Source organism: Malaclemys terrapin, chromosome 9, assembly GCF_027887155.1.
Source record: "Malaclemys terrapin pileata isolate rMalTer1 chromosome 9, rMalTer1.hap1, whole genome shotgun sequence".
NCBI classification, from domain to species: Eukaryota; Metazoa; Chordata; order Testudines; family Emydidae; genus Malaclemys; species Malaclemys terrapin.
Window position 1 is genome coordinate 43,669,475 of NC_071513.1, and position 142,071 is coordinate 43,811,545.

At 50.7% G+C, this 142,071-nt stretch overlaps 2 protein-coding genes and 1 long non-coding RNA gene across 11 annotated transcripts; 1 reads left to right on the forward strand and 2 right to left on the reverse strand.

Moving 5' to 3' along the window:
• The first annotated feature begins 14,856 nt into the window (after nucleotides 1-14,856).
• On the forward strand, nucleotides 14,857-53,184 carry ELF4 (E74 like ETS transcription factor 4). Of its 8 annotated transcripts, XM_054040886.1 has the most exons (11): nucleotides 14,883-14,970; nucleotides 27,238-27,329; nucleotides 28,531-28,632; nucleotides 43,081-43,367; nucleotides 47,412-47,583; nucleotides 48,024-48,116; nucleotides 48,500-48,643; nucleotides 49,611-49,697; nucleotides 50,900-51,092; nucleotides 51,345-51,653; nucleotides 52,286-53,184. In XM_054040886.1, exons 4-11 carry the CDS (start codon nucleotides 43,296-43,298, stop codon nucleotides 53,010-53,012), a joined length of 1,797 nt encoding a protein of 598 aa, XP_053896861.1. In that variant the 5' UTR covers nucleotides 14,883-14,970; nucleotides 27,238-27,329; nucleotides 28,531-28,632; nucleotides 43,081-43,295; the 3' UTR covers nucleotides 53,013-53,184. The 8 variants fall into 8 exon arrangements, with proteins under 8 accessions (XP_053896859.1, XP_053896866.1, XP_053896865.1 ...); XM_054040885.1 differs by lacking the exon at nucleotides 28,531-28,632 and having other exon boundaries at nucleotides 43,078-43,367; XM_054040887.1 differs by lacking the exon at nucleotides 28,531-28,632.
• On the reverse strand, nucleotides 20,385-37,639 carry LOC128843783 (uncharacterized). Its single transcript, XR_008446338.1, has 3 exons — nucleotides 37,581-37,639; nucleotides 31,843-31,981; nucleotides 20,385-20,772 (listed from the first exon to the last, which is right to left on the reverse strand). It is a non-coding gene; the product is annotated as an uncharacterized LOC128843783 (long non-coding RNA).
• A 2,511-nt stretch (nucleotides 53,185-55,695) lies between the features above and the next one.
• On the reverse strand, nucleotides 55,696-106,699 carry BCORL1 (BCL6 corepressor like 1). Of its 2 annotated transcripts, XM_054040705.1 has the most exons (15): nucleotides 106,603-106,699; nucleotides 105,547-105,628; nucleotides 99,018-99,156; nucleotides 93,369-93,459; nucleotides 90,485-93,073; nucleotides 89,848-90,013; nucleotides 89,476-89,556; nucleotides 88,699-89,106; nucleotides 85,775-86,004; nucleotides 85,448-85,654; nucleotides 85,153-85,319; nucleotides 84,795-84,940; nucleotides 83,621-83,698; nucleotides 77,673-77,826; nucleotides 55,696-57,356 (listed from the first exon to the last, which is right to left on the reverse strand). In XM_054040705.1, the coding sequence occupies exons 3-15, from the start codon at nucleotides 99,101-99,103 to the stop codon at nucleotides 57,077-57,079; spliced, it is 4,683 nt and encodes a 1,560-aa protein (XP_053896680.1). In that variant the 5' UTR covers nucleotides 99,104-99,156; nucleotides 105,547-105,628; nucleotides 106,603-106,699; the 3' UTR covers nucleotides 55,696-57,076. The 2 variants fall into 2 exon arrangements, with proteins under 2 accessions (XP_053896680.1, XP_053896679.1); XM_054040704.1 differs by lacking the exon at nucleotides 105,547-105,628.
• Nucleotides 106,700-142,071: the final 35,372 nt, after the last annotated feature.

The window sequence follows — 142,071 nt, forward strand, 5'->3', positions numbered from 1 at the left end:
CAGTTCTTCAATTCTTGTGTTTCTAGAACTCCAGGCTATCATCCTGAGATGCTGGCTAAACTACTGCAAATTCAGATAGAGGAATTTATGCAGTAAGAGATGGGGAGAAGAATCTCAAATGTGTACTTAAAAATCACAACACAGAGTTCTGATCATGTAACTGCACTCATTATCAAATATGTGCTCCCCAGGCAAGTACTTATAGGCTGGGAACAAGTCATCCTTTAACCTCTTTTAAGCTAAATAGATTGAGCCCCCTGCATCTTTCACAGTAATGCATGTTTTCCATTAATCATTCTCATGGTTCTTCTCGGAACCCTCTCCAGTTTATCAACATCCTCCTTGAATCGTGGACACCAGAACTGGACATAGTATTCCTGCAGCAGTCACACCCGTGCCAAATACAGAGTAAAATAACTTCTCTACTACTTGAGATTTCGCTGTTTATGCATCCAAGAACCACATTAGCCCTTTTGGATTGCACTGGTAGCTCATGTTCAGCTGGTTTGAGCCATGATGGATAATCTTTTTTGGAGTCACTGCTTCCCAGGATAGAGTCCACCATCCTGTAAGTATGGCCTACATTCTTCTTGGAGTAATTGCACATGTCCATTCCACTGTAGGTATGTACACCCCTCATGCACAGTTATTGGAGAACTTTTTTCCCTCAGTGGTACTTGTTGGGGCAGCTCAAGTGCCCTCTGCCATTCTGCACCACTGTTTGCAGGTATAAGAGGACAGAGCCACCCTCTCCTCTCCTTCAGTTCCTTCTGACCACCAGTGATGGTTGTTGGAGCACTTCTGGTCTTGCTATTGCGAGTTTTTCCCTCACCCTTTGTATATTGTTTTTGTTCTCTTAGTAGTTAGCTAGGTAAAGAGCACAGTTAGTGCTTGTGATAGGTTTTAATTTTAGGTCCAATTTGGACCAAATTAGAATCTTGGTACCAGGATCAGTACTGTAGCCATACTTCACTTTCTGGGGGCTTAAATTCTGCCAGCTTTGTGCTAAGACAGTGCTGGTCAGCGACCCCCACCCCAGCTGCCTAAAATGTTTGGAGAAGTCCCACATCTTTCTAAAAAAAGAGAGAGCAGCAAGATTTAAGTGTCTCCTTATGGAGGTGGCATTCTGCTCTCCATCAGAGCTGTCAGGTTCAGAACATACTCCAAATGCTGCACCTTTGATACAGCACACACCACCCAAGATGTCTACAGCACCTCATTCTGTGTCTCTGGTACTGAAGAAAAGACGCACATTATCCCAGGACTCAGTACCCCATTCAGCAAGATCAATGGTACCAAGGCCATCTAGAAACACAGACTCTGGAAGAGACTGAGGGGAAGCATTCCTCATCTAGAAAGGGGATAGTAGATGCTGGAACATGTGCCAGGTCCGTCGAGGCCGACCCCTGAAGTTCCTATGCAAGATATCAAACCCAAGACCCAATTCCAGTACTGACTATGGCAGAGGTGTATGTAGCTGCTAAGAGAAGTACTCAACCTTTCAGTACCAGTGTTTCTGGGCACTGGAGTGTCTCCCTCCCTGCTAGGACCTCCACTCACCCATATTAATTGACTTACTTGAGGGTGCACTGATATCATCAGCTGTGCAGATAGCATTCTCTGATGACTAGGACTAGGACTGAGCAGCTGGAATTTACTCAGACAGCTCCTCCACCACAAGAGACAGATCAGACATTGCCTCAGCATCATGATGTGTCTTCTTCATCACCAGATGAGGTTATGGAAATGGTGAGTGATTCACCACCACTAGAGGCTCACCACAGGCTCACCAAGAACTGCTTAAAAGGTTGGCCTTATTGTTAGACATTCACTCGGAAGAGGTCTGCAAGAAATCCCACAAGCTAGTGGACATATTAACTTTGATGGGGCTCTCCAAAGCGGCACTCCCGATTAACAGAGCAATTCTGGAGCTGATCAAAACACTCTGAAAGACCCCTTCTTCCCTCCCTCCTATGGCAAAATGGGCAGAGAGGAGATACTATATCCCTTCTAAGGATTTCAAATACCTCTACTCTCACCCTCCCACAGGTTCTTTAGTGATGGCGGCAGCTAATGAATGGGAGAGGCAGGGGCATTGAGCATCGACATCAAAGGGGAAGGAGTTGAAGAGACTGGACTTGCTTGATCGTAAACTTTATTTGATGGGGGCTGCAACTTAGAATTGCCAGCCAGCGAGCTCTTCAGCTCTTCTACATCACTGTGACTTCACTCTGTGGGAAAACATCATGAAGTTTAAAGACAAGCTACTGGAGTTCAGTGTGATGGTGGAGGAGGGCAAGCTGGTGACCAGGGCAGCTTGGATGCGACGGACCCAGCAGCTCAATCTATGGCATCTACCATATTTCTGAGTAGATGTTCATGGCTGCAATCTTCTGGTCTCCCTCCTGAAGTACAGCAGACCATCCATGATCATCTGTCCTTTGAAAGTGAGAGGCTACATAGCATAAAGGATTCCAGGGTAACTCTGAAATCTCTTGGAATCTGTACATGGGTGACAGAGGAAGCAGTTCTGACCCCAGCAGGCTCTCAGGTATCAGAGTTTTATACCTTGGCCCCAAGACCTGCCAAGACAAAGGTGCAGGAATTACAGGAGGCGATGAACTAAATTGTAAATAAATTAAATTGTAAATTAATGGAGATATCCAATCTCCTAGAACTGGAAGGGACCTTGAAAGGTCATTGAGTCCAGCCCCCTGCCTTTACTAGCAGGACCAAGTACTGATTTTGCCCCAGATCCCTAGTGGCCCCCTCGAGGATTGAACTCACAAGCCTGGGTTTAGCAGGCCAATGCTCAAACCACTGACCTCCCCTCTCCTCAGCTATAGCAGGTTCCGCTCGACCACCGGCCCAGTCTAAACACACATTTTGACAGTTTGTTGAGGGCAACATACAAGCTCGTACAGACCAATTGTCTATTCCACTTCCTCCATACTTGGACCCTCACCAGATAGGAGTACAGTGGGTCCTAAGCATGGTGGATCTGAGATGCTCCTTTCCTTTCTAACCCCCATTCCCGCCCTATCCCTCGTGAGGGGCCACACTCCTGAGACCATTCTTCAGCAGGAGTCCAATCTCTCCTTCTAGCAGGGGCCATAGAGCAAGTTCCTATGTTCCTCAGTGGGAGGGTTTTATTACATCTATTTCCTTATTCCCAAAGCAAAAGGCTATCTTAGGCCTATCTTAGATCTAAGAGAGTTTAACAAGCATCTGAAGAAAATTAAGTTCTGCATGGTTACCCTAGCTTCCATCCTTCCTTCCTTGGAACATGGGGACTGGTATACTGCCCTCAACTTAAGATGTTTATTTGCATATAGTGATCTGTCCAGGCACAAGCAGTTTCTCAAGTTCATAGAGCCCACTACCAATTCACACTGCTGCCATTCAGCCCATCAGGAGCCCCTCATGTTTTCACAAAATGCATGGTGGTAGTAGCTGCGTACCTTTTGGGATGTTGGGGAATCACATATTCTCCTATCTGGACAACTGGCTCATGAGAGGCTAGTTTGAGTCTCAAATAGTGTCCAGCATGACCATCATCCAATCCACCTTCGATTGCTCAGTCTGGACAAATCAATTCTGGAACCTGTGCAAAAAATAGAATTTATCAGAGGTCTCCCGGGTTCTGCGAAAGCCAAAGCATTTCTGCCTCAGTCAAGGTTCCAAGCGCTCCATAGCCTGGGCATAGAACTAAAAGCACAGTCCGTTACCACAGTGCACACTTGCCTCAGACTCCTGGGGCAGCTAGCAGCATGTACCTACGTAGTACAGCACCCCAGACTATGCCTCAGGAGGCTTCAGGAATGGCTAGCATTGGTGTATGGTCCCAATCAACATTATCTAGGCAGACATCATCCAGTTTTGTCCTCCCTGGATTGGCAGACTTGGAAAGTTTGTATGGGAGTTCCCTTCCTTTCCGTGCAACCATGGGAACTCCGCAAACTCAAGGTTTGTGGTCTTCACAGGGTCTGAGGACTCTCATAAACATCAGGAAGCTACATGCTGTCCATCTAGCCTGCTCGGCTTTCCGTCCACGTATTGAGAGAGAGAAGCTGCTAGTGTTAACGGACAACACAGCAACTATGTTCTATGTAAACAGTCAAGGAGGGGTGCGTTCATCGCAACTGTGCCAGGAGGCAGTTCTACTGTGGGAGTTCTGCATCACCAGCTCTATTCACCTCAAAGCTTCTTACACCTCCTAGGAGAGCAGAACACAGCAGATCACCTTAGCAGGTCCTTCTCCACTCAGCTGGAATAATCACTATGTCCAGATGTGGCCAGCCCCTTCTAGCTGCGGCGGACTCCCCAAATGGAGCTGTTTGCAACAAAGGCCAAAAGAAAATGCCATCAGTTCTGCTGTCAGGGAGCAGGGGACACCGCCTGGGTCGTGGGCAGAAACTTTCCTGCTACCATAGAAGAACTCCCTGCTGTATGCCTTTCCTCCATTACCATCAGTGTACAGAGTCTTGTTCAAGACCAAACAGGACCATAATTACCTCATGCTAATAGCACCAGCGTGGCCTTGGCAATCCTACTAGTGTTGTCAGTGAGAGCTCCGCTGCCTCTCCTGTTGGCTCCAAATGTGATTCTCAGAACCATGGCCATCTGCTCCACCCCACCCTGCAAGCCCTTCACTTGAGAGTGTGAATGCTTCACGGCTAACCCAATTAGAAAGGGATTGCTCAGAAGCCATTAAGAAATGCTTCTGAGTAGCAGAAAGCTTTCAGCTAGGCATACGTACCTGGCCAAAGGGAAACATTTTTCTGTCTGGTCTCTCCAGTGCAAGCTTCCATCACCCACATTTTGGGCTGTCGCACCTAAAACATCAAAGACTGACACTTCTATTAAAGTACAGTTAGCAATTTCAGCTTTCCACCCTTCAGTAGGTAATAGACTGCTTTTTTCCAACCCCATAGCTATCAGATTTCTAAAAGGGTTAGACATGTTATACCTACAGGTGCAAGAACCTGTGCCCTCATGGGATCTCCACCTGGTGCTAGCAAAATTAACGGGACCTTGGAAACTCTTGCGTTTTGCTCCCTACTCCATTTCTCTGTGAAAGTACCATTTCTGGTTGCAATAACCTCAGCAAGGAAAGTGAGTGAATAAAGACCCTTTTCTCAAATCCTCCTTATACAGTTCTCCGTAAGGATAAAGTTTACCTCTGCCCTCACTCAAAATTCCTTACAACTGTGGTTTCCTTTTCCTACAATAACTGGGCAGTTTATTTGCAAACTTTCTTCCCAAAGCCTCACACACAGAGATGAGGAGAAACTTTATTTGTTGGATGTGAGAAGAGCTTTAGCCTTCTACTTGGACTGCACCAGGTCCTTTAGATCTCAACACCGTTATTGCAGTTGCAGACAGAGTGAAAGGCCAACTGGGTTCCACTTGGAGGATTTCCTCCTAGATTTCTTCTTGCATTTGTATGTGTTACTAATTAATGTCGAACCATCTGCTAGGGTCATCTGACTAGATTGGAAGCAGCTTCGGCAGCTTTCCTGGTGCACATACCTATTTGAGACATTGGCAAAACGGTGACTTGGTCATTAGTGTATCCTTTTGCTGCTCATTATGCCATTTCCCATCAGTCCAGCAACACCACCAGTTTCAGGCGGCATTTCAGAGAGCAACAATTGCTGTTCAGGTAGACTCTAAGCCTGCCTCCATGTGTAGCTGCTCATGTGTCACCTACAGTTTAATGGACATATGCAGTCACGCAAACTAAAAATGGCTACCTTCCTTTCCATAACTGTTGTTCTTTGAGATGTGTTGCAAGTGTCCATTCCACGACCCACCCTCCTTCCCTTCTCTATTGAATCTATTCTGTAAGAAGGAACTGAGGGGAGTTGGAGTGGCTCTATCCTCTTAGATCTGCGCCAAGACACACTGACAACTGCCGCTGAGGGGAAAAGTTCTCTAACTCTGCATGAGACACATGTACACTTACAGTGGATTGGACCTGGGTATCACATCTGGAAGAACAACAATCACAGAAAGGTAGGTAACAATTTTTAATTTGTTCCTAGATATATCCATCTACATTTAGCCATTAAAATGCATATTGTTTGCTTTCCCAGATTACCAAGCAACCTATCCTCATCATTTACCACTCCCCCACTCTTTGTGTTGTCTGCAAACTACTTCAGTTGTGATTGTGTTTTCTTCCAGGTCATTGACACAGATGTTAAATAGTGTAGGACCAAGACCCGACCCCTATAAGACTGCACTAGAAACATGCCCACTCAATGATGATTCCCCATTCACAATTACATTTTGAGACCTATCAGTTAGTCGGCTTTTAATCCATTTAATATGTGCCTTGTTAACTTTATATTCTAATTTTTTAATCAAAATGTTGTGGTACCAAGTCAAATGCCTTACAGAAGTCCAAGTAAATGACATAAACCCTATTACCTTTATCAACCAAATTTGTAATCTCATTTAAAAAAAAAATCAAGTTAGTTTGACAGGATCTATTTTCAATAAACCCATGATGATTGGCAGTAATTATATTACCCTCGAATTCTTTATTAATCAAGCCCTGTATCAGCCATGTCATTATCTTGCCAGCTATTGATGTCAGACAGACAAGATTCAGAGTAGCAGCCGTGTTAGTCTGTATCCGCAAAAAGAACAGGAGTACTTGTGGCACCTTAGAGACTAACAAATTTATTAGAGCATAAGCTTTCGTGGACTACAGCCCACTTCTTCGGATGCTATAATTACCCAGGTCATCCTGTTTACCCTTTTACCCAGTTGCTCCATTAGCTCAGTGGCTCTCAACCTTTCTAGACTACTGTACCCCTTTTGGGAGTCCGATTTGTCTTGCATACCCCCAAGTTTTACCTCACTTAAAACTACTTGCTTACAAAATCAGACATAAAAAGACAAAAGTGTCATGGTATGGTGCTACTGAAAAATTGCTGACTTTCTCATTTTTACCATATAATTATAAACTAAATCAATTGGAATATAAATCTTGTACTTACATTTCAGTGTATAGTATATAGAGCAGTATAAACAAGTCATTGTCTGTATGAAATTTTAGTTTGCACTGACTTCGCTAGTGCTTTTTCTGTAGCCTGTTGTAAAACTAGGCAAATATCTAGCTGAGTTGACATACCCCCTAGCAGACCTCTGCGTACCTCCCCCCCCAGGGGTTACGCGTACCCCTGGTGAGAACCACTGCTTTAGCTCACATGTCAGTGTGGTGGATCTAAAGGTTCCAACCCTGTTGAAAGAAGAACAGGAACTTGTGGCACCTTAGAGACTAACAAATTTATTAGAGCATAAGCTTTCGTGGACTACAGCCCACTTCTTCGGATGCATATAGAATGGAACATATATTGAGGAGATATATATACACACATACAGAGAGCATAAACAGGTGGGAGTTGTCTTACCAACTCTGAGAGGCCAATTAATTAAGAGAAAAAAAACTTTTGAAGCGATAATCAAGCTAGCCCAGTACAGACAGTTTGATAATAAGTGTGAGAATACTTACAAGGGCTCCTTGCCAAGGAGCCCTTGTAAGTATTCTCACACTTATTATCAAACTGTCTGTACTGGGCTAGCTTGATTATCGCTTCAAAAGTTTTTTTTCTCTTAATTAATTGGCCTCTCAGAGTTGGTAAGACAACTCCCACCTGTTTATGCTCTCTGTATGTGTGTATATATATCTCCTCAATATATGTTCCATTCTATATGCATCCGAAGAAGTGGGCTGTAGTCCACGAAAGCTTATGCTCTAATAAATTTGTTAGTCTCTAAGGTGCCACAAGTTCCTGTTCTTCTTTTTGCGGATACAGACTAACACGGCTGTTACTCTGAATCCTGTTAAAGGAATTTATTTTTTCAGTTTGCTTTTTAAAAACCTAGGAATTTCCCCACACAAGCCAAACAAAAGCTCTACATTAAAAGAACATTCAGGTTGCAAAGTGAAGCACCTGCAAAGTAGGAAATGCTGGAATTAAGGCTGCCTGTTTAACCTTCATTTGCCCCCTTTTGAATGTCTGTGTTGCTATACAGGAGCTTGAGCTGGAATCCCTTTGCCCTGCTGGCAACTCACTTCCCTGCCTGGTCAACGACACCCAAAGTCTCAGCCTGATCTCGCTGTACCCAGTTGCTGGGAGAGGCTGGGGTGTAATTAGGGCTGAGGAGCTGTACCTTCAGTTTAATCTCCTCTCTGGTTGGTGATTTTTCTGGTTTTAGACTGAAGGGAACCTGCAGATTTTGTCATTGTCATTGTCATTGTTGACCCAGGACCGCTGAGCTATTGAACTCTTCAGCATACTCTTCCACAGCAAGCTGGACAAGCAACATAACCAGCTTGGTAAGGAAGGGAGCTGCTACATTAGTGAGAGAGAGCAGTTACTGGGTACCTGGGAAGGAGGAATGTCAGACAGGAGCGTGTCTGGTTCACAGGGTGTGATGGGTTGGGTCACAGAAACCACCTTGGGACTGCCACCTGATGTGCTGAGACTACCTCTGAGCCCGTTTTCCCTGCCAGCTTGGGACTTCAGTACCCTGTCTTGTTGAGCTAGACACATTAGCCTGCTGCAAACACAGACCCAGGTCTGAACCACATCCCCCAAAAGCTTCAGCCTTAACAGAAAACAGCTTAAGAAGTGCTTCTGTCTCTAGCACCCAGACACCCAGCGGGATCCAAACCCCAAATAAATCCATTTTACTTTGTATAAAGCTTATACAGGGTAAACTCATAAATTATTTGCCCTCTATACCACTGATAGATATGCACAGCTGTTTGCTCCCCCAGGAATTAATTACTTGCTCTGGGTTAATAAGTAAAGTGATTTTATTAAATATAAAAAGTAGGATTTAAGTGGTTCCAAGTAAAAACAGCCAGAACAAAGTAAATTACCAAGCAAAATAAAACAAAAACACACAGGCCTAAGCCTAATACAGTAAGAAACTGGTTATAGATGAAACCTCACCCTCAGAGATGTTCCAATAAACTTCTTTTACAGACTAGACTCCTTTCTACTCTGGACCCAATCCTTTCCTAGGGGATTTCTCATGACTGCTGCCCCCTCTATTCTGTTCCACCCCCTTGTATATCTTTTGCACAAGGCGGGAATCCTTTGTCCCTCTCTGGGTTCCCACCTCTCCTTCTTAATGGAAAAGCACCAGGTTAAAGATGGATTCCAGTTCAGGTGACATGATCCCATGTCACTGTAAGACTTCATTACCTACTTGCCAGCACACAGGTATATGGGAAGACTTACAAGTAAACAGACCATTTACAATCAATTGTCCTGGTTAATGGGAGCCATCAAGATTCCAAGCCACCATTAATGGCCCACACTTTGCATAATTACAATAGGACCTCAGAGTTATACTTCATATTTCTAGTTTCAGATACAAGAATGATACATTTACACAAATAGGATGACCAAGCTCAGTAGATTACAAGCTTTGTAATGATACCTTACAAGAGACATTTTGCATGAAGAATATTCCAGTTACATTATATTCACATTCATAAGCATAGTTCTATAAAGCATTATGGGGTGCAACATCACACAGGAATGTTTGGTCATGGAGGGAATTAGCTGCCAAATTCTTAGAACCCCTCTCTGAAAGCTCCTGAGCCAGAGGGGAGGTGGCAGCTAACTAGAGGAAAGCAGCTGTTCTGATTCTCAGAAAGGAGAAGCAGTGTGATCCTGGCTAGAGCCGGCTGCCAGCTAGCCCTAGAAACTGACAGAACTGTGGAGTGGGGACATAGACTGTGGAGCTAGGGGCCCTCCTGGTTTAGGGTCCAACCACTTTTTGTCTTGCCAGGTGCAAGGTACTGAGTTGTTTTTCACTTTACATGTAAAAGAATCTGCCATGCTGCAACTGGCATGGGTTCTGCGTGCATCATGCCCAGGGGCACCAGCAGGCAGGCAGCAAAGTGCTGCTACAGCCAGAGGCCACTCAAGACAGTCTGCCACCCCAGGCCTGGAGCTAGAGCAGGGGTTCTCAGGACAAATTTTTTGGTAACTTCAGAGTGAGGCCACCAACTCTTGCTGGTAGCCACTCTCACACTTTTTCCTAAAATACTTAATTAGCTTTAGGAGAAACAAATAAATATACACATATACATGTCCAAATCATAGTAATTTATTTATTGCTAGCCCAACTCCTGCTTGCAGCCCCAGCAGCCAACACCAAGGAATTGCATCCAGGAACAAGAGGGAAGGGGTCGGGCCGCTGCTTTGCCCTCCCCCTCCCCATCACAGCCCAGGAGGCTGTGGCTGCAAGAAGACGCTCTGGTAGCTGCATTTGAGAAATGCTGAGCTAGAGTGACCCCTGCTGGAGCAGCCTGGCATGTTGTGTTCCCATTGCCCCAGGCAAGAGGGGTGGGTGGATGGCTTCACCCACCCCATCTCCCCTTAAATCTCGGGGTGATTGCGCAGCTAAGTTCCCCCTTACCCCTGGCCCCGCTGTGGGAGGCAGGAGCTGCTGGTGAGGTAGATGGAGTGGAATGCAGACAGGATAGTGGAGTCCTCTGCCCTGAGCAGTGTTACAAACTAAACCAGGGAAATTAACCAGGGCTTGGAGGAGGGGAGAGTGGGAGCAGCGATACTGTCCCCAACCTCACCCCATGACAGCACAGAAGGAGATGCTCCTCACAGTAGATTGTGCAGATGCTCAAATGCGACTGTGTGTGCTTTGCAGGGCTCATTGGGTTGTTGCTGTTGGGTGTATTTTTCCAGGGACTCTCCACCTGCAGGTCACTGCATTTTCAGTTTGCTGCTGTGCTGTAATTTAGAGAGGATCCCTAAATGCTGTTAGTCCAAAGTTGTGAAATCTCTGGCCCCTAAATCAATCAGCTGTGAAAAGCCCCAGCTTGCAGCAGAGGGGCTATCTTGTGACTCAATCTACAGATTATGTATTAATTCTATTGATTACTTAAGAATTCCCCATTTTATCTGAGGTTTGACAGGTTCTTGGCCCAACATCAGGCTGAGTATTCTTTAACTCAATGTTCAGTGAGGAGTCCTGCTGTGTACAGCTCCAACACTCACACTTTAGGAGTCCCTCTATATTTACAGTAGTTTAATACATTTAGCAAAGTCCCAAACTCTCTAACCCAGCAAGGTAGGTAGAGATAATACAGACTCTCCATCTGAACATCCAGAGACTCACACCTTCCCTTGCAGAACAACCTGAAATGTTAGCCATTATCTTCCTCATCACCATCACCAGTGGCCATCGTCCTGGCACCTCCCATCTCTCTCTCACCCCGCACATAGGATGGGCTACAACTTGTATAATGGGTTATGCTGATGCCACTCTATGTAATGCATATTCAGTAGGGGTTTCTCCCCTCTTCCTTGTTTGTATTTCCTCACCCTACTAATGTTGGGGTGCCCTTCTCCTATAGGTTAGTATATTCATGATATCATTATATATGTCAGTTTGTTGCCATGGCACTCTTGTGGTCAAACATCTGCAGATGTTCCCATTCTAAAATATCTAAAAGCTGGTGTTGGCTCATGTTCCTGTGGTTGGCTGGTGTCGTTATGGACAAACTTCCCCCTTACACACACTGTTCCCAGTTCCCCAAAACTTAGGGGTGACCGTTAGGCCATTTACCTGTGCCAGACTTCATAGGCCTCAAGCCTTATGCTAACTGCTGAAGTCAGTGTCTTACAGAGTACAGGCCTGTAAGTTCCTTGTGTTACTGCTAAATAAAATAAATACCACAGCTAGCTCTATGGGCTACAGTTTGCAATTCAAGTTTGTCTATGAGGAAGCCTGGGGTTGAACAGGAGCTGCTAACCTAAATTTAAAAGCTAACTGCTATTTTAACCCAAGTGAAGAACACCACTTTGCTTGCAATGTAGACACAGCTGGAGTGCTGGCAGTATGCTGTGCAGCCCAGCAAGGAGGGGCTTTGCAGCCACAGGCTTGTCCAATAGAGCTGCCATGTGTGACTCAGCTGCTCTGTATGGTGTGTACCATCCCCAGTCAGAGCAAGAGGAGGGTGAGGTCCTAGAGTGACGCAGGAGTGCGGAGCTCAGCCATGTCTGCAGCAGCTTTGATGAGTCTAAGGGGACTTCATTTGTCAAGTTCAGGACAACACCACAGGGGGTGTTGGTCAGGAAGCCACTTGGCCACATGCCTCTGGAGCTGGGATCTGCTTCCAAAGCTGGTAGAGCCTAGGCTGCAGACGAGCAAAGATGATGTTGGGTGAGCTTCCCCCTGGCACTTGCCACCCCAAATTATTCTCAAGGGTCCCTGAACTCATAGGTGCTGGAGACAAGGGAGGAGGGGCCCTGCCCTCCCACTTTTAAAAACCTGCACTTCAGACACTGAGTCCTTAACACGTCCAGGAGGGGGAGTGCAGTGTGACCAGGAGCCAGGACCTGTTCTGTGGTAGGCCGCGTACCATGGCAGTGGTTGCTCTTCAGCACCGGGGACCGGCCGGGGAAGCTGGATGGACCCATCAACTGAGGGCCTTGGCTGGCCAGCAGGGAGCGTAAGGGGAGTGCCTAGGGTGGTGGGAGGGGCCCCAAAATACCCACCTCCCCCCCACTAATGGGACCCCATAATGCCCCATGGCCCGGGAAGCTGTGCAAATATAATGAGCCTGCATGCCCAGGAGCTGTATGCCAGCAGCTCCGGGGAATGAACCAGACTGTCCTGTGGCTGGAGCAGGGCCTCAGGCTGGGTTTCCCTGGGGCGGTGCTGTCATGATGGGTGCCGCGTTTCACCTCTAGGTGGGACACTTCACTCGCTAGCCGAGTCGGCTACCCATTGAGAGGCCCCCCAGCTGCAGGTTCCGTCAGCACAGCCCCAGCTCTCTAGCACACCAGCCAGCAGCACAAGGGGAACTGAGGCCTTAGCCATGCGGGCAAAGCATTCTCTCCAGAGGGGAGACGGCTCTGGAGCCAACCTCCAGAAGGAAACAGAAGGAGTTGGCACTCGGGGAACACTGCAAGGTCTCCCTCTTTGATAGAGCCTTGGCAGCACTAGCCGGAGGTTTCACCCCTCACCCAGCACAGGCCAACCCCACCCGCTCCAGCCCCAGCCTCCAGGAAGTCCATGTAGGCCTTCCCTGTTGTCACTCTGTGTTCCAGGAAGGTGCTCAGATCCTGTGGTTGGTGAGGCAGATCCTAAGGTAGATGGGCTCCTGCAGGGACCAGAGGCAGCAGCAGCAGCAAAAACCCTGAAAACAGCATTGGCTTGGCACTTTATTAGGCTCCCATCATCCAGCTCACCTGGGCAGTCCCCCACTTCCAGCCAGCCCACACCAATAAACCCACTTTCCCTCATTGCAGCAGCTCCATGGGCTTGGATAGCCATGAACAGGGGCTGCGGGCTAAGTAGGAATGTGGACCTGTAAGGGAAGGGGGGGGGGACAGGTGGGAGCCACACTCCAGTGTGTGGTTTGTTCGACCCTGACACTTCTTTCTGTGGTGTTCCGGTATGGCCAAGGTCGTGTTCCCCCTGCCCCGCACACAAGGCCTGGCCCAGTGCAAACAGCATGGACAGAGCCTGCTACCTTCTGTCTTCCTGCCCTGACTGGGACTCTCCCCTCTGTGGTCCCACAGAGAGCATCTCTCTGATATGCCTGCACAGAATCTGTCAGCTACTCATGCCAGTGCCTGCTCCACATAGGAGCTCAGACTGTGGATTTGCTCCAGTTCCCTTTGCCCATTAATGCTCTTGGTGACATTCATGCCCTTCTCACTAAGGTTACTTTCTCCGGCCCCCTTGCTGCCCTGGTTCAAGTCTGCTCCCCCCTCGCAATCACCCTCTAGGTGCTCTGGCTGCCTGTGTTGCTCACATGCTGCTACCCTTTGCAATAGCCTTTGCTGGTCAGAGTGGGGAATTGGGTGGGGTGCAGGAGGGGGAAGAAAGGCACGTGGCTTAAAGGCCTTGGATCTCAGCAGCGAAGAGGGCAGGAGTCGGGCTGACAGGATCCAGTGCTACTGCATTGAACAGAGCAATACTTGATGTGGGCTCCTGTGTGCTGGTAGTCAGGTATGAGTGTGCATTCTGCCCCTATAGCTGGCCAGGCGCTGCTACTGATACGTCTCAGAGAGTTGGTAGCTGGGCACTGAGTTACTTCAAATCCAGCATCCAAACAACCCCAGGGGATCAAGCTGGGCAGCAGCTTTAGGGCTCTCACTGGTGGGGTCCAACAAGGCTGTCTCCTTTGCCCCAGCCACGTTAGCATCTCCCTGCAACCTCCATGGGGCCCGTGAGATGTCATGGCCCCTACTACAGCAGCATGGAAGCCTCCGAGAACTAGTCAGAGTCACACTGGGATGGAGTTGAACCCAGCCAGGTGGAGATGTTAGTGATGTGAAGAAAGAGTCTGCCCTCTAATCACACCCTAGGGGCACACCTGGGCACATTCCTGCTTCAAGAGGACAGGGCCCTGCAGCATGTGCAGAGTGTAGCTCAGAGTTCTGGCCTCCAGCTCTGACTTGGCTGGAGCTCTGCTTTAGCCCTGGGTTTTGTGCTGCTGTGTGCAGAGATTCTGTGAGGGGGCCGGGTGCATTGTGCACATTCTGCCCTCTCACTCACTGTGCATGCTGAGTTCCCCACCCCTCTGTTTTGCACACTTGGTCCCCCTCACTCAGTTTGCAGCTTAAGGGCACTAGCTCTTGGCCATGATGACAGCTGCAGCTGGGTGACTAGGGCTGCTTCCCCATCGCACTCTCCTTCCCTCGCTGTGGATTACAGTCATCCGGCTCACCTGGTATTTGCATGTCTGCAGCGCTTGTCATTGGCGAGGGGAGCCAGAGGCGGGCCCCGGGGACACGCCCGGCTCGCTGACTCACTTGCACAAGCCCAAGTTGTACTTCTCTTTTTTGAATGTCACCACTTCCCCATCCTGCTCGGACAAGATTGCTCAGGGAAGCCCTCGCTTCCTGCACAGCTTCTGGGGCTCCAGGGACCACGCACAGGAGCATGGCCGCGTGCCCTCAGGTACATGGTTGGGAGACAGTGCTAGGTGGGCGGGATTTGCTCCACTGAGACCTTGCTGGGTGTGAAGGGTGCCATGGGGGCAGGTGCTGAGGTGGGGACAGGCTGGGAGCGTGGGTGGCCAGCAGGGCTTTCTTGGGGGCACTTGGCCAAGTATAGCAAATGTGGCTGGGATCCTTTGCTCATGTGCCCTGCCTGGGGCAGAGCCTGCTATTAACCAGGAAGTGACACAACCTGCCCTGCAGCCTCTGGCACTCGGAACATTAGCATGTGGGTCCTCACCCATCTCCAGCCCTGAGGAAACTCACCTCAGAGCAGGCCACCTCCCCCCAGGACAGCCACACACCTGGGTTCACTGTCCTAGTCTCACTCCCTACACCCAGGGGTACGAGCATACTCCCTCCTCACCCCCCAGGAACCTGCCAGCCTTGCTCCCCCACCCCTATGCTCACCTGTGCTCCCCACCACACATGCTGCAGCCTCACTAGCTGGCCTGTATGTTCACGGGGACACTCCTTGGCTGGAGCACCCAGCCTGCCCCTCCTGTGGGTTAATGTTTGACAATACATTGAGTCAGTCACTGTAATCAGCGCCCCAGGCGGGAGGGCCGTTCACCTTGTACTTGGGAGATGGGGGAGTCCCTTCCCCATGCAGTGAGCCAGCTCTGGAGAGGGGTAGAGGATGAACGAGACTGGCCAAGGCCTGCCTCAGCCTCTCCTCCTGGTGCAGTTGTATGGGAACCGAGCGCCGTGTTGCTGCCCCTCAGAGCCCAGTGAGGGCTGTATGCACTCAGTTGTTTGGGCCCAGCAGGGCTTGGGCTGGGGCTGCCCGGGCAGGGCCCTGCCATTGTTGTCTAAGGGAGTGGCTTGTTGCAGCTGTTCTTGGCATTGCTAGGGTCCCTTGTTTGTTTGAGGGGCTGCTGAACACCCTCCCAGCGAACATGGCCCCAGCCTTCACTGACCAACTGCACAGCAGCCCAGCCCAGCACCAGCTGTTCCGGTCCCAGGCACTGGACGCAACTGCTTTCAGAGCTGAGTTTGGGGCTGCACCTAGGGCGACCAGATAGCAAATGTAAAAAATTGGGACAAGGGGTGGGGGGTAATTGGAGTCTATATAAGAAAAAGACCCAAAAATCGGGACTGCCCTATAAAATCAGGACATCTGGTCACCCTAGCTGCACCGGGCCTAGCTTTGAGCCCAGCCTGGAGCTCATGAACAGCTGGGAGGGTAGGAGCCATCACTGAAGGGCAGAGTGGTTCTGGCTCCAGAGCCTTCTTAGCCAGAAATTCTTGGATGGGAGCAGCAACAGCAGTTCTGCTGCACACGAGCCTTCTCCTCCATCTGATAGCAAGAAGGACTCCCTCCAGCCAGCCCCTGGAAAGGCCCGATCATAACAAAGGCAGGTACCTCCTAGTAATGGCTTCCAGGCAGTGTCAACATCTTGCAGCCAGCCCCCTACAGCAGCTCGCATCACTCATGCCTTGCTGTGGTTTGAGCAGGGAGGGGTTCCTGACAGCAGCCTACTGCTGCCAGCACGGATAGGAGCCCTAGAGTAGATGGCTCCCCTCCACCCCCATTAACACTGTGTCCCGTGCAGCTCCCCAACCCCCCACCATGATTAACACTCTGCCTCGTACAGCCCCCCACTCCCATGGCATTATATAGTGGCACTATATTTGCTGTATTATTATCTATCTCTTTCCTAATGATTCCCAACATTCTGTTTGCTTTTGACTGCTGCTGCTGCACATTGAGTAAATGTTTTCAGAGAACTACCCACAATAACTCCAAGATCTTTCTTGAGTGGTAACAGCTAATTTAGACCCCATCATTTTAGATGTATAGTTGGGATTGTGTTTTTCAATGGCCATTACTTTGCATTTATCAACACTGAATTTCACCTGCCATTTGGTTGCCCAGTCACCCAGTTTTGTGAGACCGTTTTGTAGCTCTTCACAGCCTGCTTTGGACTGAACTATCCCAATGCTGTCCTGCTGCGGGGGCTGATTCCCAGCACCTGCCTGCTGGGCTCATCTCTAAACAGGGCTGGCTGCTCCCCAGCCTGCTCCTTCACTCTCACTCTGTGACCCTCTCCCCAGGGGGAGGCGCTGTCTATAAGGACTCCACATTCCCCGCAGAGCACAATGGGAACACCCTCCCAGCCAGACATGGTGTGCTCTTCCCACTCCTCGGCCTTAGGCGCTGTCTCAGCCACCGCCCGCTGCTAACACACAGCAAATGCCTGGAGTGTCCCCATCACAGTCGCAGGGTCACCACTATCCTGCTTCCTCCATTCCCCTAATGCTGGCTATGGAGGGCAGAACACAGGGCCAGTCCCTGCTCACTCCTCGCCATCCGTCCAGGAGCTGGGCTCCGAACTCCTGGCTCTAGGATGGAGGCATTGGCTTGGCTCTGCTGTTTGGAGGCAGCGGAGCTGCTACCCGATTGGAATCGTTCCTTTTCCTGTGTGGTCGAGTCCAGCCCATGTGAGGCAGTGCTGGCAGCGCTGAGTGCGTGATCAATTCCTCCTTCGTTAGCACTGTCTGTCTGAAATCCCACAGCTGTGACGTGAGGCAACGGTCCTGCAGCAGCAAACTCCCAGCTCAACACTGCTCCGAGCCCCGGTGCAGCAGAATAAGGGGCGGAGTGGGAGGAGCCCTCGCTTGTGCTCAGCAAAGTAGCTGAGAGCTCATTGCCCTGGGTCTCAGAGCCGCCCCTGCAGGTATAGCAGTGTGTTGTGCCCACAGTGCCATACCGAGTGTACAGCTACTCCAAATCCCCCACCAAACGTGGCCACTAGCACCAGCGTCTTGGCTGAGCTTGCTCACTTTGACTGCATGGGGCAGGGGCTTTCTCACAGCCCGGCTCTGAGGTTTGCTGTTGCGCTCGGCGCAGACCACAACATGCAGTCGCTCCCCTCTGTGCATGGACCTTTGCCGATGGTATGGCCTAAGCTGTCCATGAGCCCAGCCATCCACATCAGCTGCCAATCTAGGCACTCAGCTCTTATGGCAGGGGCCCAGTTCCCAGGTGCACTCCGGCAGCACAAAGCAGCTGGAACGCCAGCAGGTCCGTCCCACTCAGGATTTCCTCTGTGTTGTATGTGAGGTGGCTGCTCCTGTCCACACGCACTCACCGTCACCATAACTTGGCCGCAAGAGGAGCCAGTCTCTGCTGTTAGGTTGGCCTGCAGCTCCCTGGAGATCTGAGAGTCTGTTACTCTGAGAGCATCTCCCCTTCTAGGCCGTCTCACAAGCCGCTCTGTTGTGGGAACACAGTATCCCTCCGAATGGGACTCCCAGGCCTAGCAGCCTTTCCATGGGGTCCCAGCTCTTAGCCATGCACCTCTGCCCAAACCCCAGCCCTCCCTCCTAGGGGGGCAGTGGTAGCCCTGGAACAAGCACCGCCCTTAACAATAGCACCACCCTTTTATCTAACCCAGGTCATGCCAGGAGCAGAGCCAGGTCAGGATCTCTAGAAAGGTTACACAGACTCCCTTGCCCCCAGCTAGACACACATGGACTCTCTGCCCCGCACCAATGCAAATGCCTCCCGTCCCGGGTCAGTCCAAGCCAGGTGCTGCTGGGTGGGCGGAGTTCAGGATGGTTGGTCGGTTACAATCCCTCATCTCCAGGATGAGTTTATGAAAGTCCCCGTTTGCCAGCAGCTCCCTTCCTGCCCTTGCTCAGGGCACCAGCTTCTTTCCCTCCAGTTCCTGTGTCTCCTCTTTCAACCCTTCCCTGTCCCGCCCAGTCTGCTCCTCGGCGCCACCCCCCACGGGTCAGAGTTAATTCTGCGGGGTTGGCTGGCACTGCCCTCACAGCCGATCAGGTTTGTGCAGAGTAGCAGGGAGGGGGAAAAGAGGGAGGGCAAGGAGCTCCACACTGCGCTGATGTTAAATGCCACCAGGAGGCGCTCTCCACTTCGCTCAAACGCACTGGGTGGCTGGAGCAGTGACAGGTCAGGAGCAATGGAAGGCAATACTGCCTGCACATCCCTAGAGTGAGCTGGGAATCCCCATGTGCCACATGCAGCCCCTGAGCCGGTCCTTCTGCAGGCTCCTTGGCTGCCCAAGCCACCTTTGGGCTGCCTCTGTTCTTGGGCAGCCAGGGCTTGCTCAGCCTCCGAGCAGCTCTACCTTGTGCTCAGGCTGGTCCACGGTTCCTGGGAGTAGAAGGGGGCAGTGTAGAGACCAGCTGCCAGTCACATGCTCGCTGAGGAGTCCCTTATGCCTGGGCTCTCCTGAGTGGGAGGGCGAGAACTGCTACCTCAAAGGCCCCGTTATGGTGCCAGAGCAGGCAGGGGCTTTAGGGTATCAGGGTAGCAGACTCACTGAATAGTCTCTTGTGCACCCCTTGTAATTCTTCTGGAACCCTAATTGGAATTCTGTTAATCAGTGGTAGCTGGGCCCTCTGCCCCCTGGATATTCTCTGGGGTGTGTGAGGGAGTCACAGAGCACATGCCCAGACTGCCTGCATACGGTGCATTTACTAACACCTTGACATGCCCCTGCCCCATATGGCCATGCACCAGCATCCAGACACTCTCAACCTGCCACCGCGGATGCATCCCTCCCTCTGGCTGCTGTGAAACTTGCCGCCTCTGGGGTTGCAGCCAGGCAGGCGAAGCCCCCAAGGTGGAGCCTGTGAGCAATAGAAATAGCTGGGCTGCTGATTTTCAGCGATAGCGGTGCACACAGCTCTGTGTTTAGGGAAAATATCTCCCTTTATGGGGCTCGCAGCCCAGATGCCGCAGCATTGTGCTAGGCCAGAAAGTCTCAAGGCAGAAGAGCTCAGCACCCGTGGGCAGCCAAGCTGAGCTCTTGTGAAAGTCTGGCTCCAAGTGACCATAAAGAGAAATGAAACCGACCATGCTCCTCTTCTACCACAAAATGCAAACCCGAAACCAGCCCCATCGGTGAGGAAAAACACGTGGCTGCCTGCCCTTCTGTAAATAGCCTAGCTGGAACCGTGCTTAGAGCAAGGTTCTTCTGACAGCACACACTGGCTGCCCTCCTCTCCCCTGTCCCTTAGAGCTGGTCCTCCTCTACCTTAGTGCTGTCATTCACATCTTGGCTAAGGTGACCACATTTTCCAGATCAAAAACAGGGACGCTTTTGTGGCAACCTTAAGAATCCCCACAACCCTCACCTCAGCACCTTTCCTGCCAAAGGTGAGCTGCTCTGCGGGGCTCTGGCATTGGGTAATATAAACACATAGCACAGGCAGGAACACGCAATGTTTTTTTTAAAGTCCCAGCTCCTGGGTTCAGGCGAAACTAAAAATCTCAGCTTGCATTAGAAAGTCAGTTTCTAGTCCTGGTGATTGCAGAGAAAAGCTGGAAACCGTGACCCAAGAGCAGCCTGAAGCTCACATATCAGAAGGCAAAGAGAAATACGCAACATTTATTATTTTAAAGACAGGCTCATGAGTTTTTGGGGCCTGATTCTTGATGTTTGATCACTTGGGATTGGCGACATGGCACAGAGTACACAAAATATATTAACCTCTGCCCCCAACTTCTCCTTTAAGAGAACCACACATGGCAGATGCCAGTCATGGGATGCAATGCACTCTTGGCTGGTGCTCAGAGAGATGGAGTGTCTGTACTGAATAGAACAGAGCAGGGCCCCCAAGTTCCCAAGGTTTGTCTACACTGGCCTTTTCTACCTCTGGTTAGGCGTTTGCCAGTTAAGCTGAGGCAGGTAACATGTTGGTAAAGGCTAGTGTGGACACTCTGTTGATGTCTACGTGTTTCCCTAGGGCTCAGTCCTGGGACTGGAGACTGGATTCTTCCTTCTGAAACCTAAGAAATCAAATGCAAAGAACTGTGTTAAGGCAATATATATATATTGGATCTTTGAAAAGAGCCAGTTTTCAAATGCTGGAAGCAAAATTGAGTGTGGGAGGAAAAACATTTTCTATTAACTTTTTATTCAATTTAAAAAAAATATATATATATATATATATATATATAAAAAACCCTCAGAGATAAACTATACAGAAATGTCTCATAATATATTAACCATTTGCTAACTAACCTTAGCTATATTTGAAACAGTTAATTATATCTGTAATATGAAAGGTTAAAATATAAATCAGTTATTTGTATTGCACATGCACAAAATTTGTTTATAAAAATCCAGCTAATTAAAGAACAATTATTAAATTAAGATAAAAAATAGAAGCAACATTCAGAGGGAGATAGAACCGAGGAGGAAAGGAAGTGGACAGAGAGGAGGGTGAAGCGAGGGGGGTGGCATGCATTTAATAGGGTCATTCAGATACTTCCAGGGAAGCATCCCATGACTCTGAGAATTTTTCTTGGGTATTTCTGTTACGGTATATGATGCTTCCCATCTTAGGCCATGATCCAGTCCTCAATTGTTGGTTGCTTTTTGGATTTCTATTTTTGTAGTACTAGTCCATTAGCAATTTTTAGCCAAAGTTTTTCAGATTTATTCAGCTTCCTATTAACATCCATTAGATTTAAAATAACAAGTTTAGCTTATAAGGCAATTTTATTTGATAGGAAAAAATTAACTGCAATTAATTTCTGCCCAAAACATACAGATGCAGGAGCATTCCCAGAACATATGGGATACGTTAGCACCTGCTGACCCAGCGCCAACATTTGCCTGGCTTAGTGGCACTGGTTTTGAACAGTCAGAGATGGGTGCAATGCAGCCTCCATATGATTTTGTGCTGGATTAAGCTTAAACAGAGAGCCAAGGAATAGGTCAGAGCATTGGCTAAAATTTGTTTCCGTTGATTAGGAAAGAACAATTGGCCTCGTTGCTCCTCCCATTTATTTTTTAGAGAATCTGTGTTTAATTCAGATTTGCTGGCCAAGTTTATACATAGTGTTACCATAGGACAGGGGTCGGCAACCTTTCAGAAGTGGTGTGCCGAGTCTTCATTTATTCACTCTGATTTAAGGTTTCACGTGCCAGTTTTTTTTTCTAAACGTTTTTAGAAGGTCTCTTTCTATAAGTCTATAATATATAACTAAACTATTGTTCTATGTAAAGTAAATAAGGTTTTTAAAATGTTTAAGAAGCTTCATTTAAAATTAAATTAAAATGCAGAGCCCCCCAGACTGGTGGCCAGGACCCAGGCAGTGTGAGTGCCTCTGAAAATCAGCTCGTGTGCCACCTTCGGCATGTGTGCCATAGGTTGCCTACCCCTGCCATAGAACTTGGCAATATGGACAATATTTGGAGAAATGAAAGCCGTTCAGGTGGCTCAGGGGTAGTGTAGGGATGGGGGCCAAACAAATGGGAGATTGCATGGATGTATTGCCATTCATATTGTCAAAGGGAGGGAGGGAGGTATCATTTTCTATAAATTGGCTGATGGTCAAAATCCCTTTCCTAATCCAATCTGGTTGAATGATGGGGTTGCCTGCTAGGCAGAGTTTTGAGTTACCCCTGATAGAGGCCTTGGTGTGTAGAAGGGGGTGAACTTTAACTTCAGCAGACATCGTACACCAAGTGTTTCTGGCTGCTGTAATCTGGTTGGTAATAGTTGCTCTTTAGGGAATCGGTCATAATCCTAGTGCAGTGCACTGGAAAGGGGTTAAGGAGTGACCAACTAATTTTCCAGCTGGAGACCATCAGGGGCTCCACAGCACGAGGGAATGAGGTGCTGTGTTGCTTGGATAAGAATTATTGCCTGATGTTGAAGTGCAAAGTTGGGAAATCTGAACCCACCTGTATTGACAGGGAGCTGTAATCTGTGTAAGGAAATTCTGGGCTTGTTGCCAGCACCCCATAAAGAAGGGCCTGGAACTGGTGTGGATTTTGGTAAAATAAAAGGAAGGAATATGGCTATGGAGGGAGGTCAGAATCACAAGGATCCTGGGCAGGCCATTCATTGTAATGATGTTGGTTTGTCCTCAAAAGGGGAGATGCAGTACCTGCCACCTGTTGAAATCATTTGCTAATTGCATGATTAATGGGGCTAGATTAACCTGGACTATGTTTTTAATTTCCTTAGGGAACAGATGCCAAGATAGCTGATGTTTGTCTGTTGCCACCTAAATGTCCCTATAGGAGATCCACTTCCAACTAAATCCAATGTGATCTTCATTGCTTTCAATTTATCCCAAGTGATCTGGTAACCAGAGAATTTTCCAGTTATCTATTGTTTTTAGGATATTTGGAATAGATTGATCCAGATGTCGTCTGCATATAGAAGGATTTTTGTCTCCTGAGACCCTTATTTGATCCCTTGTCATTCCCTAACTAGTACTGCAAGTGATTCTAATGCTAAATTGAAAAGGAGGGGAAGAAGGGGCATCCATATCTGGTTTCCTGAAACAGATCAAGGCGGTGGCGGGGCGGGGGGGGGGGGGAGGAGGCGCTATGCTATTTGTTTGAGTACAAGAGTTGGGATTGGAATATAACAGCTTTATCCAGGAAATAAAGAATTTCACCATCCCAAATTTATCCAGGGTAAGCAACAGGTATTGTCACTTCACTCTGTCAAAGGCTTTCTCTGCATGGAGTTAAATGATTGGGTGGGAATTTCTAGAATGCCGGTGGAATGCCATAACGTTAATCAACTGATGTTTGTTACCTAAACCAGGCCTTTTTAAAATAAATCCCACTTGATTGGGGTGAACCACATCATTCATTACTTTTTCAAGTCTCTTAGCCAATACAGGTATTTGTGAAAGCATTTTTGTATAGGTACTGATTAGAGAGATGGATCTGTAGCTATTACACTTTCCCACATTGTTACTTTCTTTAAGTAGTGCTAATTAGGGCTTCCCTCACAGAAAGCAGCACCATACCTTTCTTTTTGCACATCTTTGACCATATAGAATAGCTTAGGAGCTAGCATTTCTTAGACTTTGATAGAATTCTGTTGGTAGGACACAAGGGCTGAGGGTCTTGCTCAGACTCATTAACTCCATGGCCTTAATTATTTCCTTTGATTGCAAGGGAGAGGCTAGTCTGGCATACTCCTCTTCTGAGGTTTGTGGGAGTATAACAGTTTTAACACAAGTATTCAGTTCTTCTGGGTCAGGTGGTGAATCATTACAGTAAAGAGCCTGGTAGAATTTCAAAAACTGATCACTGATCTTTTTTTGATTAGTAGTAACCTGCCCTGGTGCTGATTTTGAGTCATACTATTTGTGACCTTTGGCCTCTCACTTGTAATCTGTATATGAGAAAACTCCCTGCTCTCTCCCCGGACTCCTAGTATGTTTGTGTGAGTCTAACAAGAGCAAATTCGGCTTGTGCTGAAGTCGATCTATTTCCTTGCTGCCAAAGGTGAATTCTTTAAGATTTCCTTGGGTGGGGCAGTTTGCACATTCTAAAACCAGAGCTGGAGTTGTTGGTTAGCCTGGCTGGCTAGCCCTCTTCCTGTCAGATGAGTAGGCAGCGGTCCTGCCCCTAATAAAAACTGTTAGTGGGTGTGACAATCCAGATTAAGGAATAGCTGTGTCACCCCTGCCCTCTCACCTGGAGTGCCATTTACCATGCCTTGCTGCTGAAGCCTCCAACCTGGACTGCTCACAAACAGTCTCCAGCATGTAAGTCACTCCTAGCCATGTCTGTGTGTGTGCGGCATCCAGACAGCCAAACCTTGGCTCTTATCAGCCTGGGTTATGCTGCAGGGTGACCCCAACACATCCCCAGTCCCAGATCTTCCCCCCATAAATGTATGTCCTGTACTGCCCAGCCCTCTCCTGGACAGTACAAACATGTTAAGTCCATTATTCCTTTAAGGGAATAATATGCACACAACTTGTTACCCCAAATGGAGTTACCCAGACACTTCAGCTTGAACACACTGGATTAGACAAAACAGTAAAACAAATTTATTAACTACAAAGAGAGATTTCAAGTGAGTACAAGTAATGAGACATAAAAGCCAGAAATAAATCCATGATACACCTATAAATCCATGGTACACCCAGATCTTGAAGACTGCATGCAGATGTGGTCGCCCCATCTTATAAAAAATATACTGGAATTGGAAAAGGTTTAGAAAAAGGCAACAAAAATTATTAGGGGCATGGAACAGCTTTCATATGAGGAGAGATTAATAAAACTGGGACTGTTCAGCTTGGAAAAGAGATGAGTAAGGGGGGATATGATTGAGGTCTACAAAATCATGACTAGCCTGGAGAAAGTAAATAAGGAAGTGTTATTTACTCCTTCTCATAACACAATAAATACGGGTCACCAAATGAAATTAATAGGCAGCAAGTTTAAAACAAACAAAAGGAAGTATTTCTTCACACAATGCACAGTCAACCTGTGGAACTCTTTGCCAGAGGATGTTGTGAAAGCGAAGACTATAACAGGGTTCAAAAAAGAACTAGATAAATTCACGGAGGATAGGTCCATCAATGGTTATTAGCCAGGATGGGCAGGGATGGTGTCCCTAGGCTTGTGTTTGGGCAGGGCTGTGGGATTTGGAACATGTGTTAATAACATCATGCAGGGGAATCTGATAACTTCACATACAATGTTGCCACATATGTTTTACCAGGACAATACATCCAGCAAATTATCAGTTTTCAAATGATACCTTACAAGGCATACTTTGTACAAAGATTATTACAATAGTGAGGAGGATGTGAATACAGGGGTGTTCCATCATACACAAATGTTTATCTTTCAAAAGAAAGGAGTTCAGTCTCCAGCTTTTACAAGTCCAATTTGTCTTGGCAGTGGAAAAATTTATTATAATTGTTGCATGATCAGAAACCATGATACACTTGATTTAATTATTAAGTACTGAGTCCACCAGATTCATAGAAATCAGGAAGAAATCTATTAATGAATATGTGGAATGTAGGAAGGAAAACCAGTAAAAGCCTTTGTTGCAGGGTTCTGCAACAGCTATACGTTTTTAAACCCTAATTGCACAATGTATCTTGTATGTTTCTAGCATGGGATTGTGTATGCTAGAGTCTGCCTCACTTGTCTAAAAAATGGTCCAACATCTTATTAAAATCTCCTGCTATGATGAGTGATTCTAGTGGGATATTAATTAATTTGGCAAAAACTTGTTTTAAAGAATTTGGATCCTCTTTATTGGGTCCTTCTGTATTAATCAGGGCATACACAGCATCAGAGATCTTAGCTCTCATCAGCAAAAATCTACCTTCTTCATCTTTGTTTACATATAGAATTTGTACAGTGAGTCTTTTGTGAAACAATATTGCCACACCTTTGGCTGCAGAGGAGAAATTGTTAAACACTGCTACCCCCATCCACCCGCTCTTAAATTTCTCTGCCTCCCAGTCATTAAAGTGGATTTCTTGGAGGATGATAATATCTGCTTTCAGTGTCTTTAGGTGGGTGATAATTCTTTTTCTTTTTATCAGGTGATTCACCCCTTAGATGGTCCAGGAAACACAATTTATAATATTAGCCAGAAGGAGTGTTTAGGTCAAAGATTGCTTTCTCAAGTGCCTGAATTGTGTCCTTGCTTGGGCCATTGTTAGCTCCATGTCTAGGCATGGTATATCTGGGTTCCCTCTCTCCATCCCAGGGACATGAGGGAGAGGGGAAAAAGGCGAGGTAGGGAAGACCAGGAAAGGTAAAAGATTAGGTGTGATGTGGGAAACAGATAGGAAAAAGAAACAAAGTGGTCAAAACTGACCAAGGATCACTTTAAAATACATGATTCATATCAAAATGTAAATAGGACCTAAGTCCAGGAGGTTTACCAAGGTTGGCCTTGTCACTCAAATGTGAGGGAAAAAATTAGACAAAACAATATGAATTATAATTAGGAATTGTATAAAACAATTTTTAGATGCCCAAAAAGATCACAATTCTGCTATTACGTAAAGCCTCTTCCATTAAAAAAAGTCCTCATTAAGAAAGAAAGTGAAAGCAACAATAACAAATACAAATAAAATACAACAAATGGAAAAATGAGGACTCTGATAGCAAATGTACAAATCAGCAGTTAGAAAATGCAGACAATTGACAAAGAACACCAAAGGAATCAATGAAAAATCTACAGCCAGTGGGTTGAAGGACAATAAGAAAGAATTTCTGGAATCCATCAGGAACAAAAGAAACCTAAGAAATGCTATAGAACTGTTACTGGACAAGGCCATTAAAATTGTCACTAATGGTGCAGAAAAGGCAGAAGAGTTCAATAAATAGTTCTGTCTATAGAAAGAAGCAAGGTGATGTACACCTTACAGTGACAATGAAATACTTTCCATTCCAATTGCAACTAGGCAGGATGTTAAACATCAACTACTGAACTTAAAACATTTTTAAATCTGCAGGATCAGATAACTTACACTCAAGAGTTTTAAAAGAATTGGCAAAGGAGCATCTGAGACATCGATAGTGATATTTAACAATTCTTGGAATATTGGTAAGTGCCAGAGGACTGGAAAAAAGTTAATGTCATGCCTGTATGTAAACAGGGTAAATGGGATGATCTGGGTAACTACAGATGAGTTAGCCTGACATTGATCCTGATCCATAAGTATCTAAATATGGAAAATATGGAGGAGATCTCTGAGAGCAGAGGACTCTTTAATGTAGCAGACAAAGGCAGAATAAGATCCAGTGGCTGCAAACTGAAGCTAGTCAGATTCAGACTAGAATGGGGCACAGCAAATGTTTAACAATAAGAGTAATCAACCACTGGAACAACTCATCTAAAGATGTGATAGATCTTCTATCACTTGAAGTCTTGTCATCAAGCCTGAGTGTCTCTTTCTGAAAGCTCTGCTCTAGTTCAACCCAACGTGAGGGGCTTGTTGCGGGAATCCCTTGGTGTACTTCTCTATCCTGTGATAGACAAGTCTGACTAGATGATCATAATGGGCCCTTCTGGCCTTAAAATCTCTAGGTGAATTCCTGACCTTTTGGAAATCCATGGGGGGTTTCCATTGACTTCAATGAGGCCAGGATCTCACACTATGAGATTTAAGGCTGTACAACTGGGTGCTCAGAAATCAGGAGATAGCAAAGTTAAGGTTGAACACACAACCTTACTCTGTGTACGCAGTATAGTACAGTCTGTAGGGGCACAGATTATTTTAGATGCACGCTTTTCTACTGCCTTAGATGCACACCTCACATGTCTCAGGTACAGACAGTGGCAAAGTTAATTTGGGGTTGGTCAATCTATGCTCTGAGATGGGAGGTTTCTCCCAGGCTGGGGAGGGGGTTTGACCCCCAGGCTGGAAGAGTTGTTCCCAAAGCAGGGAGGATTCTTGGGGTGCGAGGGTGCCCCATGCAGAGATCTCATTGCTGTGTTACATCCAGGACTCAGTGGATGGAAGAGCCACATGTTTCTGTGAGAAACAGCCACGTGTCGTCCCCCCAGCCCATCTACCACTGACAATCTGTAAAGTAACCATGGCCATACGCATGCCGCATGTTCTGGGGTGAGATCTGCTGGGAGCTCTCCCAGCTGAGAGACAGTCTGGCCCCCCAAATGGGGATTTCATTGCACAGGCCCTCCTCTCCTACACAAGAAGTGGAGCTTGCAGGCACAGGCTGTGCAGGAGGAAAGGGCTGTGGCTGAGCCTCTTTCTGAGCCTCTTCCTGCCTGGTCTGCACAGCCCTGTCTGAAGGCTCCCCAACAGGAACACAGCGCAGCATCGTAAGGAGTTTGCCGTCGTGTGTGCGGTCAGCAGGGGAGACGTCCTGCAGCTGAGGCATAGGTGAGTGCTGTGAGCTGGAGGCTTGGCACAGAACTTCACACATGGTCATGCTTGCCGCTGACAGAAGCAATGGGTTGGCTTGGTGCTTGGATGCCTTAGGGCTGCACTCAAACAGCTGCACAGCCCCTACCAGGGCCGGCTCCAGGGATTTGGCCGCCCCAAGCAGCCACAAAAAAAAAAAAAAAAAAAAAAAGCCGCGATCGCGATCTGCGGCGGCAATTCGGCGGAAGGTCCTTCGCTCCTAGTGGGAGTGAGGGACTGTCCGCCAAATTGCCGCCAAATAGCTGGACCTGCCGCCCCTGTCCGGAGTGGCCGCCCCAAGCACCAGCTTGCCAAGCTGGTGCCTGGAGCTGGCCCTGGCCCCTGGGACCCCATCTGCAGCAGCGATGTAATGTCCTGCCAGGCACTTTGCATCCTGCCCCCCAAGGATGAGTTCAGTCCCACGGGTGGTCAGGGCAAGCCCCCAGAATCACAGAAATTAGAGCTGGAAAAGCCCTTGTCTAGGGAGACATCCAACCCATTCTCCAGTGGCCATGGCAGCATTGCTCTTCACGGTACATTTTCTAGTGTCTCTCATGTAAACCTTCTTTTAAACCCAGCCATGGAGCTTCCAGCCCTTCCCTCCATTAATGCATGTCCCTGATATGAGAGATGGTCTGGGGGCATGGATCACCTGCATATAACAACGGTACATGTGGGGTTGTCTTGAAGGAGCTGCAAAGGACAATGGTCAGAGGTAGAGCCCTTCACAGGATGGGAGAATAGCCCCCTGCACCAGCCTAGGTCCCTGAATCAGGCCCCTGAATGGCTGACCTAGAGGTGAAAGGCTCTTACCCCATCTCTGAGCTGCCCCTGAGCCAGGCTGAGTTGAACTGGCCCTGGGGAGGTGAAAGGCCCAGCCCTCATCTCTTGCAGCACCCACTCCTCACAACAATGCTTGATCCTAGACAAATGCAACTTGTTACCATCCGCCTGGGAGAAAAGTAACCCGAGACCCAGCTATTCAGCATGGCAGAAAAGGGGGGAACAGGAGTGGCAGGAGAGCTGGACACAAATCCATGGTATGAGTGTGGGTGCTAAGGTAGATCACTGTGGTTCTAGGCTGCATGCTGAACATAGAGACTGCCTACCGTGGAGCAGGGTGGCCAGAGTCCCAGCTGGGGTGTTACTGCCCCTCTCAGAACCAGAAACGAACCCATGCGAATTAGTGGGAATGCGAGGGTGACGAACTCCTAGTTTCTCTGATCTGTGCAGGGAGACTAAGCGAATTCAGCCTGGCTACCCAAAGGCTATCAACGCGGAAAAGGAAGCAATACAAGGCAGTTGGGCAGTAGTGTTTCTAATGGACCCATCACTACAGTAAGTAGGTGCCAGAATTAGGAGCAAGGAGACGAAATCAAGAAAATGAACATGCCGCTGAATCTCAAGGGGAGGCTTCCTGCTTGGGAGAGTGGGATAGAAGCCCCACTTTTTGGCTTTTTAAAACTGGAAACTATTCAGAGACAAATACTGTCAGTTAGGCGTAGGGTGACCAGACAGCAAATGTGAAAAATCGGGACGGGGGTGGGGGGTAATAGGAGCCTATATAAGAAAAAGACCCAAAAATCGGGACTGTCCCTACAAAATCGGGACATCTGGTCACCCTAGTTAGGCGGGACAATCTATTTTCCTCAGAAAAAAATCGCAACACAACGAAGTCTATCTAGGAAACCATTAGATTGTTGAAGTTAAAGTTCCTATATCAGCCTTAACTCTGCCCCTCATCCCAACCACCGAGGAGCTAGGTATTCCGATGACGTGATCCTCACTCACACAAAAGAATTGTCGTTCCTGCGGTATGGCCTAGCCACATCTTTATTACAGCAGTGTCCCAAAGCAGTGTTCACTGATAATTTTTTCAGTTTGATTTTCTGATGGAAAAGACTCTTTGTAACACTCTGGCTAAATGTACGGCGGGGAACATCTGCAAGCCTCTCTCCTGGTCTCACACCACTGTTCTGCCACCAAGGCTAGATCCACAAAAGGATTTAGGGGCCTAATTGCCATGTTAGGAGCCTAAGTCCAAAATGTAGAACCTCACAACCCCTGCTCAGCTGCTTTGCCCTAGAGGTGTGTAAATTCCCATGACACCTACCTTTCTGTTGGTGGCATGCACAAAGCTACCTAAATTCTGCTGCTACTGAGCTGCCCAGTGTTTAAGCCCTGGTGGGATCCTCAAACTAGAGGTTCCTCTGCCTAGCTGGCTTGCAGAGCCCCAGCCAGTAGCAAGGAGGCTTCCTTGGAGCACACCTACAGAATCAGCCCCTGCACCAAGCCCCTCTGCAAGCCATGCTGGGATGTGGGAGACCCAGGTTCAAATTCCCAATCTGCCCGAGTCAGAGCGGGGACAGTAACTTAGGTCTCCTGTCTCCTAGGTGAGCCCCTTGCCCAATTGGGCACTTGGGGGCAGGTCTCTCCCTGTTGAAGTTGTTCCATGGGGTATAGCACAGAGCAAGTGTCACTCCTGTGTTTCTAACCGCACCCATGAGCTCTGATTGGCACAGCTCCCGAGGTGTGGGTCATGGAAAACTGCCACCCCCTACTGGTGCTTTCTAAAGAACATCAAGAAATGTCACTGAGCGATCTGAGGAATGGCCCTGCCATAGAAATGAGCTGCAGCCAGGTGCTGCACATGGGTCACGTGAGGTTTGGAAGAGACAATGGTTTTCACATGGACAGGACCAGTGGCTCCAGAAGTGCTGAGTGAGGCCCCTGCAGGGTCAGTGAAGTTTGTTCCCAGCCATTTCCAGGCCTTGTGGTAGAGCTGTTCCCAGAAAGAGACGCTGCCATTTTTTAAGCTCTAGAACTCAAACCCCAGCTTGTCAATGAATGGCAGCTTTCCCAAGGGACCCCCAGGAGCTGCAGTCCCTGAAGTGTCCCAGGAGACCCGGCAAGAGCAGGCTTAGAATGGAAGTGTGGTAGAACCTGACCTGTGTAGTCCCTGCTCCCTGCTCTGGGCCCAGAGAGCTTTGACTTCTATTAAATGGTGCCAAACGCCAAGCTTGGGCCCTACCAGCATGGCTGAGGCCTGTCTGTCAGGTCCTGCCGTTGTCTCTCGGGTCTGCGTATTGGGTGCCCTGGTGATATCTGGTGCACGGGGTGCAGGCAGCAGAGTGCTGGGGGCAGTTGCCTTAAACACTCCTACAGCACAGACTTGGAGACTGCACTTACATTTCCAAAAGGAGAGGAACCCTGCAATGCCAGCCTGCACTGCACAGCATCAGCTCTCCTCCCGGGCTCCTCTCAGCCATAGTGTTGGAGCTGTGGGGCACAGATCCTGCAAGGAAAAGCGAGCCGGAAAATCAGGAATCTATTAAAAATAGAGAAAAATATCAATGGGCAGTGGTGTGTGCAGGAGGCTCAGGGCATATGCACCACAAGGGCATGTGCAGGGGGCTCAGAGCGTGTGCACCACAAGGGCCGAGCAGGGGGCTAAGGGCGTGTGCACCACCAGGGCTGAACAGAGGGCTCAGGGCACGTGCACCACGAGGGCTGAGCAGGGGCCTCAGGGCTTGTGCAGGGGGCTCAGGGCACATGCACCATGAGGGCTGAGCAGGGGGCTCAGGGCATGTGCACCACGAGGGCTGTGCAGGGGGCTCAGGGCGTGTGCACCACGAGGGCTGAGCAGAGGGCAGTAGCGGTGTTTTTATGTAATACTGGTGTATAATGTGCAACAGGTGTGTGTGCAAGAGACTCCTAAGAGAAGCATGTGGGCATCATAGGGGGTGAGAGCTCCAGACAGCGGGGCCTGGGGCTCTTTAGGCTTTGTGACTTTCCCAAGGGGACAAAGCTCAGCATGTCACAGCTGGAGGCCTCTGGAGGGAGCATGCTGTGAGTACTGGCTTACCTGCTTACACAGGTGTGCTTGGTGTCATGATAATAAATAACTGGAGATATCCTGTCTCCTAGAACTGGAAGGGACCTTGAAAGGTCATTGAATCCAGCCCCCTGCCTTCACTAGCAGGACTAAGTACTGATTTTGCCCCAGATCCCTAAGTGGCCCCCTCAAGGATTGAACTCACAATGCTGGGTTTAGCAGGCCAATGCTCAAATCACTGAGCTATCCCTCCCCCCTGATGTGGACTGGTTACAGACATTCCACCCCAGAGAGAGAAATAAAGACGTGTTCTCTTTAAGAAACTTGAATGGACTGCCTACTCTGGCTGTTCTCTGCTCAGATAACATATATGACACACAGCACCACAGTTAAACATTCCCTTCCATCTTCCCCTTTAAGTTCTACATCCCCACCATTTTCAAAATTTACTCTCTCGCTGGCTTTGAAGTTCAGGAGGTATCAGTCTAAGTGTCTCTGAATCGTAAGGGTTTTCTAATGACAAGACCTGAACGAATAACAACTTGGTCCTCTGTCTGTCCATTAGTTGTAATGACTGGCTCTGGTCGATTTGGAATCTTTGAGTCTTCTTTTTCTTGTTCTGTACCCGCCATCTGTAGCATTTGCTCTGTTGATGGTTCTTTAGGAGGAACAAACTGTAGATGTCAACGGTTTCTGTTGAACTCTTCACTGTTGGTCTCAATCACACATAATCTGAGTGATTATTTTTCTTTATGACAGCTGGACTTGTCCATCCTTTTTCTCCTTCTAGTTTGACACGAACATGGTCACCAGGTTCTAGACCTGACAGGTTGCTGAGTGACGTGTTATTAAAGTGTTCAGAAACTCTTGTTGCCCTGTTAGCTGATGCGGCTACTCTCTTCATGTCTGGGCACTTTGCAGCTAGGTCTTTTTCCGAAGTCAGTGCTGTAGTTCTGAGTTGTCTCCTCGTTAGGAGTTGTGCTGGACTATATCCAGTAGCTGGTATCAGAAGAGCAAGGAATGGATCGTCCTGCAGTAGGATTTTCTTGGCAGTCTGTACAGCTCTCTCAGCTGCTCCATTCACTTGCGGGTAATGTGGGCTGCTAGTAATACAATCAAAATGACATTTCATTTGGAATGACAAATTCTGCTGCAGTGAATTGTGCTCCATTGACCGTCACTAGTTGTTTGGAATACTGAAGTGAGTAAAAGTGCGCTTCAGTTTTTGTATACCATTGCAACATATTTTGTATTTCATGTACATTATTTCTACATACCTGGAAAAATAGTCCACTCTATGGTTCAGCATTGTCTCCTAAAGTTATTTGTACTGGATCTAATTTCAAAAGTCCAATATCATCAAATATTGAAGAACTCTGAGTTCATCCTGGTTGCCATGCTGTGGCTGAGAAGGTTGTTGGTCTTTGATCCTTTGATCACATGCATTCTGAATGTAAAGCTTTTATCTTGTAAGTTGTTTCTGTGGTGAACTGGCCCATGCAGTTCAGAATATCTCCAGGGCTAGTCAGAGCTGTGTCAGGTGACTTCAGCTCTGGGAGGGGTTGAAGGTGATTGGAAGTCCGTTCTGAGATGACTGTGACATGTGCTCCTGAGTCAATTTTAAAGTCAATAGTCTTTCCATGAATATTTAGTTTCACTCTCCAGGTAGGCTCTGTGTCATCACACACGATAGAGCCCGGGAACAATATCTTCCTGACTACCTTAGTATGGGGAACAGCTGCAAAATGTCCATATTTTATGAATTTATGACATTTTGCACCTTTGGCTAGACATACATCTCTTGGGCTATGAATTTTCTCACACTTTGTGCATTTAGCCTGAAAGTCTTTGTAGTTAGCCCAGAATTTCTCCCTCGTTGCCTCAGGGGTTTTATGATAATGACTTCTAGCACTTCTAGCTGCTTGTTTGCTGCTTCTAAGCTAGTTTCTGGTTTGTCTAGTTAGTCAAGTTTGTTTTGCTGCCACAAGTTCATAGTTTGCTTTGCTATTTGAATAGCTGTGTGTCTGTTTTTAATTGTAATGTCTGTTATGTCTGTATTTAATTGTAACTGCTGTGACCGACTATCATTTGTAAAGCCAATAACCAATCTATCTTTAATATTTTAATATTTTACAGGCCTCAAATCACAGTTTTCAGCCAATGCACGTGAAACTCTGATAAAAGATTCAACAGATTCCCCAGTTGTGGAATTCTGTGGTGAAAACGTGCCCCTTTATAAACCACATTTCTCTGAGGCGCAAGGTGTGCATCAAACATAACCAGAACCCTTTCCCAGTCATCTTTGTGACTGTCTTTGGTAAAGGTAAATGCTCTGCCAGCTCCCTCATAACATACTTTACGGAGCATACCTGGATGTCTCCAGTGTTCTTGTGGAGTTTGGTTTCAACGTGAAATCTTGCAAAATATTGCTTCCAGTCTGTCCATTGTGAAGGTCTGTCAAAGCTGAAGTTTCCTGAAGTTGAAGTTCTCTGGCATGTTGGTGAGAGCGACCCTGCAGCCTTTGTTGCTGCTTTCCTTCTGTTTCTGTTCTCTGGCACTGGCTAGGCTGCCTTTACCTTTGATGCATGTCATGTATCAGATAGTGACTGGTTACAGAGCTTCCACCCCAGAGAAATACTTGAAGATGTACCCTCTTTAAGAGACTTTAATGCACTGCCAGTTAGGGCGGTTCTGTGCTCAGATAAGGTATATGATACACTGCCGGGTGTCCAAATAGTCTGTGGGACACTGATTTTATTTGGCTAATCGGGAGTTCTGCTAATCAAGACAGTAGGAGCCACTCAGCCATAGGGTGGCCTTTCCCGCAGTCCTGGCTAGGAGTCTCTGCTCTACCCTACTCATTCATTCCCGTGACAGCAGGACTGCAGAGGACTCCCTCCCTGCAGAGCCAGTGGCACCTGATCCCTGCCAGCACAAGGTGAAAAGGGAAGTTGTGCTTCTGGTGCGGCAGAGGAAAGACCCCTGGCCAGGACTCTGCTCTGCCCATCAGGACTGCAGGCTTCCCTGCACCTTGTACCTGCAGGGATCTGGTGTCATCTATCCTGCAGCAGCACAGGAAACCTCTCTAGCTCTACTGTTACACAGTTCTGCTCACTCACTTCCATGACAGCAGGGGCTGCAGAGGGCTCCCTGTGCTGCTGGAGGAGCCATTCAGCAGCAGGGTGGTCTCCCCCTGGCTGGGGGCTTGTCTTTCTCCTCCTCCTTGCAGTCCTGGCTGGGGTCTCTCTGTTACCTGAACCTCTGCATTAGCCAAATCCCTTCCTTGCTCCCTCTCCGCCATGAAATGCATGCTGCAGAGGGCATGTATCATGTGTCTCCCTTCCTTGCCCCCCCATGAGATCCACACTGCAGATAGGGCTGCCAACTTTCTCATTGCACAAAACTTGCCCCATCCTCTGCCCTGCCCCTTCTGAGGCCCCACCCCCACTCACTCCAGCCCCTCCCTCTGTCACTCACTCTCTCCCACCCTCACTCACTTTCACTGGGCTGGGGTAGGGGGTTGGAGTGTGGGAGGGGGTGAGGGCTCCAGCTGGGAGTGTGGGCTCTGGGATGGGGCCAGAAATGAGGGGTTCAGGGTACAGGAGGGGATGAGGGCTCCGGGCTGGGGCTCGGTTTGAAGGGTTGGGGGTGCAGAAGGGGGCTCTGGGCTGAGACCAAGGGGTTTGGAGTGAGGGAGTGGGTTCAGGGCTGGGGCAGGGGGTTGGCGTGTGGGAGGGGGTGTGGGGTGCAGGCTCTGGGAGGGAGTTTGGGTGCAGGAGGGAACTCAGGGCTGGGGCAGGGGGTTGGGGTGCAGGAGGGGTGTGGGGTGTGGGCTGAAGGAGGGAGTTAGAGTGCGGGAGGGTGTTCCGACCTGGGGCAGGGGGTTGGGATGCGGATGGGCATGTGGCGTCTGGGAGGGAGTTAGGGTGTGGGAGGCAGGGCCGCCCGGGGGGGGGCAAGTGGGGCAATTTGCCCCAGGCCCCACAGGGGCCCCACGAGCCCTGGCCCGGCGGCGGTCCGGGTCTTCGGTGGCATTTCGGTGGCGGGGAGCCCTTCAGTTGCTCCAGGTCTTCGGCGGCATTTTGGCGGCGGGTCCTTCAGTGCTGCCAAAGACGTGGAGTGACTGAAGGGCCCCCCGCTGCCGAAATGCCGCCGAAGACCCGAACCACCGCCGGGTGAATACAAGCGCCGCAGCTCCCCCACTTTGCCCCAGGCCCCCTGAATCCTCTGGGCGGCCCTGGTGGGAGGGGGTTCTGACCTGGGGCAGGAGGGTCGGGGTGCAGGTTGGAGTGCGGGAGGGAGTTAGGGTGCGGGAGGGGATTCCAACATGGGGCAGGGGATTCGGGGTGCAGACTCCGGCTGGGTGGCGCTTACCTCAGGCGGCTCCCAGTCAATGGCCCAGCAGGGCTAAGGCAGGCTGCCTGCCTGCCCTGGCTCCGCATTGCTCCCGGAAGTGGCCCACATGTCCAGCCCCTAAGTGGAGGCACCGCCCCTGCAGCTCCCATTGGCCATGATTCCCGGACATGCCAGCTGCTGCTGGGAACCGCCTCAGCCCCACTGCGCCACCAACCAGACTTTTAGCAGTTCAGTTAGTGGTGCTAACTGGATCCGCCAGGGTCCCTTTTCGACCGGGCATTCTGACTGAAAACCGGACACCTGGCAACCCTAGCTGCAGAGGGTATGCTTTGCATGTCTCCCTTCCTTGCACCTCTCCCCTAGGGTTGCCAACTTTCTAATCGCACAAAACCGAACACCCCTGCCCCGCAGCCCTGCCCCGCCCCTTCTCTGAGGCCCTGCGTCCTCTTGCTCCATCCCCCTCCCTCTCAGAAGAGGGCTGGTTTGCGGGGGGGGGGAGGGGTGAGAGCTCCAGCTGGGGGTGTGGACTCTGCGGTGGGGCCAGTATGCGGGGTTTGGAGTGAAGGAAGGGGCTCTGGGCTGAGGCGGGAGAGGGTGCGGGGGGGGTGAGGGCTCTGGCTGGGGGGGTGGGCTCTGGGGTGGAGCTGGTTATGAGGGGTTTGGGGTGTAGGAGGGGGTGAGAGAGGGGATTGGGGTGTGAGAGAGGATTCAGGGTGCAGGGTCCAGGGTCACTTACCACATCTCCTGGGAAGCAGCCACCAGGTCCCTGCAGCCCCTAGAAGCATGGGTGGCCAGGGAGGCTCCGCACGCTGCCCCCACCCCAAGGGCTGGCTCCGCAGCTCCTATTGGCTGGGAACGGTGACCAATGGGAGCTGAGAGGGTGGCCAGGGAGACTCCGTGCACTGCCCTTGCACCTGCAGGCGCCGCCCCCGCGGCTCCCATTGGTCGTGGTTCCTGGCCAATGGGAGCGGTGGACCCAGCCCTCAGGGCGGGGGCAGCACACGGGGCCACCCTGGCTGACCATGCATCTAGGGGCTGCAGGGGGCACGTACTGCTGTCTCACATGCCTCGCATGCCGCAGGACAGAAGGGATTTGGATAACGCAAATGTCCTAATAAGAGGGTTTCAGATACATGGCACTATTCCGTATCATGCATGGTGCTACCTAGTGGCTAACCATTCTAATAGTTCAACATTCCATTCCAGTCGAGGCCCAGCACGCAGCCCTGAGATGCTGTGGCTGCTTTGCAGCTGGCACGGTTGTGCTGATGTGTAAGACTTGGCAGAGGTGCACAAAACTATTTTTTTCTACTCTATGGAGTCCGGATGCGTTTTGCCATTTGTCCTGCTGTGTTGTGTTTATCAGGGATTCGCCCCAGAGCTGCAGCAGGGGGTAAGGTCTGCCCCCAGTCGCCTCCTTTTGCATGAGATGGTTGCTAGCTCAGCTATCCCCTCCAGCTTTGAGCTGTCTCTGCAGGAGGCTGTAAGGTGACAAGTTTGCTGGATTTCGGTTTCAGTTTCCTATTGAATCTATTTTGAGGCTGACGTTTCTATTTGTGCCTGGGAGTAGAGAGTGCAAAGATGCAAATACAGAACACAAAGCACTCTGCTCAGCCACCGCAATCTGGGCAGCCTCTCCTAGCACAACCCCCCTCGCACACTGCAGGCCTGTCATCAAAGCAATAGCGCACAACCTCAACTGCATGGAACAGACATGGGAATAGCTGCACTCAGCAGCAACAGCAGCTTTATTGAACCTATGCACTTAGGAACAAGGCTCCCTGCTCTCATTGCCAAGAGATACTAATTCTTTGCTCTGACACAGCACTTTTCATCTGTAGATCTCAAAGCGATTTACAAAGCAGGTCAGCATCCTTATCCCCCTTTTACAGATGGGGAAACTGAAGCACAGCGGGGTGCAGTAACATGCCCAAGATCACCTAGCAGGCTGGTGGTAGAGCTGGTACTAGAACTCAGCTGTACCGTGTACTCATTTGGTGCCTTATCCACTAGGCCACACTGCTTCCCTTGTGTTATAGCAGGGCGCCAGCTGGGCTGTTGCTAAGGCTGAGCATGGCTTCCTGTTTAAAGGTGGGCTCTACGTGCTCTAAAATCCACATGCTGACTTGGATTGGCTTGAAATTTGTTATGCCTCATGGTAGGGGCAGATTAAGATCCACATTTGGGTTTATTTGAACAAAAGGTTCCTGTGTTATATCCCCTCCAAAACCAGCATTTTACAAAATCATCTTGTTCTTCTACCATTTTTTGTACACCCCTGGGGCTCAAACAAGGGCTCAGTGCTTCCCCAAATTGATCTTGGTCACAAGGATTTCTCTCTGCCTGGACATGACACCCACTGCCCCTTTGGGGAAGCGATAGAGAAAGTCAGTAAGTGTAAAATTTGTACCCTGAGGTGCCAAACTGCTGCACCTACAAGTGGAATGCACCTGTGGGCATTGAATTGAGAGGCACCCACGCGTGTTTGAGCCCTGGCCTTGGCAGCTCTCAGGGAACGGGTGTGGGGCACCTTGCTCTCTGCCTGCACTCTGCAGGGGGTCTGGGGGGAGCCTGGTCCCGAGATGAAAATGTCTGGTTTAAGAGTGCAGAGTGCACTGCAATTCCCCTGCAGACTCTGCTATAACTTCAGCAGTAGTGTCAAGGAAATTAGCACTGATTAATAGAGGGAAGACGAACGACTGTAGTAAGCAGTTAGGGTAAAGAAATCATGTTTCCTGAATATTGGGATTGGTTTGTGATGCACTGCCCCCTGCATGAGCTGCTCAGAACAAGTTCCAATTCTTATCACCCTATTTCATAGAAACATAGAAGAGACCTCAGGAGGTCATCTAGTCCAATCTCCTGCTCAAAGCAGGACCAACACCAACTAAAACATCCCAGCTAGGGCTTTGTCAAAACCTCTAAGGATGGAGATTCCACCATCTCCCTAGGTAACCCATTCCAGTGCTTCACCACCCTAATATCCAACCTAGACCTCCTGTACTGCAACTTGAGATCATTGCTTCTTGTTCTGTCATCTGCCACCACTGAGAACAGCCTAGCTCCATCCTCTTTGGAAACCCCCTTCAGGTAGTTGAAGGCTGCTATCAAATCCCCCCTCATTCTTCTCTTCTGGAGACTAAATAACCCCAGTTCCCTCAGCCTCTCCTCGTAAGTCATGTGCCCCATCCCCCTAATAATGTCCGTTGCCCTCCGCTAGACTCTCTCCAATTTGTCCACATCCCTTCTGTAGTGGGGGGGACCAAAACTGGACGCAAACTTCAGGCGTGGCCTAACCAGTGCCGAATAGAAGGGAATAATTACTTCCCTCGATCTGCTGGCAATGCTCCTACTAATACAGCCCAATATGCCGTAGGCCTTCTTGGCAACAAGGGCACACTGCTGACTCATATCCAGCTTCTCGTCCACTGTAATCCCAGGTCCTTTTCTGCAGAACTGCTGCTTAGCCAGTCAGTCCCCAGCCTGTAGCGGTGCATGGTATTCTTTCTTCCTAAGTGCAGGACTCTGCACTTGTCCTTGTTGAACCTCATCAGATTTCTTTTGGCCCAATCTAGGTCACCCTGGATCCTATACCTACCCTCCAGCATATCTACCTCTCCCCCCCAGCTTAGTGTCATCTGCGAACTTGCTGAGGGTGAAATCCATCCCATCATCCAGATCATTAATAAAGATGATGAACAAAATTGGCCCCAGGACTGACCTCTGGGGTACTTCGCTTGATACCGTCTGCCAACTAGACATCGTACCGTTGACCACTACCTGTTGAGCCCGACAATCTAGCCAACTTTCTATCCACTTTATAGTCCATTCATCCAATCCATACTTCTTTAACTTGCTGGCAAAAATACTGTGGGAGACTGTATCAAAAGCTTTGCTAAAGTCAAGATATATCACATCCACCACTTTCCCCATATCCACAGAGCCAGTTATCTCATCATAGAAGGCAATCAGGTTGGTCAGGCATGAATTGCCCTTGCTGAATCCATGTTGACTATTTCTGATCACCTTCCTCTCCTCCAAGTGCTTCAAAATGGATTCCTTGGGGACCTGCTCCATGATTTTGCCGGGGACTGAAGTGAAGCTGATCGGTCTGTAGTTCCCCGGGTTCTCTTTCTTCCCTTTTTAAAATATGGGCACTATATTTGCCTTTTTTCCAATCGTCCAGAACCTCTCCCGATCGCCACGAATTTTCAAAGATAATGGCCAATGGCTCTGCAATCACACCAGCCAACTCCCTCAGCACCCTTGGATGCATTAGATCTGGACCCATGGACTTGTGCACGTCCAGCTTTTCTAAATAATCCTTAACCTGTTCTTTCACCACTGAGGGCTGCTCACCTCCTCCCCATACTGTGTTGCCCAGTGCAGCAGTCTGGGAGCTGACCTTGTCTGTGAAGACCAAGGCAAAAAAAGCATTGAGTGCTTCAGCTTTTTCCACATCATGTGTCACTAGGTTGCCTCCCCCATTCAGTAAGGGTCCCACACTTTCCCTGACCTTCTACCATACCTGTAGAAACTCTTCTTGTTACCCCTCACATCTCTTGCTAGCTGCAACTCCAATTGTGCCTTGTCCTTCCTGATTACACCCCTGCATGCTCTAGCAATATTTTTATACTCCTCCCTAGTCATCTGTCCAAATTTCCACTTCTTGTAACGTTCCATTTTGAGTTTAAGCTCACCAAAGATTTCACTGTTAAGCCAAGCTGGTCGCCTGCCATATTTGCTGTTCTTTCTGCACATCGGTATTTGTTCCTGCACCCTCAATAAGGCTTCTTTAAAATACAGCCAGTTCTTCTGGACTCCTTTCCCCCCTCATATTAGCCTCCCAGGGGATTCTGCCCGTCAGTTTCCTAAGGTAGCCTAAGTCTGCTTTTTTGAAGTCCAGGGTCCGTATTTTGCTACTCTCCTTTCTTCCTTTTGTCAGGATCCTGAACTCAACCATCTCATGGTCTCTGCTGCCTAGGTTGCCACCCACTTCTACTTCCCCTAACAATTCTTCCTTGTTTGTGAGCAGCAGGTCAAGAAGAGCATGGCCCCTAGTTGGTTCCTCCAGCACTTGTACCAGGAAGTTGGTGCAAAGCTGGGGAATATTGGGGGTCAGAGCAGTGAGGGAAATGTGGAGGTTGGGAAAAAGGCCTGGAGATTGCGAGGACAGGGAGGCCTGGGGAATGTAGGGGCGAGGAGCATGTGGGGGAGTGGGGCCTGGGGAATGTAGGGGCAGGGAATGTGTGGGGGAGTGGAGCCTGGGAGTGCAGGGGCGGGGAGCATGGGGGGCAGTGGGGCCTGGGCAGTGCAGGGTCAGGGAGTGTGTGCAGGAAGTGGAGGCATGGGGATGGCGGGGAGGGGGTGGCCTGGGAATTTCGGGGGCGGGGAGTGTGGGGGGGAGGTGAAGGCCTGGGGACGGCAGGGAAGGGGAGGCCTGGGAATTTCAGGGTGGGGAGTGTGTGGGGAGAGGGGGGCCTGGGTAGGGTTGCCAACCCTCCAGGATTGGCCTGGAGTCTTCCGGAATTGGCATTGATCTCCTGGTGACTATTGAAAGCAATCTGGAAGATTTTAAGAAATGACATTATGTCATGTTGGGGGGAAATTTCTCCTGGAATAGCTTCAGTCAGAGTTGGCAATCCTAGGCCTGGGAATTGCAGGGTCGGGGAGCATGTGGGGGAGTGGGGCTTGGGGATGGCGAGAAGGGAGAGGCCTGGGAATTGCAGGGGTGGGGCGTGTGTGGGGCAGGTGGAGGCCTGGGGATGGCGGGAAGGGGGAGGCCTGGGGAATGCGGGGGCAGGGAGTGTGTGGGGGAGTGGGGCCGAGGGAGTGTGGAGGCAGGGAGTGTTCTGGGATGGGGGATGCCTGGGGAATATGGGGGCAGGGAGCATGTGAGGGAATGGGGCCTGGGGAGTGTGGGGGTAGGGAATGTGTGAGGGTGGGGGGGGCTGGGGAATACATGGGTGGGGAGCGTGCAGGGGCCTGGGGAGTGTGGGAGCAGGGAGTGTGGGGGGGGGTGGGGGAGGCCTAGGGATAGCAGGAGTGGGGCCTGGGGAGTGTGGGGTAGGGAGTGTGCGGGGGTGGGGGAGGCCTGGGGAATATAGGGGTGGGGAACGTGTGGGGGAGTGGGGCCTGGGGACTATGGCGTGGGGAGCCCTGGGGAGCTGACAAGCTGCTCCCTCTGGCTGGCTCCCGCACAGCAGAGCAATAATGTCTCTTTCTCTCTCTAGCAGGCCCTGGCCTGTGGTGACATTGCTCAGCATGCGGCGGTAGCCGAAGGGTTCCCTTATCCAGATCCCTGGGCTGGGCCAGCTGTGCGGGGCAGCCTTTCCCTGCAATCCCTATGAAGCTGAGGACACCTGCAGTCCTGTCACACCGGCTCCCCCAGGGCAAAGGCACCACTTCTCCCTCCATCTCTCCTGCTGGTGCCTGTCTCTGATGCTGGGCCATGTCGCTAGCTGCCCACCCCACTGATCTGGGGCTTGAATTTGCCAGCAGCAGCTTGGAGGAGATACACCAGGTAGGGTCCAGGGGTGGATGCATGCGCTCCACTCCCATTCCTACGCTGTCTGCAGTGGTGACTAGCCTCACTGGTGTGTCTGTCTGGGGGCAGGAGGATGCTATGAAATGTGCAAGGGGGAGCCAGTCCTAAATCCCTGCCAGGGGAGGTAGTTTGATCAAACCCTAACCCTGCTGGTGCTGTTAGCAGGGGAAATGAGGGCCAGGGTTCCTCCTTGAGAGTCCAGTGGGAATCAGCCAGCTGAGTTTGACTCTGAGCTTGGGTGCTCTGGGGCTGAGTCCTATAGCGGGATCTTGCCTTAGTGCCAGGGGGTAGTGTTTGGCAGGGAATGGGTATTTGTACAATAACTTGTCCCAGCTGGAGTTCTAAGCATCCCAGAGCCCTTTCTCTTGGCTCAGGGGCGCATTTATTTTTCTCCCAATGGGCCTTGTGGGCAGGAGTGAGAAAATCTAAGACAGAAGAATGGCTCCAACCAAATACATGGAGGCTATAGGAAAGAATTAAAGAAGAGTTCAGCGTGAATAAGCTAGCAGTAAAAGAGCTATTCTGCAGCAAAACTATACAGCAAAACAAAGATGAGGAAGTTGATAGATCATCCAGAAGAGACAAGAGAGTGGATGGCTACCAAAGTAAGAGAAGATGAGGAATTGTACAAGAGAGGGGATTCCTAATATCTGAACAACTGTTCTCAAACTGTTGTAGCTTTGTGAAGCCCGAGATGAGAGGATTTTAACCACAGAGGAAGGACCGAGCATTTCATGTCCAGGCTGTGCTCAGTCAGCCAGAACTACTAATACACATTGTGAGTTGTGAAGAAACAGTGGACTTACCCATCCCATTAGGAGTAATTGCTTTTGAAAAAACAAGTAAGGCCATAAGTCAACTGAAGAGGGGTAAAACCCCAAGCTGTGGTAAGATACATGGTGAAATGTTAAGTGCTGGAAAGGAAGTCATGGTGAATTACACGTGCAGGCTGTATAGCATGGGTTGGGAAAAGGAGACCTGTCCTAAAGATAGGAGAAGAGGTGTCACCTGTAAAAATCCCTACAAAGGGTACCCAGCCTTTTTCTAATAAGTGGAGCAGGGTGACATTTCTCCCTGTGCCTGGAAAAGTGTTTTGCATGATAATTTTGAATAGGATGAAAATTGCTGTTGACAAAGTACGCAGGAATGAACAGGCTGGATTTTGATCCAAAAGGTTCTGTTCAGATCTGGTTTTCACCTCCAGGGGAGCTTACAATACCATCAGAAGAAGGTTTTTACTTCATTGTTTTCACAAAATCATTTGACAGTGTCCACAGAAAAGCCCTCTGGAAGATCCCAAGATACTATGGAATTCCAGCAAAAATTGCAAATTGATAAAAGATTTGTATGACGAGTCTGCATGGTGGAGACACAGAACAGTTTAAAATTGTTATTGATGTAAGGCAAGGCTGTGTACTGTCTCCACTTCTCTTCTGCATTGTCTTAGACTTTGTAATGAGATGAGTGATGGAGAGACAGGAGATAAACTGTGGATCCTAGAGTTTGCAGATGACTTAGTCATATGGATACCAATGTGGATGGAACACAAAGACTCTTTATGAGCATAAATGTAAAAGCTGCCAGTCAGTATTTGTATCAGTATGCAGGAGACCAAGATTATGGGGATAGCAGAGAATGCTGATGATATTGACACATGTATGACTGATGGAGAAGAGTATGAAAGAGTTGATGACTTTGGTTAACTTGTAAGTACAATATCTGCTAATGGCCAGGCCATTAAAGGAGTGAACGCAAGAACTGACAAAGCCAGAGAATCATTTTCTCATGTTTTAAACATCTGGGAGAGTAGGAAGATACATTTACACAGTGAAGGCAATGCTATTAGAGAGACAAGGTGTGGGAGTTCATATCCTTTATTGGACCAACTTCTGTTGGTGAGAGAGCCAAGCTTGTCTCTCTGGGACAAGAGAGCCAAGCTTGTCTCTCTGGGACCAACACAGCTAGGCAGGTGTAAGCCACCTGGGCTGGGCAGGTGTCGCCTGTTACAGCAAAGACCCAGCTATGGTATATGGGGAGAGGAAGTGGTGGAAGCAGGCCAAGCACTCCTGGGGGCTGACAGCTGCTGCAGGCTGGAGCCAAGGGGCTGGGAGCTGTAGACAGACTCAGACTGAGCCAGGCGTAGCAGGAGGGAGCACTGCACTCTCCACCAGTGGTTGCCTGCAACTCTGCAGCCCCTGTTCCAGGATGCTTCTTTAGGAGACACAGTGCTGCCCTCCAGTGGCGTGTACCCACATCTCCCTTGCTCTGGCCAGTTTCTGCTCTCAGCTGTGGTGTGGCCAGCCAGCCTGTGAGGCCCTTACTCTGCATTCAGAGCAGTGCTACTGGGTGCCAGAGCAGGCCCTGTTCCTGCATCTCTGGAAAGGGTCAGGACTGCTCTCGCAGTGACCCAACAGGAGCATGTCATGCAGCAGCCAATCCAAGCGCTGGCAGTCTGGAATTTGTCCCCAGTTAGGCATTGCTAGGAGTGTGTGGGGTGCCTTACTGTGGGGTAGGGCTGCCATGATAGCTACACAGCCCAGCCATGCACGCAGAGGTGAGGGTGGGGGTTCTGTGCAGCCAGGCAGCAGAGCCGCTGCGGGGTGGGAGCTGTGCAGTGGCTTGGGGTTCCTTGTCCCTCCTTCCAACCCAGAGAATGACTGTCTGTTGCATGGAGTGCGATGCGTTTCAGGGAGGGCCGCCTGCCCCTGGAGAGGCGTGTTTGGAATGTATGGGTGTCGCACTCTGTACCTCAAAGCAAAACCCTGGAACCCCCATATTAACCACTGTCATGTAACTGTGATATGTTTTATACAAAGCATGCCATGTAAGATATCCTAGGAAAGGTCATGATCTGCTGAAACCCGTTGTTCTGTCCAAATATCTCTCGTTAGTGTGTATGAAGCTATGAGATTTTGCTGTATGGTTGTTACTAAAATGTGTTATAAGTTTATTAGTGATATACAAAGGATCCCCTCCCAGGAGGGTGCTCAACTACCATTAATCAACAAGGGAGTGTAATCAAGGGATTTACAATTCATGAGGGCTGCCCAAGCACCACACAATGGGGACTGCTCAACTCTATGACTCAGTTGCACAAGACCACACCCTGGGGATTGCCCAGCCCAGTGACTCAGCAAAGCCCACCAGGACATGTCTGCGCAAGTCTTCTAGGCACATGGACTGAGGATAAAATTAGGGAACAGCGGCGGCATGCCTTGGTCTTTCTCCTCCCTCACCTATGCTGGAAGCAACAGGAATGCTGAGAAGACAAAAAACTTTAATTGAGGAGACTGGTCCAGGCTTAAGGGAGGCCTGTGTATTAAGAACTGTAACATCCAGTGGGATGAGAAAATTGCTTGATCCAAATACTGCCTAGTGTAATAAGGTTTAAGATTTAGATTGTGTGCTTATCTTTTATTTTCATTGGTAACTATCTCTGACCCTCTTATGCGTACCACTTATAATCACTTAAAATCTATCTTTCCGTAGTTAATAAATCTGGTTTATATTTTACCTAAAACAGTTTGGTTTGGTTGAAGTGCTTGGGAAATCTCAGCTCAGGTTACAAAGGCTGGTGCATGACCTCTCCACACTGAGGGAGGGGCAGACCCGGTAATAAATTTGCACTGATCAGGCTTTTGACCAGGGCAAGATGGTACAGCTCTGGGGTGCAAGGCTGGGGTGCTGGGGGGGAATTTGCTGGTGGCTTTCTCTGTGTGATTCGTGAGTGGCTCAGGGAGCATTCGTGCAATCCAGCTGGGCGTGGGGCTCCCTCTGCTCTTGTGCTGAATGATAACAGCACCTGGAGGGGGTTTGCTGCTTGTCACTAGCAAAGCATTGGGAGAGACAGCCCAGGCTGGAGAGTTAAGGGGGCACAGCGGTCCCACAGTTCCAGGTTGCACCTGAGGCATCCCATCACACTGGCTGGCCCTGAGATCTTGGGGGAGGAGGGAGGTGCTAAGCATGCTGGGGAATGGTCTCAAGCTTCACTTTCTATGATGTATGTCTGTCCCCCTGCAGCTCGATGACCCACTAGCCTTTCCTGCCTCACTGGAGGAGCAGTTTCCCTGCACTGACCTACTGTATGTGTATTCGGGGCTGGAATTGGATGAGGTGCCCAGTGGCATCATGGCAGATGGGCTGCTGGACAAGCACGAGCCGCAGGTTGTTGGGGACAGTGTCACAGTGCCAGGTGGGTCACACGGGAGTAAGGGGGAGGAGGGTGTTTCATCCATTGCAGATCCCCTAAAACTCCAAAAGCTAGGCCTTTGCTGAGACCCAGCAGAGCTGAGCTCAGGGATCTCCCCTGGTGTGCGGAGCCAGTCTAGCTTCAGCCCTGCATATGATGCTGCAGCTAGCAAGCTGCATGTTTATGCACCACCATCTCTACTGGCAGGGGCAGTGACATGGCTCCAGCCTTGATGGGGGTCAAGGAAACTTTGTGTAGCACTGCCTGCCAGAGTTTGCATGGAGCCTGCACCGAGAGGGGGAATGGCTCCATCATCCCAATGGAAACAATAGGTGCTGCTGGGGGCTGGGCTCTTTGGAAAGCCTGGCAACAGCTGGGTGCCACAGGGTGGTCCCGTTCCCCCCTGAAGTGAGGGGGGGCTGACACAGGCTGTTTCTCTGCAGGTGACGCTGAGCAGCCATTACCCCCCATTGCAGCTGGCGAGAGCCTGCTCTGGGTGGAGTCACCCAACAACATCTTGGATGAGAAGCGCCTGCGTGAGTCGCCTTTGCTGGGCAGTGGCCCTCCCCTCTTAGGTTGTGGTGGGGACAGAGCTGGGGGCCCTCCCCTCTCACAGGCAGTACAAGGGCCCCTGCCCTCTCACAGGGTGGTGGCTGGGGGTCTTCCCCTCTCACAGGGGGTCTCTCGAGCATCAGGGCGAGATGGCTCTCCCCTCCCGTGGGCGGGGTAGGAGGGTTAGAGGGTGCTCACACCTAGATAGGGTCTATGTGTAGGTTAGAGGCCTTCTTTCAGGGTGGCTGCATCTTGGTAGGCAGGGGAGTTGCTGGCATGGCCCAGCCTGAGTGAGGATCCTGGGGGCGTGATGCTGATCTGGTGCCCCATGTTCAGCCAGGCTTCCCTCCCATTGTATCCCTTGTAGTTGGCGGCACTAGGGTTTCCCTGGACAGAGGGGCCTGCCCCCTGGGCTCAGGGGAAGCCAGCGGCCTGCACGGGTCTGGAGACGAGGAGAATCCCATGGCTGGGTCCACCAGGGAGCAGACAGGGAAGCAGCCCAGGAGGAAAGGTAACCTGCGTCCCCTAAATCCTGCGCGTGCTGTGCCCTCCTCTCCTTACAGGGCTCCTCGGGCCAGTGACATGTCCTGTTCTGTTGGCGGGGAGCACCTGGCGCAGAGCCAGCCTCCTCATTGGCATGCACCTGCCGCATCCCCGCGAGTCTCAGCTACCAGCCTTAACCCTGACCCAGGGCCCTGCCCAGCAAGCCCCGGGCATCCCATCTCCATCGCCACTCCCTGCACTGCAGCTCCCCGCACACTGGCCAAACCAGCTGTCCTCCTGCCTCTCCGCCACTATGGGTCAGAGACACCATTATCTTGTATCCTCCCTACCCCCGCCCCATGGCCAGTGCTGGCCCCGCCCCCAGCCCACCGCCCCTGCCCAGTACTGTGCACCAGGGTGTGGAGACAATATCACTCCCACTAGCTGCTCTGGTCTGAGCCCAGCAGCATGGCCAGCCCTCTGTGCGGAGCCTGTCTCCATCACTGGCTGTGAGACTGTTAAGACCCAACCCTACAGTGCTGGCCCGTCACCCCCTCCCTCCCCTGGCACTGACACACTGGAGGTGGGTGTGGAGCTGGGCAGAACTGTGCTGGGAAGACAGCAACCCTGCTGTGGTGATCGCACACTGTCCTGATCTTGAACAGCGGCAGTCTCACCGCAGCGGATGGCGGCTACATTTCAGTGGGGAGAGCAGTGATTCTGGGCTGTGCACACAGCAAAGTCCCAGCGTGTGTCCATGGAGAGACAGACAAACGTATCCACAGCCTGCTAGTCACTGACAGAGGGAAGCTGCTCTCTGAAGTGAATCCAGGGGAGGTGCAGTGCCCAGGCCCCGCCCAGAGGATGCTGCAGGGGCAGGAGGTCCAGCACCTGCTGTGAGAATACTGATGGCCTGGGGAGACCCATGGAGAGGCAGGTTGGGTGGTAAGAAGGTTGGGGCAGTGCTCTTCCTTTCCCCTGTCTTCCCCTTGCAGGTCGCAAGCCAAAGCCCCCCCGCTGCCTTTCCCCCATCACCACCGCCCCTGGCTTTCCAATCTGCAGGAAGAGCAAGGATGGCAAAGGTAGTGAGCAGCACGGCGGGCCATGGAGGGGGGACAGGCTAGGAGATGCCTGGTCAGGCAGGGCCACAGCAAACAGCTCCTGTAGCTTGGCAGGGAGCAGACGTGCTTGGCTCAGTGCCCAATGGGGCAAATCATTAGCCAGAGGCTGCTGAGCGAACGGGAGATGCTTCCCGCCTGGCTGGGCCTCCTGGCCAGTCTGCCTTGGGGAGGGGGAACCTGGCCCATACGGCCTGGCCCACCACTAGCCCAGCAGCTGCAGCAGTGCCCTTCCTCACCACCTAGGGATTCCTGTGGGGCAGCTCTCTGGCCTGTGGGGTGCAGGGGACAGACTAGTTGATCACACTGGGCCCTTCTCACCTTGGACTCTCTGAATGTAGCCCAAGCAGCTCCCCAGCCCCGGCAAAGCCTTTCCCTTGACAGCAGGACAAACTACACACAGCAGGGATGGCAGCCTGGGAAAGCTCTAGCCTCCAGCCCATGAGGGGAGGCCTAGTGGGACAGGAGCAGCCCAGTGTTGCTGTGGATAATGGTGACTCGCTCTCTGCCAGGGGCTGCTGGGCGAACTTGCTGGCTCTGCTAACGTCCCTAGACCAGTCCAGGCTCCCTGGGCCAGGAGGCTGCTCTGCCCTCTGCCCATGTCTGCCCAGGTGATGACGTTCTGTGCAGCTATATCCAGGCCTCTCCGCCTCCTCTTTGGTGCTTGAACACCAACAGTGCTGATACTGAGAGGATTTCCCAGCAGTCTCCCCTGCGCTCGCCTGCAGCTCTGAGCTGCTTAGCTGGTCTTGGCAGACACGTCCCTCCCGTCTGTGCCTTACACACAGTGATGGTTTCCTTGCAGCCAGGAGGGCTAGAGCCCATTGTGAAGGAGAGCTGAGACTCTGGAGCACGTCAGGTGGGAGTGGCCTGCACCCCCAGCGCACTGATTAACAGCTCTCCACTCTGCCTGGGCTGTGGACCTAAGGCCTACGTTCGTTACTGCTGCAGAGGAAGGGCACTCTGGCTAGCGATGGGGTGGTCTATGGGTCACTGGGCTGGCTCACGGGACTCAGTAAGGCCCTGACTCCTTGCCCTTAGAACAACAGGGGCTGTGCTGGGCTCCTCAGCAAAGGGGGCAGTTCAGAGGAGAGGAGGGTCTGGGATGCCCCTTCCCAGGGCTGTGTACTGTCTGCCCCTCATGCCCGCCGTGCCCCCCCCCTCAGGTAATGCCCTCTACCTGTGGGAGTTCCTGCTGGCGCTGCTCCAGGACAGGAACACCTGCCCAAAGTACATCAAATGGACCCAGCGAGACAGGGGCATCTTCAAGCTGGTGGACTCCAAAGCAGTGTCCAGGCTGTGGGGAAAGCAAAAGAACAAACCCAGCATGAACTACGAAACCATGGGCCGGGCACTGCGGTAGGGCCCTCCAGCTGGGGGTTGGTCGCAGGGCTGGTGGCAAGAGGGGAGCGGTGGGGGGGATACAGTGTGGGGGGAAGCCGTGTGGGAGAGTGCAGCACTGATGGGGTAAGGGGGTCTGTGCAGGGGCCAGGGTGGGGATGCAGGGGAGCGGTGAGGGGCGGGTATTGGCACTGGAGGAGGCGGGGGGGGGGTTGTGGCACTGGGGGATGGGTAATTCTCAGTCTCATGCTGCGATGGTTTCTCCCCCAGGTACTATTACCAGCGTGGCATTCTGGCCAAGGTGGAAGGGCAGCGGCTAGTATATCAGTTCAAGGACATGCCCAAGGACCTGGTGGTGATTGAGGATGACGGGGAAGCAGTGGGCAATGTGAACCCCAGAGCCAGCTGCTCAGCCACCAGGCCCTCTTCCCAGAGCTCCCCCCTCCAGAGGGCCATGTCCCCCACTCGCAGCAAGAGGGAGATTGCACCAGCGACCCAGCCTCGGGAGTCCGCAGCTGCACCATGTCCTGCCCCCAAGGTGCAGCAAGGGGCCAGCAAGCCATCCTCCCAGGCCGTGGGGTAAGTGTCTGGAGCAAGGGCCGGTTCTGCAACATGCAGGGCTGAGGAATGCCAGCTGTGCCTCAGCCCGTCTCCCTCCAACACAGCCCCTTGTGGATGCAGTGCCAGCCACAGGCGTGGGGGGCTGCATGGACCCTCTGGCCATGCAGTGCCTTGCCCACCATTGGCATTGACGCTGCCTTGAGTGGAGCAGACCAGTCTTCAGGCCAGGGCTGGGCCTGGCCCTGGAGTGGGTGTTTGCCCCAGGGCAGCCCCTCACAGTGGCAGCTTGGTGGTGGTAGGAGGCCCGATGGGGGGATACAGTGAGAGGCAGTTTGGGGGGACCTGAGGCTGAGTGAGCCAGGGCAGAGCAGGGCAGGGGGGATATGGTGCATGGGTGACAATCAGAATGCCAACACTTCAGTGCCAGTAGAGGCAGGCACCACAGGGTCTTGGGCACATAGGCTCCAGTTTAGGGTCACAAGCACTGGGGCTGGTGCCCCAGCTGTGAGCGGAGGGGCGACATGGGGTGCAGTGGAGGCCTGGCTGGGGAGGAGCGGGGCAGGTTTCCCATCCCCCACCTACAGTGGTTGGCGGGACCCAGTCTGCACATTCACTCCAGCATGTGACCATTTTCCTTTCTCCTTCCCCAGCTCCCCGCTCCTACCCAGTCGCTTGGGGCTGGGACCCCTGACTCTCCAGCCCATCCCACTCACCACAGTGCTGGCCCTGGGAAACGCTGCCAGTTCTCCTTTTCCAAGCAGCACCCCTGCTCCGGACAGGCTCCCGCTCCAGCCTGGGTTCCCCATGAATGGGTTCCCCAAGCCACTGCCAGGCCCGGGCAGCAGTATCTCAGCAGCAGGCCCCCTCCTGCCTGCTGCCCTGCAGCACTCCTTGACTAGCCTGCTCCAGCCAATGGCTCTGACTGGCCAGCCAGGCACTGTTGTTGCCACCATCATTGGGACAATGGAGGCCAGCGGCAGCTGCCTGGCTATGCTGGATCGCCCGCTCCCGAGCCTGCTTTCCAGTGATCCTGCCACGCTCGCTGGCGTGCTGACAACACAGGCGTCGCAGCAGGAGAGCCTGCCTGGCCATGCAAAGGTCCAGGAACTCCAGCCACCAGCTCTAAGCAGCTCCCAGGATAGCAAAGCAATAGCAGCCCTGCCAGCAGGAGGCACTGACAGCTGCACCCAACTCAGCCGCCCAAAGGTGGGCTTGACACCCGTGGTGGAACTGGAATTAGCCATCAGCTCGGAGGCAACATTCCCTGGTGAGCAGATGGCTCAGCTCCTGGCAAAGCCCAGCTCTGCCCCAGCCCCTGCAGCGCTGCTGTCTCTAGGCAGTGGTGACATCAAGGAGGAATGCTGGGACGTGGTGTGAAGTGCGCGGATGCACCCTGGGCTCCAATAGAGGCAAAGGATACTGGGAAAGCTCAGTTCCCTGGACTGACAGGATCCAACTTAGGGCTGGGGGCTGCTGGGGCCAGGGGAGCCTTGCAGGCCGCATGGCATTTGCTTCTTGCCCTCACCCATTAAAGAGAAATTTTGCACCAGACTGGCGGTGGGCTGTGGCAAGGCATCTTACCCAGGAGTTGCTATCTGTGGAGATGCCAGGCCCCAATATGCAGTGTTCTGGCTTGAGCCAAGGGGCTGAGCTAGCAGCTGGGCCTGGCCCTGAGTACAGATGCTGGAATGGGAGCTGCTCCCCATTATCCAGGAGGGAGGGAATTCAGCTGGCCCCTGCACTAGTGCTGCTGTAGGGAGCCAGAGGTACTGCTTGCACTGCTCTAATTGCAGAGCTTCTGCGACCTGTTCTGGCCCTAGCACAGGCTACGGCCAGCCTGGCTCCTACCCTAACTCGTGGCCTGGGTACCGTGGCCTATGGGCCTTGCCGGGGTGGGTGCTGGTGAAAAGGGATGCCCCAGGCCACCTCTTATGCCCCAACACCCCCAGCACACTGAGCTGGGGGACCTCGCCTGCAATGCTGGCTTTATGACCCCTTTGTGGCAGCGGTCACAGAGCAGTGCTGAATAGCAGCAGCCCCTGAGGAGCCTGGTGGCGTCCACTGGGACCCATGACTAGGCAGCTCGAATAGAGTAGCCCCATGTGTAACCTGGGCCATGGGAGTGGCTGAAACTGCACCAAGGGGGCATTGGTTGGATGTCTGCTTGGAGCGAGAGCAGCAGGCTGGGGCCTGGCCTCTGTGCCAATCAGGAGCCCATGCCTGGACACCTACTTCCTCTGCCCCCCAGAAGGCATTGCAAGGGGCCCAGAGAGCCAGGAAAGAGCAGGTTCAGGCTCCCACTCACACTAGCTTCATAGTGTTTCACATTCACATGCCCTATTCCCCTGCCCTGAGACAAGCACCCCCCCCCCCAACTGCTAGTGCCCTTCCCCAGCCCTGAGCATCCCCACCACTCCCAGCCAAGGGGCATGTAACCCTTCCATTACCCATAGCAACTGGGCTGCGGGTCCTATCGATCATGCAGCAGGGGTGGACCTGCCTGCCCAGCACTGTTCAGCCCTGGTGCCATGCAACATGGCAAACTGACTTTGGAAGAGCCTCTCCCCCACCCACACTGTACATCCACTGGCTCCACACACACACCACAGAGTGACACCTGTCCCCTCCGTGGGAGTTGCTGTGCTGGTGTACTCTGCTCCCAGCAGCTTGGTCCATTGCAGTAAGCCCTGGGAAGGGCCCTGGCACCCAGCCTGCTCTCTGTCTAGATCTCTGGGTGGTGCTTGCAATGGGGTGCCAAGGCCCCACCTGCCAGCTTCCCCATGGCCTCTTGAGGGGATGGCATGGGCAGTATGCACACATCCCTTCCCTCTTCTGTTCATAAGGACTGCCCTCCCAACATCCCTCCCACCCCAGCTGCCCCTGCCCCATTGGAACTCTCAGGGTTGTTTTCTAAGCTTGCTGGAGGTGGGGCTGTAGCACCCTATGGACCTTTCCTTCAAGGTGCAGCTAGGAGACTGTGCAATGCCCCGGCACCAGACTCTCTGCTTACAGCATCCCAAGGAGCTGCTAGGAGTGGTACAGCACCTGGCCTGATTCATGCCCCGGCTCCCCCCAATATCATCATCTATACCTGGGAAAAGGGTATGTGTGTGAAACTCCCTGATCGGCATGCTCCACCTACTGGGCCCTCCCACATGAATACACAGGCCGGAGACAGGAGAAAAGGCCTATCTTGCCCATTTCATTCCATTGCTCCTGCTCCCTACCACAGCCTGGGCTCAGTTCTTTCCCCTGCCACCACTGTTCATTAGGCCCTGGGGAGTAGACATGCCTGGGCCAAGGTCCTGGGGCTGGAGCTCTATGCCTGGGCCTTCAAACCCCGTTGGAAGTTCCTTCTTATGCTACTCCCTACTGCTGCCCTGGCCTGGGAGCAGGTGTCCAGCAGCTTCTGTACACGTGTGCTGAAGTGATTACACACGTTGAGAGGCCAGGCCTAGGCTCCAAGGCCAGTACTACTCTGGCCTTGGGAGTAACAGCTCCTCCGTGGAGCTAGGCTGAAGCACAGCTGAAGATTTATAACCGCTGAGTGAGCGAGAGCCCAGCCTTCCTTTTTGTGTCATCTCTGTGCACAGTTGCTGCAATGAGTAGCAGCAGCTATAAGCATAGAAGGTGCCCCTCTGCTTGCACGGAAAGGAGCAGAAGGCTAAGGCACACTGGAGCAGGCTGCACTAAAGCAGTTTGGGCTACAGGGGCAGAGTGGTAGAGGTGGCACTTTACTTTCACTTGCCCCACCTGATCCCCTGCCTGGTGGATATAAGGCTTTATATATATAAGCACACTAGAGGACGATGCTACCCTCAGGCAAGCAAGGGTGCAGGGCTGGGGTCTTACTCAGCTGTAACAAGGGGCTGTAGCAGTGGATCTCACAGTACAGACAGCAGGGAACAGTAGCTCACTGAGCACTGCACCGAGCCCAGGATCATCTCTCTCCACACCCTGCAAGCACAGGAGTTCTCATCCCAAGAACAGTACTTCCCCCCTGCCGCCACCAGTAACGGGACACAACACACACAGCGATAGAAGAGCCAGGAGGCAGAGGGCCTGATGCAGGTTTTTCTGTACATAAGTGTTTTTTGACACCACAGCCGGTTGTTTATAATAAAACAGAAATCAGAAAGAGCAGCCAGAATACACACCCAAAGGCAATAACCCTCAGCTTAAAAAAGGAGCTGTCTGATCCCAGGGAGGGGGAGGCAGACAGGTGGTGGTCAGGGGAGGCTACAACTGCCCCGGCTGGGACGAAACACAACACAAAGAAAAAACCACCCAACACTCCCACTGCAGGGCAGGACAGGGGAGAGCCAGGAAACAGATTGTCCAGTCCTCAGCATCCTTGTTAGCACCTGTACAATAAAACTGTACCATCTACACAGCAGTGCAGCTCTGCTCCTGCCAAGGGCAGGCACTTGCCCCCTCAGGCCAGCTCTCTGCAGTAGAACTGCTTCTCTGAACAGAAGAAGAGGGCACGGGCAGGGATGGAGGAAGGGGCCTGGCTGCATGCAGACACTGCGTCAAGGAGGATGGCCCTCTGGCAGCAGCAGGAGCCCATGAGGATGGGAGGCAGCTGGAGTCCCTGGCTGTAGCTTTGGAGTGGCTCTCAGGCTGCAGCTGCCTCTTCAAAGTAGCCCAGAAGAATCCAGAAACAAACGATGTAAATGAAATGCATGAGACAGCCAGGCAAGCACCTGGGGGAGACTGAACCCTGGGCTAGAGAACAGCTCTCAGCTGGACTTGCTTTTGGGAAGGGAACAGCCCCAGCAGAAGGTGGTGAGGGAGGGGGCTGCCCACAGGCCCTAGAATTTAACCTGGGGACTGTTGTGAGAACTGGTCCCTTTGCTACCAGGCCGCAGTGGTTCGGTCACTAGACAGCTAGCTGCTCATGGGAGACAGTGTCCTCCAGGCGCATCCTGGGCGAGGGGCCAGAAGAAGCCCTCTTCACCACAGCCCAGGGCTCAAATCACAGTGATACTGACTCAGCAGAAATAAAAGAAACATTACAAATTAAATACTAATTAAATAAATACTATGGAAGACATTGGGGGGAGGGCAGATTGAGAGAGAGGCGCGGTTCTATGGGGCAGGGCAGGGCAGAAGCATCCACTGCCCCTCACTTCAGAGCCCATGGTCCTACAGCCAGGAGGGCCCAGCTAAGGTAGCCCAGTGGGGCAGGTCCGAGCTTCCCAGCTGATCTAGAAGGGGACCTGTAGAGAGCTGCATCTGCTGCTGCTCATCAGAAAGGGACCCTGGGAAGTCCTTGGAGACAAGTGGAGTCTCTCCCCAGTCGGAGTTCAGGGGCCGCGAGGAGAGAACAAACAGCCAAAGACTCCAGGCCCCGCTGCTGGCATTGAAAAGGCTGCTTCCCATCAGTCCATATTATTGCCTCATGACGCAGTCCAATGCGGGGAGAGCTCCAGCCCCCGTCAGCTGCTCCAGGCCTGGAACTCCACTGCTGAGCCCAGGAGCTGCAGTAGCTCTGGCTCGTAACGCACCAGCTCCACTGTCTCTGCAGGGCCCTGGGGGAGCGGCTCGGGGCTCTCCGGCACCTCCTCCTGGGCCAGCAGCTGGCTCGAGGACACCTGACGCTGGAACTCCACCTTGGGCAGGGTAGCAATTTCAAAGTGTGGGAAGCGAGCCTGGAATATGCGGGAGGAAAGCTTCAGCCTTTTGAGAACGTCAGAGAAGAGAAACCAATTGCAGGGCCTGTGAGAGCAGTGAGAGGCACAGGTTAGTGAAGAGGGACCCATTCCACATCCCCCCACCAGCACCACAGGGAACAGCCCAACCACACAGATCCAGCACAAGGCGGGCTATTAGTTGGTGTCTGCTAATCACATGAAAACTGGCTCCTCTGCACTTATCTAGGATAGAAAGGGAAAAAAGCTGCATAACAAGGGACTTTAATTTGAGTAACATATGCTGAAGGTCTCATGCTGTCAGGACTAAAACGTTCTTGGAATTTCTAATATTACAGACAACAATTTTCTAACTCAAAAAACACTGCAGCTAACACTGGGGAATGCTATGACAGACCTTGACAGAGAGGAACTGATCACTGAACTAAAATTAATGGTAACTTAGGTACAAGCGATCAGGACTTGATCACATTTATAACATGTAGGCAGAATAAAGTCCAGATCAGTGCTATATATAGCTGGTGCTTCAAAAAGGCCCAAGCTGACAAAGCTGAAAACAATTTTGAGCCAAATCTGCTGATAGGAAGAATTTATTCAGAAAAATGTGATTGATCATTAGGAATTGTTTAATTAGACTCCTAAAAATATATATATCAACAATTAAGGAAGAAAGCAGTATTGGTTTTAAAAAAAAAAAAAAAAAAAAAACACAAAACTTGAAGTGAAAGCAACTATAAAAAATTAAAAAAAAATATGTATAATAAATAGAAGACAGGGGAAGCTGATAGTAACAAATATAAATCAGAAGCTAGGAATTGTAGAAACTTGATAAGGGAAGCAAAGACTCAAGGCAAAATCTATGGCCAGTACAGTTAAGGAAAATGAGAGGGAGTTTTAAAAGTATAATAGGAACAAAAAGAATTCTAACAATGGTATTGGTCCATTAACTAGATGGAAATGGAATTATCAATAATAATGCAGAAAAGGCAGAAGTGTTCAATAAATATTTCTGTTCTGTATTTGGCAAAAAACAGATGACATATGATTACACTCTTTCCATTCTGTTTAACCTTCTTGCTGGAGGATGTTAAACAGCATCTATTTAAGTTAGACATTTGTAACTCAGTAGGTCTGGATAACTTGAATCCAAGAGTTTTTAAAGAGCTGACTGAGGAGCTCACTGGATTATTAATGTTGATTTTCAATAAGTCTTGGAACACCAGGGAAGTTCCAGAAGACTGGAAGAAAGCTAATGTTGTGCCAATATTTTAAAAAGGTAAATGGGATGATTCAGCTAACTACAGGCCTGTCAGTCTGACACTAATGCCCATATGAAGTGGCTGCTATGGGACTTGATTAATAAATTAATAAATTAATAATTAAATGATGATAATAAAATTAATGCCATTCAACATGGGTTTGTGGAAAATAGATCCTGTCAAACTAACAATTTTTTTTCTGGTAAGATTAGAAGTTTAGTAGATAAACGTAATACTGCTGGTACTTAGATTTCTGTAAGGCATTTGACTTGCTACAGCATGACATTTTGATTAAAAACTAGAAAGATTAAAATTAACATGGCACACATTAAATGGATTAAAAGCTGGCAGATGTGTGTCAAAATGTAATAGTGAACAAGGAATCATCAAGTGCGGTGTGTTTCTAGTGGTGTCCTGCACTGATCGGTTCTTGACCCCACGCTATTTAACATTTTTATTAAGGACCTGAAAGAAACCAAAATCATCACTGATAAAGTTTGCAGATGACACAAAAATTGGGGGAGAGGTAAATTATGAACACAACAGGAAGCGAGATCTGGATCACTTGGTAATCTGGGTGCAAGGAAACAATATGTGTTTTAATATGTCAAACTGTAAATGTATACACCTAGGAACAAGGAATGTAGGACATACTTCTAGGATGGGGACTCCATCTTACAAAGCAGTGACTCTGAAAAAGATTTGGGGGAGGTGGTGGATAATCTGCTGAACATGAGCTCCCAATGAGACTCTGTGGCCAAAAGAGCTAATGTGATTCTGGGATGCATAAAGTAGGAGTACTGAGGTTATTTTACTTTGTATTTGCCACTGGTGTGACTTCTACCAGAATCCTGTGACAAGTTCTGGTGTCCACATCAAAGAGAGACGTTGATAAATTGGAGAGTTCGGAGAAGAGCCATGAGAATGATTAAAGGATTAAAAAGCATGCCTTTGAATGACAGACTCAAGGAGCTCAATCTATTTATCTTAACAAAAAGAAGGTTAAGGAGTCACTTGATTATAGTCTATAAATACCTACATGGGAAACAAATATTTAATAGTGAGCTCTTCAATATAGCAGAGATAACACAATCCAATGGCTGGAAGTTGAAGCTATATCAATTCAGACCGGAAATAAGGTGTACATTTTTAACAAAGAGAGTAATTAACCATTGGAACAACTTACCAAGAGCTGTGGTGGATTCTCCATGAATAACAATTTTTAAATCCAGACTGGATGTTTTTCTAGAAGATCTGCTCTAGGAATTATCTGGTAGCAGTTCTATGGCCTGTGTTATACAGTACATCAGACTAGATGATCACAATGGTCCTTTCTGGTCTTGGAATCTACCGTATGAGGCTAGGGCCTCCCCTACAAAGCCACATTGAACAACCCATTCCCCACAATTCCAGAGCTCAAGAATTCAGGCCTGCCCTTGACCCTGTCTTGTCCTGGGAGTTGGAGCCCATTGCAAAAGGAAGAAGCCATTGGCCAGACTGGCTGGTGAAACTGACACCTTGCTGGGCAAGTGCACTTCATGGCCTAATTTCCACTGGAGCACTCACATGCTGGGCCACTGTGCTCCCCTCAGGCTTGAACTGGTTCCCTCCTGTTCCAGCCCAACACACGGAGTCAAGGAAGGGGAGGGGAAGTTCCCCTCCTCCCCACCATGCACACCTTCTGGATGCCCCCAATTGTCCCCTGCTCATCCTCACACTCCCTCTTCCTGAGACAGATGCCCAAGACTTTCCCACTCTGGAAGTGCAGTTACTCCATGCCTTGCATGATCGCAGGGCTTGACCCTCCAGACCTCTCTCCCCACAAAGGAACAGGTCTTACTGCACATCCCCAGGTCCCCAAGCCCCATGTGGAATGACTCTGAGTGACTGGCTTTCATGCACCTGGGACCTGCTGATTCTGGGTTCTCCCAGCAAAGTAAAAGCAGCAGAATACTACCTTAAACTACCCACAACAGGCACCACAGCAGCTCCTCTTCCTGCACAGGCTCACCCAAGCCTATTGGCTAGTGTGAGCTGGACCAGGAAGGTGCATCTCACAACAAGCTCTGCAAGTCAGCCACCTCAGATGCTTGTGACCAAGTTGCACAGCAGAGCTCCCTGCCCCCAGCTCCAAGGGCAGATCTAGGACTGTCAGCAACAGTGTGATGCTGATCTCAGTAACTGATATGATCCCTACGGATGCCACATCCCAAACCAGACAGTGCTTTCAGGATTAGAGCCAACAGCTGCTTTAAAGGGAGAGCCTGCTAGGAAAGCACTACTCTGAGCATTTGATCCCTGCAGAGTTACCTGCAACCTCCCAGATTCCTATAACACACAGGATTTCCAGTTAGTCTCTCTCTGCATTGGTTCCCTTTGGTTACTCTTCACTGAGGCTCCTTGGGAACCCATGAGTAGCCAAGGGCCCAATGGCTATGACAGTGAATCTCTCTGGCAAGGGATGGCTGTACCCCAGCAGCAGTGGAACAACCTTAAGCTTCATCAATTCCCCACAGTACTTTCCCCTTCTAACCACTCTGGGGGCGGCGAGCCAGCCAGGTCCTTCTGAAGCAGGTACTGCCTGGAATGGATGAGGAGATACGGAGCAGTGTCATGGAAGCCCCAAATAGCTCACAATCCCCTGAAGGTAAATGATGAGCAGAAAGGATCCCCCATGAGAAGGGCCTCTGAGGATGGATATGAAATTGCCCAACATGGCGCCTGAGACCTCGTAGTACAACCGTCCCCTTGCTGGACCCTCAGGGGCAGTTGAGTAGCAGAGCATGATCAATGAAAGACTGCCAACAGCAGCAGCCCAGACATGTGATGTGTCTGCACAGCCAGAAGATCACTGACCCTGACCCAGTCCTGTCTGTGAACTATTCCCAGGCCAGAAACTAGAATGATAGGGATCCAGGCCTGGAGGACTCCAGATTAACCCAGAGCTGTCTTGTCAGTCAGAGTGTAAAGCCAGAAAGGATCACCTTGACTGACCTCCTGTATATAACAAGCCACCAACACCACCTACCACCCACACACTGAACCCAACAACTGAGATGAGACCAAAAGTATCTCAGCCCACAGGAGACTAGACTGTTATGTGCTACAGGTAGAGAACGAGGGAACAAGGCACACCGTATCTGAGGCCCCTGCTCTGGCAGGGAGATGATTAAGTGAGAGATACCCAGATAATCCAGGCAAGTGACCCGCACCTCCACACACTGCAGAACAAGGCAAAACGCCCCAAAGTCACTGCCAATCTGATCTGGCAGAAAATTCCTTCCCAGCCACCTATGGCAATCAGCTAGACCCTGATCATGTGAGCAAGAACCAGCCAGCCAAGCACCTGAAAGAGAGAAGCCACCTCAGAGCACTGACCCACCCCATCCTATGTCCCATCTCCAGCCAAAGCCATCCCTGATGCTTTAGAGGAAAGAGATTTTAAAACCAGACAGAATACATGGACAGGGAAGAGGGAGAATCCCTTCCTGACCCCTGCAGATGGCTGTCTGAAGCCCTGAAGCATGAACTTTTAGAAACATAAAATAATCTAGAAGGGACCACCCCCTCAGGGCTACCAAGCCCATCCCCCACCATCAAAAGCAACCCCATCATACAATCTGACTCAGAAATTTGTCCCGCTCTCTCTAAAAACTAATTAAGTTGTTTGCCCCCACAACTTGTACTGGAAGGCTGTTCCCGAACCTCGCTACTCCGATAGTTAGAAACCTCCTTCTAATTTCCAGCCCAAATTTGTTCATGGCCAGTTTATACCCATTTGTTCTTGGGCTAACAGCATCCTTTATCTTAAAGAGCTCTTCTCCCTCCCTGATATTTACCTTCCTGATGTATTTACAGAGAGCAAACAGATCCCCTCTCAGTCTTCTTACAGCTAGGCTAAATAAGCCAAACTCTTCCCATCTCCTCTTGTAAGATGGGCCCTCCATTCCCCTGGTCTTTTCTGCACCTGTTCCAGTCTAAATTCATCTTTCAGAATCATGGGTGACTGGAATTATACACAAAATTTCAATGGCATTAATACTTCCCAACCTCCACTAGAAATGCCTCGCCTGATACATCCTAGGATCACATTTGCCTTTTTTACAGCTGCATCACATTGGTGGCTCATAGTCATCCTGATTGACCCATTCATCCAGATCTTTCTCCATCTCTGCCATTTCCAACTGATGAGCCACAGCTTGTACAAGAAATTATTATTAGACCCTAAGTGCACTGAATTTCATCCCATTTCTGTCACTCCCATCTTCAAGTTTATTCAGATCTTCCTGTATAATGTTCTGATCCTCCTCTGTACAGATGATGCCTCCCATCTTTGTATCATTAGCAAACGTCATTAGCACACTCCTGCTTTTCGTGCCAAGCTCATTAATAAAAACATTGACTAAGATTGGTCCCAAGGCCAATCCTTGAGGAGCTCCACTAGTAACCTCCCTCCTGTCCGATAATTCACCTTTCACAATAACCTGTTGCCTTCTTCTATTTAGCCAGTTCCTTATCCACCTTACAATGCTTGTACTGATCCCCATTCTCCATAATTTATTTAATAATTTCACATGGTACTGTGCCAAATGATTTACTGAAGTACAAGTATATTAGATCTGCTGTACTTCCCTTCTCTAAAATAATCAGTTATTGTCTCAAAGGAGGAAGTCAGGTTACCCTGGCATGATCTACCTTGCATCACATCCCCTCTACCGTTTAACTCCATGAATGTAATTTTCCTTTCCTTCACAATGTGTTCTAAAGCCTTGCAGGACTAACATGTATGTTATTGCCCAGATCACCCCCCCCCCCTTCTTAAATAGAAGTACAATGTTAGCTATTCTCCAGTCATATGGTACTACCCCTGAATAGACCGGTAAGGTCATTAATGTCTAGTGATGGTTTCTTGAGTGAGGGCCTGGCCCACAATTGTGTGGCTGGTAATTTAACCTCCCACAGGCAAGAATTAACCTTTATCAATCCAAGACCTGGAATTAGGTCCTAATCTCCCTCACAAACCCATATGGAATGGCCCATACTGCACACTTCCCTGCTGCTGCTATGGTCAACTTTGGTACATGTATTGTCATGTAACCCTGGACACACATACATAAGACAGATTGGTCACTCCCAGCAATTGGACATACTGAAACAGACAATAGCAGACTAGCTACACCATCTTGTCTCTGACAGTACCCATAGCAAGATGCTAGAGGGTGGTTTAAAAATCCATGGTGGTTTCTCTCTCATCAAGGAGCCAGACTCAGTGCATGGGAAAGTTTACTGGGCTTACCAAAGTGGTGTGAGCACTGGGATGCAATGGTGTGACCCCAAACTTGCTTCATCACATGGGTCTCATTACCATCAAACTCCTCTCTCACTTTAATTGCAAGAGGGTGCTAGTAGCTGGTCTAAAAAAGTGCTCTAGCTAGGTATTAGCAGTTGGTGATATTGTGAAACTGTCTGCCAGTTGCTTTGAGAGAAGACACAGCTACAGCACTGGTTTGTGACAGCGGTCTCTAACACTGCATTGGAAATGAAACAGGACAAAAGCAAGCCAGCAATCAGCATGTGAGCGAAGATCTGGTGGTTTCATGGCCTGCCAGATGTAAAAAATAAATGTACACATGCTTGGGACGCTGGAAAATCCAGCTGTCAGCAGTAGTCCAGCTCTGGTGATGGCAAGAGAACGCTTGGCACTTCTGTCATTCCCAGGCACAGGCTTCAGTAACTTACACTTATGGGGAGTACAAAAAAATCCTGAGAAATTCCAACTGCACTCTGTGTTGGGTGAAGGTCCAAGTTGCACCCATAAACACTCTGAAGTCAGGGAAGCCCAAAGTTCGCACTGAGCTCACCTCAGTCACTGCCCAGCTTTCAAAGCTGTCAGAACAGCTGTATGATATACTGCACTATTGAAGAAATAGTATGTGCATGTCTTTAAGCCTCTATCATAATGCCTTATTACATGAGGGCTGGCGTCCTCTGACTTCTGGCTGCTAACTGTCCAGCCTTAATGAGCCCTGCGTTTTCGGATGGAATTTCCTAGGTCTACAAAAAGGAAGAAAGGATGCTCCCATGAAACTTGTGAAATCCATTGTGGGAGCTCATTCTCTTGCAACCCTTAAGAACCATCCTTACAAGATAGGCAGGGATCGAGGAGGCCCAGTTCTCCTCTTGTTCCAAAGAGGAAAGTCAGTCTGGAATTCACTGGGCTCCTCCTCAGTACACCTACTCCAGGGGTGCTTTGAAGCTGCACAGGGACATATTCAGGAAGGTCTCAGGCCCAACCTTTGGTGTGAGTTGCTGGCCCAACACACAGACTTGATTTCAGGTGGGGAAATCAGAAAGGAAGGTCAAACCAGGCACCATTCAGCTCCTATCTTATTTTGAAAGAAAGCATCCAATGCAGAAGTCTTCCTGAACTGGGGTCTCTTCATCAGATATGTTAGGTTATGGGTTATGTAGGGTTATGGGCATAAAAACTATGTATCAAATTATTTGCAGCACATAATGACCCATGTGCATACCACGGCATGTAGTGAAAAGACTTCAATGTAAGCTCTTTGGGTCTTGTCATGCTGTGTTCTCAGGTAACAGCTAGCACACGAGGGCAGCCTCTGGGCAAGAGCAAACAATGTAGATGCCAAAAACTTCACCAGCTGAATTGTACTGGTTGCTCCCTCACAGCTGCCAGAGACCTCCCTCCTCCAAATGTAGTGTGATGTCCAAGTGCCACATTCACACCAGCTGTGGTCCTCCACACAGTGCTTTACAGCAAAGTATAGTCATACATTGCATATACAAACAATACACGTACTGGACTGTATTGTGTCCACGTGGATCTGAGAAACTCTGCCTGGACTGGACAAGCTGGGAGGGAATGCGGATCGGGTACCAAAGGAAAGCTGGGCTAGTGCCCCTCCCAGTTTTTGTTATGATGCATCAAGAAAAGCTGAAGCATCCATTGCCGCCCACCAGAGTTTTTATTTCTACTTTATTTTAAGCATGAGAAATTCAGATCCTGTCTAGACTGATGGACTAAAGAACTAGTGCAATGGTGAAATCACAACAGTGAAGAGAATAATAGCTGAGCAATTAAGGGAAAGGAGTTTTTACATCTTATAACAAAAATTGTACTATAACTAAATCAGTTTAGAAACTGGTTTAGTTTAACTGGTGCCAAGCCCCTTGTGTGGGCAGTAAGCTAAAGTCACTTTGAGGCCTCTCAAATGTATTTCAGAACATCTATACTTGGGGGCTGTACCACTCAACTACGTCAGAGCCTAACTGATTTAATTAAACAGTAGAGAGAGAGAGAGAGAGAGAGAGAAAACAAGGCTTAAGGCAAAAAACTAGTGAGAAAACCCTCATGTTCCAGCCCTTCCTTTATAAGTCAAAGAAACAGACACAATGCAGCAGGATAAACCCAATTTTTTAAACACTCCTTTGCATGGTCACTGCCAGTTAAAGCATGCAAGAAAAACGAGGGGCAATTGTTATGAAGATCTGCATGGTCTCATTTTGGCATCAGGGTGGGTGAAGCTCAGAATATGGCAGCCTGGGGGAAATACCACCACTTATTTCTGCCTCCTCTCTGTCCTCTGCAAACTAGCACTGGACACGTTTCCCTGTCAAAATTACTTAAACTGGAGCCTTTCAGCTTTTGCAATTGAAAGTTAAACACTAAACACTGCCACTTGAAATGTTTTTCTGCTATAACAGTGACCCACTCAGTGATGAGCAATGCTAAGGGCTTTTGAGTTTCTGGCTATCTATCCTGTCCATGAGCACATGTCCATTTAGACAGTAGGAATACGTAAATGGGGAAACATTCACATTTTTCCAGTAAGCAGGGACCGAAAGGGGAGTGATCATTTCTATGTTGCCTTTTTGTTTGTTTTTTGCAGTTTAAGCAAAATATTATAGTTCTATCAATAGCAGTCATGAAGAATTTGAAAGAAAAGTCCTTTTCACATCAAAAGCTAAGGTTTGCATGTCAAGGTGCATGCCATGAACTCGGAGTCAGGAAAATCCACCTATTACCACATCGCTGTGCTCCAGAATCTCAGCTGAACAATATTTCTAAGAGTACATTTATGCTAGAACATAAAAATGGCCATACTTGGTCTGACCAATGCTCCATAGAACCCAGTATCCTATCCCTGACAGTGGCCAATGCCAGATGCTTTAGGGGAAATGAACAGAACAGGACAATCTGGAGTGATCCACAACCTGTTGTCCAGTCCCAGCTTCTAGCAGTTGGAGGTTTAGAGGCACCTGGAGCATGGGATTGGGTTCATAAGTATCTTGGCTAATAGCCATTGATGGACCTATGCTCCATGAAATCATCTAATTCTTTTTGAACCCAGTTATAGGTTTGGCCTTTACAACATCCCATGGCAATGAGTTCCACAGGTTAACGGTGCATTATGTTTTAATCCTGCTGTTTATTAATTTCATTGGTGACCCCTAGATTCTTGTGTGATGTGAAAAGGCAAACAACACTCTCTTATTCACTTTCTCCATAGCATTAATGATTGTATAGACCTTTATCAAATCCCCCCTAGTCATCTTTTTTCCAAGCTGAACAGTTCTAGTCTTTTTAATCTCTCCCCCTATGGAAGCTGTTCCATACCCCTAATCATTTTTGTTGCCTTCTCTATACCCTAGTATATCTTTTTTGAGATGGGGCAACCACATCTGCATGCAATATTCAAGATGTGGGCATACCATGGACTTATATAGAGGCATTATGATATTTTCTGTTTTATTATCTAGACCTTTCCTAATAGTTCCTGACACTGTTAGCTTTTTTGACTGCCGCTGCACATTGAGCGGATGTTTTCAGAGAACTACCCACAATGACTCTTTCTTGAGTGGTAACAGCTAATTTGGACCCCATCATTTTATATGTATAGTTGGGATTGTGTTTTCCAATGTGCATTACTTTGCACTTATCGACATTGAACTTCACCTGCCATTTTGTTTCCCAGCCACCCAGTTTTGTGAGACTCCTGTGTAATTCTTCACTGTCAGCTTTGGACTTAACTATCTTGAGTAATTTTGTATCGTCTGCAAATTTTGACACCTCACCATTCACCCCCTTTTTACATATAATTTCTGAATATGTTGAGCAGCACAGGTCCCAGTACAGATCCTTGAGAGAGCCTGCTATTTCCGTTTCTCCATTGTGAAAACTGACCATTTATTCCTACCCTTTGTTTCCTATCGTTTAAGCAGTTACTGATCCAGGAGAGAATCTTCCCTTTCATTCCATGATTGCTTAGTTTAAGAGCCTTTGGTGAGGGACCTTGTCAAAGGTTTATGGAAAGTCCAAGGGCACTGTATCCATTTGATCACACTTGTCCACATGCTTGTTGACCCACTCAAAGAATTTTAATAGATTAGTGAGGCGTGATTTCCCTTTCCAAAAGCCTTGTTGACTCTTCCCCAACATATCATGTTCATCTATGAGTCTGATGATAATTCTATTCCTTACTATCCTTTCAACCACTTTGCTTGGTACTAAAGGTAGCCTTACTGGCCTGTAATTGCCAGGATTGCCTCTGGAGCCTTTTTTAAAAAAAATCAGCATTACATTAGTTACCCTCCTGTCATCTGGTACAAAGGCTGACTTAAGACATAGATTACATACCACAGCTAGTAATTCTGCGATTTCGTATTTGAGTTCCTTCACAACTCTTGGATGAATACCATCTGGTCCTGGTGACTTATTACAGTTTAATTTATCAGTTTGTTCCAAAACCTCCTCCACTGACACCTCAATCTGGGACAGTTCCTTAGATTTATCACCTAAAAAGAATGTTTCATGTGTAGGGATCTCCCATATATCCTCTTCAGTGAAGACCGATGCAAAGAATTCATTTAGCATCTGAACAACAGCCTTGTCTTCCTTGAGTGCTCTTTTAGCACCTCGATCAGCCAGTGGCCCCACTGTTGGCAGGCTTCCTCCTTTTGATGTACTTAATTTATTTATTACTATTAGTTTGTGTGTCCTTAGCTGGTTGCTCTTTGAAGTCTTTCTTGGCCTGCTTTATTATACTTTTACACTTGATTGCAAGAATTTATGCTCCTTTTCCATTTTCCGCAGTAGGATCTGACTTCCAGTTTTTAAAGGATGTCTTTTTGCCTCTAACTCTCTTTTACTCTGGTGTTTAGCCATGGAAGCTAGAGGTGCAATACCCAACTTGAGTAGATGAATATGCGCTAGCGCTTATTGAGGTTGTGCACTAAAAATAGCAGAGTAGTCACAGCGGCAGGGGCAGCTGCTCAGGCTAGCTCCCCAGAGTACAATCCCATACATCTTAACTACATATTCAGGTGGTTAACCTAAGCTGCTAGAGCTATACTGTTAGCACGTTTATCTACCTGAGCCGGGAACTACACCTCCAGCTGTAGCGTGGACGTACCCTTAGAGGTTGGAATGGTTCATTCATCTCAAGGGGAAATTAGCACTGAAGCCTAACATAATGATAGTGTTCATATTAACTCATTTACTGCTGATTGCTTCAAATTGTAGGATAAGTATGGTTTCAGTTAAAACAATCTCCCAGGTGCCAAGTGGCCCAACTGTCCTCTCCTCAGCTGCCCTTGCGTATGTATAGGGTGCAGCTACATGGTGTCAACACAAAAAATCTGTGGCATATTGAAAAGAATCCAGGGCCCATGCTGGAGAATTCAGGTTCGGTTTGCCATGACAGATGCCTTGCTTCTAAGAGAAGCATAGTTTCAACCATAACTAGGGAGCCTTGACTGAGCCCTGTGTTAACACTTTTTGTGTTCAGAGTACTTTACATACATCAGCTGAGCCTCAACCCTGCCACCCACCCACACACAGTGAAGTGAGCATTGGCCCATTTCACAGATGGAGAAAACAAAGATGAATACTCAAAATTACAACTGCGCAAATTTTTTCAGAGAAATAGCTTATTTGCTAAACGCCTCAGTTTTGGGTAGTTTCAAAACTCTCCCTGAATTTGACACAAATTCATTAGTTTTGGACAGAAATATTTTTCAGGCTCGATTCACAAACTGTGGGTCTGTCCCCACCATGAACTGAAATTTGTTTTTGATTTCCCAGGGTTGCCAGCCAACCGAAACCCCCCACTTAATTGCCCCACTCAACTCAAGGCTTTGTTTACACTAGGATGCTTCCCCCCGTTGCTACAACTGGCACAGCTCCACTTGTGGGGGTGCTAGTATAGACAGGGCACTAGGGTGTTTTAAGTACTGTGTCACTTATACTTGAGCAGAGTCAGATGACATACATGATGATTAAAAAACCCAGTAGCATCCCAGAGACGAATCTACACAAGCTGCTGCTGTTACAGCTACTCTTGGGGCTGAACAGAAGTAAGTGCAGCTATGGAGGGAAAAACAAAGACAGGTTTCCTAGTATATGAAGAGGCCAGGTGCCTGAGCATGGCAAGCCAACAGTAACTAATTCCCAGCAGAAAGCATTTACCACATCCATACTGTCCCACAGGGATATCCCTGCTTGTCTTCAACTGGCAATGTGCTTATGCCAGAAAAGACGGTTACTCACCATTGTAACTGTTGTTCTTCGAGATGTGTTGCTCATATCCATTCCAATTAGGTGTGCGCGCGCCGCGTGCACAATCGTCAGAGAATTTTCTACCCTAGCAACACCCAGTGGGTCGGCTGTGGAGCCCCCTGGAGTGGCGCCTTCATGGCGCTGGATATCAGTGCCCCCTCAGTTCCTTCTTGCCGGCTACTCCGACAGTGGGGAAGGGGGGCGGGTTTGGAATGGATATGAGCAACACATCTCGAAGAACAACAGTTAGAATGGTGAGTAACCGTCTTTTCTTCTTCGAGTGCTTGCTCATATCGATTCCAATTAGGTGACTCCCAAGCCTTACCTAGGTGGTAGGGTCGGAGTGAGACATTGTTGTGTGCAAAATCGCTGACCCGAATGCAGCATTGTCTCTGGATTGCTGCACCAGCGCATAGTGAGCTGCGAATGTGTGGACTGACGACCAAACTGCAGCTCTACAAATGTCCTGGATCGGGACTTGAGCCAGGAAGGCGGTCGAGGAGGCCTGGGCCCTCGTGGAGTGAGCGGTGAGGTGCGGCGTTGCGGCGCCGGCCAGGTCGTAGCAAGCACGAATACAGGACGTGATCCAAGAGGACAGGCATTGTAGGAGACCGGTAAGCCTTTCATCCGGTCGGCCACTGCAACGAAGAGTTGTCTCGTCTTCCTAAACGGCTTTGTACGGTCAATATAGAAAGCCAGGGCCCTGCGTACGTCCAAAGAATGCAAACGCTGGTCTTGGCGAGTAGCGTGTGGCTTAGGATGGAAGACCGGGAGAAATATATCCTGGTTCACGTGAAACGGTGAGACTACCTTGGGAAGAAAAGCAGGGTGGGGGCGAAGCTACACCTTGTCCTTATGGAAAACAGTGTATGGGGGCTCGGACGTAAGCGCCTTGAGTTCAGAAACGCGCCTTGCTGAGGTGATGGCTACAAGGAAGGCTGTCTTCCAGGATAGGTACAGGAGTGAACAGGTAGCCAATGGCTCGAACGGAGGCCCTGTGAGCTTGGAGAGAACCAGGTTGAGATCCCACGTCGGAACGGGCTGGCATTGCTGTGGTATATCCGGTCTAAGCCCTTGAGGAATCTAATGACCATTGGGTTAGAGAAGACCGAGGAAGCGAGTTCTCCTGGGTGGAAGGCCGAAATAGCGGCGAGGTGAACCCTGACTGAAGATATCGCCAAGCCCTGCTGTTTTAGGGATAGGAGATATTCAAGTATGAGAGGAATAGGCACCTGCAAGGGGGACGTGGCTCGCTGCTCGCACCAACAGGAGAACCGTTTCCACTTGGCTAAGTAAGTGGTCCGTGTAGAGGGCTTCCTACTTCCCAGCAGAATCTGCTGGACGGACTGCGAGCATTGCCGCTCTGCCCGATTCAGCCATGGAGCATCCACGCCATGAGGTGGAGCGACTGCAGGTCGGGGTGACATAGTTGGCCGTGGTCCTCAGAGATTAGATCTGGACACAAAGAAAGTGTGATCGGTGTTTGAACCGAAAGCTCCAACAATGTGGTGTACCAGTGCTGCCTTGGCCAAGCTGGAGCGACTAGAATTAGCTGTGCCTGGTCTCTGCGCAGCTTGAGCAGTACCCTGTGGACCAGAGGAAATGGAGGGAAAGCGTAGAACAGGTGGTCTTTCCAGGTTAGAAGGAACGCGTCCGACAGAGAGCCCAGAGCTTGCCCTTGTAGGGAGCAGAACGCGTGGCACTTCCTGTTGGCTCGAGATGCAAACAGGTCGACCTGGGGAAATCCCCACCTCTGGAAGACAGAATAGATGATGTCTGGGCGAATTGACCACTCGTGTGTCTGGAAGGACCTGCTGAGATGGTCCGCTAGCGTATTCTGGACTCCAGGAAGAAACGATGCCGTGAGATGTATCAAGTGGGAGATGCAGAAGTCCCAGAGGCGAATGGCCTCTTGGCATAGAAGCGACGAGCGGGCTCCTCGTTTGTTGATGTAAAACATGGCCGTGGTGTTGTCGGTGAGAACTAACACACAACGGCCCTGTAGGAGATTGAGAAATGCCTGGCATGCCAGGCGCACCGCCATCAGCTCTCGAACATTGATGTGCAGGGCTAGTTGGGGTGCGGTCCACAGGCCCTGGGTATGGTGCTCCCCGAGGTGGGCGCCCCATCCTAGAGATGAAGCGTCTGTGACCAGGTGCAGGGAGGGTTGTGGGGCGTGAAATGGTACTCCTGCGCAAACTGCCTTGTGATCCAGCCACTAGGTGAGGGAGGTCAAGACTGAGCTCGGAACCGTGACCACCATGTTTAGGTTGTCCCGATAAGGACGGTACACCGATGATACCCAGGCCTAAAGTGGGCGGAGCCGAAGTCTGGCATGCCTGGTTACATAAGTGCAAGAAGCCATGTGACCCAACAGGGCAAGGCACGTCCTCATTGTGGTAATCGGAAAGGCCCTGAGCCCTCGAATGATGCTTGTGACGGTATGAAAGCGACTGTCTGGTAGAATAGCTCGGGCACGTCTGGAGTCTAGGACTGCCCCAATAAATTCTATCCTCTGGGTTGGCTCTAGAGTGGACTTCTCGTTGTTGAGTAGAATGCCCAACTCGTGGAATGTGTGTACTATTATGTGGACGTGAGCTTGAACTTGCTCTCTGGTGCAGCAGCGTACCAGCGTCTAAGTACGGAAACACCTGTATGCCTTGTCGACGAAGGTATGCTGCCACGACAGCCATACATTCTGTGAACACTCTGGGGGCCGAGGACAAGCCGAAGGGAAGGACTGCAAATTGGTAGTGCACCTTGTTTACCACAAATAGCAGGAAGCGCCTGTGAGGCGGATAGATCGCTATATGAAAATATGAGTCCTTCATGTTGAGGGCGGCGAACCAGTCTCCAGGATCCAGGGAAGGGATAATGGTCCCCAATGATACCATGCGGAACTTCAACTTTACTATGAATTTGTTGAGTCCGCGTAAGTCTAAGATGGGTCGCAGACCCCCCTTTGACTTGGGGATCAGGAAGTAGCGGGAATAAAACCCCCTGCCCCTTAACTCTGGCGGAACCTCCTCTATGGCCCCCATAGAGAGGAGCCCAAAAACCTCCTGTGTAAGGAGATGCTCGTGAGAAGGGTCCCTGAAGAGGGACGGGGAGGGGGGGTGGGAGGGAGGGAACGAAGAAAACTGGAGAGCGTATCCCCTCTCCACCGTGCGAAGGACCCAACGGTCCGAGGTTATAAGGGACCAAGCACGGTGGAAACGGGAGAGGCGATCCCGAAAGGAGGGAGCTGGATCCTGGGTAGTGGCTGGGGCGCCGTCCTCGACCGCACCTTCAAAAGTTCTGCCTAGGGCCTGAAGGTGGCCTAGGCGGCCCCTGGTTCTGACCGGGTTGAGGGCCGGTCGACCTTCGCCTACCACCTCGTCCCTGCCTTCTGGCGAAGTCCTGTCTCGGACGAGGCGGGGGAGGGTAGAACCTTTGAGGCTGGGGCCCAAAGGGTCTGCGCTGGGGCCCTGGGACATGCATCCCCAGGGAGGGCATGATCGTTCGAGTCCTTGAGGCTCTGCAGCCGAGAGTCCATCTTCTCCGAGAACAGCCCGTGGCCCTCAAAGGGTAAATCCTGCAGGGTCTGCTGCAGTTCCGGCGGCAAGCCCGAGACCTGGAGCCAGGAGACTCGCCGCATGGCGATACCTGAGGCCAGCATCCTCGCAGACGAGTCCGCTATGTCCAAGGAGGCCTGTAAGGAGGTCCGTGCCACCTTCTTACCCTCCTCCACTAAGGCCCCGAACTCTTCCCTTGAGTCTTGGGGAACCAACTCCTTAAACTTCCCCATAGAGTTCCAGGAATTAAAGTTATAGCGGCTCAAGAGCGCCTGCTGGTTAGCCGCTCTGAGTTGCAGCCCTCCCGCTGAATACACCTTACGCCCAAACAAATCGAAGCGCTTAGCGTCCTTCGATTTGGGTGCTGCAGCCTGCTGGCCGTGACGCTCCCTTGCGTTCACCAATGACACCACTAGTGAACACGGTTGGGGATGAGTATATAGGTACTCGTAGTCCTTGGAAGGGACGAAGTACTTCCTTTCCACCCCTCTGGCTGTGGGTGGAATAGAGGCAGGAGTTTGCCATATTGTAGTGGCATTAGCCTGAATTGTCCGAATCAAAGGCAATGCCACCCTGGATGGGGCATCCGCCAAGAGGATGCTCACCACCGGGTCCTGTACCTCTACTATCTCCTCCGCCTGGAGATCCATATTACGCGCCACCCTATGTAATAGGTCTTGGTGGGCACGAAGATCTATCAGGGGTGGACCTGTGGCGGTTGTGCCCGCCACCGCCTCATCTGGGGAAGATGAGGAGGATGCCTCAGGTGGCAAGGGGTCTAATGGCGGGTCCTGCTCCAAGGGTCCCTGAAGCAGAGCATCGCCTGCCCCTGGGTCCAGGGCTGCAGGTGGTGTAGGCACGGGAGCCTCCATGCCCCCTGGGGGAGGGCGGGAGATGGTGGCCTCCGGGGCCCTGGGCTCAGAGCGTGCCGAGCGAGAGGCTGATGGTGGAGCCCCCTGCACCTGGTGATACGCCCACAGGGTCCAGAACGACCAGTGCATAGGTCTCTGTGCAGGGTCCTCCGCCACCTCCTGCCAGTGGCCCAAGTCAGCTGCAGCAGCCTGCCCCTGAGGAGGGTATGCCGATCTCGAGGCCCCATCGGAGGAGCGAGACGCTGATCTCAAGGGCCAAGTCGGTGCCGAATGTGTCGAAATCTGCTCAGGATGATATGGTGCCGATCGGTGCCGGTCCGGAGCTGATCGGTCCCTGCGCGGTGCCGGTGAGCGGTACCGGGATCGGTGCCGGTAGCCATGTCGGTGCTGAGATCCGGATCTGGACCTGGATGAGGATGACCGCGAGTAGACATGGTACTGGGAGCGGCCCCTTGAACTCGAGCGGCGCTCGTACCGGTGCCAGGAACTACGTCTGGAGTCCGATCAGTACTGATGATCGTGACGGTGCCGAGACGTAGAGCGGTGCCGCGACGAGGATCTTGGCCGCGAGTACGACTGGTGCCGAGGCGATAGTCGGCGCCGGGACTGCGAGCGGCGTCGGGACCTGCTCCGAGACCTGGAGCGGTGCCATGAGTCCACGCCCTGAGACGGCGGGCGCACCAGGGCAGGCTTGCCCCTGGATTGCACTGCGCGAGGAGCCGACGGTGCCAGTGGTTGGGGCGGTGCTGGCTCCGTGAGAGCAATAAGGTCTCTCGCCGTCGCAAAGGTCTCTGGGGTGGACGGAAGACAAGGCTCCACCACCAACCGAGGTGGTGATCCAGTCCGCACCGGACTCAACAGCTGCGGTGCCGGAGTCGACGGTGTAGCAGGCACTTGCTTCTGGTGGTCCAAAGGTGGATGCGGCTCTACCCCCGGCACCGGGGGAGCCGGTGTCTTCAGAACAGCAGTCTCCTGCGCCTTGCGGGATTTCTTGTGTCCCGGAGACAAGGACCGGCGACAAGGCCCCTGTGGCAGGTGCGGTGCCGAAGGAGGCCGGTGCCGTGAGGCCTTGTCCGACTCTGCCCGCGGTGCAGTACCGGTCGGTGCCGCAGGGGCGCTGCACACCGAGGCACTCGGTGCTGGGGCTGGACGAGCCGATGGAGGATCCGGGCTAAGTGCTGCCTCCATGAGGAGCTGCCTAAGCCTAAAGTCCTGCTCCTTTTTGGTTCTCGGTCTGAAGGCCTTACAGATCTTACACTTATCTGTCTGATGGGACTCTCCTAGACAATTCAGACATGAGTCGTGCGGATCACTCGTGGGCATAGGCTTAGCGCAGGACGCGTACGGCTTAAAGCCAGGAGCCTTGGGCATGAGCCCGGCTATGTGCCGGGGGGAAAAGGGGGGGAGAACAACCCCCTTAACCCCCGCTAACTATTTACAACTATTAAAAAGTAAGATGAATAACTATCTAACACTATACAACAGATATAACTACAACTATCTACAGAAATAACAGGATAACCTAGGGAGAGTGGAGAACAGCTATGCTGCGCTCCACAGTTCCAACAACCGTCAGGGGTGGTAAGAAGGAACTGAGGGGGCACTGGGTCGGCTGGGGTATATATCCAGCGCCATGAAGGCTCCACTCCAGGGGGCTCCACAGCCGACCCACTGGGTGTTGCTAGGGTAGAAAATTCTCCGACGATCGTGCACGCAGCGCGTGCACACCTAATTGGAATCGATATGAGCAAGCACTCGAAGAAGAAAGATTAAAGATTGATAGGCCTTGTGATTTTATCCCAGCTAATGTAACTGTAGATGTCACTCATATACATGCATTTACTCTAGCTATGAAATGTATCCATCTGTTTGCCTCAATGTCCTGCAGCAGAGAACTCATCAGGAAACTCATATACTGCATCCTATGTAGTTCTTAAAAGAATGTCACTTCAAAAAAGATTATTTCTTAAGTATTTTGAAATGACATGTCTTTTAATCCAGTGCCTCCTGTGCTTGTTTTATGAAAAAGGATAAATAAGAATAACTTTAAATTTGTAAATGTATCCCGAAATATCTCCACTGAATTCTTTACAACACTGAAACACACTCACCTTTGGAGCAGGAAGTCAGAGCTGTAAAAGTGTACAGCAATACTAAACAAGAGTTTAGGACAGAAAGTTCACAAACAAATGAACTACAGAAAATGTTGCTCTCATCTGCATTTTTCATTCTTATAGGCTTCAGTCTGAGCTCCTTCCTAAACCACATAGCCACCCAAAAGTTCATGATTTCTGACCTCTTATTTGCATCTTTGTTTTGGGGTTTTGTAAGGCTTGTGTCCTCCCTTCCGTTCCCAAACAGAACAATGGCCAATACTCTATGCCTTTATGAGACAGCTCCGTGCAGTGGGTAGAGCACCAAAATGGGACCCAAGAGACTTGAGTACTATTCCTGGCTCTGTTACCGACTTGCTGCATAACCTTAGGGAACTTGGAACCTCTCTATGCCTCCACCGCCCAACTGTCACATAATGGGAACGTTTGCAGTGGTGCTAAAGCTGTGTTGGTCCCAGGATATGAGCGACAAGGTTGTTGAGGTAATATCTGTAATTGGACCAACTTCTGTTGGTGAGAAAGACAAGCTTTTGAGCTACACAGAGCTCTTCTTCTTCTGACCTGAGGAAGAGCTTTGTGTAAGCTCAAAAGCTTGTGTCTCTCACCAACAGAAGTTGGTCAGATAAGGATAATGACATTTTGCCCACCTTGGCAAAGTGCTTTGAGACCTACCAATGGAATATGAAAGGTATGTGCAAAGCATTAACATTCTCTATTGGGATGCTACAATGCCTGTTACCTAGGTGAGCAATCACCTAAGGCTCTCAAAAGTGCTCAAGCAGGCATCATCTCTTGCCCAATATAGAGACAGCCCATGTACACTGCATATTGCTCTGCCCCCTTCTGAGGGCAGCCTGGTGCCTACTTCCACTCTCAGCTAACCCTGAGGACTCACGTTCTCCGTTCCTGCTCCCATTTCTCAATACGCTCACTGGGTCCCCAAATTTGTCAGAAATTTGCTCTGCCCAGGATTTGCTATGCAAAAATAGGAAGTAACACTCACCCACGTGAGACCGACACCTGGAGGTTATAGCAAGGAAGCAGGGGCTTGTCTGAGAACTCAAACATGAAGCTGTCTGATTCTTGCTCCTCTTCCTCCTGATCAGAGCTTCCGGGAGGGTTGAGCAGAAGGTCGCACCCAATCCCATCCTTCCCCTCTGAAACAAATAAATTAGGTGTTGGCATCCCCCATACTTTCATTTTTGCTGGTGCACAGTGTTTCCCTAGGAACTGGGGAGGGGATGGAGGGAGGAACAGAAAATGTTCAGCACCAAGAGTGAAGCTCAGAGTCCCTGGGCAGGAATCTGAGCTTGGTGTCTTACTGCACATTTCTGCTCCCAGCCCACTACAGCTGGTGTTCCAGGTCTCCAAAGAGGAGGTTTCACCTGCTATATTGTGATCTGTATCACAAAGGTACCACCAGACAAATGAAACCCGCACTGCTGGGTGCAAACTCTTCTGGAGGAACACAGCAACCCACTGCCCTGAACAGCCACTGCTAGAAGCCAGGCTTCAATTGGACGTGTCTTTACTTTAGTGCCAATGTATGTGCATCACAAGCTACCAGATCAATGTGGCATGACCGAGAAACCAGTCTGCAGGGAAGTAGGGGGTACATGTGACTCAGAACTGCAGTGCACCAGAACTGCAGGTCAGGAGTGAGGGGTGCTAGCAAAGGGGCATGTGGAGGAAACTGGCATGTCTGCCCAAACTGCCCAGCTCTACCCAGTGCAACTAGCGTCTCACCTGCACAAGTACAAAATACCACAACAAATTCAGAAACAAAAGCCAGTTGAATCTCACTTTAGGTGACTGGCAGGCAGCTGTCGCTCTAAGGTGATGGGTGCCAGGAGTCCTATTTGAATAAGATCTGTAAGAATGCCCTGCCAAACTGTGTATCAGATCTAAAGGCTGACACTAAAGAACAGCAGTTTATAAAGGAATGTATGGAGCTCCAAGGAGCTGCTCTACAGATTTTGAGTACAGGGATGCCTCTTAAAAAGGCTGAGAAAGTTGCCTGAGCTCTTTCAAAGACTTTAAGGTCAGAAGGGACCATTATGATAATCTATTCTGACCTCCTTTATGGGGGGAAGGAATAGCTCAGTGTTTTGAGCATTGGCCTGCTAAACCCAGGGTTGTGAGTTCAATCCTTGAGGGGGCCATTTAGGGATTTGGGGCAAAAGCCTGTCTGGGGATTAGTCCTGCTTTGAGCAGGGGGTTGGACTAGATGACCTCCTGAGGTCCCTTCCAACCCTGATAGTCTATGATTCAGTTCACTAGAAATGCTAATGCAGTCTGACATCCATTTTGAGAGTCTGTGTCAAAACAGTCAGTCCTCTGGACTTATCACCAGAAGATAAATTGCCTGGGTGATCTGTGCGATGGTTTTGTCTTCTTGAGGTAATATAAGATAGCTCTTAAAATGTCGAAGCATCTGCAGGGGACGAGTGAGGTCTTGGAAAGAACACTTGTAAGAGAATAAACTGATTAAAGTGAAAGACCGAGAGCATTTGAGGCAGAAATTTAGAATGAGAATGGAGAGTAACTGTCCTTATGGAAGGTGGTCCTACCATCGGTGCTTGGATTTTTACTCAGTTTGCGAGTAGAGCACCAATATAAGAATGTTGTCTTAATAGACAAAACACAAAGAACAGGACGATGTAGGTTGAAACGGAGGCTCTGAGATAGGAGTACTACATGTATGTCTAAGGGAGGGGAAAAAATCCTTAACACACAGAATAGCCCCTTCCAAAATTTGGTTACTGGAGAACCAGGAAAAAAAAATGCATCCCTGTATTGGCGATATTGCTACTGAGAGAACTTAACAGAACTTCTGGAGAAACCTGAAAGCTTCAATGACAGACAGGTAATCTAGGAGGATAGGAACAGACACCCACAGGAGGAAAGTTACGGTGGGAAGCCCATAATGAAAATGTTTCCATTTGGCCCCATAAGCCTTGAAGAATTTGGGCTCTGAATGAGAATGTTCTATACCTCTGCTGAGCAACATCTACCTTCAAGCTCAGCCAGAGAGCCTACAATCCAGTAGATATAGAGACATTGGATCTGGATTTAGAATAAGCTCTCAGTCCTGGGATATTATGTCCAGAGTGACTGTTAGCTTGAATTGCAGTTGAATCAATAGATGTACCATCTCAGTACAAAAATTGTCATGCCCATGCCAGGACTATTAAGATGGCTTGAGCCCTGTCTAGTTTTATTTCCCTAAGAACTCTGTGCATCAGAGGGATCGGGGGGGAAAACCCTTAGAGCAGATTCCTGTCCCAATGAATCAGAAATGCATCTGAGAGGGAGCCCAGACTTCTTCCTCCCCTGGAGCAAAGCATGGGACATTTGTTGTTTAGACTGGTTGGAAACAGATCTATGATGGGAAGGGCCCACTTCTGAAAAGTTCTCAAAAGAACTGAGTCCTTGAGGGAACATTCATAGGAAAAGAACATTTTCTACTGAGTACATCCATTGCATTATTTTGGAAGTCAGATAAGAGTAGGGCTACGAGATGGACATGATGCTGAACATACCATTCCCAGAGGAGATTGGCCACTAGACACAGAGGGGGATATTTTGCTCCTCGTTGCCCGTTCACAAAGTGCCCCACAGTAGTACTGGATCAAAACATGGACAGTGGTACCCTGAAGCAGAGGTAGAAATGCTCTGCAAATTGGACAAATGGCCTCAAGTTCTAGTATGTTTATGTGTAGTTGGGATTCTGTAACTGGACCATAAGTCTTGGATTAGCAGATGAGTTAGCTGTGCTCTCCCCAGCCCTGTTTGGAGGCATTTGTCACTAGACTGTGGGATTTGGAGATGCAAACATCAATCCCTAACAGCCATTCTGATGAATTCTACGAGATTAGTGCTGAAAACATGCTCTCACAAGAGCAGTCCCTGAAAAAGGATGGGTTGGAGGGCAGGGATTAGGCACGGATTGGAATTGTATCTCATAGCCCTTCCGGATGATTTCGAGACCCAGCAGTCAGTAATTGCAGCCAATACATCAGAGAGGTAAATGCCAAATGGAGGGAAGAAATGCCTGATTTGGTCCAGGCATTCAACCATGGCATCAAACTTGCTGCCTTGGGCCTGCTGTATTGTGAGATGTTACAGCAGAACCCCTTTGCTTCTGATAAGGCCTCTTCTTAAAGGTTTCTGATGGTCCCTGGTGTTAAAAATAAGAGGAAGGAGGCATCTATCTCACTTGGTGCTGTGGTTTGAATGGTTTCCTTCTTTGGGATGGGGTGTAAAGGCCTAGGCAATGACGCATCAGTTTGGAATCTTTCAATGAGTGCAATGCTTCATGTTCTTTAGAATTAGAGAGGCCACAAGCGTCAAAGGGTAAATCCTCTATTGGGCTGTCTGGAGCCCAAACACTGTACACATAGTGTCTGCAGTTACCATTGATCTTGTGACAGTGTTGGAGGCATCAAACGCAGCTTGAAGAACCACTGTTGCAATTAGCTGTCCCGCTAAATATAGAAACTTAAGTTCAACCCTAGAATCCTATGGAATTTCATGCAAGAACTGGTAGACCATCCCTCTGGAGACAATCATACTTGGGTAGCAAAACCTAGCAGTTTGCAATACCGGCTTGAAGGCTAAGCAAGGAATAGACCTTCCTCTCAAATAGGTCCAACTTCTTTGGGTCTTTGTCTCGAAGAGTAAATCTTGGCTGACTGGCTGCTGCCCATGCACAATGAACCTGAAACCAGGTGAGTATAAAGTTCTCAGAGCCTTTACTTGGAACTTGAAAGCAACAGCCTGCTCTTTTGGAGGTAGCTGTGATGGTGGCCAAGGTCTGCCAAAGGGCCCTGGCTTGATCGAGAATGCCTCCATTAATGGCTGTCACCAAACAGCCTTCATAAACAGTGTGCAACAGAATCAAACATTCTATGTAACCATTCTTGTAACACCTGAAGAAGAATTTCTAAGGTGTCAGCGATCCTCTTCCGAAGGTTCTGCAAGGCCTTAAAGTCCTTGACAATCAAGGTACCCTAAGGATTAATAACTTCATAAGGAGAAGAAGAAGAAATAGCTAATAGAACCAAAGGGTCACCCTAGCAATCCATGTTATCTCTTCATTCCAGAATTCTTGAACCAGGTGTTGAGAAGCACTTTGTGGGGTGGATGAGATGGTTGTGATACAGCTAAATCTCCTAAGGTGGATCTAACTACAGGAGCTTTAGAAGAATATGGAGTGAATGGAGGTGTGGGCTCCAGGGAGGTCATATGGCCAGGATTGCATCCCATATGGCATATGGGGCCAAGAGGGAGGGATCCAACAATTCTGAGATCTTCCTGAACTGTCTTGTATGAGAAGAACAACAACTTGAAACTCTCTTCTCAGGGGCTCCTTCACAAGTTGACTGAGGAGAAAAGGAGGCAGCGCTAGGCGATGGACTTCTGTTATAGATTGAAAGTGATGAGAAGGTAGAAGAATACACCTCTTCTGAAGGAGGTGCTGATCTTTGTGGAGTTGAGGAAATCTGTGGAGAACCTGATACTATGTGATGCCACATTGAAACTGAAACCAAAGATATTGGGCGCAGTGAAATCTTCATTATTGGAACTCTTGGCTCCAGTATCAATGAGAGATTTATTGACAAGGGAGAATTATCAAGTAGAGGAGATACCAGCTCAGGTCTCCAGATATGCTGAAAACAGCTGACTTCAAGATCTGCGATATTGATTGCATAGATACTGGAGCAGAAATTGTCACCAATGCTGGTCTTTTGCCACTGCACATTGCTGGAATAATTTAAGTGAGTGACACAGAAGATGACACCCAAGATAGACGAAGTGGTGGTAGCTGATGTGGACTGGTGCTGAATTGGTACCAGAGTTGTCGTAGCCAGCAGGTCAGGATTTAGAAGACAGAGCCTGCACTGAGTCAGATGAGGGGTATGTTTTCACTCTGTTTTTAGCTAGTATTGGGGATCGTGATAAGTGCCAGGACAGTTTCAGATAAGTTTTTTTTTTTCCTGTCACGGGCAGCAGGAGCCACAGACTCACCTGAGGGGATCTATGCCGGAGTATCAGCAGCCTTTGATAAATGCCCAGTCTTTCTGAACACAAAGAAACTTGAGATCTGGGAGCAACCTCACAAATAGAAGCAGCACTGACTTAATGCTGTCATGGAGTGGTGGGGGCTTCTTTCTGCCAAAGGATCTCAGAATCAGACCCTCTCTTCATGGAGTAATCTAACAAAAATAATTTTAAAATGTGCATCTCTAGCCTTTGGAGTTTGTGTCGAAAAAGATACACAAATCGAGCACTAGACATTTAAAATACCCATCATTTAAAAGAATGGCTGCTTCGCAGTCTGACTTAAAGCCTAGAGCCTTAGCCTCTGCAGTACCTTGGAAAACTCCCTGAAGGAATAAAAAGGTTTTGTCTTCTTTGTTTTGCTAATGGACTACCAAAACATTAACTATAAAAACATCACCTGCACTAAGAGTAACAAAGACGTTACAGCTACAGGGTAGTGAAACACACTGAGGCAGTTCTACCTTGCTGCCATGGTCAGCAGGAAGGAAGTGAGTTGTGGCTGGGGCCCCTTGCCCTTTATGCCTTCGGAGGAGGAGCTCAAGAGCATGCAGGGTACATGCATAGCCCCAACTAACGCTGGACAAAAGAAGCTAATCTCATGCTCATGGGGTACATGTGACCCTAGATTGGGATCCGTGTGGACAGATATTTGAAGAAAAAGTCCCTTTCAGGAACTAGTAGATTCTTGAGTCAGTGATTGGTGTGAAACTACAGCAGATCACATGCCAGTGAGGGCTTCCTGCTCATTTTCTCCTTCTATACATGGGTTGGGAGGGAGGCCCACAGGCTTAGCAAGTCCCAGCTTGTGTGACCGTTGTCCAGTCCTCATTCAGCAGCCACACCACACTCTGCCCTGCAGGGGGAGATAGAATCAGCTGAACTTACCCAGAACAGAGCTGCTGTAGAAATCCCATGCTGTTCGGGGGTCCCCATCAGCACGCCCTTGGAGATCCGAGAGGTAATCTGCAAGAGGAAAGCAAGGAAGGGAGGCACCCATAGAGCAGCTATACAACATTCTCATCCTTTCATCAGCAAGGCTCTTGGGGGAAGCAGCAGAGAGCTGAAGTGACTCACTCCTCCCTGCAGCCCAAGGCAATGGTAGACAAGGGACCACAGTTCATGAGGAATATGTCCTCCAACCTCCAAAAGGGTGACCAGGGACTGCGAACAGGAGAAAGAAAGTGTGTGTGTGTGGGGGGGGGGGGGGGGGGGGTAGAAGAACAACTCTAGAACCCACTAGAGTTAAGGTAACAGCTATTTGGAAGGGGTGGTTCCAAGCACACACACACAAGAATTTAGTTAAGTCTAGAGGAGCACATGGGCACAACTTTCCAAAACCACAGGAATACAAAGGTACCTATCATCTTGAATCTACTGAGGAACAAAAAGGAGCTAAACAGAGTTTCAGGCAACACCTGTGTCATCCTGTTACATTTACTTTTTTTAACTGTTTCTCTCTGCCTTGCTTCTGTGCAAGACCCATAACAGGAAAATAGCAACACCAATTCCACACAAATAGCACAGGAAGCAAACAGACATTTTACTCTAAGCGTGCAGTCACAGTGACCTGAAGCATTATTGCTAACAATGGCAGGTAAACATTCTTCAGAGGGAGTAATTTTAGAATTGAGAACATCACTTCTCAGCTGCAAAAGTGTGTGTTAATGGAGCATTGAAGTTGCATAGTAAAGGCAGGAATTGCCAGTTAGGTTTGAACACACATCAGCTCTGCCCTGCATTAGGATACTACCTTTAGTTACATGACACAGGTTCTTGCAGACGGTTTTGTGTCTATGATTGGAGAAGGATTCATATCCTATATTGTAGTATTTGAGAAACAGTATAGACTGGACTGGGCACCAATGTGCACTGGGGCAGAAGTATGTTTATTCAATCCACCTTTGCTCTGGCATCCTCTGATGACTGAGTGTCTAACTATGGCCCCTGAATACTGCCATGCAGTTTTGTGTTTAACACCTACAGCTTGTAAAGCATTTGGGTTCTTTTGGGGTGGAAGGTACTCTGTATAAACATCAAATCATTACCATGCCCCACTTACCGCTCAGGAACCGCTTCATCACCTCACTGCTGGCCAGTTTCATGGCTGTCTGCCCCGAGTAAGTGGCGAGTGTGGGGTCAGCCCCATACGAGAGCAGAAGCCACATGGTCTCCAGGTTGTCATTCACCACTGCATCATGGACAGGCCTGGCAAAGGACAAGAGAGTTACCAGAGGAAAAGGAGGTCTGTGCAGTCCACAGAGCAAACAAACAATCTGCTTTTTGCTAGATGGCTATACTGCCAAAGGTTGGCTAGTGACACTGCCTGAAAGACTCCCAGACCCACAGCCCTGGCAGCTGCTGTCTCGCTAGCTTCTGCCCCAAACTCTCTGGGCTAGTAGTACTGGGAGCTAGCTTGCCTTGTGCCATCCTGTGCACTGCAGTTCACATTGGCACCGTGCTCTAGCAGAATGTGCAGGATGTCAATCCAGCCTCGTGCGCAGGCTTCGTGAAGAGCTGTGTAGCCGGCATTGTCACGGTGGTTCACCTCGCTGCTCTTTTTCTGCAGGCAGTAGAGCACCACGTCCTGGAGGAATGACATCACCAGAAGCCTGGTTACACAAACCACAAGAGAGGGGCAGGGCTCCCGAGGTACTCAGCAGCAAGCCCCAGCAGAAGGGGGTGGGTAAAAGCTGTTCTCGGCCCAGCACTCACCTTGTAGCCAAGCCGTGCTGCTCGCTGAAGGAGAGTCTCCCCAGCATTCTTGTTCACGATCAGCCGCCGAGCCTCAGGAGGGATGTGCTGGGTCATGGGCAATTCAGGGGAGTTTCCTGGGCTGGCCTGCCGTGACTTGCAGAGCGGCCACAGCTCCTGGGGCTTCTTCAAAGAGCGTGGCTTGGGCGGATTCCAGTGCCCTTTCACCTGGAAAATACAGATGGAGGGAGCTTCCTCAGTGTAGCCGGACAAGGCTGGGTCCAGATATTCCCTCCCACCCTACACATGCTGGGTTGATGATCCCCCTTCCCTAGGCCTGGATCGTACCTTCCCCTCTTCACAGATCCCTGCCAGATGTTTTGTTTTACATTTGCGTTTTCCTGATGGTTTCTCAAGTGCTTCCTGGATGGAGGAGTTGTCCGGGTGATCCAGGAGAAAGCCATTTCGGAAGTCTGGGCGACCTTGGGACTTCCGGGGCGATGGGGAAAGCCTGCTCCTCAATCGCAGCTCTGAGCCTTTGCCTTGGGTACATTCCTTCTGCTTCCGGTACCTGAAATCTAAGGAGAGACAGGGTCCACAGGATGCGGAGACAAAGACTAGGGGCCCGACTTCCCTCTGTGGGTAAAGAACAGTCAGCCCCTGCAGGACTTCATTGGCCACATCTGGCAGCTTGGGCCAAGGTCCACCAAAGCCACGGTTACTCTGCCTAGAAGCAGAGTACAGGAGAATAAGGGTATACAGAGATGAACACAGCACATTGAAAATGAAAGTGCATCAGTGGGATGCATGATGACAGAAGGCCTTACTGGTCTGACCCTATGCAGGTCTCTAAGCTGAGCAGGCGTGGAGCTGGTTACACACTCACTTGGATATTCCATTTCTCCAGACAACGCGTGCCTGCTATTCTGCACTGGGACAGTACTCAGGAGAACAGAATCTGATTTCTCATCCTGTTGGCATGTTCTCCAGTGGTTTAATAAAGGCATTAACAAAATCAGTATCCTGTAGCCATACTGCCAGAGGGTGTGATCTATTCAGATCTTGGAAGCTAAGCAGTGCTAGTGAGACACAACTAAGGGGAAAATAGGGAATCCTCTTAACCCCAGATGGCAGCTGCTATTCCACTTCCTGTACTGCTGTCCGTGCTGCCTTTTCAGTGATTTTTCTTATTTCTTCTTCTTAAGTGCAACATTAAGGCTGATTTTACATACACAGAAGTAGGGACATTCTGAGCTAAGGTTTCTCAATGGAAATGTGGACTCTTCCCTCCTACTATGTAATACAGGGTTGTTTGTTACAGAACCCCATAACATCAGGCAAGGACATGCAGTTTTATAACACCCAACAGTGAGGGCACAATTATAAGTGGAAGATATTAAAGTATGTGATGAGAAAATAAAGCCCTTGGGTGCAAAGAAGGTGAGAATAAAACCCCTGTGCACTGAGCAATGCACAGGCATTTGCAGTGCTGGCCCTTTTCCAGTGGGTAGAGATTAACAATTGCTTTAAAGTGGGCTGCAGGGGAACATGGTGACCCTATGTTGCTTGCAGAGTACTATTGGACTGCCTGGGTTAAAGGCTAAGCCTGAGGAGAGTCTGAGTGCAGGGCAAGGGAGTCACTTTGGATAAGTCACTTTGCTTCTCCACTTCTGCTCCATGGAGACAAGGCCACCTGCCTCCCAGGGGAATGCATGCACATGACAGTTATGTAAGGGCAACACAGGTGCAGTTCATAATTATAATTCCATAGGTAACACTTTCTCCTCCTACTTTGCAAAGAGATGATGGTTCCTCCACAGTGAAGGTTGCAACCAGCTGCCCCCACCAGCCTTATGTGAGTGGCCCTCAGCCCCTCCATCAATAACTTCGCTTGGAAACAATGGTTTGGCCCAAGTTGCCAAGCAAAGGACAAGTTTTCTGAAGAAAACTGGTCAAACTGCTCTCATCCATTCAGAAGGTGGTCTGGCTGCAGGCTACTTGACTTTCCCAGGCAGCTCCATCAGGCTCTCTCCATCACAAGTCATTAGTAGCTCCTGCAGTACCTCAAGGGCCATGGTAGTTCTTTCTCCCCTGCCCCAGTCCCAGGTTTACACCCCTGGACATTCCAGCTGTATTATTCCCAGGAGCAGGTGGCTGGCTCACTCCCAGATTCATCATGCAGCTGCTGATAAAGAAGAGGCCCAAGAGCGGGAGCAGTTACTGTGCACTCCAAAGAGGCACTCCCCCCAGTACAATCACAGCAGCATTCTCCTGCCTGATACCAGCAGCCCCACAATAGGAACATATGAGCAAAGCCAGAGGGTATCAGCAGAGCAATGTACACACAAGCCAGGCCGTTATGCAGCTCCAGAAGCTGACAAAATTCACTGATTTCCAAAAGCTTCACAAACACCTCCACAGCATGGAAAGGAAGAGCTGGCCTGCAAAGCAGCAGACATCTCAAAATGCCCAGGAAAGAATCGGGGTGTGGGGGAGGGGGAGAGGGAGGAGAGCACGAGTGGCTACCTAGACTCAGGAGGATCTGCGTCACTGGCTGAGCCACAGGTGGAAAGCTCAGGAGATGGTGAATGGAGAACTGGGGCCTGGAACAGGAGAAGATGGGAGGGGAACAACTGCAGCTTTCTATTACAGCCCTGAATGTGCACTGTGGGAAAGGATTCACCCCACAGATCCAGGCATTTTGCCTGGCTCTGTCACACCCCCTGGCTCCCAAGTCAACCTCTCTCTTAGGCGCCTGCTGGACAAAGCTTCCCCTGCTCCCTTTCATAAGCCTTAGAGCTTACTTGTGTATAAAGACAAATGGTTAGCTGTATGTGTAAAAGCCAGTCTGAACTGTAATGGCCTCAGTTCCCTCTACTCCTGTCAGGCAGGCACTACCCTTGGATGCCTCTCCCTAGGGTCCACATTTACCCAGCGCAATTATACTGGGCCTCCTCCTTCCCTGCGCCCAGCCCAGCCTATGACTGTGGAGTGAGGTCAGTACCCAATTAACTCTGCCACATAATTTGGGGTTCCCTGCCCCATCATTTACAGTAATTATCCTGTAAAGGACAGGTGGCCCATCGCAGTGGCAGCACAATGGGGGGAATGGTCCCTGAACAGCAGTACATGCGGCCCGTTGCCCATAGGACTTGGAGCTGATGCTCTGGTTCTAAGCCAGAACTCTAAGAGCAGTGCTGGAACTGGCTTGGAAGAGGTCCTGCAGAATAGCCAGCTGGGCCAAGACCCTTCCCCTCTGCCAGTGCTGGTACCTGCTTTCGATTTCCGCCTCTTATGGGAGTAGCAGCTCACATGTTCCTCCTCTTCCCGCTCAGTCAAGTACTCCCCAGTCTGGTATTTCCGGCTCTTCTGCCGTCTCCTCTTCTTCCTCTTGACATGGCTGTCGTCGTCATCCTCCTCATTTGGGTCCCACAGCTGCCTTGGTGCCTCCACTCTCCAAGGCAGCTCCCGGGCCCTCCTCAGGTGGCAGCTGCCCTTTTCTGACTGAGACCTGTCTCTGGTCCTGTGGCTATGATAGCGAGACATTCTGTGGGATTTCCTCAGCCTGCGGCGTTTCAAGGATGTCTCCTCCTCCTGCTCCTCCTCCAGCAGCGGTAAGATCTCCTGGCCAGTCACTTCGCACTCTCCTCTCACACTAGCAGAGGAGCCACCAACACTTCCTGCAGAGAGGACCACACAAGGTGTGTCCAGTGACTAGAGACCTCTCAACACAAGCAGAGCCAAAAGTGCCCACAAGAACACTCCCAGCTAGGAAACTGGGGACAGGACAGCCCCTCCTTAGTACCCCACAAGACCTTTCTGCCCACAAAACTGACTGGATCATGTGGGCAGGGACATGTTCCCGCTCCCCTCACCCCCAACTCCCCACTGAACCAGTCACTAGACCAAGTTAGTAAAGTGCTCTGCTCCCATATGCCAGGCACAGGGCTTGCAGTGCCTAGCGGACAGAACATCTCAGTCTCAGCCATACTGGCTAGCTGAATCTCCCTGGCAGAGGCTGGCCTACGGGGTCTGCTGCAATCACCAACCTGACTGACTGCGTGTCCGGCTGCTCAGCACCACTGGGATGAAGTCACGGAAATTATTCTTGGGTTTCTTCTCAAGGTAACCTGGGAAGACAGGAGAACCCTGAGGATTAACGCCACCAAAAAAGCTAATGGGGAATCCAGGAGCTGACAGAGGACTGCTGGCCTGGGAATGACAACACACTACATTATACCGGATCCCTACATGGGATTCTAACCTGCAGTATGTAGTGCCCAGCTCTGCAGCCCATAGCAACTCAGCTCCAGGAGAACTGGTAGCCAGATCTTCTGGCAGGCAAGGGGAGCAGAGTGCCAAGACAACGCTACAGCTTGGCTTTGCAAGGGAAGAACACTATTCAGAATTTGTAACAGTACCTTCCTCATGGCTGTCCCCACGATGCCCTGGAGATTGGAGCTCTGTCTTTGCTGGCCTCCTGCGCTTGCGCTTTACCCTGAGGCTATTGTGCTCATTCATGGATCCTGGGCCAATCCGGCTTTCTCGTTTGCTGATCTCATGCAAGTCCCCGCGATGCTTTTGCCACTGCAAACACAGGACAGATATAGGTTTCAGTCCAAGCTTCAATACAAGCATCATGTTGGGACAGCAGGAAGGGAAGGACCCCAGAATAGTGTCCCCCACTGCCAGCTGTATCAATACCTCTCAGTCCTGACCCACAGCTTTCCCAGCTACTCAGCTCCGCCAATGCCTTTCAATCCCAACCTGCATACTCTGCTATTCCAGTCATAAACCCAATGCCAGGCAATACTGAGATGCCTGGAATGAAAAGGCCCTTAGTGAGGTTCCCCAAACTCATCTCTTCACCCAGCTGCCAATCCTCTTGCTGTCCCAATGATGGGTTCCTCTTCCTCCTTACACTGCTGTCCCCTCCCCGCTTACTTTGGTTTTGACCCCCAATATTATTCTAGGAAGTACAGAGTCCCAGCACTAGAACTATCTGTGCCTGCCTCCCTCCAGGGGGCCGGTGACCCTCTTGAGTGGCTCCTCACCCACCTTCCATCCATGCAAGCTTCGGCTGCCCGACTTGCTTGGCGCCTCCTCTCCATCTTTGGCTCTGCACTTCAGTCTCTTGTGGGCCTGTTTGGCCCGCCCATCGTGTTGCCGTTTGGATTTGCAGCATAAGCTGCCTTCTTGTTTGATTTGGGCTGCTCCCTTGAGTTTGGTCTCAGGAAAGCCCTTGGGGGCGACCCCAGCTCGCAGACAAGCCCCAGAGGCAAATGGCACATCACATTCCACTCGCTCCTTCTTGACTCTGCACAGGTCCATCTGGTGCATACACTGGGGGGCCTCTGATGCCGGTTGCTCCCGGGCCACCTCACATCCCAGCTCCTTGCGTTGACTCTCCACAGGTACAGATGGCAGCTCAGAGGCTGTTTGCAGGCTTTGCTGATTGACTACAGGCAGGTCATGTGACAGATAGGCAGCTAACACTTGGTTTTTAGGTTTTGAGTCTCCTAACTGCTTGAGGCTACAGCTCCCTGGGGGAGCCTCAGACTGTACAACACTGTCTCTACCGGAGTCAGACCCTGGTTCATCACACCTTTGGCTCCTGGAAGGGCTTTCTGCCTTCCCCTTTCCCCCCCTGGCATCCACAGTATTGGCCTGAAGAGATGGAGCTACAGCTATGGGGACTGGATTGATGGGCTCCTCACAGAACCTGGGCAAGGCCTTGCAGTTCTTGGCTTTGGACATGGCTTCCCATTCCAGAGACGGAAGTCTTGGCAGACCCTCTGGGACCTTGGGGACTGCCATGCCAGACTCTACAGGCTGCATGCTGGGAAACACAGGGAGCTCGCCTGCACCAGATGGCTTGGAGGGGCCACTCTGATTCAGGGGCAGCTGTCCGGTTGTGGAGATGCCAATTGAAAGCACAGGGGTCTGGTGATAGGGAGACCACCCAACAGGCAGAAGCTGGGGACTGGATGGTTTCCCATTAATTGGACATCGGGGGTAAATGCTTCCCTGACCAGGATTCCAGAGAGAGAGTTCTTTGGATTGGCACAACGAAGCCCCTGGGGCAACTCTGCCATAGAGGAACCGTCTAGCTGGGTCCTGCTGACCCTCCACACTAGCCTGGCTGCCTTTTTTCCCAGAGAGTGGCCCAACATTTCGGGGGTCTCCCTGATCGATGATGGAAATGGGCTCCTGTTTGGGGAGGTGCTGTGGGTCCCTGCTGAAGCTAATGCTGGAGTCTTTGCTGAGCAGTAGTGAGGCAGGCACTGGGTTGGCCACCCCCACGTAGGTGCCTGGAATGGTGCTAATCAGCGCAGTGGAGTTTTTCATCCAGGAGCCCTGCTCACCATTGCGCAGGAAGTCAGGAAAAATTACCAAGGGAGGGTTGGTGCCCAGGCATGAGGTGACGCTGCTACCTGCGCTCTGGGCTGCACGCTGGGACTTGGACAGGACCGTAGTGAGCACTGCCTTGCCACTGGTGTGCACCGGTGTTAGGATGGGCATGGGGGGTGTCTTGCGCTGGCTCGGCGGAGGCAGCTTCTGACGGTTGGATTTAGAGGACAGATCAAGAGGCATCTCGCAACATTCTGGGAAGGAGACCATTTCACGCTCCAGCTGTGGGGGGGACTTCAGCGGAGAAAGTGAAGTGGTGGCCCCTTGGGCGACCTGCTCTGGAGCACCAGAGGCCCTAGTGTGCAGGCCAGTACCTGGTGGGGGAGCTGCACTCCCACATGATGCTGTCAGGGAAGGCTGGCTGGGTGAAAGCGAAGAGCTCTCCATGGATGGAGAAGGGCCATCTACAGCTGCAGCAGCTTGTGTGCTGTTCCCACCTGAAGGTGAAGGGCAGCTCAGCTGGTTCACCTCCACAGACACCACTTTGGAGTCTGAAGGCAAGGGCCTGACTACGGAGAAGGTACAGGGAAATGAGCGCAGCTCAGGGGGCGCAATAATGCCTGATGGGCCACGCTCCTGCAGGTAGGAGGGATGGACTGGGAGAGCAAGTGTGGAGGGGACCCCAAGGGGGCTTGGAAGAGGAGCCACACTGAGTGGCTGCCCACAGCTGGAGGGTGGGATATACACTAGGGGCTGGCTTGGGGCCAGAACTGCCCCGGGCTGAAAGGAGAGGGGCATTTTTTGCATAGCTGGGCCTTGAGATGTGGAAAAACACACTCTATTCAAGGTGAAGGTGGCTGGGGTGGATGCAAGGGTGTTGCAGCTGGAGGCAACCACAGGCAGCGTCTCCTCCACAGGAACTCCTGCCTCTTGTGTTTCAGCATTCAGGGTGCTCTTCTCTTTCCCAGCATGTTCACTGTCTGGAGCATTGGGGCAGGCAGGAGATGCATCAGCCTGTTTGTCACTGTGAAGATCTGCAGGTGTCCAGGCACTGTCAGTGCTGCTGCTCTTGGGCTCCACAGCTCCCAGGACTGTGGGCTCCAGCTCTCTGCCATCTCCCTGGTTTGCCAGAGGGCCCACCACATTATCTTCTATCACTGCTTGTCCAGCACACTCTAGTTTCGGGTAGTGTTTGGGTGGCTGCTCTTCCAGCTTGGGCCCAAGTTTTTCCTCCACGCTGCTAGTTGCATCCAGCCCCTGGGCATTGCTGCCACCGCTGACTGCTGTGAGCTCCACCTGCAATGAGAAAGGGAGAAGGGACTCCCTGGAAGCTGAGCCAGCATTTCTCAATAGGAAGGGCTGCTCCCTCTCGCCGCTAGGTCTCTATGGGACAGAGAGAAGCCCACAGGAAAGGGGAGCAGTGCTGCTTCCAGGCCCTGCACTCCTGCCTTCCACAGTCTCTGGCCCTGCACACCATGCTGTCACAAGGCACTCGTCACTTAGGCCCAGGCCAGGGTCAAACTCCCACACATGGCCCCTTCCATCACAGTCCTTGGATCCTCAGCCCAGCCACTCTGTACAAGAAGCTCACCTTGGAAAGGCTGCTGCTGACACAAAATTCCTGGGACCCCAAGTGCTGGGAGCTGCTCTTGTTAGACTCCTCATCAGAAAGCGGGGCTCTCCTATGACAGAGATGAGACAAGACAAGGAAGGCACAATGAACCCCAGAGGCACTCTCCTAGGCCACTGTTAGCTCCGTGCTGCACACAGGGCTGAGAGTCAGAAGGGGCTTGCTGGCCATAGGGGAGTGGGGACTCTTACCCTAGAGCCCAAATCCCTGCCTCTCCAGGCTCACCCCTGTGCTGCTTTCCAAGCTCCCAAATTCAGCACAGCAGGCACACCTTGGAGAGCCAGCCAGCCCAGAGCCTACCTGCACTGCCCTCAGGTGCACAGGTAGTGGGGGCCCGGGGATCCCTCTAAAGCCAGGTCTCGGGAAATAGCCACCAGGTAATTTTTAGGCTACTGCCCCTTTAAGAAGGAGATGGCAAGCACTGGCTTAAAAGTTCCACAGCAGTTGGGAAGTGACAGTTGGCAAATGAATCTGCAGAGTGGGGGATGGGGAGACCCACAAAATGACCATTACCCGAAGGGCAGGGAGCTGGCCCATCCCCCCTACACCAACCCCCCAGTGCTCCCCTCAAACTCCTGCCTGCCAGTCCTACCTCCCACCACCCCACGGGTGCTCCATCCCCACCATAAACTGGCAGTCCCACCCTCCCCCAATCCTGCCCCCCAGAGCCTCCCCTCCCCCAACCTGGCAGTCCCACCTTCCCCCAATCCTCCCCTCCCCCAACCTGGCAGTCCCACCTTCCCCCAATACCACCTCCCCAGAACCTGCCCACCACCTGGCAGTCCCACCTTCCCTCAATGCTCCCCTAAAACTCCCCTCGCCGCTTACAGTCTCATCATCCCCCAACTCCCCCTCCTGACCACAGTCCCTCCCTCCCCCAGCCCTGCCCCATACAATCTCCCCAGGCCCAGTCCCGCCTGCCCCACACTCATTCAGAGTTCTCCCCTAGCCTCCTCATGTTCTTGTCCTGTCTTCTCCCCATTTGCACATTCTAGGTCTGCCCACCCCACAACCCCCCCCCATCTGCAACCCCCACCTTTCAATCCTGCCCTCCCCCCAGACTCACATTCCTATCCCACCCACCCTCCCAGTCTCTCTCTCACACCCACACATTACAACTGTTGTTCATTCCCCATCCACCAGGCATACCACCCCAATTCCTCTCACGTGCCCCCTCCCCCCCACAATCTTCCAGCCACACAATAACCAGTAACCCTGGTACTGGTCCAAAACCAAATCCCCCCCCCCCCCCCCCCAGTAATTTTAATTCCACACCCATCCATTATTCCGGTCTTATCCCCCCTACACTCCACCCAGAACCATCTACACTTCTCACCTATAGTTTCTCTTCCCATCCGTAGGGCACTAGTGTCAGTCATGTCCCCGCTTCATAGACCCTTCAGATAGCTGCAGAGTCCTGTCACTGCTCCAGGAGCCTGAGCACATTCAGCTCTATCACTCCCCTCCAGCATCAAAGCAGGAGACACCTGGGACCTGGAGTGTGTGATTGGAGCTTCAACCCCTTATCCTTCACAAGACAGAAAGAGGGCAGTTCACTCCTTCAAACAAAGGAGTTCCCCAGGTGGAAAGTGTGAATTCAGAGTAAGGACCATGATCAAATCCAAGGAAAGGAGATATGAGGGGGAAGGCCAATGGCAATAATTGTGCACATGATATGGTCACACTGGAGAGATGCTTCTGCCTAAGTCAACATCTGAACCAGGAGCTGCTCCCATGAGAGAGAGCATGGTGCCCAGCACAGGGATCAATATCCTAGGACGGTTTGAGGCCTCACCCTAATGTTTTCTGTCTGCTGACACAACAGCCTGTGAGAGTTAACTACAGGGGAAGCCAGTGGGGGCAGAATAAACACTGTGATGCTGGTTGTCTTTTCTTTTCTCCCCTTGTGTGCTACCACAGGGATTAAGCGATGAAAACCTCCAACCCCATCGTTCCTGTGTCCAGTACTGGTACTCTGCTCTCTTGGCCATCCTAAGGTTGCCCTCGAAGGGATACAACTGCTGAAGTTGTATGCTTGAGTAATGTCCTTCAAGTTTACACATCCTGGTAGGGCAAGCATCCTGGTATTGGCCCATTACACCTGTTCCTTTTCAGATGCCCTCAGTATCATGACCTCATAGCAGCTCCCCCACCTCATGGCACAGCTATGTTACAAATGCAATGCCGGTCTTCCCCACACCTGCACTAGTTCCCTTGTGCTATGGCAAAAGCATAGCACCTCGCATAGGCCCCTTGCACCCTTCCCACCAGACATCATCCTTGCTGTTATTCTTCACAAACATAATTTGACATGGATATCTTAAACCTGGATGTCCCGAGTTACTAAGGCCGCAAAAGGCTTAAGAGGATTGTTATTAATAAGGGAAGATCAGGTTTCTGCAATAGGCAGCAGCAAGATGTGAGGTGATGGGATGGGGGGCGGCTGGAATCGCAAGAGAACGACCCTTAGAACTAATGCCTGAGATAGGCTTTTAGTAGTTTGTAAACCAGGAAACATAGCTCAGATGCAGAATCAGGTTCCTGCTTCTTGCCCAGTTTGCTAGCCAGGGCGATGGAGGCGGGAGGGTGGAACATGCCCAAGGTCAGTAAGGTAGGATTTGTAGCCAGGCCATGTATTCTACCCAGCAGAGTTTGTGAGCTACTACCCAGCAGGCATGTATGTTCTGTTACTGCCACAGAGCTGGGCAGGGATGGAACTCCCCAGCACCTCAGGTCTAAGCTGGCCTCCCCAGTGTCCTCCTGTGAGACATCTAAATTGCATTAACTGTGATGCTGGGGGCTTTTGAAAACGTGCAAGAGCGGTATTGACAGTACCAGTGTGCCCCTTGCGCCCCGCCAGAAGGCCATGAAGCTGGAGCCTTGGTATGCCAGGAAAGGCAGAGTTAAGGGAACTTTTTCGACCCTGCCCCCACTGAAATGCTGAGAGGTGCCAAAAACCTCATGGCCCTTACCCCATCCTCAACTATTGTCCCGTGGGATCTCTGCCAAAAAGCAGCACAGGCCTTGAGCCCAGGGAGGCTCTGGAGTTGTTGGATGGGATCACTGAAAGAGCAGAGGTGTTAGGGAGCTGAGACCTTGGCCAGGCAGCCATCTCCGTGACAACAAGCTGGATAACTGGCACAGAGAGCTGCCTATGCACTATGCAGCAGAGCTGGGAGCCCCGCTCTGGCTCCACCTCCTGCTCCAACGCCAATCCCGCTCCCCTCGGAGACAGAGGCAGGGACATGGCAAGGGCAGCAGGTGGAGCTAGAGCGCAGTTCCTGGCCCTGCAACAGCCCAGGCAGCTTCAACAATCAGGCCCAAACGAGGGATTGAGCTAGTCAGTGAAGCCAAGCAGCTCAGGCATCCTAGGGCTCCAACAGGTGAGGGCAGCCTGCCTGCCAGAAGGGCATGTCCAACATCCCCCTTTGCCCCTCTCCCCCGCACAGGAGACCACCATCCCGTTCAAGCTGCCACAACACCATTCCCCCTGCCTTGGAGGGGAAGTGATTCCCTTCCCCCAGGGTAGCACCTGTCTCAAAAGGCTCAGCAGATCAGCACACCCAGGCTGGTGATGCACAGGTTAATTGTTGGCTGGGAGCTCAGGCAAGGAGGTGAGCTGGCCACTCAGCTTCTGAGACAGCCTGAGGGCAAGCACCCCCTCTTGCTCCTGCCACTGTCTCAAAAGCCAAACTAGCAGCCTGCTCTTCTGAAAGCTAATAGAGATGCAAACTACATTGTTTGTCATATTGCTGGGGAGGGGAGGAAGGGGGAAGTACAGTGACTCTGGTGCAGGCAAAAAGGGCCAGAGAGTCAGCCCCGGAGACTGAGGACTTCTCCTTAGCCCCAGAGCACATACAACCTGGGCAGTGGAGGAACAAACTGCACCCACACTGCTCACTGCCAGCGTTCCTCACCCTGGCCTTAGGGAAGGCACTTCTTGGTACAGAGACAGCTTAGGTTCCATGGTCCCTTAGCCTCTGCACTGAGAGACAACCAGGAAGGGAGCCAGCTGGGACAGTGATTTCTGTGATGTGAAACCTTGTCCAGGAAGGAAATGGAATGAGTGTTCCTCCAAATGATTATCCCCTCCCACCCACCCACTTTACGTAGGGGCCAACAACTGGTTTAAAAAACAAAACAAAACAAAACAAAAAACCCCACACCACCATTCAGTTATGATCAACCTGGTTTGTCAGTCTTGATTTAATCTTGTATTTGGGCTGTTTGGTATTTCTGTTAAGGTGCCTAGACCCCTCAGTGCTCAGGTGCCTGAAACACTGAAATTTATTAGGATCAAGAAATAGGCCTGCATAGTCTTTATCAAGGGGTAACTAAGCTGAGAGGCTGTACATTACTTGCCAAAATCTCCCTTACCCCACTGTTCTTCCGCCTATCTGTTGCAGCAGTTATCAGCATTCCTAATGCCTGAGACCCTACCATCCCAAATGCAGGACAGTCTGCAACACACACAGCTCATTTTAGTCCATATAACATGACCTTTCAAACCCTCCTAGAGCGTTTGCCACAGCTGAAAAAGCTCCACTGCATCCTGGCACCAGGGAAGCTGGCCACTTCTGAGCACAACACCTGAGAACTACAGGATTAGATAGGTGCTAATGCTGTTGGTTCGGAGGGGACTGTCAGGGCAAGGAAATGGGGCAGGTCAGGACTCCTGGAAGGAGCAGGTCCTGACCAACTGCTAATCTTCCCTAGTCCCTATCCTGTGGTGTTCATGCAACTCACCTATCCAATCATCTAATCCAGTGGCTCTCAACCTTTCCAGACTACTGTACCCCTTTCAGGAGTCTGATTTGTCTTGTGTACCCCAAGTTTCACCTCACAAACTACTTGCTTACAAAATTAGACATAAAAATACAAATGTCACAGCACATTATTAATGAAAAATTGCTGACTTTTTGTCTGTATGAAATTTTAGTTTACACTGGCTTCGCTAGTGCTTTTTATGTAGCCTGTTGTAAAACTAGGCAAATATCTACATGAGTTGATGTACCCCCTAGAAGGCCCCTGTGTACCGCTAAGGGTACACATACCCCCGGTTGAGTACCACTGATCTAATCTGCACTGCCCATGCAAACGTACTGGAAACACTTCTCAGTTCCCTAGCCTGTACTGTCCACGTAGCCCTCTTCCCAGGTCCCAACCTGTCAGGCTCTATGGCAATCAGCTGAGAGCACAAATCCGACAAAGTCAAAGAGGAAAGGTACCGCAGGTAACAACAATGCCATGAGCAGCCTTAACACCAGGGTAGCAAGGCAACAAGCAGCATCCTGGCGCCATACAGCTGGTGGTTCTTGCCCAGAAAGCAGAGAGCCTCCAGTATCGTTCCCCTGCAAGCATCAGACCCTTTCTTTTCCTTGGGCATGGAACACAAAGACCATAAAGGAGACATGACTGCCTAATGCATCCTTGTCCTACCCCTGTGCTCCTTATGAGCTCAGCCCTGAAGCAATAGGCTGATCCTGCACTAGCCCCAAAGAGAACGACTAAACAGGATTCAGTATGCTTTCTGCTTCTAGCCTCTCCGATTCCCTGACCCAAGCTTCCTGCTTAAAGTCTTTCCCCTAACAAGCCACCCACGCACCTCACCTCTCCTCGTTGAGGCCACACATGCAAATCCGCTCTGCACTGGTCCAGTTATGCACCCCACTGTAGAGAGGTGCTGTAGAGATCATGACAGCTGCTCACCACCAACCAGGACCTGCTGGGGCTCACGGGGCCACTCCGCCTGCAAAGACAAAACAAAGAGTCAGAAGCTGTTCCCTGGATACTGCATTCAATTCCATTCCTTGGAGTTCTCCAACGAAGTTGTGAGTCTGTGGTACAGTTCAGAGAGGTCATCTGCATGCCAGATCACTGAGAAAAGGAGAGGGCAACACCTCCTCCTTACCTGCCATCTGCAGGTTCATTTCCATGCAGCTGGGATACATCGTTTGAGCAGCTACAAGTCTGTTTGCAAAGAGCCCTCAGGAGAGGAGTACACTCAGGGCAGGGACAATACACAAGGTTTACACTCATGCTAGGATTTTTCACCAAACCCATTCAATCTGTAGTAGGACTTGGCCTCCCCCAAAAGCGCTCTGTGCAGACACCTCTTCATCCCCCAAGAAGGTCTCCCAGACACAGCAGGCAGGCAGAAGGCAGCTTTACCCAAGACAATAGACTTATAAAACCACAGAATTGTCCAATCTTTTATATTTCTTTATCAGTCACCACCAACCAGCTCAGGAGACAATTGTACAAAGAGGAAGATGACTGTTCAGGCAATCAAGTGCCTAGGGTACACCTGCATGGAACCAACGCGGAGTATGTGTGGGGCACTGCTTGACAAACTTTGCAGGGCTTTCATCACTAGAATTTCATAGACTCATAGACATTAAGGTCAGAAGGGACCATTATGATCATCTGGTCTGACCCCCTGCATGCTGCAGGCCGCAAGACCCTTCCCTGGAATTTCACTTTACTATTGTTAGGAAGTGACAGGCATTCTTAGGGGTTAGACACAGAAAGTAGAGCAGAACCCTGAGATTTGTGAGTCAGCCAAGATGCCGGCCTCTGTGATGGAATTTGTCGGGGAAAGACATGCCTGCCATTGCAGTAGTGTTGTCTCATTGAGCACTTTAAGAGCAGGGCTGCTACTTGAGTCCCATCACTCAGGAGAATGAATTGAGCTAAACAGAAATAGAGCAATGAGGGAGGGGAAGGCTCTAAAGTGCATGGCCAGCAGGAGCAGGCTAGGTTAGACTGGGCAGGAGAGATTAATGAGGCAGTGACATTGTCAGAAAGGTTCCTGTTTCGGAGATGTTACATACATGAAGCAAAAGAGGTACAAACGGGCAGCATCCTTGGGAGAGCAGAAAGGAAATCTAAAGACAGCATGTGATCCAAAGTCTTATATAGTTTTCTCTGTCATGACATGTCAGAAGGACACAAGCTCTTGGTAGGACAAGGAGCAGTCTAGTATCTGTCCACACTGGAATCAGTTGTATAGGGATAAGACGACTAAAGGTTTGAGGAATCAGATGGAAAGCTAAAAAACTGAAGGTGTTCTCAGAACATACTGCCTGCTCATTCAGTGCCAGGTATGAACACACCTGGTACACACAGGCACAGTCTAGGTCAGTGGGGTGTTTCTGGGACTCCTTTGGGAAGAGACAAGGGCCATAGAAGCAGGAGGAACCAGAGAAATACCAGTGTACTGGCTGAGGGGGCAGAGTGAGCCACAGATGAGGGAAAGAGTTTAGATGAGCAGGCAGAGACTGCAGAGAGGAGAAGCTACCCAGAAGTCAGGAAATGAGAGGAAGCAGCAGCCAAAATAAACACACCTGGAAAGGGAAGAAATACTAAGCAATGAAACGTGTACCCCCGAAAACTGGGTTGTACACAGAAAGAATGAAAGGTCACTTGGGGTGGGAAGAGACGGAGTCTTGCAATGGTTGGAGAGAAATGCAAGAACCCAAAGGAAATAGGGGAACAAACAATCTGCGAGGATTTCACCATCCTGGACTGAACTGAAAGAAGGGAAAGGGAAAGCATATGACAGTGAGGGTACAATGGCAGCATAGACATTTTAGGAATGCTCCAAGAGAATCTTGTGTGGGAGTGGGGAGAGAGAGACATGTACCACTGTGCTAAACAGAATGGAAATTTGGGAAGAGACTGAACTAGGAAACCTCCAAGAAAGCACTGATGGGGCAGAACCAGCATGGCTTGAAATTAAAGATGCCAAGAGAGAAGATTGATAGCAAGATTTCACAAGCAGTTACAACAAACAGCACATTTTTGAGTGTATGAGGAAGAAGAGGTCAATGATGGAACCTGCAGGGTCTCTAGGAGAAAGTTAGAAACATGTAGGGACAGAACTGACATTGTTAAATGAATTCTTGATTTCTGTTATCCGAGGAGGATGCAAGACACATGTCAAAGGCAGACATTTCCCAGGGAATGAAGAAGAAATAGGGAGGGAAATTATAATCCCAACCAAGAGACGGGATCAAGGCATTCAAATGTAGAGACAAAATAAAACACCTGACTCAGGTGGTTTCAAACCCCAGTTCCACAGGAAGCAACAAAAGAATCAGAGAACCCTCAAAAAGGTGGACTGGAAGCAGAAGGTGCCAGGTGCAGAGATAACTCTATCTGAGAAACACAGGGCAGAGCCACCACTCCCTTAGACACTATTGAGCTATTCTGGAATAACTCTGTAGATATACTCTAACTTGGGTTTATATCCTAGAGAAGACCAGGCAGTTGTATTTTTAACATGAGTTATCAGCTCAAATTTATGACTGTACAGGGACCTAGGGTTTAACTCGACCTGTTAACTCACGTTAAACTAACTGCCTTGTCTTCATTAGGATTGTAACTCAAGTCAGCCAACTTGAGTTAAGAACACTTTTTTTTTTTTTTTAAATAGTGAAAACAAGTCCTGAGTGCACTCTCCCTTCTTCCTAGCAGAGGACGCATCTGCACTAAGGCCTGGTCCACATACAGTTTTTGTACCAATTTAACTATGTTGGTTGGGGGCATGATTTTCTACCAAAGCAGTTACATTGGTACAGCCCCCTACTGTGGATGCAATTATATCAGTATAAAGTTGCCTTCTACTAGTATAGCATATTCCCCATTCCCTTATGGAAATAAGCTATGCCAGTATAAGCACCCACATTAGGGATCTGTACTGCTTTAATTATACTAGTATAGTTTTTACTCTCTTTACTGGTTCTACTTATACTGGTATACACACGTCCATGTATCAACAAGGTCTGAGAATTTTAGGACCACTGCTATTGCACCAATCTGAACACTAGTGTAAAGCAGCTGCCAGCAGTTTACCACTCTTTCATGCAAGTATTGCTCAGAGCAAATACCAGACGGCAGGGTGGTAAAAACACTGACAGACAGTCTACACTAGCTTTCCCACCATTGCTATCACCAGGGGAGCCACATTAAAATCCTCAGTGTAACAAAGAATTGTCTCCACTGGAGATTAGCCCAGTGGCCAGCCAGTGGTACAGGTGCACTGGTGCCATCCCTAGGGCAGACAGGCAAAGCCCCTGGGATGCAAGATTTGCACCATTACAGCACATCCTGGTTAAGTAAGGGTATGCTCCACCAGTGCCAGTAATGGCTCTGCTCGTCTGCACTAGGCACTGGGATGCATCTATACCAGTGGTTGTGACTGGTGCAAATCCCCAGTGTTAGCAAAGTGCAGGGCAATGATGTTCACTTCAGTGCCTAACTTGGACCATTTCAATGCTAACATTATTTAACAGAGCAGACTGAGAAACACACTCAGCTGGAGTTCAGGTACTTGAAGAACACTGTAAACCCTGTCTGCCTGCTGTCCCTCCTTTTCCCTCTGTGATGGGATCTCAGCCACTGCTTTCTCTAAAGTTGGGCACCCTAGAAGTCTGCCTTGACTGGAAGGAGACTGGGAACCATCAACCTTGAAATTTTTCTTTTTGATTTCCCAGCCTGTAGCAAGAACTACTGAGGATGAGCACATAGATACTTTTTTCTTTTTTTAAGGTGTTCTACAACTCATTTGGCCAGGGGGCACTATGGAATGCCACGAAGGGTTGCACTTTGACCCTGGAAACATATGATAGCTGAGACTGGATATCGCAAATAAAATCTATGACCAAAATGTGGAATACATTAAAAAGGGGTTTCAAAACCTAAGCCCAATATGATATTTCTATTATATTTTTAAACTCCAGTGGAAACCACTGTTTTGAACAAATCAATGATCATCTATATAGGATGCAAGCCAGATGCTTCTCCTGAGAAGCAGAGTGGACGTGACTATTAAAAAAAAGTTAAACTAACTTCACTAATTTTTAGCGAACCTTAGAGATATGCCAAAAAGAAACAAATTGCATCAACAGTAATAATCACGTTTACTTTTTAAAAATTTCAGTTTAACTATCTTTGATACCATTAGTAACCGAGGCAAAGAATTATGTTTACCATATGTGATCTTTGAGGTGACAGAGTGCCTTTGAAGTCCAAAATAAGCACAAATCCAAAGAGCTTCCAGAAATGTCCTAACACAGGGCTTCAGCTCCACCCACATTTCATACAAACCATTTAAACTAAACTGTTTGCAACAGAACTATAAAACCCCCTTACAGGGGTTATACATGGGTCTTGAATCCAACTGGAAAAAGTTTTTAAAAATGTAATATTGAATGCACACCATATCATGTTACTTACCTTAAAGAGGTTGGAAACTGTAGCAGTGATAAAGTCATACCAATTTACAGCCAAATTCAGTCCTGGATAAGCCAGGCTACATCTAACATAGTCTTCCGTAGTAACAGTTCATGTTGCATTTGGCCTGCAGAGGAGATGATAATCTGGATCTAAACTTGGGTCTTCCATTCTGTTGCCTAGTACAACCACTGGCTACAGCTGTGCTGAGCTTGTGTGCATGTATCTGCCTGTGCCAGTTTAAAAACACACTAACTCTGATTTAAGTCATTGCAGTGACCAACATAATACACAGAAACGTTAAATTAAAAAAAAAAAAAACATCCCTATTTGAACTAGGTAAATTTCCTGAAAATTTAGCAATTTTTAAAAAGTACATCTTCCCTACTGGCTAAAGCTACAGCTAGTACCCAAGTCACTGACTGCAGCCTAACAAAAAAGCCTGTCCCTGTGGAAGGCTATCACAGCAAATTCTTAAGGTGATTTAAAAAAAAAGGGGGGGGGGCGCCAAAAATCCACCAAAAGGTGTAAAATCTTGGCAAAATCTCTGACATCGGAAGAAAACCACACATTGCACACAATCTTACAATCTTTTTAGTTTCCCCTGCCCGTGACACGATACTATCCAAAAGCATGCTCCCCCACCCCCAGTTCAGTCCTACCCCCTAAAGTCCTCCATTAATTTATTCCTTTAAGATTTTGTCTACACTAGATTCAGTTTGCTAAAATTTCTCATAGCTGCTCTTTGCAGAGATAGTTGACATGTTGGTAAAAGTACTGGCAAATGATCTATACTGATGGCAGCAATAATGGGAAATATTAGGGAAAAAGCTAATGTAGATACAGCCTAAGGCCTCAAACCTGCAGAGGGATTCACATGGGCAAATCCTTTCATCCATGCAGATCCCATTGACTTTAACGGGACACCCCTCCCATCCCCCATGGACATATAGAGCCACAAGTATAGATTCCCTTGCAAAATCAGGACCAAAAGACTATCCCAACACTTCATATCTTGGTACGACCCCATAAAAGTCTATCCTGGTGCTCTCTCAAATCCACCATAAAAATCAAAGTTAAATTAAAGGAATCAATGTCCTCCCCAATAAGCCTAACTGTACGAAAGGCAGCTCTTCCCCTGAATTTGGTTATGTCTCAATATTCATCTTGAATGTAGTGTACAAGAATGGGCCATAACATCTGGGAGCCCTCTCAGCAATTCCTCACTCCAAAACATTATTAATCACACCAGGGGCAAAGTGAAAGTAATGTTGAGTGTTAGCGTGGTCTAGGGCACTGCAGTAGGAATCAGGACATCTGAGTTCTGTTCCTAATCCTGCCATTGACCTACTATGTGACTTTGGGCAAATCCCTTTCCCTCTCTGTGCCTGCTTCCCCCTTATCTTTTGTCTGTCTAGTCTACTTAGATTGTAAGCTCTTTGGGGCAGAAACTGTCTCTGAGGCCTGGACTAAACGTAAGAGTTTTATTGGCATAGATATGTTGGCTGGTAGTGTGCAGGGCAGGGGGAATCACATCCCTAACCAATGTATCTATGCCAGCAAAAGCTCCAGTTATAGATAGTTATACTGGCAAGAAGTTTTACAAGTATAGCTTATTTAGATTGGGGAACTGCTTTAAGTGATATCACCTAAAGGACTCCAATGCAGAAAGGTCTTACTATACATTTGTACAGTGCCTAGCACAATCCTGATTAGGATCTTTAGACACTACTGTAATACCAATAAATAAATGTACTTAGGGTCACCCTCCCTTGACCAGGCCCCTCTTTGGGGTCTTGCCCAGAACAGTCCTCAATTCTGATATGAAGGCTCCTAGATGAATGGGTACTGTCCTCTTTCAACAGTTGGCTCCTGCAGCTAGGTTGGGGAGAACTGATGATACCTGGGCACCGCTGTCCTCCTCATGTAGATGGCCACTAATCTGACTTTACTTCCTACAGCACCAACCTCCACAGAAGGAAGCCCTAAAAAAAAAAAAACAAAAAAAAACAAAAAAAAAAACAAACAACACATAAATTGCTAGCAGGAGACCAAACTCTGCCAACCAAGGGCAACCAACATGCCAGGACCCAGAGGACCTAATTGGCAAAATATGGAGTTGACTAGTCTCTTATCTTTACTAGTGAGGTTCTGCCAGCCTAGAGAGATTACAGAATCCACTGGGGAGCAAGATGAAGCACTACAGACTAGGACCTCAAGTCTCTACTGGGCACCCCCTATGCAAGAGATTAGATCGCTGGGGCCATGCTGCGAAACTCCAGGAGCCACGTTATCCAGTCCCGTTGTCTAAGGAGCGAGGGGCCAGGTCCGGGTCTCAGCTGTGTAGTCCGTAGAACAACGTGCACATGCACGGAAGAGTCGGGAGCAACGCACGGAAGATTCCTACCCCACCCCCCACCCCAAAGACGGGGCTCCTCAGGTCGAGGGGATGCACTCCGGCAGCTGGGGGTCCGTCCTCCGGCTAGATCTGGGAGCGGCAGGTGGTGGGGCGCGAAGCAAGGAAGGAGCGGCGGCTACACGCGGGACGCGGAGCCCGTCCCAGGTACGTGCAAAAGAGGCAGCAGCAGCTCCCCGCCGGGATCTCTCGGTGCCCAGCTACGCCGGCTCCAAGCTCGCAGCGCCTCCGCTGTCACAGCCTCCGCGATCCCCGTCCCCACCCTCCCCCGCTCCGGGATTCTCTGCCCTCCTCCCCGTCCCACTCCGGACGCTGCTCCCCCTCCCTCCCAGCCCAAGCCCCCAGTAGCGCCCGTTGCCCGGAGGGGGTCCCGGGGCCGGTCTCCATGGAGACCCAGCCGGAGGCGATAGGTCGGGCCGCCCGCTCGGCCGCTCGCTCGGTCCGGTTCCCCGGTGGTGGGTGCGGGGCGAACGGGCCCGGGGTGCCCGGGCAGCGGGGGCCGAGTGTCCGGAGCGGGGTGGCGGGGACGGGAGGGGCACACACCTGTTCCCGAGCTAGGCGGGCCGCGGCGCTGCGGGCCGAGCCGGGCCCCTGCCCGAAGCGGCGGGTCGGACACTGGGCGCTGCGAGCGAGGGTTCGGCGGCGGAGACACTGGCAGCGGCAGCCGGAGTGTGAGGGCGAGAGGCAGCCGCCGCGGGGCCTGACGGGAAGTGTAGTCCAGCCGCCCGCCGCCCCCGCGCCCACTCGGGCTGGGCCAAGCCCTGGGGACTACAACTCCCAGAGTGCGTCGCGCCTAGCCCTGCCCGCAGGGCTGGGGGGGGGGGGGGGTCGGGTGTGCAGAGCCAGCCGAGTCCGGAGAGGGAGCGAGTAGGAGGGGGCTCCGCACCCAGCAGCGCAGCGCCGCGCAGTCGGGGGAGGGGGCTCCACGCCCGGGGAGGGGCTGGGCCTCTGAGCGCTGCACCCCGGGGACGGGGGCCGAGTTCCAAAGCCGGGTCCGGGTCGGGGGGCTCCACACCAGGGGTGGGGAACCGCGCTCCACACCCGAGGGGGGTGGATAGGCGCCCCACGTCCGGGCAGCGGGCTCTACCCGGCGAAGCGGGCTAGACTGGACGGGCGCTGCCCAGGGGAGGGGGCGGGGTGCACAGCCACGGGCGCGACGTACACTAGGCTCGGGGGGCCACGGCCGGGCTGACAGGAACTTCTCCCCGCGCTGCTCGGAGCCAGGCGCCCCCAGCCGGAGGCGGATCCCGCGCCCCGGGAGGGCAGGCACGGTCCCCCCGGTCCGGGGACGCAGGAGAACTCTCCGGCCCCTCGGGCAGCCCGCCGCCTCGCCTGTGTGGCGGGGATGCGCGGCCAGGCGCCCCCAGCCGGCCGGGTTTGACCCGAGCGCCCCACCCGGGGAAGGGGTAGCGGCGTGTGGGCGCCTCACTTGCCTGGGGAGACGCGACACCGACCCGCCCGCCCCGCCGCGAACCGGCCGGCACCGCCTGACCCGCCGCGTTCGGCCCGGCGCAGCCTGGCTGCGGACCGCAAGTTCCTCAGCCGCCGACGCCGCGCCCCCGCTCCGGGGCACCGAGCTCGCAGGCCGAGCTGAGGGCAACGCCCGGCCCTCCTCAGCACCCTGGGCAGCCCGGCCCCCGCGCCACGCCAGCGCCCTCCCGCGCCGCCTCCCTTCACCAGGGAAGTGGGGACCTCGCGCCCGGTCCCCCGCAGGGCCCTGTCCCCTGCATCTAGGGCTTTGCACCGCACAGCCCTGTTTCTTCTGCCCCAACACCGCAGGGCCTTGTCCCCTCTGCTCCCCCCCCCCCCCCCCAGGGCTCTGCGTCCCCCCAGCACAGCCCTGTCCTCTCTGCCCCCATATCTGCACAGGGCCCTGCTATTTCTGTCTCCCACCCCACCCTTGGGCTCTGCCCCTGTCCCCTCTGCCCTGTACCCATGCATAGCCTTATTCCCTCTGCCCCCTCCCAGTGAAGGGCCTTGCCCCCTCTACCCTAGAGCTCTGCCCCTTCACTGCACAGCCCTGTCCCCTCTTTCCCCCCTCCCCCATACCCAGGGCTCTGTCCCTGTACCACACAGCCCCGTTCCCTATGCCCTCCACCAGCACACTGCTCTGACCCCACACACCCGTCGGGCTCTGCCCATGCACTGCATAGCCCTGTTCCCTCTGACCCCTACCCCAGGGCTCTGCTCTCCCCACTGCTCAGTCCTGTCCCCTCTGACCTCCACTGCCCCCCCCCACCCGAGGGTTCTGCTGCTGCACCACAGGGCCCTATCCCCTCTGCCCCCGCCATCGTCATACAGCCATGTCCCTTCTGTCCCCTGACTCCAGGGCTCTGTTTTTCCCCCACTGCACAGCCCTGTCCCCTTTGCCCGCCACCGTAGGGCTCTGCCCCCTGCCACCAACACAGTCCCCCCCGCTCTGCCCCCTATACTCTACCCCGCCCCACACTTCAAGGCTCTGCCCCTGCACTGCACAGCCCTATCCCCTCTGCCCCCACCACCACTACAGGACCTGTCCTCCACCACCACCACAGAGCCCCGTCCCCTCTGTTCTCCCTCTCCAGGGCTCTGCTCCCCCCACTGCACAGCCCTATCCCCTCTACCCCCCACCCGCACAGGACCTGTTCCCTCTGCCCCCACCACCACACAACTCTCCCCCCTCTCCAGGGCTCTGCCCCAGCACTGCACAGCCCTGTCCCCTCTGCCACCCTCCACCATCGCAGGATGTGTCCCCTCCATGCTCTGTCATCCCCATCCCCCACCTTGCCCTTGCACTGCACAGCCCTGTTCCCTCTTCCCCCCACACTGGGGCTCTGCCCTGCACAACCTTGTCCCCTCTGCGACCCCCTGTCCCTGCAGGGCCCTGTTCTCTTTTGCCCTTCTTGTAGTCCCTGTCCCCTCTGCCCTGGCCTTCACACCCCTCCAGTGCCCTATACCTTCTCTCTCCCTCTAGCACTCTGTCTCCTCTGCCCTGCCCCCTTCCTCCCTCTCACAGCGCCCTGTGCCCTGTTTCTTGTACTCTGAGCTACCTCCCCCACCTACTTCCACCAGAGACTCTGTCCCTTCTCCCCCATGAGCTGCCCCTCCCCCCCCCATTCAGTACACTGTCCCTTCTGCCCAGCTCCCCCAACCTCTTGTCCTCCTTCTGCTCTGGACCGTCTCTTCCCCATGTTGCTCTGAGTACGCTGCCCCTCCTGCCTGGGTCCTTTTCCCCTCCAGTGCCATGTCCCTTCATTTCTCCCCACACTCTGTCCCCTTTTCTGCCCTGGACTGGAACCTTCCCTTGTCTCTTCTGCCCTTGCCCTGGTGCTAGGAGCTGCACCCCTACTACATATTCTCTACACCCTGGGGCCATGTGCCCTTTCCCCCTCCCCCGCCTTAGGGTCATGAGTCCCTCCTCAAACCCAATCTACCTCACCTCAGCAGCTGTGGGTCCTTGGCACCTCATCTGCTCCACAGCAGGGCTATTGTCCCTTCCCCAGCAGCTGTAGTCCTCTACCATAAAGCCCTCTGGCCCAGGATCCTGAGCCCCACTCCTTATGCTCTGTCTCCGCTGCTGTGGTGACATGATGCTCCCCCACCTTGCGCAGATTCACTCCACCTGGGAGCTATGAGCCACTGGGTTCATAGCCATCTGCTCTCTGCTGTGGAGCCGCGGTGCTACACCAATCCTTCTCTGTCCCAAAGCCATGGGCCCTTCCCCTCCACTCTGGCTGTGGACCTTTCTCTGGGTATCCCTCTCACTTCTTACTCTTCTCTGTGGCCCTAAGTGCTACCCCAGTGTCCCATCCCCTCTGCTCTGAGGCCATAAGTCTCTCTGTGCCAGGCCCTGACATGCTCTCCCCCCGAGTGCCCCATCTCCTTTGTCCTGGCAGCTGTAGGCTCCATCTGTATCTGTGCAGCGCCCCATCCCTTCTAGCCCTGTGATGCCCAGTCCCTACATCCTAGGGCTTCAGGTCCTTCCTCTGCTCTGGAAAGTCTGCTCCTCTCTGTAACATCCCCTTTTGCAGAGTTCTCTGCCCCTCGACTGTTTTTTCTCCAGAATGACAACATCTGTTGTCTTCACTGATCTGCATCATACATCCTGGGGTGAGGTAAGGGGCTGTTTCATTGAAGTGCCCCCGTAACCTGGGTAGTAACTAATGTCTCTACCCAAGAGGCGTATTCAGCTGGATGGTGGTAGAGGACCAAAGGAGCTGCAGAGAGAAGCCCATTTCCTATTCCACAGAGGAAGTGGGGGAGGCATCCACCAAAGGGGAACTGTGGGGAGGGGGCAGGCAGAGTCTGACTTGCTCCAGAGAGTAGCTGGATGAGGAGGGGGAAAGGCAAGAGTCCTGTGTGCTTCTGATGGGAACCCCATATTATCTCTAAGGGGAAATGAATTTTGCCAGTTAGTCGCTGCCCTCAGGTTCCTGGCATGTTGCCAGGTGACCCTTAGTTGGTAGAGTTTGGTCTCTTGCTAGCAATTTCTGTGATATCTAGGGCTTCCTTCTCTGCAGTCGAGCACCTTAACCACTCAGCCACCGCACTGAAAGGCCACCTCCCATTCACCCAGCTGTAAAATGGGTGCCTAACCCATCTGGCTGGGGCAGTCAAAGGCGGTTGGACGTGATGCTGGTCATATCCCTACCTTGTGTACTGCTGGCTACGAAACTGACATGGCTTTACCACATCAGCCCAATGAGCTGTTGGCTTGGAAGAACTTTGAACTTTTGACTTCTGTGGAGGTAGGTGCTGTAGGAAGTAGAGTCAGATTAGTGGCCATCTGCCTGGGGAGAACAGCAACGCCCGAGTCTGCTTAATTCCAATCAATGTTGCTGCAGGAGCCAATTGTTGAAAGAGGCTGGTGCCCATTCACCTAGGCGCCTTCCCATAAGAACTGAAGACAGTTCCAGGACAGGCTTCCTGGGCAGGGGAGACTGATATCCAGAGTCCACATCTCTGGGGAAAATTATTTTTCATACTCATTGGTGTTACAGTAGTGTCTAAAGATCCCAGTCAAGACTGAGATAGGCACTATACAAATGTGCAGTGACTCTGCCCAAAGAGCTTACAATCTAAATAGCCCAGACAGACAAAGGGTGAGGGGGAAGCAGGCCCAGAGAGGGGAACGGACTTGCCAGTCTCACAGCCGGTCAGTGGCAGAAATGGGACTAGAATTCAGGTGTCTTGACTCCTAGTCCATTGTTATCTGGACCATGCTGTCCTCAGTCAAGGCAGGCCTCTTCGCCTAGGTCAAAATGACCAAAGATTTCAGCACTAAAGTCACTGGTCTCTGACAGTGACATGGAAAGGGGGCTGAACTACTATGGAGAATAACACAATGTACATAGGCTCCCCACGGAACCAACATTGCTGTTACTTTGCTTCTGATTTGATTAACAGTATTTTGGGGCAAGGGATTGCTGGAGAGGGCTCCCAGATATTGTGGCCCATTCTTATACACTCCGTTGGATTCCCTGATGCTATCCCTCTCGTTCCCTTTTCACCTTGAGGGATTACTTGCAACACACACGAGTTTATGCAGGGTTAGGGGTAGGAAGACTGTTCAGTCGTGTGTTGTCATGCTTCTAATTCAAGGCATAAAACACTGCCTAATACAGGGGATTAAGAGGAAGTTTACCCTATGGGCAATTTATTCTATAATTGTCCATTTCTGGGTTTTCTTACCCCTTCCCCTGAAGCAGCTGTGGGGGAGACAATATTGAGCTAGATGGAGCCGTGGTCTGACAATTCCTGGATTCTTATGAATGCAACGTCTGGTTCAGGGATTCTGTCCTGGGTTTCAAACTCCTCCATGGGGCTGGCGCTTCCTACCTGGGAGACTGACTCTCCTTTTCAACTGTGATCCCCAAGACAGCCTTTGGGGCTGGGGAATTGAGTGTAGGAGACAGAACTTTCAGGAGCTGGGCCTATGCTATCATGTGGCCTGCCCAACTGCTTTCTCTTCCCCTAGCCTGCTCCACTGCTTTTGCTATCTCATAGCCTGCCTCACCCCTCTAGTGTCCCTTGGATTGCCCCAATCCCTCTGCCGATCTGCAGCCCACCACCTCCCCTATGTTATCTTTGTATCACATCAATGAGAGTGTGGATTTAACAATTACATTCTTTTTATTCAAACATTACCTAATACAAACCAGAAGATGCAGCCTGCCTCTCTCTGATCTTGCAATCAAGAACCCCATCTTCTAAAATGGAGGAGGATCTTTGGTCTCACCCGACGTCATTGCATGACAGCTGCTCTACACATCCTCCCCTTCTCCAAAATTAAAATGTTTGTGAAGCTCTGGATGGGTGAGCTACGGGTCTCCTGTCACAGCCTTCCCTTTGAAGTAGTACTGTGTCTAGTCCATCTTTTGCAGTCTCTGTAGACTTTTTTGTAGGGCAGGAAATGTCAAATATTGCAGTGTGGCCGTGTTCTTGCCCTTTTCCATTCCAACCCTGGAGCAGTTCTTTCATATCTTTAGTTTTAGCAGACAGATTTTCTATGAATTTTCCCAAGAAAGTCATACCTAGGATCCTCCATAAGTCCTTTCTTTCTGGAACTGTATTTCACTGTAGGCTGGGCCATGTTTGCTGCAAATCTGGCTCTCTGTTCTGACTGCTTTGGAGAATTCTTTACTGGTCACTATTGCTCCTCTGGAAGCAACTTCTGCATGGCTCGAACCTATTCCTAACTGTCTGGTGGAGGAGTTCTAGTTCCTCCGGGTCTAGGTGTCTCCGGACAGTGGGACTGCATTCAGGATGTTGCTCCTGTTCTTGCTGCTGCTTTTTGTCTCCCTGGGTGAGAAGGGGGGAAGTGTATCTCTTGGAAAAGGCTTCATGCCAAGAAGCTGCTTCCGAATTCTGTGTGTCTCCTTTAGGTTGAAATTCAGACTTTCACTTGGTCTCATTTGTGGATTCAGTGGCACTTAGCTCACTGGACTCTGAGCAGCCACTCTCCCGGTTCTGTTTAGCTGGCAGTGGCGTGCGCCTCCCCGTTTACCAGCAGCTGTGACCGTTAGTGTAGGGCAGGGGTGACCAATCTGTGGTTCCTGAGCCACATGCGGCTCTTCAGAAGTTAATATGTGGCTCCTTGTATAGGCACTGACTCCGGGGCTGGAGTTACAGGTGCCAACTTTCCAATGTGCCGGGGGGTGCTCACTGCTCAACCCCTGGCTCTGCCACAGGCCCTGCCCCCACTCCACCCATTCCCACCCCCTCCCCTGAGCCTGCTGTGCCCTCGCTCCTCCCCCACCCCTCCGCCCCAGAGCCTCCTGCACACCATGAAACAGTGGGTGTGGGGAGGGATGGGGAGGCGCTGATCGTCAGGGCTACCAGTGGGTGGGAGGCCCTGGGAGTGGGGGGGGGGAAGCTGATGGTGCGGGGCTGCTGATGTATTACTGTGGCTCTTTGGCAATGTACATTGGTAAATTCTGGTTCCTTCCCAGGCTCAGGTTGGTCACCCCTGGTGTAGAGAATCATCACTGGCACTATCACTGGATGCCTTGGCTGCATTGCCTAGCAAAATGGTTGTATTTGTGGTAACTCTGCACCTTTTCCTTAATGCTGGACAATGTTTATGCATGTTCACTTCCACACCTCCCACATTGTCACCTGAGCTGTTTGTTACAAGGGTTTAGTGCCCTTCCTTGCATTCTCACTCCCATCCCTTATATTGCACTGTGTGCGAACCCTCATCTATGGTTTATTGACTCAACGTTTCACTTGACACCTGAACTTGTGATTTTGCCTGTCCTGCTGCTTTGCAGATTATGACTTTTTGAAAGTTTCTATGCAAAAACGTTTATGTCCCTTCTCAGCTCTGCAGCCCACCACCAGCCCCTCTGTAATCTGGGAATCTCTTACAGGCCAAAATTGCAAGAATGGCTCTTGAGCTTCAAGTCTGTAACATGCTCATTGGTACTTTCTTGTGCCTTTTGCAGGGTTAAGTGAAAGAGGAATCTTTCAATTGTTTAGTTTTTTTCTGGACACAAGATAAGTTTCAAACTGTGCTAGGACCTTTTCAAATGCTGTCCATGAAAACTATTACAACAGGCAGAGCTGGTAGTACTGCCTGTTAAGGTTGTCTGACCTTCCCTGTCCCACACTGAGATGTAGGCAGTGCGACCTAGTGGTTGGAGCAGAATCAGAGGGCAGACCTAGAGGCATGATCAGAAAACTAGCCAATGGTTGGAGACAGGAACCAGAACAGAACCAAAGGGCATTTGTGGTCAGGAGACAAGCCAGTGGTCAGAGCCAGGAGTTAGGAATCAGGAGTTCAGAGGTAGGCACCAACTAGGGCTGGAGCAGAGCAGAAGGGTGGAGCAAGGGCTGAACAGGAAGCAGGTCTGGGGCAGCTGAGGGTGTGGAATACATTGATCAGCCACTGTACTGCTGTTGCTTCAGGATTTAAATGGGAATCTGATGGCTCTTCTGATGAATCAAGAACCACAGTTGCTTGTTGAGAGTCCATTGGGCCCAACCAAGTTTGTTGGGTTGCTAGCATGGGTGGCACGTGGAGCTCCCCTTTGGGGAGGTAAGCCCCAGCTCTGCCCCTTCCGTCCCCACCCCGGCCAGAGGAGCCCCAAGCCAGCCAGAGCCCAAAGATATCCCCCCACCCCCGCGGCCGGAGGAGCCCTGAGCCAGCCAAAGCCCCGAGACACACACACACACCCCTTGGCTGGAGGAGCCCCGAGACCCCCACCCTTCGGCCGGAGGAGCTGGCTTAATCCCGAGACACCCCTGCCACCTGCCTAGAGGAGCCCCCAACTGGCTGAAGCCCCGAGCTTTCCTGCCCGGAGTCCCGGGCCAGCTGCAGCCTCCCCTCCCCAAAAGCATGCATCTCTTCTCCGGAAGAAGCTTTTGCTATGCCCCATGCAGATTCCTGGGCGGCTGAGGAGGCAATAGCACATACTGCTCCCTCAGCTGCCCCAGAACCTGCATGGGGCATAATAAATCAAAAAAGCTCCCCCACCAAAACCCTGCAACTGGGGTCTAGCGGTCGTAGCAGCGCCAGGGAAGGCTGAGCCTCCCCTGGCCTATACCAGCTGCCCATGGTTGCTAGGCAACCGAGCCTGGAGGCAGCTGAGTTCCTAACATCCCCCCACTGAAGGACTCTGTTTTCAGTTGCTTATAACTTTGCCAAACTTTAGTTTTACATGTTGGGTGTCTGCCTCAAGATGAATTGTTTTGGAAAGTTTCAACCAGAATGGTTCAGCCATTTCCAAGAATGAAGTTAAGGAAATGGATGGAACCAGAGAATGGTTCTGGCTATTGTCACCACAATTGGAAGCCACCTGGACTCTGGCCAGAGGAAGTGGGTGGACTGCTTGGCCAGAGCATGGGGCTGCGCACCCTGCATGTTCTGTGCTCTAGGAGGTGAGGGCAGCCTTGCCTCCTGCTTCTCTCAAATGGGCTCTGTGGGAGGGTGCTCCCTGGCCCTCTGGAACTCATCATTGGGCCCCTCCTCTATAAGCCCCCCCCATGCCACCTGAGCAGGTGGAACAACTTCCAGCCAATCTGCCTCCAAATCATGCCTAGGGAACATGTGTACATGCTTGTGCTTCACACCTTCCATTTCCTCACTCTCATGTCCCATGTGCCCTGAGGGAGAGGGCCTTTAGTTATGGAGGGGCATGTCCCTAGTATGTCAAATACCCATACCTGTTGGCATCTGTGGAGGGTGAGGAAGCCTGGTGGGCCAGTCTGTACTCCACTCTAGTTCCACAGCCTGCCAGAGATATTAGTTGGTAGCTCCACGGAGCCAGGAGCACAGGCATATAGGTGGAGATAGAACTGCTGGTTGTAGTGGAGCCCTTGGCGGTAGCAGAGGGACGCATGCAGCATGCACCATGCCAAGCTACGTGCATGGAAGGCATGTACTATTTGAATTACTGGGGTCAGGGATGTGCCAAATGAACAAACAGCAGAAGGAATGGGGTCAAAGGTTGAAAGGGATGCAATGGGGAAATTGAGCAGAGAACCCTGACGGCACCCACTGTTCCTCAGAGGGGTCTAGAGGCTCAGTGGATGCAGCCTGGAGGAACCCTGCCCAGAGGCATGATCATAGGAGGGAGTGGAAATAGTTGCAGAACACCCACCCATCCAGCTTCCTTCTCCTGGAATGGCAGATGGACATCTTGACCAGCCCCAGGAGGAAGTTGATGAGGCAGTCTCACAGCTTTGTAGGGGCATGGATGGGGTTCTCATTGATCAGGAGGTGCAGGGAAAAGTGCAGCCAGAATATCAGTGAGAGAGAACCTTACTGGGGCTGCAACCTGACGCCCCCTACATAGATGTGTGCAAGGGTCTCCTTCTCTCCGCTAAAGGGACAGGTGTCAGGGGAATTCATGAACTGCATCAGGTAACATGCCCGTGCTTACGGCCCCCTGGAGGATTCACCAGCTAATGCCCCTTGTGGGTCCTGGAACCAGAGTTCTTTGCCCTCCTTTAGTGGCAACAGGTCCTGCCACTTGCTGTTGGGGTGGAACATGGGAATGAGGAAGTGGATGGTATGAAGCATGAGCACAGATGGATGTTCTCTAGGTACAGTTTGGAGGTGGCTTGGCTGGATGTCACACAGCCAGCTCAGGTGGCATGTTGGGTGGGCAGCTGGAGAGGCTTGCAGGGCGAATTCTGGAAGAGAAAGGGTGCAGATAGGTGGGAAGCCTCCTGCCTCAGGATCCAATCAAGTGAATCAGGAGGCAAGGCTGCCCTCACCTCCTGGAGCACATAATGGGACACGCAGGATGGACAACCTCATGTGTTGGCCAAGCATCACGGGGTTCACCCAGTCCCTCTGGCCATAGTCCAGGAGGTTTCAGATTCTGATGGCACCAGCCAGGACCATCCTCCAGTGCACCAAGGGAGACTCCAGCACCTGCACACAGAGATGGCAGTTGTGTAGCAGCGGTTCCATTAGGAGGTCTTCCCCCTTGGTGGCCAATATGGACCTAGTCACGGAATCTAGCTTCCAGGTCCTGAGGGCATCCTGATAAATGACCAGCAGCTCAGAAAGCTCTCAGGGTGTTATACATGAGACATTTCCCCTAGCAAATTCATGGTCCATTTTGGTCAATTTCACGGCCATAGGATTTTTTAAATTGTAAATTTTATTACTTCAGCTATTTACATCTGAAATGTCACGGTGTTGTAATTGTAGAAGTCCTGACCCAAAAAGGAGTTGTGGGGGGTCGCAAGATTATTGTAGGGGGAGTTGCGGTACTACTACCCTTACTTCTGCACTGCTGCTGATTTAAAATTTTATTAGAGAATGTTTAAAAATAGATGATACAGAGTGTTGAAAGGTCGGTTATTAGTCATCAGGGGTAGCATACAGAGTATAGGGGGATGTTAGTATTTTGATATTGGATAGCACATAACACATACAGTCTGCAGTATCTCCAATGGGGGGGTATAAGGTGGATGAATCAAGGTACAGTCAGCAAGCAGTGAGGGTACATCACTCATACAGGAATTACAGGCAATCACAGGTATAAATAAGCGGGCCGGGTAATGAGGATAGGATATCCCTCATATGGTGGAGTTCAGTTCGGTTCGGTGGGTTCAGGGCTGGCTCCGGGCACCAGCTTCTCAAGCAGGTGCTTGGGGCGGCCGTTCCGGACAGGGGAGGCAGTTCCAGGTATTCGGCGGCAATTCAGCGGACGGTCCCTCACTCCGCCTGGGAGTGAAGGACCTCCCGCCGAATTGCCGCTGCAGATCGCGATCGCGGCTTTTTTTTTTTTTTTTTTTTGGTTTTGGCTGCTTGGGGCGGCCAAAACCCTGGAGCCGGCCCTGGGTGGGTTCAGGGGATAAGGTCCAACAGAGGAAGTTTACAGGTCTCTTCCTCATTGTGGATGCGCGAAGTCACGCCGGCTCACTCTCGATATTGGCGGTGGCCAGTGATGTGCTCTGTATAAATGTCTCGGGACCATCGGCCAAGAAGCTGATGGCGATACTGCCTCCAGAGCTGGGCAGCTGGCGAGCAGTAGCTGCTGGCCAGGAGCCCAGCTCTGAAGGCAGAGCAGCCGCCAGTGGCAGCACAGAAGTAAGGATGACATGGTATGGTATTGCCACCTGTACTTCTGCACTGCTGCTGGCGGTGCGGCCTTCAGAGCTGGACACCTGGCCAATAGCCACCACTCTCTGGTTGCCCAGCTCCGAAGCAGTGCAGAAGTAAGGGTGGCAATACCATGACCCCTCTAAAATTATCTTGCGACCCCCTGCAACTCCCTTTTGAGTCAGGACTCCCAATTTGAGAAATACTAGCCTTCCCCCTGAAATCTGTATAGTATAGAGTAAAAGCACACAAAAGACCAGATTTCATGGTCGGTGATGCATTTTTCATGGCCATGAATTTGGTAGGGCCCTACCCATGTGGAAAAAGAAGAGCTGATAGCCGTATTGGAGAAGGTGGAGGAAGACATGTGCCAGCACACTCCATGCTGGACTACATGCATGGAAGGTGCATGCCTATTGTGGTTACCTGGAGATGGTGGGCTTAAGCCTGCCCAATGTTAAAGGCTCTCTCCCTCAACTGAGGGGGAGGAGACATTGAATCCAGGCCCCAAGTGAATACCATGGACAACAAATGGAAAAAAAAAAAAAGGCGGGGGGTAGGAGTGAAGGTCAAAGGGGAAAAAAATCCGAGATCTAGAAGGGGACACTGAGCAGAAAACCCCCAACATTCCCCACTGCTCCTCAAAAGGTGTCTAAGGAATCATTGGACACCGCCAAGAAGAACTCTGCGCAGAGGCATGACTTCACAAAGGAACAGAACTAGGCCCCACAGTTGCAGAGCACCCATCAATCCATCCATCTTCCTCCTCCTGGAGTGGTGGATGGCCGACTTGGTTGGTTGATGAGGAAGTCTTGCAGTTTTGTGGGGTCATGGATGGTTTGTGCATAAATCAGGATATGCAGGGAGAATTGCAGCCAGAACTTCACTAAGGCCTCCTGGAGGAACCAGAAAAGGGGTTTTTATCTGATGCATCCCACGTAGATGTGCACAAGGGTCTCCCTCTCACCGCACAAAGGACAGGTGTCAGGGGAGTTCATGAACTGTGCTGGGCACACACCCATGCTCATGGCTCCATGGAGGACCTGCCAACGGTATCCCTGGCAGGCTATGGGACCAGAGTAGAGTGCAGACTGACCCCACCAGGGTTCCTTGTCCGCCTTGGGTGGCAGCAGGTCCTGCCTCTTGGTGTCAGGAATGGATGTGAGGGCAAGGGAGTGGATGGTGTGAAGCATGAGTATATACAGATATTTCCTGGATGCAGTTGAGAGATGGACCAACTGGATATTGTGCAGCCGACTAAGGTTGTGTGGCTGGGGAGGCTTGTGGGACACAGGGTTGATAGTTTCAGGAGGGCCAGGGCAAGGGGTGGATGGGGAGCACCGTCCAACAGGGCCTGCTTAAGAAAAGCAAGAGAAGCAGGAGGCAAGGCTGCCCTTACCTTCTGGAGGACATGATGGAGACACACGGTGGACAAGCCCATGCACTGGCCAAGCACAGCAGGGTCCACTGAATCCTTCTGATCAAAGTCCAGACTCTCGTGGTACCAGCCAAGACCAATTTCCAGTACGCCATGGGGGACGCCACTACCTGCACACGTAGATGGGGGTTGTGTGTGAGTATCTCTGTGGACCTGCTTGCAGAAACTAGCTTCTAGATCAGTGATTCTCAAACTTTTGTTCTGGGAGCCCTTTCACATAGCAAGCCTCTGAGTGCGACCCCCCCCCCTTATAAAAATGTTTTTAATTTATATATTGAACACCATTATAAATGCTGGAGGCAAAGCAGGGTTTGGGCTGGAGGCTGACAGCTTGCAACTCCCCACATACTAACCTCACGACCCCCTAGCCTAGGGGTCTCGATCCCCAGTTTGAGAACCCCTGTTCTAGATCCTGAAGAGGTCCTGGTAAAAGACTGGCAGCTCAGAGCAGTCACACTGGAAATCTCTCATGTGAAGATAGAAGAGCTGCTGTTTGGTGCCCTTGGAGGTGGCAGGGAAAGGCGTGCATTAGCACGCTCCATGCTGGACTGTGTCTTGCAATATACTGGAGTTGGGTGGGAGTAGACCCCCTTCCCCTCCAAAATGAAGGGCCCATCCCCTCAGTTCAGGAGACATGGCTACTATTGATTTCTGGAGACAACAAAAGTAAAAACAGGATCAGGTGTGGGATCAAAGTGAATAATGAGGAATCCAGAGTAGGACACTGCGCATTGACAGTGCCCACTTTTCCTCAAAGGTGTCTGAGGAAGCAGTGGATACCATCGAGAGGAATGTTACCTGGAACCATGATCAGGTAACAGACTGGAAATAGGCCCCACAGTCGCAGAGCATTCCCCTTCCCCCATCCAGCTTCCTCCTCCTGGAGTGATGGTTTGCTATCTTGGCCAGACCAGGAGGAGTTGATGATCACGTCTCACAACTTTGTGGGGCCATGGATGAGGTATGAGTGCATCAGTAGGTGCAGGGAGAAATGCAGTCAGAACCTTATTAGCAGGTTCTGGAGGAGCCACAAGAGGGGCTGCAATCGGATGCACTCTACATAAATAGGCAATTCTTGATTTAGTCCCTAGTGGGGCACAGGACCTGGTCCAAGAGGTGAATATAGCTGAACTGCTCTGTAATAGCAACCATATCATAATTAAATTTAACATCGGGGGGGTGGGGAGAGAGAATATCAAGACGCCTACCACAGTAGTATTTAACTTCAGAAAGGGGAACTACCCAAAAATGAGGAAGTTAATTAAACAAAGGGAACAGTCGCAAGAGAGAAATGCCTGCAAGCTGCATGGAAACATTATTAGAAACACCATAACAGAGGCTCAAACTAAATGTATGCCTCAAATAAAAAAAAAGGTAGAGGACCAAAAAAAAATTCCACCATGGCTAAACAGAATTAAAGAGGAGTTAGAGGCAAAAAGACATCCTTTAAAAAGTGGACGTTAAATTCTGAGGAAACTAGAACAGAGCATAAATTCTGGCAAGTCAAGCAGAATTAGGCAGGCCAAAAAAGAATTTGAAGAGAAACTAGCAAAAGACTCAAAAACTAACAACACACACACACACACAATTAAATACATCAGAAGCAGGAAGGCTGCCAAACAGTGGGGCCACTGGACATTGAGGTGCTAAAAGGAGCACTCAAGGAAGACAAAGCCATTGTGGAGAAGCAAAATGAGTTCTTTGCCTCCGTCTTCACTACAGAGGATGGGAGGGAGATTCCCACACCTGAGCCATTCTTTTTTAGTGACAAATCTGAGAAACCCCCCCCAGCTTGAGGTGTCATTACAGGAAGTTTTGGAACAAATTGATAAATTAAACCAGGGGTTCTCACAACACATTTTTGGGTGGTCTCAGAGTGCGGCCACCAACTCTTGCTGGGGGCCACTCTCACAATTTTTCCTAAAATACTTACCGGTAATTAACTTTAGGAAAAACAAAGAAATATGCACATAGGTATGTCCAAATCCTTGTCATTTATTGATGTAGGATTTTTTTTCAGACTCCATATTAAAAATAACGTACAGTTGTCTCTATTTTTTACTGAACATAAACAGAATAGAAACACAAATAAGGTGCTTTGCACATTCTTGTCCTTTTTCTTTTTTTAATATAAGAGTTGTCGAGAGTAAGTCTGTTGTGAAAAGTGCTATTAACAAACATACAAATATAACTTTTCACAGCAGATTTACTCAGTCCCAGCAAACCTGGGGACAAATTAAGCCCTGGATGGGGAGGTGGGTACAGAGGCAGCTGTGGCAATGGGGCACTGGGGGAAGCAGCTGGGCCCAAGCCCACCACCGCAGGGCCAGGGAACAGAGGCTAAAGCCCCATAGCTGGAGCCTGCCACCCGCCACCCCAGGGCTGAAGATGACCCCACTGCCCCCAGGAAGATGAGGAACTCACTGGTTGCCTGCTCCTCCAGCTTGTGTGTCTCCAGAGGGGGGCAGGGCCCAACCACTACTGATGGCCTTGGAGGAGGGGCCAATGCTTTGTGACATCCCCCCACTCTCCCCATCTCTGCCCAGGAGGCTGTGGCCACAAGAAAAACCCCAGGTGGATGCATTTGAGAAACACTGGATTAAACAGTAATAAGTCAGCAGGACCAAATGGGATTCACCCAAGAGTTCTTAAGGAACTCAAATATGAAATTGCAGAACTATTAACTGCCATATGTAACCTAGCACTTAAATCAGCTACCAGATGACTGGAGGATAGCTAATGTGACGCCAATTTTTAAAAAAAACTCCAGAGGAAATCACTGCAGTTACAGGCCAGTAAGCTTAGCTTCGGTACCAGGCAAATTGACTGAAACTATAGTAAAGGACAGAATTATCAGATACATAGATGAACATGATTTGTTAAGGGAAGAGTCAAAATGGCTTTTGTAAATGGAAATCATGCCTCACTAATCTATTAGAATTCTTTGAGGAGGTTAACCAACATGTGGACAAGGTTGATCCAGTGGATATAGGGTACTTGGACTTTCAAAAATTCTTGACAAGGTCCCTCACCCAAGGCTCTTAAGCAAAGTAAGCAGTCATGGGATAAGAGGGAAGGATCTCTCCTGGATCAGTAACTGGTTAAGAGATAGGAAACAAAGGGTAGGAATGAATGGTCAGTTTTCACAATGGAGAGAGGGAAATAATGGTGTTGCCCAGGGATCTGTACTGGAACCTGGGCTGTTCAAAGGACTTAAATGATCTGAAAAAGGGGTAAACAATGAGGTGGCAAAGTTTGCAGATGATGCAAAATTACTCCAGACAGTTAAATTCATAGCAGACTGCAAAGAGTTTACAAAGCATGCTCACAAAACTGGGTGACTGGGCAACAAAATGGCAAATGAAATGTGGTGGTTAATAATTGCAAAGTAATGCACATGGGAAAACATAATCCCAACTAAAATATAAAATGATGGGGTCTAAATTAGCTGTTATCAATCAAGAAAGATCTTAGAGTCATTGTGGGTAATTCACTGAAAACATCCACTCAATGTACAGCGGCAGTCAAAAAAGCTAACATTGGTAGGAACTAGGGCTGTCAAGAGATTAAAAAAATTAATCACAGTTAATGGTGCTGTTAAACAATAATAGAATACTATACTATATATATATAGGGGGTTTTTCCACATTTTCAAATATATTGATTTCAATTACAACAGAATACAAAGTGTACAGTGCTCACTTTATTTTTATTATAAATATTTACACTGTAAACATAAATTGTATTTTTAAATTCACTTAAGTACTGTAGTGCAATCTCTTTCTATGAAAGTTGAACTTACAAATGTAGAATTATGTACAAAAAATGCATTAAAAAACAAAACAAACAATGTAAAACTTTAGAGTCTATAAGTCCACTCGGTCCTACTTCTTGTTCAGCCAATCACCCAGACAAACAAGTTTGTTTACATATGCAGGAGATAATGCTGCCCGCTTCTTATTTACAGTGTCACCTGCAAGTGAGAACAGGCATTCGCATGGCACTGTTGTAGCCAGTGTGGCAAGATACGTGCCAGACGTGCTAAAGATTCATATGTACCTTCATGCTTCAACCATCATTCCAGATGACATGCACCCATGCTGATGATGGGTTCTGCTCGATAACAATCCAAAGCAGTGCAGACCAACGCATATTCATTTTCATTATCTGAGTCAGATGCCAGCAGCAGGTTGATTTTCTTTTTTGGTGGTTTGGGTTCTGTAGTTTCCGCATTGGAGTGCTGCTCTTTTAAGACTTCTGAAAGCATGTTACACACCCTGTCCCGATCAGATTTTGGAAGGCACTTCAGATTCTTAAATCTTGGGTCGAGTGCTGTAGCTATTTTTAGAAATCTCACATTGGTACCTTCTTTGGATTTTGTCAACTCTGCAGTGAAAATGTTCTTAAAATGAACATGTGCTGGATCATCATCTGAGACTGCTATAACATGAAATATATGGCAGAATACAGGTCAAACACAGAGCAGGAGACATACAATTCTCCCCCAAGGAGTTCAGTCACAAATTTAATTAACACATTTTTTTAATGAGCGTCATCAGCATAGAAGCATGTGCTTTGGAATGGTGGCCAAAGTATGAAGGGGCATACAAATGTTTAGCATATCTGGCACACAAATACCTTGCAATGCTGGCTACAAAAGTGCCATGCGAACATCTGTTCTCACTTTCAGGTGACATTGTAAATAAAAAGCGGGCAGCATTATCTTCCGTAAATATAAACAAACTTGTTTCTCTTAGCGACTGGCTGAACAAGAAGTAGGACTGAGTGGACTTGTAGGCTCTAAAGTTTTACTTTGTTTTGTTTTTGAGTGCAATTATGTTAAAAAAATCTACATTTGTAAGTTGCGCTTTCATGATAAAGATATTGCACTACAGTACTCCTATGAGATGAACTGAAAAATACTATTTATTTGGTTTATCATTTTTACAGCACAAATATTTGTAATAAAAATAATTTAAGTGAGTACTATACATTTTGTATTCTGTGTTGCAATTGAAAGCAATATATTTGAAAATGTAGAAAAACATCCAAAATAGTTAATAAATTTAAATTGGTATTCTATTGTTTAACAGTTCAATTAAAACTGCGATTGCCATTAATTTTTTTAATCACGATTAATTTTTTTTAGCTAATCATGTGAGTTAACTGCGATTAATCGACAGCCCTAGTAGGAACCATTAGGAAAGAGATAGGTAATAAAAACAGTAAATATCATAATGCCTCTCTATAAATTCATGATATACTCACACCTTGAATACTGCGTGCAGTTCTGGTCACCCCATCTCAAATCAGATACATTAGAAATGGAAAAGGTACAGTGAAGGGCAACAAAAATGATTATGGGTTTGGAGCAGCTCCCATATGAGAAGAGATTAAAAGACTGGGACTGTTCATCTTGGAAAAGAGATGACTAAGGGGGGAATATGATAGAGGTCTATGTAATCATGAATGGAGTGGAGAAAGGGAATAAGAAAGTTATTTACCCCTTCACATAACAAGAACCAGGGGTGATTCAATGAAATTAGTAAGCAGCAGGTTTAAAACATAAGGAAGTAAAGTACTTCATACAATGCATAGTCAACCTATGGAACTCATTGCCAGGGGATGTCATGAAAGCCAGAAGTATAACTGCCAGATGCTGGGACCACATGACGGGATGGACCCCTTAATAATTGCCCTATTCTGTTAATTCCTTTTGAAGCATCTGGCATTGGCCACTGTCAGCAGACAGGATACTGGACTAGATGGACCATTGGTTTGACACAGTGTGGCTGTTCTTATGTTCTTAAATAAAAAAAAATAACCTCTACTCCTACTCAGGATTTCCCTGTTTATGCACCCCAGGATTCCATTAGTCCTTTTGGCCACAGCGTTACACTGGGAGCTCATGTTCAGCTGATTATCCATCAGAGCCCCAAATCTTTTCCAGAGTCACTGCTTCCTTGGATAGACTAGAGTTCCCCTGTAAGTATGACCTACATTGTTTGTTCCCAGTGTATTCATTTACATTTGGCCATACTAGAATGCCTATTATTTGCTTGTCCCTAGTTTTCCAAATGATCCAGATCACTCTGTATCAGTGATCTGTCCTACCCCAATTTTTGGGTCATCTGTAAACTTTCAGTGATGATTTCTTCCAAGTCATTAATAAAAATGTTAAATAGTGTAGGGCCATTTAACTCCTTCTTATTGTCCTTACCTCTGCTGAGCATAGAATTTGCCTTTGCTTCCATGATAAAAAAATTGATAATTCCTACCTTCTGATTTATCATCATTACCAACTTCCCCTTTGTTCTATTTGTTATATATAATTTTTTATAGCTGCCTTCACTTCCCTCTGAGCCAGGTTGTTTTTTTTTAAACCCATACAGTCTGCTTCCTCAACTGTGGGATTGTAGTTTTTGGGCAATCTGTAAAATGGTGATACTATTCCCTCACCTCACACAGGTGAAGATACATTAATATGTTTGTGAAGCACTCAGATACTATAGTGATTAGCACCACAGAAAAGCCCATGAGCAGGGTTTGAGTAGTATGCAGTAAATAAGGCAAGGGACCATGCACTGAACAACAAGGATACAACAAAATATTGAATAGCTCCTCATTAAATAAGTGGTGACATACTATTTTCTCCACAGGAGCCTTGCCTCATTCAGAGCACAGGGGTGTGTGTGTGTGTGTTAGGGCCTTTGCACCAGCTACAGTTAAGGCCTCTTTCCTAGTTCCCCCACTTTGTTGTCTCCAAACCTTAATTCTGGGGCTGGTTTCAGCCACCCACCCATCCATCCTGGTTGTGTACATGTCAAATCCCTCTGCTCCCATGTTGTTCTTTGTATTACAGTGATGAGAGCTTGCAGTTAACTATTTTTATTCAAGTATTCTATGACCTAGAAAGCAGAGACTGATGAATTCTGCAGCCTGCTACTATGTGTTCCACTTCTCATAGTCTTGAGCATCATCTGGCCCCTCTGCTATCGCATAGTGCAACCCACCACCAACAGTGTTGCCTGCTCCCATGATTATAATCACAAATCTTGCAATATTTGGTATTTTAAAGCCCCAGCTCTCGGAGTCATGGGATTACATGAGAATCTCAGCTTTTAGTTAAAAAACTAGTACATTTCTAGCCTTCCTGGGTGTGAAGAAGTGCTTGAAAACCTAAAGGCTCAGAAGCCAGAAGGCAAAGAAAAAGAACCCATATATATTGTTTTCTTTTTAAGTCTCTAGATTTTTTTTTAAGCCCAGCACCTGATTTTTGTAGCTTAACTCATTGTTTTTGAATGGTTGGGAATGGTGATGCTGCCCCCAGCCTGCTATCCCCCAGCCTACTCTGCCCCTTTGTTTTCCAGTGGCCTGCTTCTGTCCCTGTCCCACACACACCACACCCTGCTTCCCTCCCTGTCCCACCCTGTCTTCTCACCTATTCTAGGCCCCAACATGCCTCCCCCGTCTCAAATGGAAGAAAGGGGACGTTGATAGGAATTGTAAAAAATTGAAAAGGGAAGCCAAGGGGACACAAGGAGAAACCTATGGCCAGTAGAGTTAAGGACATTAGGGAAAAAAAAAAATCCTGATTATGGTATTGGTCCATTACTAGATGGAAATGGTAGAATTAGCAATTATAAGGAAGAAAAAGTAGAGGTGTTCATTAAATATTTCTGTTCTGTATTTGGGGGAAATAAACATGGCAGTTTTATATGGCAATAACATTACATTCTTTTCTTTCTACTAGTATCTCTGGAGGATGTTAAACAGAAGCTATTAATATTACACATTTTTAAATCAGCAGGTCCATATAACTTGCATCCAAGCACTTTAAAAGATCTGGCTGAGGAGCTCACTGGACCGTTAATGTTGATTTTCAATAAGTCTCGGAACACTGAGGAAGTTCCAGAAGACAGGAAGAAAACTAATGTCATGCCAATATTTAAAAAGGGTAAATGGGATGACCCAGGTAGTTCTAAGCCTGTCAGCCTAACATTGATAACAGGCAAGATAATGGAGTGGCTGATATGGAACTCGATTAATAATGAACAAAAGGAGGGTAATGTAATTAATGCAAATCAACGTGAGTTTATGGAAAATAGATCCTATCAAACTAACTTGATATCATTTTTTATGAGATTGCAAGTTTGGCTGATAAAGGTAATAGTGTTGATGTAATAGACTTAGATTGCTGTAAGGTGTTTGACTTGATACCACACAATATTTTGATTAAAATACTAGGAAGGATATAAAATTCACATGGCACATATTAAATGGATTGAAACTGGCTAACTGATAGGTGTCAACATTTAATTGTGAATGGGGAATAGTCATCAAACGTGTCTGTTTCCAGTGGGATCCCACAGGGATCAGTTCTTGGCCCAACGCTATTTAACATTTTCATCAGTGACATAGAACAAAAACAAAATCATCACTGATAAAGGTTGTAGATGAGACAAAATTTGGGAAGTGGTAAATAATGAAAAGGACAAAGTGGTTGCTCTGCTGAGAAGAGCACTGAGGGAGGGGAGAAGGGGGTGACCCTGCAGCGGAGAGGGATCTGGGGAGAAGAGTAGGGGAGTGGCCCTGCTGAGGAGAGGGTCCCGAGGAGTATTGTGAAGTGATTTAGACACTCCCAGCAGAGGGCTCCTACCCCTGCCTGACAGCCAAAAACATAATTTAAAAAAATTAATGGGCCACAATGAGAGGAGGAAAACCTAGAAGAGGGAGGCTCTGGGGAGGCAGGAGATTGCCAGGCCATGGAGGGATGGGATTAAGGTCAAGAAGGTGATCCATGGGCAGCCCTAATGTGCAAACTTGTCCAGGGGATGAGGATAGGCTGGTTGGGGGCATAGGAGACCAGGACAGGCATAGAAGGGGGACTAAGCAAGGCAGATTCTTTTCCCTACATAGTAACCTTAAATACTGAAATCCCCATCTGCTTTCTCCAGATTCCACCCAGGGGGAGCCACTGCCCCAAACAGCATCCCTCTCATGGACTCGCCCTGTTATTGTTTGGGAATTCTCATAAATTAGGGTTACCATACGTCCGGATTTTCCCGGACATGTCCGGCTTTTTGGGCTCCAAATCCCCGTCCGGGGGGAAATCCCAAAAAGCCGGACATGTCCGGGAAAATCGGACATGCGGTCGGCGGCTCGGGTGCCGGGCCGGGGGCTCGGGGGCTCAGCCGGCGGTGCTCGGGGGGGCCGGGTGCCGGGCCGGGGGCTCGGGTGCCGGGCCGGGCCGGGGGCTCGGCCGGCGGTGCTCGGGGGGGCCCGGGGCCGGGCCGGGCCGGGGGGCTCGGCCGGCGGCTCGGGTGCCGGGTGCCGGGCCGGGTGCTGGGCCGGGGGCTCAGCCGGCGGTGCTCGGGGGGGCCGGGTGCCGGGCCGGGGGCTCGGGTGCCGGGCCGGGCCGGGGGCTCGACCGGCGGTACTCGGGGGGGCCCGGGGCCGGGCCGGGCCGGGGGACTCGGCCGGCGGCTTGGGTGCCGGGCCGGGTGCTGGGCCGGGGGCTCGGCCGGCGGTGCTCGGGGGGGCCGGGTGCCGGGCCGGGGGCTCGGGTGCCGGGCCAGGCCGGGGGCTCGGCCGGCGGTGCTCGGGGGGGCCCGGGGCCGGGCCGGGGGGCTCGGCCGGTGGCTCGGGTGCCGGGTCGGGTGCCGGCGGTGCTCGGGGTGGCCGGGTGCCGGGCCGGGTGCTGGGCCGGGGGCTCGGCCGGCGGTGCTCGGGGGGGCCCGGTGCCGGGCCCGGCCGGGGACTCGGGTGCCGGGTCGGGGGCTCGGCCGGCGGTGCCGGGCCGGGGGCTCGGGGGACGGGCTGGGGACCTGCGGTGCCGGGGGTGGGCCGCGCCTCCTCCCCCCCCACACACACACACCCCCCTTACCTGCTTCAGGCTTCCCGTGACTCAAATGTTCGCGGGAAGCAGGGGAGGGGGCGGAGACTTTGGGGAGGGGGCGGGGTTGGGGCGGGCGCGGGGGCGGGGCTGGGGGCGGGGCTGGGGCCCCTTTAAAGTGTCCTCCTTTCGGAGGCACTAAATATGGTAACCCTACATAAATGCTTGAGCTTCTTCTCACTCTTACTGAGATGTCTGCCTCAGTAACACCCGGTGGCAGCATATTCTACAGGTTATTTATAGTTCAAGCAAAATAAATAAATAAATAAATAAATAAAACATTTCCTTTTGTCAGTTTTAAATGTGCTGCCTTTTCATTCCATCCAAAGCTTTCTTATCTTTTGAGACAGGTCAAATAGGCCTTCTCTGGACCCTCTTTTATTGCACAGGCCTCTGCACAGCTCCCTCACTCTCCCTCACAGATGAAGAAATTCTAGTTTTTAAATCTTCATACGCAGGGGCCTGGTCCTGTCATGACCATCCTTCCTGATGCCTCATCACTTTTGCTTCCTTTCTCTGAACTTTCTGACTCTGAGGTTTACAGATTCAGAGATTTGAAGGCCTGGAGGGGCCATCTACTCTGATGCAAGCCGGAGAGTCCACCCTGCAATTTCTACATCAAACTGAAATCTGTCGCCAACCAGAGGCGCAGGTACACAGTTGCAGTGCTGGGAGGGAATTCCATTGCTAAATCAGTTGTCCCAGTTTCTCTCCCCAGCCAAAGTCAGAGGAAAACACCTGCTCCCGGCCCTGTAGCACAAGAACCACTCAAGCTGCAGTGGCTTCTTTATTCCTGATGAATTTCAGAGGCTGGTCCTGCAGGACCCACCCACACCCACACCTCTCTCTAAGCACAGGTTCCTCCAATGGCTGCCAGTCCAATCTCCTGCTCAGACCAAACTCTGAGTCCTCCCCTAAGCTCATGGTCACTTGAGATCAGTCAGATGTGACACACCTCTGTGATTCTCTCGCTCACTTCACAGCAGCCAAACTTCACTAGCCTCTTCATCCTTCACCTGGACTGCCGGCTGGCTAGGACTCAGTGCTTGGCTGTGTGTGCACCACCACGCCTGGCATTAGAACATGCTCCTTGCTGGTATGGGAAGTACTAGCCTCCTTCACTGAGGCTCCTCTGCTCTGTAAACCTGGTTTTGACGTAGCCTGGAAAGTAGGCCAGTAAGAGCGAACTGCAGCCGATTGCAGCACTCTCAGGGGACGCTCTGTGCTTGTGCATCTAGAGGAAGGCATGTGCATTAATAGATCCACTTCTCTCTGGGGGTTACCACATGCAAGAGGAGACTTATGTAATGGTGCAAAGGGTTGTTTTTCATTTGCTCTCTAATTACAGAAGCTCCTTTACCCTCCGAATTTCACAACAGAAAAATCTGACTTATCATACAGCACCCAACACTGCTGCTGCAATCTTCTCTGCAGCCAGCAGCCTGGCTGGCACAAGAGATGAACAAGGCCTGACTGTGCCACAGTAAGGACAGTGCTCTAGAGCAGGGAATTCCATGCTGAGGGGACAGCTTGGTGATCTAAAACAGGTGTTTGCCCAGTGGGAAAATAGTGAGGTGTTAGGACAGCCAATTTCCAGCAGAGAAAGTATGTTCTTGCACAGAAGACTCCCTGTCACAATAGTGCTGACATGGCAGATTTCCTCCCAAGGAGGTGTGTACAGCTTCTAGTCTAATCAGGTTCTTATATCATGTCCATCACCATGGTGTCTGAGTGACTTCCAGCTCTGCATTAAGGGATGCAACTAACAGCTGTCAGATGTGGTTCTCTACTTATTCTTTCTCTCTGCAGGGGAAAGTTACCTGTGGATTTTATTTTTTTATTAAACAAATATTAATCTCCGTCCTTTGTGATGTGATTATAGAAGGCAGGTGGAAGGAGTGTGACCTGCACTTGCAATGGAAGGTGATGAGGTTTGCAGGGGGAATTTGTTCCAGTGTGTAACCAGTTCCAGAGAAAGCTCTGTCCCCTACTCAGACAAGTCTTGCCTTGCGGTGGGTGGGGCCTGAGGAGCAGTGCTGCGACTGTGGTGCTCTGTCTGGAACTTTAGGGGATCTGCTAGGTAACCTGGGCACAGGCTGTGGAGCACCTTGAGAAGCAGGACCGGTATCTTGATTTTGACATGATGCCTGATGGGAAGCCAGTGTAGAGAGTGAAGAGCAAGTCTGACGCGCTTGCAGAAACCTGTGTTGCTGAGAAGACACATTGCAGCATTCTGTACAAGCTGGAGTTTCCTGACAGCTTGTGGCTCCACATCCAGGTATATCACATTGTTACAGCCAGCTGGGAGAGAGCAAAGACATTACTGAGGCCAGATCCTCATCCACTAGGGTGGGACAGGAGCGCTTCACTAGCCAGAGATGGCAGGATGTTACTTGCAGACGCTCCTAGATGAGCACTTAGCATAAGTGAGTAATCTAGAGCACTCCTAAAGTGAGGATGGACGTAATACAGTGGTGGACATACACCTTTAGCCAGAGGAGATGACACTGCTGCCAGTTCCTCCAACGATGACAAAAATAGGTTAAAAGAGGAAGCAGCCTGCATCCTGGGGGGCTGCATGACTGCTGGGCAATATTTACTGCCACGGATGGTGAAGGACAGATGGAGCTGCCTGTAAATGCTAAATAGGCCTGGAAAGAGAATTGACCCTTGTAGGACTCCCCCAGTGAGAAGTCTGGGTGCAGAGGTGCAATTTCCCCATCACTGCCCTTTCAGTGTATCCCTCCAGAAGGGCTCGCACCAGTTCAGTGCATTCCCCTAGACCTCGATACATCCAGGAGCGGGGGTTCTTCAGCACTAGTCAGGCAATTGCATGTTCGAAGGCGGGGCGGGGGAGAAAGGGGAGGAAGAGTCTCTTCTTCTCCTGATTGAGGAGTTGACTGTCTCAGCGAGGAGGGGCACCACTTGCTCAGGATTCTTAAATCAGCCAGAAGGCAGATTCACAGGTCAGGTCTCTTTCAGTGTCCAGTACACTCACTGGTGTAAATGAGCAAAACTCCAGGAATGCTAGAGGGCTTTTTGTAGGGTGGTGGAGGGGGCTTGGATCCATGTGGCCTGAGGAGCCTTCCCAAATGCAGATGAACTTCTCAGCTCTCTGCCAAGGCAACATAACAGGATCTAGAGCTGGCATTCAGGTCCGGGAGATGGTGGGATATTCTAGAACCTATGTCTCCATCCACATCCTGACTTGGTTTGGAACAGAGCTTGCTGGCATGTCTATGGAGAGGGTCTCCATCCTGGTGCTAGGATACCAGCTGGGCTCTACCCATGAGGCTGCAATGCTGTTCTACAGCAAACTAGTTTTCATCTTCCTATCTGCCAGGAGGCCGAGGCTCTGAGAAGGGAAGTGGAACCTTGTTTGCTAAGCGGAGGAGGGTTCTCATTTCTCTGAAGGCTGCCACTCTCTGGGTGGGAGTTCTTAGCTTTCCCATGTCTGAGTGACTTTAGTTTTGTACACATGTAATTGCTGAAGGGGTCTGAAGAACAAACTGTCACGAGCTGCCATTTGGGGGGCCTGTGCAATACTGGCTGGGGGTTCTTGCTGACAGGCAGCTGCAGACTTTCTTTGGAGTCTGACAAGTTTCTGATCCAAAACAGCATCTCTGCTGTCCTTCGCTTTGGTTTAGCTCAGCTAGGGCAGGGGAGCTCCACTGCAATGGAGACTGAAGGGCAGGATTCTCTGGAGTCTCCTACAAGTGCCCAGATACAGGCCTTGTCATGTCTGCACAGGCACACGAGCTGCACAGGACCCACAAGTCCCCTTGGGGTAGGGACAGCAGGTCCTGACCCAAGTAACTGCGGGTCCTCATGATGTTTGCCCAGGTGCATCCCACTTGTACACATGGGTTTGGAACATTTTGGCCACCAGTCTCTTCTGGGCTGTCCATGCACCCGCCTGTCCTCACATCCCTGCCCCAGGAGACGAAGGGAGAGAAGCTCCAAGCACTAGTGACCACTCTATTTGCTCACAAACTCAAAAGCCAATAAAGAAAGAGCTGAATTCTGAAGGAGCAGAAGAGGAAGGCAAGATGTAGGATCCAAACGTCTCAGAAAGCCATCATTAGTGAAGGTAAGTTACCGCTCACTTTTTGGCACATACTGTCCATGTGAACTCCACTTGTGGTACTTAACTAGCAGTTCCCAGACCAGGGGGTGGAGTGGCCAAAGAGTCCTAGCCAAAGAGAGTCTGTAGAACAGCTGTCCTGAACTGTGGTCTCACTTAGAGGCCAAGTCCGGAGACTAGTGCTGGGTGAAGGTGTGGACTGAGCTCCATGTTGCTGCTCTGCAGATTTCCGTCAGAGGAACACCCCTGGGCACATCAGTGAAGCTGCTTTGGCCTAGTAGAGGGGATCCTGGTACCTGGGGAAGGGACAGGCATGCCAGTTCATAACGGAGTTGGACACACTTATGATTGCCAGCTAGTATTCATGCTGTTGGGGCAGGGAGTTGGGGTCAGGGTGAAGGATCTGCAGGATATTGGGCCAGGATGCTGGGGAGTGGAACAGGAGACTACAGACAGCCATAGCAGGTCTGTGAACCAGAACAGTCTCACCCCAGAAGGGACTATGCAACACTATGGCTGTGTCTTATCTGCCCTTCTTGAGACCTCTGGGGATGACAGGTGTCTGGACCCTGTCTTGGGAAAGGTAAATGTCACAGAGCACATCACTTACCACCAGACTGGTGCCGCCTCCTGGTCACTGTGCCCACTCCTCTGCTTACCTTCCAGGCTTCCTGCCATCAAACAGCTGTTTGGCAGTGCTTAGGACTTTCCAGGAGGGAGGGGGGAGGAGAGGGGACGCGTGAGTTCAGGGGAGGAGGCAGAGAAGAGGGGGGAACTTGGGGGAAGGGGGTGGAATGGGTGCGGGAAGGGGGCAGGGACTTTGGGGAAGGGGTGGAATGGGGGCAGGGCAAGGGCAGTGCAGGGGCAGGGGGGTCGAGCACCCACCAGGAACAGTGGAAGTTGCGCCTATGGTTCTGGGGAGTAGCTCAAGGCTGACACTCCCATCCATGGCCGGCACCTTATCACGCCTTCTCCGCAGTCTGCCTGCACCCCCTCTCGCAGCATCAGGAACTGCAGTGTCCTCTTCGTGGCTCAGGCCTCCAGCCACATCACTGGCTGTATTTAGCTCATAGTCCTGACATTTCCCTAGCAGTGTTCCCTCTAATTTTTCCCACCATAGGCGCCAACTTCTAATGGTGCTGGTGGGTGCTCAACTCCCCTCTGCCCCCGGCCCCGCCCCGACTCCACCCTTGCCCCGCCCCCTCCCACCACCATTCAAACCCCTTCCTCAAAGTCCCCCCCCAACTCCGCCCCCTCCCGCCCCCATTCCAACCCTTTTCCCAAAGTCCCTGCCCCAACTCGGTGGCCGGAGGAGGAATTACATCACTTCCCGGCTGGAGCCCATCGAAGCTGCAGCGCCCCCTCGCAGGGAAACGGGTTAACAATCGGTTCTAAAACTGTTTCAAAATTTAACAACCGGTTCACGCGAACCGGTGCGAACCGGCTCCAGCTCACCACTGGCCCCCCTCCCTGCCCCTATTGGACTCTTTCCCCAAATCCCCGCCCTACCCTCGCCCCTTTCCCACCTCCTCCCCTGAGCGCACCACGTTCCCACTCCTCCCGCTCCCCTCCCTCCCGGAGCTTGCTACAGCTGTTTGGTGGTGACAAGGGCTGGGAGGTAGGCAGAGGAGCTGGGACACAGCGTGCTCAAGCGGGGAAGGCAGAGGCGGGGGGGAGAGGGGAACTTGGCTAGGAGTCAGCACCTATGTTTCCCATCCATGTGCAGAATGAATTTTGTTATGTGCACCAATATGGAGGTGATGTGGCAGGGGTGGGGCCGAGGGGTTCAGAGTGTAGGAAGAGGCTCAGGGTTGGGGTGCCAGGGGTGTGAGGACTCTGCTCTGGGGTGAGGCTAGGGATGAGGGTCTCAGGGCTGGGTCAGAGAGTTGGAGAGCAGAGGGGTAAGGGCTCCAGCTAGGGGTACAGGCTCTGGGATTGGGTCAGGGATAAGGGGTTTGGGGTGCAGGCTACCCTTGGGCTACAAGGGGGAGAGAGGACTCCCCCCAGCTCTCTCCCCCAACAGCAGCACCAGGTAGCTATTGATGCTGCTCTGCCCTAAGGCTCTTCTTACGTGGCCTACTGGGTCCTGATTGGCTGCTCCTCCACAGCCCCTTCCCTATTGGCTGCTTTTCGTGCAGCTTCTCTCGGCTGTTCTCTCTGCCAGTGTACGGCGGATGCCCCATCATGGTAAACTCTTGTTGTTTGGACTCCAGGATGGGCACTATGACCCCCAGAGTTTTGGAAAACACCAGGGTGGATTTCTTGTCATTGACTTGCAGGCCTAGGGTCTGAAACAGGTCAAGGATGGTGGTTAAAGCTGATGAGACATCCAGAACGGATCTCCCCTGACAAAACCAGTTCTCTGGGAGTGGTTAGCTGTGCACCCCCAGAAGTCTGAAGCAGGCTGCCACCACTGCCAGGCAGTGCTGGAGGCTCTGAAGACATATGGAGACCAAAGGGCCATGCTCTGCGTTGGCTCTGTTGGTGTAGGCACTTTGTAGAAGCTGGATGGAAGCATATGTGAAAACAGGAATCCAGTGTCCTGGACCCACATCTCAAACTTGGGGGTCCACAGGGGTTGCTGTTTGCTAGCACCACCCTGCTCCCACCAACCAGCTTGCTGCTAACTGATTGAGGGGGGAGACATGAAACCTGAAGCTACCTCATGGAAGCCTTCCCTGTGCCCTGATTGGAGGAACATCAGGACTGCTGATTGATCAGGGCTTCCTATTTAAACCCAAAGAGCAGCACAGGAAGTTGTCTGCACAACTGGGCTCTTCTTGGCTGCTCTCTTGGAACTTGGCTCCTGTCTTGTTCCTGGTCCTTGTCTCTAGACTCTGACCCTTGGCTTGACTCTCTGACTTCAGCTCCAACCACTAGACCTGCCTGCCTATGTTCCAGCCTGGAAACCTGGAGGCCAACAGCTGGAACCAATCATGGGGGCTAGGAAAGGGACGATGGAGGGGCATCACTGTCCTGAATTACATAGGATGGGTCTGTGTAGAAACCTCAAGTCCATTGAGGGCACAGCCCTCCTTCCCTTTGGGATGAAGAAACAACATGAATAGAAACCCTTTCCCCTAGATTCCTGCATTACCTCTTTGATGTCTCTTGGCTGGAGGAGGGAGGCTACCTCTGCCCTCAGCAACATCTCATGAGAAGGGCTCCTGCAGAGGGATGGGGAAGATGGATGGGAGAGGGCAGGGTCATATGTCTCCGTAGTCATGTGTGGGGGTGCTGGGGTGGTGTTGGGGAGGGTCCCTCGCTCAGCTCTGAGATGTCCGCAGAGTAAGACATCCCATGGTAGAATGAACTTTCACCTCAGTGTTGCAGGGACTTCAGCGGGTACTGATCCTATGGCACCAAACCTAGGCCTGGCACTTGATGGCAGGAAGTGGGGCACTTCAGCCATGCCAGGAACACTGCCATAGGCAGCCCTGGAGGCCATCAGCCTCCCATCCTGGGGTTGTGACATTGGGGTCCTTGCTAAGGGCCTGGGCTTGTGATGTTGATTGTGCCAAAGGCAACTACACTCAGGTGGTGAGCATTAGTGCATCCAGAAGCTCCTGAACAGGGGTGGGCACTGCCCTGCTGGGGCCTCAGCAGCAAGGGGAGGTATGGGTCTAATGGCTCCTTTCTATCCTTCCTGCCTGGCTCTGAGGGGGAAGCTGGTGCCAGAGGTTGTTCTGGGAGCAAGGTTCCTGCCTGTTGTAGGAAGTCAGCACTGAGAGGGTGCAGTCAGCAATGAGGCTGCAATGCTAGGTCCCCAGGACATTGACCAGCCTTCAGATGGGGTCAGGTTTCCTGACTGCAGAAGACCAGAGGCTCAGCACTGGGCTGGAGCCCTGTCTCTCCATTACACAAAGGGACTGGTGCACTCCAGCTGAGGGGCAGTCTTGCTTGGTGGTCTCCCTGTGCCCTGAGTCCAACAGCCCATCACTGATTGCCCAGCAAAAGTAGAGTCAGGCAGCTGTTCCTGGCGCACTAGGGCCTGCTAGTGATGACTCGGCAGATGCAGCAGCTCTGTGGGATATGGCCTGCTCCCAAGCAGAAGAGGCTTCTGGAACATCTGTCAGTAGCTAGTGTGAGGCCCTCACATGCAGAGCAGGGCTTCGTGCCTGAGGTCCTGGGCTCAGCCAGGAGGTGAGAAAGAGGGACCTCAGCACCCTGCAGCTGGCACATGGCTAAAGTGAGTGCGTGTTGCCAAGAGGGCAGACCAGCTGCCAAGCTGTGTGGTATGCTTGGTAAACGAGCCAGGGATGCTTCTGACAGAAGGGTCTGCTCTTGGAAGGGGGCAGGCAACACTGGATTCCTACTTGCTGGGTTTGCTCCCCCACAGACGCTGCTGGCTGGAAGGTCTCATATGGGGTGCACACCCCATCAGTGGGGTTCACATACACAACACTCAGAGAAGAAGGTCTTGTTTTCCTGGCAGGGAATACTGAGGCCGGGATACTGGGGCTTTCACCTTCCCAGTCTTAACAATTGCTCTGGAATTGTTGCCTCTCTGGCCACCCCCAAACATAGGTTAGTGTCTCCTCCAAAGGCTGAGTCTTTATAGACAACCCTGCTAAGGGAGGTGTGTCAGTGGCAGAAAGGGGGCCTAAGATGAAGGGGTGAGGCTGCTGTGAGGAAAGCCCATTCCAAGCCGGGCTGGTCTGGGCCAGGCCAGGCTCAGAGGACAGAGGGGTGTGTTGCCCAGTGTGGGGAGGTTGCTCAGGAAACCTCAGTTTACAAAAGAGCCAGAAAAACTTCAAAGGAAGTGAGCAGCCTGATGGTGGGAGCAGGGCCGTGCCATGGTGGCAGGGGACACCTGGAGCTCACTGAGCCAGAAAAATGTTACCATGGGGAGGCGGGAGAGATGACCACTCTAAATCTGGGATGGGGCGTTGTGTCAGGGAGGCAGGCAGGCTGGTTGCACAGTTAAAGCCAGGAGCCAACGGGCCTCCCTTAATTATGGGTAAGTGCAGCTGGTGAACTAGGGGAAGTGTTTGAAAGGTGCAGCCAGTGGGCAACGGAGCTGCTTGCCAGGGCCAGTCCGGCCAATGCCACCAACCCTCCAGGCCCCTGAGTTCCACCTAAGCTAGTGTGAAGCTTATTGCTAATGGTGCTGTGCTACACACAGTGCCACGTGTCGCCACACAGCTCTGTAGTGACAAGCTAGGCAGTCAGACCCTTCTCTCAGCCCAGGTTCCCTGCTAGTGGACCCTTCCCCCACCAACGTATGCACCTGGTCAGGACACGTGCCCCAGCACCTCGTCCCTGCATAGTGCTTTGGGCGGGGGGGGGGCAGGTAACCGCAGCGGGGTCCTTCCCCTGCCAATTTCCCAGGGTGGGGAATTAATGGTACCCTCTGTTAGGAAGATGGGGGTTGCTGAGCAGTAGCAGAGCAAGCTCTTCCCAGCCCAATCCCGTTTCCAACAGTGGCCAGGACCAGTTGCTTGCAAGGAAGGTGCAAAATGCCCTGATGTGGGTGGTTATGGGATAACCTGCCCCCTGGGGCGTTTCTTCCTGACCCCTCAGCTAGCCACCAGCTTGTGGTGTGAAGTAGGAGGGTTCCCACCCCATAGTGCCAGAAGGCAGCATGGTCCAGTGGAATGGACATCGGGTTTGCTGTCAGGACTCCTGAGTTCTGTTTGTGGTTCCGCCTGTGACCTTGGTCAAGTCAAGTTTCCCCTCTGCCTAGTCTGTAGACAGTCCCGGCTTTAGGCCGATTCAGGCAATTCCCCTGAATTGGGCCCTGCGCCTAAGATGGCCCCGTGCCCTTGCCGCCACCGCTACGCAGTACCAGGGCGGCTGGCTTCTCCAGGGGGCAATTTAAAGGGCCTGGGGCTCCCAGCAGGGGCTGGAGCCTCAGGCCCTTTAAATTGTCACCGGAGCTCCACTTCTGGAGCCCTGGGGTAGGGCTGCGGGGCTCTGGGGGCTATTTAAAAAGTCCAGGGCTCCCCTTGCTTCTACCTCCCCGGTCCTTTAAATAGCTGCTGGAGCCTTGCCGCTTCCCCAGGGCTCCCTCGGCTATTTAAAGGGCCGGAGCAGTAGCAGCAGGGGAGCCCCAGGTCCTTTAAATAGCCCCCAGAACCCTGGGGTAGCGGGGGGGCTCCGGGGGCTATTTAAAGGGCTGGGGCTCCAGCTGCCTCTGCCACCCCAGTCCTTTAAATAGCCCCTGGAGCCCCACTGCTTCCCCAGGGCTCTGCAGCTATTTAAAGTGCTGAGGCGGTAGAAGCAGGAGAGCCCCTGCCCTGCCCGCAGCCAGCCCCTGCTGCACTCCCTGCCCACAGCCAGCCCCTGCTGCACCCTGCCCTGCCCGCAGCCACCCCGTCTCCAGCCAGCCCTGCACCACCCCCTGCCCGCACCAGCCCCTGCCTGCAGCCAGCCCCGCACCCCCTGCTCTGCTTGCAGCCAGCTCCACACCCCCTGCCCTGCCTGCAGCCAGCCCCTGCCAGCAACCAGCCCCGCACCCCCTGCCCTGCCCGCAGCCAGCCCTGCACCCCCTGCCCTCCCCGCAGCCAGCCCCGTACCCCTTGCCCTGCCTCCAGCCAGACCCTACCTCCAGTCAGCCCCTGCCCTGCCTCCAGCCAGCAATGTACATAATATATAATTTTGTTATTATTTATATAGTTATGGAAAGTAAATAATACATGGAAGAAATGAAAGGGTTTTTTTTTTTAGTCATCCCTGCCGGGGCCCCGCTGAAAATGTTTGAGTTGGGCCCCGCACTTCCTAAAGCTGGCCCTGTCTGTAGATGGTGAGCTCTTGTGATTGCCCCTGTAGCTGCTGGCAGAACAGGGCTCTGATCTAGGCTGGGGCAGGGGCCGTCTCTCCCTATGTCTGGGCCGTGCTTGGCAAAACAGGGCACTGCCAGGTCTTTGTAGCACCTGGCACAATAGAGCCCCTACGGCTCTCGTCTAATGGAAACAAGGTTTGATTCTGGGGGGTGCAGCGGTGGCTGCCTGCCCTCCCTGTATAGTACACGCGACACTCCTCACGCAGCCTGTGCCTACCGCTAAGGGCAGGGGCTGGGCAAGGAGGAGGCATCAGAGCCAGGCAGGGAGAGAGGAGGAGGAAGGGAACCAGTGGCCCACTGCAGGGGCAGCAGTCTGTGGCCCCAGGCGAGCGAGGCGTTGCAGGGCTGGGGCCAGCTAAGGGACGTACCAGGAAAAGCAGAAAGTGAGAGATCAGCCCACGAAGCTCCGCCGGCGCAACCCAGCAGGCAGAGTGCAGGGAGCAGCCACGCGGGGCTCAGAAGGAAGGAAGGAGAGGAGAGGGGAAGCAGAGAGGAGGGCGGGGCTGCGTGTGTGTGTTAGAGAGCGAGCGAGGTATAGGGTGTGTGTGGGGGAGGTGCTCTGTGTGAGAGAGAGGCGCACCGTGTGTGTGTGTGTGTGTGTGTGTGTGTGTGTGTGTGTGTGTGTGTGTGTGAGAGAGAAGCACGCTGTGGGGGTGTGTGTGCTGTGTGTGTGTGTGTGGGGGGGGGTGCGCTGTGAGTGCCCTATGTGTGTGAGCGGGGTGCTCTGGGAGGGGCGGTGTCTGTGTCAGAGAGACACACTGTGTGTTGTTGAGTGTGGGTGTGTAGGGGCATCTGGAATGGTTGTAGACCCCACTGTGGAGGGTGCCTGTGGTGCTTGAGAAGGGAGTAGACAGTGTGGGCAACAGCCTGGCAAGCGTAGAGAGGAGTGGAGGAGGGGTCTGTGGCACGAGCAGGGCAGACGCAGGCTGGGGGAGGGGTATAGTGGCATCTGGGAGGCTGGCCACCTTGCTGCAGGGCACTGGATAAATGACCTTCCCTCCTAGCCCCACCCTTAAAGTTGCAGCTAAGCCTTCGTCTTCAGCAGTGCAGGGGTAAGAGCTAGCATGCAAAGTGGCCCACCCTGTGCATGGCAGTGGGCTAGCACTTGCACTGGCCAAAGCATGCAGCCAGCGTGCAGGGATGGCCAGGGTCTGGCTCCCACCACAGGGAAAGGGCAGGCAGGGCGCACACACTGCAAAGCCCCCAGGGCAAGGCTGGCAATCAGCAGAGTCTGCCCTCAGTGCCCCCTGACGAGGCTGTGCCGAGGACCCCTGGTTGCATGGTGGCAGTGCGCTCCCTGCCTACTGCCCTGAAGCTGGGCCTGGCGAGGCCTGGGGGTGTTCCCAGTGGTATCATCCTGTGGCTGAGCGCAGACAAGGGGCAGGTGGGATCAGCCTCTTGGGACGCTGCTCTGGAAGAAGGCTCCAGGCAGCGCAGACCTTGGCACTGTATCTGCAGTGCAATCTCTGATTGCCCTAAGGCCAGTGGGGTTGGCTGTTCTTCCAGTACATTGGTACTGACAAGAGAAGCCAGGCAAAAGAGACGAGTGCTGTTGACAGGTGCCCTTCTCCAACACCCCAGCCTCTATGCTACACCCCAAACTGGGGATGGTTTAGCTTCCCTATCCCACAGCGTTACCACGATGGGCCATATTCTACAGACAGATGCTAGCACAACTCCCTTTTGGCTTCAGGAAATGTGCTAAGGGCTGGGAGCCGGCCAATCAAGGGCTCTAAGCTTGCATCCTCCACACTGATGGCTGTTCATATTT

Bases quoted from the DNA above. Each gene is read 5' to 3' on its own strand.
- BCORL1 (XM_054040704.1), bottom strand. From the start codon at position 99,103: ATGATCTCTACAGCACCTCTCTACAGTGGGGTGCATAACTGGACCAGT. The intron at 89,557-89,847 runs GTACTGTTACAA...CTGTCTTCCCAG, and splicing joins TGGGGACAGCCATGAGGAAG to GTTACCTTGAGAAGAAACCC. The intron at 84,941-85,152 runs GCAAGCTAGCTC...GTCCTTTGCCAG, and splicing joins AGTGCACAGGATGGCACAAG to GCCTGTCCATGATGCAGTGG.
- ELF4 (XM_054040884.1), top strand. From the start codon at position 14,857: ATGTCACCACTTCCCCATCCTGCTCGGACAAGATTGCTCAGGGAAGCC. The intron at 49,698-50,899 runs GTAGTGAGCAGC...CCCCCCCCTCAG, and splicing joins GAAGAGCAAGGATGGCAAAG to GTAATGCCCTCTACCTGTGG. The intron at 51,093-51,344 runs GTAGGGCCCTCC...TTTCTCCCCCAG, and splicing joins ACCATGGGCCGGGCACTGCG to GTACTATTACCAGCGTGGCA.